The following is a 144,179-nucleotide window of genomic DNA, read 5'->3' as shown; positions in this document are numbered from 1 at the left end:
AGAGAGAGACAGAACAAGAAGGAGATGGAAAGTGAGAGAGTGGCAAAAATGGAGAGAGACAAAGATTTTACCAGTATCTTTACCATCTGATTTTCATTAGCATGGAAATAGCAAAGTTTATAGAAACATACTGAGAGAGAGGAAGATCTCTACATTTATACATGGAGGGACACTCCTGAATCCAAGTGTGCACCTAATTGTTTACAATTTTCAAGGGGTTTCCTCCTCTAGAATTCAGGTTGAGAATACAGTGTGACCCAGACATGGTAGAGAAACAAAGTGCACTTCTACAATCAACACAGCTTTCTTACAAACTGCTATAACCAGATATATAACAAAAAAACTTTCCCAGAAGTAATACAAATTGCTCTCCTGTCTTCTCTACCTTTTCAAGTCCAATTTCAATAAATGCAACAGTAGAGGAAGATTTACACAATGCCTGAAATATTCTTTCTCCTACCTAGTGTACCCAATTGTGTTGCGGGAAACAACATTATGCTCTGTAATCTTAAGAGCTATAGTGACATTTTTGCATTAAAGTGCACCCAAAACCATTTTGCATCAATGCAAAAATGACAGTATAAATGCACCCTTACAGAATCCGATAGACATTATTAGAACAAATCCTGCGCATGACTGGATAAGTCATAATTCATCGGAGGATCTGAATTGTATTTTAGATGTTCAATCTAACAATTTAATCATAGAAAATAGTTCAGTTTTTCTTTCCTGTGGTTTTATTATAGTCACACAAAAAAAAAACAATTTAGAGCTGGTATTAACCAGTTAGGTGCCTGCCTTCAAAAAGGTAAGAGAGGTTTGCATTGAAATAATGCCTTTCATGATCACAGGAATTGCCAAAGCATTTCACAGCCAATGAAGTAATTCTTAAAATGTGGTCACTATGGCAGTTAATTTGTGCACAGAAAGCTCCCACAAACATCTATGTGATTATGACCAACTAATCCATAATTGTTATTGATGTCGGTTGTGGGATAAATGGACACTGAGAATTATTCTCTGACTCTTCTTCTAAAAGTATCATAGGATATTTTTATGCCCATCAGGGAGGGCAGATCAGGCCTCAGATTAACATTTCATCAAGGCAGCACTTCTAACAATGTAGCACTCCCTCAGTACTGCACTGGTGTGTCAGCCACTGAATTGGGAATTGAATACCCAACCTTCTGGCTTTGAAGCAACAGTGCTAGCAACTGAAGCAGACATGAATAATTTAACACAGACAGACTCTCTTAAGAAAATAACAATGGTGCCATTATCACAGCTCTCTATTCCCTCAACCGAGGAAGCACCATATGGTTGAATTACTTAGGAGATCCCATTTCCCCACATGCTTTCAATGGCACTCTCAGACATGACACTTTGTTCAACACTCACTCGCACCCAATGCTATTAAATTCCCTGACCCAGCTGCTCTGCCTGACCTCCGCTCTCTTCCATGAATCCATTTCACTCCCCCCTGGAATGACCCAGCAGATATTTAGTAGACTATGTGTTATTGCTAGTTGAGACTAGGAATTGAACTTTCAGTGATCCTGATGTGAACAATCAATACTCAGTTCTGAAAAAAATAGGAAGAGAACCATACAAGATCTTCAGTGTGACTGTACATATGTGTATAATACCTCACTCAAGCTTTACCAGATAAAGCCTGTACCTTATAAAAAAATCATTGCTAATTTCCACTCTCACCCCACACCCCCATTATACAAAGAACCTAAAGCTGCTAATTATGTTTGCACTCAAGTTGGGAAATTCACCAGACAAATTTTAAAGTTGCTGAAATCCAGCGTATATCTAATTATGAAATGCTGCTGCCACAACAAAGATAACAATATAACTCAACATCTACAGCACAAAAGTGTCAGGTTATCAGTGAAAAGATCAGATTTCAAAGTTCAAATCCCTGTCTAAATTGGCATTGTCAGAGGGGTTTCTTGAAGAGGACCATCGTTGACAATTTTAAGCGGGGGTCATTTCAGGAGAGAAAGAAACTGGTTCACAGGAACACAAAAAAAAGAAGAGAAAGAAAAGCCTGTTGGACCTACCAATGCTCACTCTACCACCTTCTACCACTGCCACCTTCACCTTAGCTACCGAACCTTTTCCACTCAAGTTTACATGTTAAATTGTAACATAGCCAGCATTAAGGGAGATGTCCATGCACCAAACCACCGCCTGGTGAAGAGCAATAATAAATTGAGGTGGTTGAGGAGGAGAGAAAAAGGCAGGTGCTAATTTGAGGGGATTAAAATGTGGAAGACAGAGAGAAGAAACAATTTAGCTGTGAATTCATGAGGAAGCTCAGAACAGTGAGATTAATGAACCTGCCAGAATACTTTCCAGTAACCATATGGCAATTCTGCTGTCAACTCTGGAGAATATCCTAGCATTATTACTTCCCGTTGCACACAGCAGTCAGAGCCCTTGACAGCCAATGGATATTGTTTCCATGGAGGAAAATAATCACACAGTGAACAGGGATGAAAATGCCAGGATTTATTAATTACTTAAGCTCAAATTGAAATAGTTTTTTTTTCTTACATCGGGAATAAATCATTCACCCTTTAATTAATGTTCTAATCCATAAATGCTTGAAGAGATGCTATCAGAGTTCAGGACCAGGAGGCCATTTTCATTTTTTAATCTGGATATGAAAACATGGAACAGCTGAACATTTATGTTTATGAGGGTTACACTCTAATGTCCAATGGAATGGCAAGTTCTGCTGAAAGCCATTTGAATACCAGCCAACCCTAACAAAAAGGAACAAAGGAAAAAATGTTGAAAAGACGTGAACCTTTTTTTAAAGATCTATAATTGATATAACCAGATATGGGAATGAATGGAACATGATTTGAAAAAAAGAAAAGGATCAAATGGAGCATACACAATCAATAGTTATATGTTAGAACATTGTGGTGGCCTCTGGTTTTTCCGATTTTTCATGCCTCACTTAATATTCCCACCTTGGCTAACATAACCCAGGGTGTGTACATCAAACATATTCATGAATAACAATCCATTAAAATCAGAAAAAAAAATGAACCAACAGTTTCATAAGGTCAAATGGAGATATGGGATGCAATTTAATATACTCCCCAGAAGAGAGTTTGGTAGCTGGGGTGCATTTAATCGCAGTGAAGGTGGCAGGTGGGGCCATCGCCACCTCTGGCCCCATTAAGTCCGGGTGGGGAAGTTTGTGAACAGCCTTCCTGCCCTGCCACCAATTGAGGCCCTTAAATGGACAATTAATGCCCACTTAAGGGCTTCATCCCACTGTCACAGGTATTCACCCAGCGGCGGGCAGGGAACTCGCCATGAGGCAAGCCCAAAAAACAAAACCTATTGGCTTCCAGTGGGGGAGGGTCCCCCGTCAGTGCCTGATGGAAGGACCCAGCATCAGGAAGGGCGGGCCTGCTGAGTGCCATCCATCCCCCACACTTGCTGCCAACCACCCCCCTCCTCCGCCTCCCCAGGAAATTGCATCCTGCGACTACCCCACCCCTGCCAACACTCACCTGTGGCCTGGGTCCCTCGGCGATCGTAAACCTCAGGTAGGTGCATTATCGTCAGCAGCTACCGGGTCCCCAGTCGTGGTGCCAAGAAATGCACAGCTGCCAGCTTCTGATTGGCTCACAGCTCTCAGGAGACAGAATTTTCGCCCCGGTGATCATGGATCCCAGTGAAGGCAAGCCTCTGCCCAGTTAAGTGCCTCATTGGCACTTCATTAAGCAGGCCTTCCAGAAAGTAGGCAATGTGGGGCTCCTGTCAGTTCATTAGCCGGCAGACAAGAACCCCATCACCTGCACTAAATACCACCCGTGGTCTTGATTATAAATTTTTGATGTAGGAAAACAGGTAGTTCCAAGGATTTCATATATTCAGCTGTAAACTCTGTAACTGTAAGTTCAGCCCAAACTTTGGACAGAAAAAACATGAATTGAAGAAAGCCCGAAAGGGGAATTTCAAAATGAGATGGCACTAAATTGTTGGTGTGTGTCTACGGGCCACCCCAAAATTTAGACTTCTTTATGAAAAGTGGCTTTTGTATTTTTTTAAAGTACTTTTTTACTTTGAATTGTTTGCTTTTTTCCTTTATTTGAGATTCCAAATCAAAGTGGCATTTAGATTTTGAACAGACCAATTACAGCAACATCCTCTTGCATACACCTTTCTCGCCCCACTTCAGTTCACGGGGGTACTCTATTCACTCAAGAACTAGTCCCAGTTGTCAAGAATGTTTAATAATGTTATTGGAAATTATTTTAAAATAAGAGTTTTAGTGGGAGCTGTGTCTATGTGTGTGTATGTGTATCTGTCATAATTGGATTAAAGCCAGCTAGTCTGGGTGTTTTGATGTATAGTAGTTTTGTGATGTTAATTAGGAGGGTAGAAGGTAAAGTGTAAATTTGCATTTGTTAAAAGAAACCATTCAAGACTGTGGATGAAATCTTACACCTAACTAGAAGAAACCAAGCAATGTGTTTATTTTTTTCAGCTTTCTAATAAAACTGGTCAGATGAAATGATGTTATTGTTAAAAGAGGTAAAGTTAAAAGCCTCGTGATAAAATGAAAAATTTACATTCAAAGAGAAAGATATGTATAAAGGAGAAAGGAGATTGTGTGTAAGGTGGGGGCATATTGAGATCCAACAAGTGTGAGAAGCCTCCAGTCTGTAAGCCTCAAGCTGCTGTCTACAAGGACCTAGAGCTGAAAGAAACTCATTTTGAATGCGACTGCCCAGGGTGTGCTTTGCCAGGTGTCTGTTTAAGTCTATGAGATTTACTGTTGTCTTAATGGGGGTGTAACTGAGAGTCAGATTAATTAGGGGATTTTTGTAGTTATTATAGTAGTAGTTTTGTAGACATATGTATATGTTTACAATCTTTCTTGTATTAATAAATGTTTAATTTAGTTTTATAAAAACCTCTTGAGACTCAGTGGTTTTATTACTACTGAATTCAAAGCCTGCATCTCAAAACATGCAAATTGCAAAAATGGGTTATGATGGTTGTTTCAAGTTTCCCTCTGGGATTTAAACAACTCGACCTTTACCATTGGTTGTGTCATAATACAGTCAGCAATCCCACTTCCTTCACTTTTACACAACCCTCTGCTCCTCCAAACTTCCCAGTTCTTCTGTCATCTCAGTTGAGCCTGGCACTTCAAAAGAATTACTGTTGCAGCATAGAAGGGAACCATTCAGCCCATTCTGTCTGTGCCAGCTCTCCAAATGTGTACCAAGTGCCATTCCCCCATCTTCTCTCCATAACCCTGCACATTCTTCCTTTTCAGATAATAATCAAATGCCCTCTTGAATGCCACAACCTCAGGCAGTGCATTTCAGATCTTAACCACTCACTGTGTGAAAAAGTTTCTTTTCATGTCTCCATATTTTTTTTTTGCAATTACCTCAAATCTGTTGTCAAAAAGCAAGCTAAGACACTGACTTAAGATACCTGCCACAATTCACTTGACATCTGGTATTACAAATCGACCAGATTTTGGAAGGTTCCAATGTGAATTACAATTAAGACATGACAAGATAATCTCCTACAGAATTTCTCATCTGCTGATGTCAAGAACTACTTCAAAAGATTTACTGAAACTGCACTGGACCTCACCATTTGTATTTCTATAAAGCTATCTTTCAAGCAGAGGCAGAAAGTCTACCAGGGAAACAGTTATATGGAAGGTGTCCTTTCTATCTCACCAAGATGAATGATGGATCATTCAGGAGCTAAGGGCTGGGACATTACTAAATCTAATCACCAAGGCCATGAAACAATAGTTACAATCTGTCCAGACATGAGCTAATCAATTACCTTCTGAAGTCATTGTGGGGAGAGAGGCCATGTGGCTAGATTAACCATTTTCAAATGTTTTTATTACAATACCCAAGCTGCCAAGCAGAAGTCTGGAAGAACTCTGTCAATGGAGCAGCATCACCATTTCTCTCGCACTTCTCCCTCTCGAGTTCAAGACCTTGGGCGGGATTTTCCACACCCGCCCACTGCTGGGGTCTTCCAGTCCCGCTGCAAGTCAATGGACTTCTGGCTCATCCACGCTAGGTCCCAGCCCTTATCTCTATTACAGTTTGAAATCCAGCACAGGGATAGAGAATTTTCAAACAAAAGGGACAACAGGTTCAAAAATCATCGACTTTTGGACAAGACGGATGGCATTTAAAAACGAGACTGGGCGGAATCATCTGGTCCCCTTATTGTCAGGTAGGGTGGGGGGGGCAGGTACAATTCAATGTGAGGGGCAGAAATCGGTTTTATGCTAGCATGAAAGCACAGCAGGATCATCGATGGTGTCCACCATGGCGGAACGCAAATCCCACTGGAGGCTGGTATGAAAACCCAATTTGCATCTCAATAATGGGATGCAAAGTAAGGCCCAACCATCCCCCCATGGCAGATTTCACCGCTACACCAGTGGGAAAACATGCCAGGTCAGAACACGTCTGGAGAACTGTGACGTGCAGAAGTCAGGACTTACCATTAGATCCTTGCTCAGTTTGCGGACATCTGAGGAGAAGATGATGCTGGAGCCCTACAGCTACCAGACCCTGGAGGAACACACGCATCACATGCTGGGTGCATTCGCATGGACATGGCTCTGCCATGAAGAAGCTCACAGAAGGTGGGAGGCTTCTGTTGATGTCTCAGGCCTGCTTCAGAACATCACGGTCTTAACTATGGGCTGCTACGGGTGATCAGTGAGGTGGGCAGGGGGGGTTGAGGAAGGTCTAGCTGTAAGTGTGAGCGGAAGGAGGACTCGGGACATGGGTGGGGTGGGAGAGGAAGGTCTAGGTTTGACTGAGAGAAGAAGGTGTACTGGGCAGGGGGGTGTGAGGTTGGGGGTGGGGGGAGCGAAGGTGTCGGACGGGTGAGGTTGGGACGGGGGAGGAGGGAGTACAAGGGAAGGAGGGTGTAATGGGGAGAATGTGACAAGTGGGAGGTAGGTGTAAGAGGGAAGAAGGTGTAAGGGAGGGAGTTCAGAGGGAGGGAAGGAGTTCGGAGGGGGGGTAGTTCAGGGGGAATGGAGTTTGGAGGGAGGGAGGTGTCTGGAGTATGGAGGGAGTAAGGGTGGAGAAGGGAGTAAGGGGGAGATGTCCAGGTGAATGTGCAAGTCAATGATTGCCTCCTGGGGAGCGAACTGAGAGTGGGAGTGGTAGGAGGGAATTGTGAATATGAGAGGGGGAAAAGGGAGCCGGTAGAGTGGAGGGTAAGGGTGCTTTGGTAGCGGTAGAAGGGATGGCAAGGGTGGTTGGTGGGGACTCGGATGCAGACACAGACCCTGGAGGTGGAAAGGAGGATGTTGGGGAGGTCAAGGTGGATGGGGTTGGGATTCTCAGGAAGGTAGGGAACATGCGCCTTCACCTGGACATCCTGGGAAGACGAGAGTTCAGGATGGTAGGTGATGGTGGGGAGGTGGAAGGTGATGCCAGGGGGTGCTGACAGTGATGGGGGAAAGGATGTGGGTCAATGTGGAAGGGGAAAGGACAGGAGAATTACTTCACTACTGCCAAGTGAGCAGATCCGCATGTTGGACACGCACAGATGCTGCATGAGAGTACAATCAGTGGGTGGATGGAGCTGCAAGTCAGCTCAGATGGACAACTAAAAGACAACCCCATCGGTCAGCATTGAAGATGCTCGGGACAACAAGATGCGTGTGATGGATGAAGGCTCCACATGCGTTGGAGACTGCTTGCACGAGGCTCCGAAAGACACCTCTCCCTCCAGAATCACTTGTGGTCCAGCTGTGTGCAGCTGCAGTGGTAATGGGGGGGTTGCAGTGGGAGGGCTCGCAAAGCCTGTCAATGAAGCTGAAAGACAACATTACACATGATTCAGTGAAAGCGAATACATTTTCAGATTGTAAAGTGACAAAATGTGTTCTCCCATGCAATCACTTGCAATGAGAATTCCTTAACTTTTCTAGGCCTATCATTTCTTCCAAGTGCTGCCCTGACATCCTCAGCAGGGGTGGAGACAGCCGGTGCAATGGTTGGCCCTGTTGCCTCCAATAAGTTTGGTGTGATTCCTCTGGAGAGCGGAGGCCTTGAGAGCCCTGGCTTGCTTTGGTTGTCTCCTTGTGGGTCAGCTGCTACTCCCTCTGCGGTGATGAGGCTGAGGGGCTCATAGCAAAGGGGACTCAGAGGGAGCAGACAGCCTCTCCCTTTCGAATGGGTGTTGTCACTGCCTTGAGGCAAACTACTTGCTCTGTAGTTCACTTTCTGTGGAACTGTGTTTGAGCTTCACCCGTTGCTGAGATTGAAAAAGTTTCAACAAGTCATCAGAAATCCAATCTCCCTGCTACGGGTGGGAATATTCCTGAGATTCCTGAGTCGATAACCCCGGGGTGTCCTGCTGCTGCTCCTCCTCGCTTCGGGTGCCCGAGGACCCCAGCCTGGCTCCTTGAGGGGAATGAGCACCTGGAGGGACGTCAAGGTGCCCCGCCTCCCTCTCGCGTTGCTACTGCAGGAACTCACACTTGGCTACCGCAATGGAGTGCAGGTCCCCGCACATCTCCACATTCAGCTGGATCACGATCTCCATGTGAGTTGAGAGTGACAAGGTAGCTGACTTACCCTGATGTAACAGATGAGAGCATTCATCCTCTTCCTGCACTGGATGGCTGACCTCTTCTGTGCTCCAGAGGCGCTGACCAAGGTGGCCTCGGCCTCCTAGGCTGGATTGGTGACTCTGGTGGACCTCCTGTGGTCAGAGCAGGAGTAGGGAACATTGCAGCGGCCTTCCACTATGTCCATCAGACACTCCAGAGAGACGTCACTAAATTTGGGGGCTGAATTGGGGGTGGGGTGGAATAAGAAAGCCAAGTTGAATTGGATAGTGGAAAAAGAGAGAAAAAATGCCAACTATAACGGAAGGCCATGGAGGTGGAGTGGCATGAATTCAGGTGGGTGAAAAGAAAGCTAATCTGAATTGGGGTTGAGGTGGAATAAGAAAGCCAAGATGAATTAGATAGTTAAATACCTCATGGCTGTCGTCTTCTTTGCTTTCAGGGTCATCTGTCGCCTGAAGCAGTCCTGGTCTGTAGATATGAAGTAGGCTGCGCTCTGATGCACTTGAAATATGGTGCCCGAAGTAAGGAAGCGCTGATGTCACGGCATGGTGACCAAATCCGAGCCCACCTGCCAGTGATCTGGAGTGTTGCCCATGAATGCATATTAATGAGGTGGGATGTTCCATGAATGAAATGATACGGCGTGAAAACCCACCATTGCAGCCGGCAGGTAAAACAATATTTTTCATGCCCGCTACCGCACTTGCCGCAAATTTGGGATGATTCTGCCCACTGCCTCCAGAAGTTGCAGTTTAGATTGGCTTCAACTCCACTGAAATTTCAAGACAGCTGTGGAAAAGTTCTACCACAGCCACCGATACAAACGAAGGACTCAGAAACAGTGAACTCTCTTTTTTTACATTTTATCTGTGACTAACCTTCTACTGTATAACTTGTTATTTTGCATGTGTGTGTGTGTATGTGTGTGTGTCATGAAGTTCAGGGTGTGGTTTTACCTTTATTAATTATCTTTATATCTTTACCTGGGTGAGTTTTTAGCTCAATAAGAAACTTATCGCTTTGTGTTTTAAACTCAAAGTGTCTGTCACACTGGTTTTTTGGCAATCAGCACATAATTGGTTAAGCACAGGCATTGAATTAGTGCCTTCATCCTTATAAATTCACAAAAAAGCCCCTGTTACAGTTAGACTTGGAGTGGTAGAATGGGGAGTCTTTTCACCCCCTCCTCACTTGTTTGTAACACTGTGCCCTCTCATTCCCGATCCTTCCACCAATAGGAGCAGTTTTTCGATATCTACTCTGTCCAGACCTCTCATGATTTTGAATACCTCATGAGGTATTTAACTCCACTTCTCCATTATCCAATTCAACTTGGCCTTCTTATTCCACCCCATTCCCAATTCAGATTAGCTTTCTTCTCACCCACCTGAATTCATGCCACTGCACCTCCATGGCCTTCCGTTATAGTTGGGTATTTTTTCTCTCTTTTTCAATTCAATGTCCAAGATAAAATTTAACCATTTCCTCTTGCCACTCAATGGTATTGCCATTGCTGATCCCCCACTATCAACACTCTGAGGATTACCAATTGGCCACAGACTGCCATATAAATACTGCAGCTACAAAAGCAGGTCAGAAGCTGGGAATTCTGCGGCAAGTAACACATCTCCTGACTCCCCAAAGCCTGTCCACCATCTAAAAAGGCACAAGTCAGGAGTGTGATGGAATACCCTCCACTTGCCTGGATGAATGTGGCTCCAACAACACTCCAGAAGTTCAACATCACCCAGGACCAAGTAGTTCGCTTGATCTGCACCCCATCCACCGCCTTAAATATTCACTGCTTGCACCACCAGTGCATAATGGCAGCATTGTATATAATATACAAGATGAACTGCAGCAACTCGCCAGCACCTTCCAAACATGTGACTTCAACCACCAAGGAGGACAAGGATGTTTAATAGGTGGATACCCATTTACCGAATCAAGCAGCAGAAGACATACTGTGAATTACAACTGTTTATTGCTAAACTATAGTTCAGTACAAATACCAGTTTCCATCTTCCCTTTTGGGTCCTCTCCCCATCTAGAATCAAAAACCTCCCCTACTGGGGAAAAACCTAGCTCTTAACTACAGGCTTCAATGAGCATCACCTGCTCTCAATTCACTCTGAAGCTTGCCCTGGTTTACTCTTAAAAGAATCTGCATTTCTAGCATTGTCAAGGGGCAACAGACACCAACATGGGAACACCAACAACTGCAATTTCCCCTCCAAACATGCATTATCCTGAGTTGCAACTATATCGACACTCATTTTCTGTTGCTGGATCAAAATCCTGGAACTCTTTGACAGCACTGTAGGTGTACCTACATTAAATGGACTTCCTGAAAGTGGCTTACCACAAGCTTCTCAAGAGAAATTAGGGATGGGCAACAAATGCTGGTCTTGACAGCCATGATCACATCTCAAGAATGAATTAAAAAAACGTTGGCATTCTCCCTCTTGCTCATCCTGGAGCAGCAAATCTGGCTTTGGCCTTCTTCCCCCTCACATACCCCATTCCCGCCACTGCCCAACAACTTCCTTTCCAGCCCTTCACCTTCTTACCTGCCCCCATCCTCGATGCCACTTCTACCAGGGGTTCTGTTGAAAAGTCACAGACCTGAAAAGTCAAATCTGCTTCTCTCTCTACAGATGCTGCTAGACTTGCTGAGTATTTCCAGCATTTTCTGTTTTTATTTCTACCAGAGTCTTGCTGCTGCCTGAGTGATTTGAATCAGTACATAAAATGAGGAGGGGAATATCTGTTTTCACTGAGGATGTGTACCAACCAGTAATTGGCCAGGTTGGATTTGAGGGCAGGCTGGGCAATTTCCACATTGACGGATAGATGCCAGTGTTGTAGCTGAACTGGAACAGCTTGGCTGGAGCCACGGCTAATTCTGCAGCACAAGTCTTCAGTACTATTGCCAGAATGTTGTCAGTGCCCATAGCCTTTCCAGTATCTAGTGCCATCAGCTGTTTCTTGATATCATGAGGAGTGAATCAAATTGGCTGAAGACTGGCATCTGTGATGCTGGGCACCTCAGGAGGAGGCCAAGATGGATAATCCACTTGGCACCTCTGGCAGAAGATAGTTGCAGATGCTTCAACCTTGTCTTTTGCACTGATCTGCTGTGCCCCTCCATCACTGAGGGTGGGGATATTTGTGGAGCCTCCTCCTCCTGTTAGTTGTTGAATTGTCCACCACCATTCACAACTGGATGCGGCAGGAATGCAGAGCCTAGGTTGAATCCATTGGTTGTGGGATCGCTTAGCTCCGTCTATCGCACATTACTTCCATTGTTTGGCATGCAAGTAGTCCTATGCTTTAGCTTCACCAGGTTAATACTTCATTTTTAGGTATGCCTGGTGCTACTCCTGGCATGCCCTTCTGCACTCTTCATTGAACCAGGGTTGGTCCCCCGGCTTGATGGTAATGGTAGAGTGGGGGATATGCTGGGCCATGAGGATTGTTGTTGTATGCAATTCTGCTGCTGCTGATGGCCCAGAGCGCCTCATGGATGCCCAGTTTTCAGTTATTAGATATGTTCGAAATCTAACCCATTTAACACAGTCGTAGTACCACACAATACAATGGAGGGTTTCTTCAGTGTGAAGATGGGACTTTGTCTCCACAAGGACTGTGTGGTGGTAACCCCTACCAATACTGCCAGGGAAAAATTCATCTGATGACGGGTAGATTGGTGAGAATGAGATCAAGTAGGTTTTTCCCTCTTGCTGGTACCCTCACCATCTGCACCCTCTGCCACAGACCCACTCTAGCAGCTATGTCCTTTTTGGGTTCAGGCAGCTCAGTCTGTAGTGGCGATACTGAGCCACTCTTGGTGTTGAACATTGAAGCCTCCCACCCAGATACATTCTGTGCCCTTGCCACCCTCAGTGCTTCTTTTAAGTGGTGTCCAACATGGAGGAGAACTGATTCATCAGCTGAGAGAACACGGTAGGCGGTAACCAGCAAGATGTTTCCTTATCCATGTTTGACCTGATGCCATGAGACTTAATGGGGTCCAAAGTCTATGTTGAGGTCTTCCAGGGCAACTCCATTATGACTGTATACCACTGTGCCACCACGTCTCATGGGACTGTCCTGCCAGTGGAAGCAGGGATGGTGATGGCGGTGTCTGGGACATTATCTGTAACATATGATTCTGTTAGTGTGTCAGTCTGTTGCTAGAATAGTCTATGAGACAGCTCTGCTAATTTTGGCACAAGCCCTGAGAAGTTAGTAAGGAGAACTTTGCAGGGTCGACAGGACTGAGCTTGCCAGTGCCATTGCCTAGGTCTGCTCCATCCGGTTTCATTCTTTTTAGGCTTCATTGCAGTTTGATACAACCGAGTGGCTTGCTAGGGAATTTCAGAGGGCAGTTAAGAGTCTACCACATTGCTGCGGGTCTGGAGTCACGAATCCACGTGACCCTTCTTCAGATTACCAAGATTAGCCTTTTTTAAAATTCCAGGCTTTTTAATTAAGTTTAAATTCCACCAGCTTCTGTGGTGGGGTTTGAGCCCATGTCTCAAGCGAATTAGCCTGGGTCTCTGGATTACTAGTCCAGTGACATTCTGACTACACCATTGCCTTCCCTTTAAGTACTTATTGCAGTAAAAAAAAAACACTCTCATCTGAATCAGAAAGTTGTGAGTTCAAACCCCACTCCAGAGACTTGAAAACATAATCTAGGCTGACATTTCAGTGCACCACACTGGGAGTGCTGCCTTTTACGTGAGATGTTAAACAAAGGGCCTGCCTACCCTTTCAAGTGGAAGTAAAAGATCCTATGAAAATATTTGAAAAAGAGCAGGGGCACTCTCTCAGTGAGCTGGCCAGCATTTATTCCTCAACTAGCACCATCAATGAAAAAAAAAACTGATCTTTTATCTTATTGTTGTTTGTGGGATCTTGCTGTGCACTAATTGAATGCTGCATTTCTCACACCACATAGTGACTATACTTCAAGAGGTAGTTCATTGGCTCTAAAAGCACTTTGGTCCGGAAGTGCACTATGAAAATGCAAGTCTTTCCATCTTTTTTCCTTATATGGCATCTATAATGCATATTCACATACTTTTCCCAATAGCATTGGATGCATTGTTTAATTCTTGCTCATATATATTCTGCACTTTCATGACATAATTTTTCCCCTTCATAAATTTAATTATTGAGAACTGATAAGAAATCCCTAACCTACTATTAAATGAATAATTATGAATGGTTTATGGCGCATGAACATAAATTGATTTATCCCCACCTATCGCTCAGACCTCAATCTAGTTGATGACTCAGTTACATCTCATCTTTGACTGTATTCATCTTCCTTTAAAGGCAAGGCTTTTATTATTTAAGGTACACACATTACTCAGGAAACTCATCAATCAAATTTTAATTTTGATTGAAGCCACCCCTCCTTTGACATTCGATTCATTTTACACACTACATTATTGAGTTCAGGTAATATAATTATGAATAATTGCAAAACGAAGTACAGAATAATTAGGAAATAATTAAGCATAAAGAAAAGAAAACTGCACTTAAATTTAGTAATATATATTCTTAATGCTAATTCACTGAAAGAATGATAATGTATAAGTAGGGTAAATTTCATCATTAATCGATTTCTGGCTCAGATGGAAGACAGTTTTACACTGGGAAATGTGAGAATCGGCATTTGCTCACATACTGATTTGCTCAGCAGGAATGTCAATTATTTTACTAACTTAGCGTAAACCTACTTTTGTATCGTGACGTGATATTTTTATAGGGCAGTTGGTAAAATAAACCAAAAGCTAGCATTAGAAGTAAAATATCAAAAGTGTTACCGATAATTTGGCAACCAAGGACCTACAAAAAAGGGTGGGTGGCATCTGTACATGGGCAGATCATTGGCAGATGAAATCCAGTACCATTATGAAGAAAAATAAGTCAATGAAAGTTATGAAGATATACAGTTTCATGGCAGTTTTCCACATCATCAGGATGTTTTCAACGTACTTCACATTCAATGAATTTGTTACAAGGTGTTTCTTGAGCAAGTAAACACAATGACCCGGATTTTATGCTCGCCATTGGCCATAAAGTAAGTCTCGCTGCAATCTTTCTGGTGAGAATTTCAGCTCTAGTATTGTGCAATGGTGCTACAGCTGATTGCAGCATTCTATACTGGATATTCACAGCATCAAGCAGCAGTAATGTCATCACGTGGTCCAAGCAGCCGATCACATTAAAAGATTTTAACAGGCACTCAAACTAGAACCTAAGATCTGTAAAATAAAGTCACTCTGGGAAACATTTACAACAGCAAATTAAAGATCGAAACATGCACACGGGGTGAAAGTAGAAGGTAGAATATTCTGAAAAACATTTTTCAAATTATTATTTGAAAGAGTTAGCTTGAAAATCTATCATTATTCATTTAGCAGCACTTCACAATTATAATTTTTTTAAGAGTCCCTCCTGTTGTTCATCAAAGTTCATCAATCACATCACCTTTAAAAAGCCTGATTGAATAAGGTGTAACTTTTTAAGGGGTTTTGAATGACAATGCGGAGGTAGGAAAGTTGAAATTCTCAACGGTTGGCTCTTCAGGGGGTCCACAGCGTGGCTTGTGTCAGAGGCTTGAGTGACAAACCACAAATTCAGTACTTTTGATCTAATTTGTGCATTCCTGACATCGTGAAGGAGCATTTATTTTCAGAGAGGTAATGACAGCGAACACCAACAGTGGTGGTGATGATGGTAGGGAAGGAATGTCTTCAAAAGTTACGATCGATTCAAGTCCTGACTTCCCAATAGTTGTTCCAAAAAGCGTTTACAGCACAAATAGTTTGGGATGAGGCAGCAGTATTTAGTTAGGAGAGCAGAAAATGGATTCCAAATGCATTAATCTTGCATCTGATGAGTGAAACTTGACAGGTGTGCTGACTTTCCAAAATGTCAGCTGTAAGCATGATGCATTTTATCAGTCTTCACTTCAGTCACACGGCGTAGCATTCTGCAATCGGATAAGATTACCACTTTGACCATCTCTCCTCTTGGAGACCCTGCTTATGAACAGTGTTTGCAAGGCAATGGCCTGCTTACCTATTTTGGTGAGAGATTGCTGGCATAAATATTTAGAGGTATGAAAGGCTGTGCAGAAGGAACACTCTTGATGCATGTGCTTAAGCTTTTGATTGCCATCAATCAAGGTGGCAAAATAGTTTAAGAAAAGATTCCAGGAGCAATAGTTATTCAGTTATATCAAGTTAACAATTTGAGCAGTTTTCATTCACATACAGTGACACTCTGACCCCTTCTCCTGTTCTTTTCCAGTTTGACATGGCCTGTTTTTGACTTGTCAGCTAGATTAATCAGCAAAGGGATTTGCAACTCAGCCAATGCTGAGCCAAGAGGTGGAGAATGGAGCAGCAATTAAATACTAACTTTAAAAACTAAGCAATAAGACCACAAATACATCAAAATCCACTGCAGGAAAGCTATGGATAAACAAAAAAGAGAGAATACCAGGATAAGGACACATTTATAGATAATAACGGCAATGATAGTATCACTTTGTTTGAGCATTTTGGCCATTACTGGTCCCGAAGTGCTGATAATAAACACCCCAGAGCCAGTAATGAGCATAATACCCAGCCAAAATTATGTTAGTTGCAGTATTCATTTTTCATTAAGCTAGCTTCTTTGAAGTAATATTGAAAAGTATATTAGTAATGAAAACCAACTGCCAGTACATAATACAGAACAAGTCATAAAAAGATATAACTATATCTAAATATCTACAGAACTTCAGGTATTTAACATGCAGGTTGCAATAATGAGGATTCAAAAGACATTATAATATTTTACAGCTGACATTTCGTAACATTAACCAGGATTCCATTAATGGAAAGCACATCATATTCGCATAACATATAATTTATAATCCTTTTAAAATGTGAAACATTTGTGTAGTATAGCAAGAAATCACAGAGGATAAATGTATTTTCCTTGGTACAACACATTAATATAGCAGGGAATGAACAAGCATGCAAGACAATTGATTACAGCAAGTGTCATTTCATGAATGGGCCAAAATCACATTGTGTTGTCACCTTAAAGCTGTAAAATAGGATGGTAAAATGCCAAATAATTGAACTGCATCACCCTTTGAGGGTTGGGATAGCAATTGCATGATAACATTAAAATGCAATTAAAACGTTGCTTGTTTATTTGCCTAATGAATGAGTGTGCTTTATATAGCTGCACACATAGCAGGCCCATTTAACAACCTCGGATGCTGTGCAGCAAGGCAGAAAGAGATGTGGGTGCCTTGCAGGTTTGTGTCCACAGTTCTGAATTTTGACATCAGGAGGGAAGGAAATGGTCAGCATATACCTCACACCAGTAGCAGAGAAATGGCCAGTTGTTTGGTCAAAGATGATGTGGGGCACTGAAGAGAAGAACAATCTTTCCCAAAAAAAGGGGGAGTTTTTAAATGAAAGGGAATATGTTCAAAGTCACACTTGTTGCGCCATCAGAGCATTCCTTCCACTAACAATGGAAGTTAATACAGAATTATTGATTAATCCTGCCCACTACAAGATGGGCTTGGATTGATCCAGCTCATTTTAATTATTAGAGAGGGAAAAATTCTGTTCTGGGTGCCATACTTGAGGAAAGATTTGAAGGCATTAGAGAGAGTACAAAGGAGATTCACAAGAATGATTCCAGGGATAACGAACTGTAGCTATAGGGTTAGATTAGAGAGGTGGGGACTGTTGGAAAAACGAAGGCTGAGAGGAGACATAATAGAGGTAATCAAGATTCTGAGGGGCATGGACAGGGTTAATAGTGAGAAACTGTTCACACTAAAGAAAAACCAGAGGGCATAGATTCAAAATAGCTGGCAAAAGGAGTAAAGGTGATGTGAGGAAAAAAAATTTCACCCAGAGGGTGGTTGGAGCCTGGAACGAACTTCCTGAGAGGATGGTGGAGGCAGGTTCGAGCGAGGTATTCAAAAGGGAATTGGATTGCTATCTAAAAAGAAAGAATGTGCAGGTTATGGGGATAAGGCTGGGGTGTGGGACCAGGTAGAATGCTCTTTCAGGGAGCCAGTGCAGACTTGATGAACCGAATGGCCTCCTTCTGCACTGTAAAAATCCCGTGAAAAACTTTCATGCTATTAGACTGGAGTTTTGAACCAAGGCCTCTCAGGCAGCAATCTAACCTACCTGGTGTTGGAAAGCATTGAAATACAGGGAAAGAATTGAATAAGGTAAAACCACACGATTAGCAGCGCAAAGGCCTTACGCTAGTTATTTTTGTGAGGGAAACTGTCCCTACGAGTCGTGTGATATGACAGTTCCCATTAGTTAAAGAGAAGTTCCAAATTCCATTGCTTCTTCCTGTAATTTAGTTTCTGCAGCCATGATTCCAGAACACCCAAGCTATCAAATAAAACACTGGAGCTCAATGTAAATTATTCCCAAAGAATTATCATCTCACCTGCTTCCCTGTGCAGACTGCAGAATGGTTTGCAGTAGTACCCTCATTCCTTGGAGATTTTGAACATTGAGCCCCCCCACCCATTCCCACACCCCATCCACCTCACCATTAATTCTTTTTGTTTACTGTTTAGATATGCCATTGAGTAGTTAACTGATTGTGACTTACGGTTGTTCTGTGATTTCAAACTGGTGTTTTAACACTTCCCTATTTTACAGTGTCCTGCAGCTGTGCTAAAACATTCAGTTTATCACCCACACAGTGGTCTATCCAGTAAAGCAGCTGAAGAAATCATCCTGACAATCAGCTGTGAACTGCAATTAGGAGCCATTTAAAGAACTAAAATAGCACTGGGAAGCCAGGGTAGCTGTTTATTTCCGAAGAATTGAATGTTGCACAGTAAGGGAAGGCAGGATTACCGATCACACAGTCACCTCCGCTCTCACGCAGAGCTGTGGAGATGTTGAGCAATTGCCCAGCAGAAATGGCATGCCTGGGAGTAGTCACTGATCACATGGCTGACTGGCCATCATGACAATCAAACATCCTTACACAAGTGACAGTCAAAGTCGCAGAAAACAGGAAGGGTCAGACAAGACTGGGCAGGATTTAATGTGCTCCCCCATGGCAAGTTTGGTGGTTTGGGGGTGGGGGGGGGCATTTAATCAGGAATTAATACCCACTTAGGGGTCTCATCCAGACACTGCTGGTATTCACCCAGTGGTGAGTGGAGGACTCGCATTGTGGGAAGCCAGCCCCCTTCAGGGCTGCTTGCAGACTTCCAAGGGGCCTCAGTGCCTGATCGAGGGAACCCAGCATCGGGAAGGAGAGGGACAATCCCGCTGACAGCCATTCCCTTCCCTTGCTGCCGACCCCCCTTCTATTCCTCATGACCCCAACACCGTAATCCTCCTCCCATCATCATCCACCTGTGGCCTAGATCTGTCAGCGATCCTGGGCCTTGGGTGGGTCCATTACCAGCAGCAGCCACCGCCTCCCCAGTGGCACAGTTGAGCAATGAAGAGCTGCTGGTCTCTGACCTGGCTGTCTGTTCTTGGCGAGCAGGTCTTCCATTCCAGGGTCTTTGATTTCAGGGCAGTCCTGCCGCTGCCCATTGACATTTAATGTGGCAGGCTTTCCTGAAAAGTGGCAATGCAGGCTCTCGCCAGCTCTCCAGGCAATGGGCGAGATCCCTGTAGCCAAATTAAATCCTACCCATTGGGCCCTCCCAATGCACATTATCACAGAGGTCACGACTCTCAGTGAAACCTTCAGCCAGTCAAACTGCTGCCATGGAAGCTCAGACTGCTGCTATGGGCCATGGTATCCTAGCTCACACCTAGTCTCGTTCATCCATCATCCCTGCAGTCACTAAATTACATTGGCTACCGGTTCTGCAACTCTTCACGTTTATATCCCTTCATGGCCTCCTCCCTCCCTAACTCTGTAACCTCCTCCAGCCCTACAAACCCCTGGGAATTCTGCTGTCCTTCAATTCTGGCCATTTGCACATCCCCAATTTCTAGAATTCCCTCTGTTGGATCCAAATGACATGAAAAGAAATCCAAAACTTTATTCTTGTATGATGTTTAAAAAGTTGAGTTTCTGCTGAACCAAAAAAAGATGACTGCCAGAAGTCACACGACCACAGGACTGGCCCTTTGTTCAGGGAGCTACCACCAGGAATTACAAGAATGAAAGAATTCCTCTCTCAGCCTGTGGAATCTCAAAACTCATTGTACAGACCCCTTGTAATGAAGGAAAAGAGAGGAAGTGCAGATGAACTGGCTCCCCGACCTGAACTATCACAAAGAGAGAGATTGAAACATATTATACAGGAAGAGATACTAATAGCCACCTCATCTCTCTCCTAAGGGGAACAACGGAATCCTGGCCAGAAGCACAGAAACTAATTGTTAAACTGCAATTAACCCTTAATGTGCCATGTCACATGACCCAAGCCTCTAGCCTTTTGGACAGTTTTAAAATTACACCTTTGGCCTCAAAGGGTGGCAGTTGGTTTATTATCAACTGGAAAGGACACCAACAGCCCAGCTGAGCAAGCAGCTGATTACAATCTCTCAAATCCTTGAATCCTGCTTGATTTTTAAAAGTCTCTGATCAAGCCCTGCCAAGCAGTCTGTGCACGAAAGTGCATCATGTTGCAGCACCATTCATTTCAAAGATTTTTGTGTTGTTGTCTCCAACCAGAAACTCATCAGGACTGAACTCAGCCTCAAAGTTGGAACTTAACAACTGGGACTTACATGCACTAATATTCATTGATGTGGTTCTTGTACTGTTACTATACACAGTTGTTAAACTCCTTTCTCTATCCACCCCCACCCCCACCACCTTTGGATTGTGTGGTGGAAAGTTGCGAACACACTTCCCGTTGGTTTTGAATGTGAAATAAACTAACATTCTGAGTTAATCATAAAGAGAGTTTGTTGCGAGTTATTAGCAAATTGGATCACACAAACTTAGGGTTTGGGAAAACATGCCACAGGATACTAAAAATAATTCAAAACACCTTCTGCTGATGGAAAATTGGTGACAAGATGTAAATACAGTTTGCCTGTCTCTCTCCTGTCCATAACACCTCTCTAGATGTCTCTGCCATTACCTGTCTCTCCTCAAAGCCTACATCCTGCACAAAGCTTTATGTGGTTTGGTGTCAAATTCTATTTGATAATGCTCCTGTGAAGCATCTTGGGATGTTTTACGACATTGAAAGGCATCATATAGATGCAGCTTTTCTTGTTGTCACCATGGAGGCTCATAGGACTAGTATGGCAGCTCATTCTTCCATGGAAGATCAGATAGTTATCATTCAGACACCTTAGAAGTTCTTTTGGATGAGTTGCTTTCTAAGAACTCTGGCAGCTAGAGGTTAAGGCTGTTCCTGCTCTTCTTCCTCTTTGAGCTGCTCCTCCTTTTGTCCCTTCTGCTGTACTTGTTGCTGTCCAGGTGGTGGAAAGAGCTGGTCCCTCATCATGGCAAAATTACGCAGCATATAGCTGCATGAATTATTTATGACTTTAACATCTCCCACGTTGGGTGTTAGAGTGAAGTTCATGGACTTGACCCTGCCTTAACAGAAACCCACAAATACACTATCTCTCAAAGAGATCTTTTATTTAACCATTAACACAGGGATTACATATGAAACACAATTGGACATGTCTCGGAAAAGCTGTCAATCTCTTCAAGCCTGTTGAATCTTTAAACATTTTCTCTCCATTAGACCAGGACACTTCCAACCTAGCTGACTGCAGTGAAAATGCTATATATTGTATTAGCTCTTAAATTCTTTGTGTCTACGCTTTCCGTGTGATTCTCATATGTACATCTCAATGATTGGTTCCTTCGGGCACATATATATCCCTTGTTGCTCATGGTTGGTTCAAGGTTTAGTGGGGTTATTTCATCATCCGTGTCACTTGTGGCAGTTTAAAGGCATTTTATCTCAAGGCATTTTGCTAGTCCCATAGCAACCCAAGATTTGCCCTTAGTTACCAGCTGCCTTTGCCTGACAAATAAATGTCTGCTAAATGTTCCTCTATATTCCAGTTTGTCAGCTTGCAGTTTAATGCAATTTAAAGTTCTCTTTTGTATTAAAGTTCCCCTTGTTGTTAACGATGTTTAAACCAGATTTTTTTCCTTCACGGCAGACTGCCACCAATATCGTTACACAATCAAGGCTGTGCTGCAAAGCTCCTCGCTAATGATCCAAGCAATGGAAGTGTTGCATGAGCAAGTTGATTGGCTGCTCAACAAGGCTTCTGGTAGCAGTATGTCTCTCATTGCATGCCACCTCTTGCATGCAAGCTACTATAGAGAGCCTTTTTTGAGAAGCCAATGTGCCTAAGATATTGCTACTCTACAAAGAAGGTCAGATAAGAGTCAGACTCGTTGAAGACCCAATGTGGATTTGACTTCCTGCACAAGTGATCTCCTCCTCATCTTCTCTCATGGACTCTTGCTCTCTCAAAATTTATTGGCTGCTCCCCACTCATCTGCCAGTGCCAAAGACAGTTAAACTGTTTTGTAACCCAGAAAAAAGCAGTCAGGCAAAAGAAAAAACTTCTTATGAGAAGGCAATCAGCAGCTTTAAAGAACAAACCAAGAGCTAACTTGTGTGTAGTGGATGAGTCCTTTAAGTAGTGCTGCTGGATTTTTTTCCTTTGTTCATTCCTGGGATGCGGGCATCACTGGCTAGGCCAGCATTTATTGCCCATCCTTAATTGCACTTGCTCAGAGGGCATTTAAGTGTCAACCACATTGCTGTGGGTCTGGAGTCACATTTAGGCCAGACCAAGTAAGGACAGCAAATTTCCTACCCGAAAGGATATTAGTGAACCAGATGGGTTTTTACAACAATCAGCAATGGTTTCATGGTCCTCATCAGACTTTTAATTACAGATTTTTATTTAACTCAAACTTCAACATCTGCTGTGGTGGGATTCAAACCCAGGTCCCCAGAACATTACCCTGGGTCTCTGGGCTAGTAGTCAGCGACAATACCACTCTGCCACCCATATATGGGTTCTTAGCAATTCCTGGTAAGTCAAGCACTGGGGAAGACCAATTTCACAGAAGGCCTTATAACCACTGTCAGACTATTATTTAAACATTATAATAAACTCCTTGAGTTGTCTGACATGCACCCTGGATACCTATGAAGCAGCCCAATCCAATGTGGCAGGCAGCACATTTGCAGCACGGGGCAGATACACTTGTAAAATAGATCAATGAGTGTCCACACCTATATGTTCAAGTTTGGCTGAGGCCAATCAGGTGCAATAGAACTTACCTTCACAAAAGATAAGCTGATGCCTAAAGGGTGTCAGTCAACCACAACTGCTTCAGAATGTCAGTCCTGTTGTTTGACTTTGATTTTAAAAACAAATTAAAGGGGTCCAAGAAACAGGGTTTTGGGTGAAATAGTGATTGAATACTAACAATGGAGTCTACCAGAAATAGGCTGAGGAACTGAAAATAACAAACCAATCAAAATATTCAGTCTGTAGCCTCATTCATCTGTTTGGCATGCTTGTCAGTACAAGCAGTTGTCCACTATATTACATGAGTAAATAGAAGCTACTTTTAATATAACATCTTTAACATAGTCTTGAGACCATAGAGAATAATAAGAGCAAGACACAGTTTATTAATTATTTTAAATTGGAGAAGTCTTGAGTAGACATTAGAATTGATACTGTCTGCACTATTCCATATAAATATCCACATCACTTATGCTCAAAGATAGGGGGAGCAATGGCTTCAGAGGATGCTACCTCTGGATAGTAGACAAGTTCTCGTACAAATTGTCGCTTACAAAATATAATCCATGGGGATGGAAAAGGAAAAGGAGCATAATATTCTGACTCTGGTCATTAACAAGTACAGGTGATTAGCATTTTAAAATAATTTTACAGTGCACACTGCATAATTATTATTTCCTGGGACCGTTGATTGAGTACCATTATGTATCAGTCAGTAGGTGGAATTCTACTTGGATTGAAACATGTTAATTATATAACCTACAAATCATAGTTGCAATATTAGCAAATGAATGCTTAACCCATTCAAATGTCATGTTTTCTTAATAGACTATTTAAATTAAAATGGGTTTAGACCCCCAATAAAATAGATGTCAAAGGAATAGCAAACAAAACCATTAGGCATCATCTGCAAATCTTGTGAAATTGTTTTTAGCCATATTAACTTTTTAAGATATCCTCAGAACTAACTGAAATATAATCATTCTAAATATCCTTTATAACTCAAAAGCATTGAAATTATGGTGTTGCAGTGCCCTCTAAAGGATAACCACTGAATACAAGACCAGTTAAAACCGGTCAAACTTTGTGGTATACAGAAAAGAGGCATTTTTAGGAATTATTCTAAAATCTTGAATAAATGATAATCAAGTGATTAAAATCAGAACCATGTGAACAGTGTGATTATAATAAATCCTTCACATCACTTACATTACTTATGCAAAAATTTAGATCCAATGTTTTTTACACGCTTGCAGCATAATGGCTAACTTCAAGTAAATTGTAAGGCAGTAAGTGAGCCAAATCAGGGATTTGCATTCAGTTAGATGAACCTTAAACAGTTTACAAACATTATAATTAAAATGTATGCTTCAAATTTACTTTGAAATAGTGTAATTGGGTCAAAATCCTGGAACTCCCTCCCTAACAGCACTGTGGGTGTACCTACATGGACTGCAGCGGTTCAAGAAGGCAGCTCACCACCACCTTCTCAAGGCCAAATAGGAATGGGTAATAAAAATGCTGGCCCAGCCAGGGATGCCCATGTCCTATGAAAGAACAAAACAAAAAAAATTAAGTAGTTGATCATTTTGTTGACATCTACTATTAATTTTAAATTATTCTTCTTCCCTTGAATCAGTACAACCATCCATTTATAAATTATGGAGGAGGGGGGGGCGGGGTCCTGCTGATAGTTGAAGGAGACAGTAGTAACATGTAATACAGGTTAAAGGGCATTAATGGCATTGAACCTGAAAGAAGAACAATGTGCATTTATAAAATGCCCCAAGTTGCTTCACAGTAGATAATAAAATGGGGACTCTCTGGGTATTATCAATAAATGCAGAAAAAAAATCAACTTACATATACCATAGCATAATTCATGCACAAACGACAAAAGAAATCATGTCATGGTCACAATGACAGGAAGGTGATAAAAAAAAATTCTTTCGAGTTATCAACAGTCACAGATTGCAACTCTATTGAGTACAATCACAGTTCTTGGCTTCCGGGAGTGGGAAAATATATGGTCCCCAGATAAGGGATGTATCAGATTTGGATAGAAAGACAATGACATGAGAAAGATCAAAAGGCCTTTAAGCCCATTAAGCTCATTTTACCAAAGAGCATGAACAATCTGTCCAATTATGAATTCTATCCAATTTATTTACCTGAGGGAATATATCACAATTTTTTTTTCTGAGCTCTAAAATTTAATTGAGCAAAATCCAGGAACATCTACCTAATCTTAGAACCTCCATTATATAACCCTGGCCTGATGCTTTCCAGAGATGTTATTTTCAGGTAGTAGAGGAACCATTGTTCCACAGAGTGTTTGATCCTCTGTGCCTGTACATAATGCAGAAGGACAGGAACAGATGTTGTTTACCTCACAATAAACACGTACGAGAAATCACCTCTGACAAAATTAACTGATAATTCTAAATAATACTTTAGCACAGTGATTAAATTTTCAAGTAATTGCAAGGAAAAAGCATCAGCTGCCTTGGTGATCAGAAATGCCTATTTTACCGTCAGGTATTTCCAATGGATGGCCAAATTTACGATAGAATGATTATTAAAAGTCCATCACCATGTAGTAAAATGGTTCAGCAGAAAATTCACCAGAACAGTCAATGGCAAGGCACACTGCGGTCATCACTCAAATAACTAAGATAATGGTGTAAACCTTAAAATCACTCTGGTCTCTCAGTTGGTAAGTGGAACAGTCAGTGTGAAATAGAAGCAGGCAGAATAAGATGGTCCTGGGTATAATCCCTAATTTACCCTTAAATGCCTGATCCCTGCTCAGGTAATGGTCAAAATAGCCCTAGCATTCTAGGACTAGTCAGGAGAGGAAGAAAGTGGGCCAGTGTTCACATTAGCCATTGCTGAGCAATTTATACCTAAACAAAATTGAGTGAAAAGAACCTTACAAAAGATATCGCAATACAAGGAACACAGTGGGAGATTCAGCTTTCTAAACTCGAGGATACTGATTGACTCAGGACAATACGCTCCTGCAAATACTCCTGGGAGACATTGTTATCCAGGAAAGGACCCTGTGCTTTATGCTGTAGAAATGATACTACTAATGACAGGACTTGACAATCCTCAGTTTTCCAACACTATCTCAGCACCAAGGCCTGCCTGAATAAACAAGCATGAGTTGTTAAATTACCCAGCTGCATGTGCATTTTAACATCCTTCCACAAAAGGTAACAAATCCTGACACCAATGACTAAAATTGACAAAGACTGAGGGAATCTGCACAAATTCAAAGCAAATGAGAATGATTTGTTCCAAAATGCCACAAATTACCAGCAATTGATGATGGGTATCCATGTCCACTTTGTCAGGGAATTGAGGATAGACAGGCTAATTGGGGAACTTGGTTGATGGCCTTCCCTTTCGCTCACTCAGCCTCCTACCTCTAATTCCCCTGTCCAGAAAATGTCATTGTTGCCCAAAAATGTTATTCCCATTCGCATACGTTGAGCAATAATGGAATGAAAAATAGACTTGCGCTCAACATCCCATTTAAAGATTATGATGAGTGCACAATGAAATATGAACCCTCAACACAATGCATAAGCAATTTATTCTCCGTTCCCATTGGGTGGTGTGTAATCGTTCTTTTCCTGTGCTCTCTCAAACACAACTTCTGACAGTAATTAATAATTTTTACTTGGAAGTAATTGCTGTTTGGATGTTTTGCACCAGCCCCTCGGAGAGTTGGCAGATTTGCTGTTATGTTGGCAATCGAAGCATTTCGTTAGAATGGGAATCATTTATTCTAATAATGCTAATTGATGCCATGATTAGCAGCACTTGGGATTTGGAGAAACACATAAAAAGCATGAATACATTTCAAAACATGACCATAAAATTGAACTAAAGCGATACCATCCTTTTATAGTTATATAATGGAAGGGAGATTAGTCCCCTGACTACAATATGCTTATTTTGATCTAAAATGTTTTTCATTTTAAAAATTATTTAGTTCATATTGTCAATTTGTTTATAAATGGCCCCAATTACCAACTCAGTTGAGGGAACAAAAGTTACAGAATCAATTAATATAAAATTGACCTGAAAAACAGCACTATATTATTGGAGAGAGAACACTGAAGGAAGGAATTTGGAATGTTTTTTTTTCTCAAACTGGGTATCTATATAGTAGCATCTTGGTAAATAATGCATGTTCTGCAAAGTTAGTAAACCATAGTTGCAATAACCAGAGACATGCTACGGGATGAACGGGGTATCAAGCAAGGAAGTACTCTTACACTGGGATCCTTAATGTAGACCAGTGAGCTCTGGATGTCCCATGAGTGTCCCTCAGAGTCATAGTAACAGTAGAGAACAATTCAGTCTCTCACTCCAACCAAGAACCTTATAATATTGTTCAGCTAATCAGCTGATCAGAATGCCATGTTACTTCAGAAGGACTCAAGACAGGCCAGGCCTCAAGATTTTGCTAAATGGATACACCAGTTTAATCTCCAGGGAACTGGAGAGGGATGTAAATCTTATATTATTATTGAAAATTGGATGAGTTGGGGAAAGTCCTATCCATTCCTTTAAAGGGGAAAATGTTACTTTTCTACAAGTCAGCTGAAAGGTAGATGAACAAGGTCTAAATGGTCATCCTTATGTGGGGAATAAAAATTGATCGATGAGTTGTAACCAATATTCTATATCGTCTCACACATTCCTGTGAGCACCATTAATATACAGATGATTCTGCAGTATCTGGTCCCTGGAATTGTGTGGCGCTACACGACAAGTAAATAAAATCCACATATTATTCAAAGTGGCAAATAGGCAGTTAATATAGGTGACAACAAAATCTAGTAGTTCACAGTTCATTCAATTTATTTTTGCCATCCTAGACTGATCTTGAGATCTGGGTTTGGTGACATTTTCGTCTCACATCAATGAAGGCTCATCTTCCCAGGTTGTTACTGCTCGTCACATCGATCTTATCGTCTGTCATACTACATCTGGCTCTTTCTATAATGCTGGCTTTGGAAGCAAGGTAGCACAGTTATAAAAAGGATATTTTGTAATATTTCTTAATTCGTGAAGTTATAAGGAATTTGTATTTCAATTCGTTGACAGTTGAGTCCAAGTAAGCACATTTTTGATCCAAACATTGAATTCTCTTGCACCCCATCACTTTGCCTTATGACTCATGCCCAAATTACCAATTCGAGTGCAACTTTGTATCTGAAATATTTGTCTTGTTTATTTTGAAATGAGTGGGTGGGTGCAGTTAATTTTTTTTTAATTGAGTGTATCCGAATACAAAATGAAACACAGCAAAAAGAGGACTATGTTAAAAGGAGAGAAGTCCTGACAGGAGCAATCAGGATTTCAGGAAGGACAGCAGCTTTGGATGAAAGGTTTTAATGTTGCAGCATTGGTACCAAGCTCTGCTGCAGAAATGCTTGGCAAAATATGCAAGTTAATTTAATCTTTTTTGTTTCACTTTAAAAACCTCTAGCTCCCCAGATGGAACAGTACTCTTATTTAACTGTAGGTTATCACCCCTCCTGCTAATCTGTAAAATGCATTGTAATTTGTATTAATCATGTACCTCTGGCTTTGCCAAAAACACAAAAAGAGCTGTAAAGCAGATCATTTAACATCTTGAGAGTTTTGCTTTCCTGGAGAAATTTCTAATTTCTTAGCAGATTGCTTATTAAATATCAGCAGTGGTGCCCATTTAATACACCTTCTGTGATAGGTGAAAGTTGTTTTTAGCTACATCCAGCCGATTTGCAGATCCAGGTAGAAAGACCCTTTGACATCTTCCAGCCCACCACTTTATTTACCCTTGCCACTTAGAAGCAGAGTAAGATTAGGATGTAGTTCACCTGTCACTATGGGGAAGCCCCAGGATCAAAAAACGCTCAGCCTGAGGTAGAGATAGATGGAGATAGGGATCAATGCATTAAAAAAAGGATAATAACATAGTTGGAAAAGCAGAATGCAACTGAACCCTGGGGAACACCACTGTCTACCATTCTCCAGTCTGAAAAACAACCATTTACTCGCTGTTCTCTGTCCTTAAGCTATTTTCTTTTAATCCAAGCTCTCATTGAACCTCCTATTCCACAAGGCCTAATTTTGTTAACCAGCCGCTGATACGGTACTTTGTCAAATATTTTCTTAAAATCTAAATACACAACATCCATTAATTTCCCTTCAACTTTCTTTTACTTCATTAAAAATTCCATTAAATTAGTCTATCACAGTTGGACTTTTACAAATCCATGTCGCATCCCCTTAATTATTCAAGTCCCTCCAAGTGCCTGTTGATTTTATCCCGATTATTGTTTATAAAATTTTACCCACCACCGATGTTAAACTGGCCAGCCTGTATTTACTAGGAATGCCTTTGCACCCTTTCTTAAATAAGGGTGTCATATTTTACGCTGTCCAATCCTCTGGCACCCCTCCCCCGCCACCCCCAATCTACAGCCCCCATGTCTAGGGAAAATTGGAAAATTATGACAAGCCCTTCCACAATCTCTGCTCCCACTTCCTTTAGCACCCTGGGATGTAAGCCATCCAGACCAGGCAACTTATCCACATCAAGCATAGTTAGCCTTTCTAGTATACCCTGCCTATCAATTTTTACCCCATTCATTACTTCCATCATCTCCATTTCTACTGATATTTGTCAGCATTATCGTCCTAAGTAAACGCCACTACAAATGACTTATTAAGTGCTTTAGCCTTGCCCTGCACATCTAGGCATATATCTCCCTCTTTGTTCCTAATACACCCACCCTCCCTCTTACCAACCACTTACTATTTATATGCTGAGAGAAGATTTTTGGGTTCCCTTTTGTTAACTCCCATTCGATTCTCATATTCCAGTGGTGTGGATTTTCCTAACATTAACTCTAGGCCCGGTGCACAGAGTCAGGACATATCCCGGCTCTGTGAACCTAACCCAGATAAAGAGGCCCAGAAGTTTGGATTTTCATTCTGGTGGAGTGTTGGGCGGGTGGGGTGGTGAGATGGATTCGAAATCTGGCCCATTCCTACTCCTGTCGGATGCATAGGTGGTCTGGCCAGAAGGCCTCTTTCTGTGAACTAGCACTGAATGAATGGTCGAAAGAAAAACAATAAAACAAAAAACATCCCTCCAGGCCTTCACCCCTCACCTCCATTGCCCCACCCCCACACACTCCTCATGCTTCATCCATGCCAACCCATGCTACCCCATGCCCCTGTGCTCCTCCATAGGACCCCTTACCCTCCATGCTAACATATGACCATGTACCCACCCACATGGATCCCCTTACCCTCTATGCCAACCTATGTGCCTGTACCCATCCCAACACCCCTCACACTCCCCCATGCCACTATATGCCCTCTACCCAACTCCCACATCTTCTCATACCTCTAATACCAACCCATGCTCCCCAATCATCACTTTATAGCCTCTATGTCAACTTTGTGCCAACTATGCCAATGGATGCCCCACACCACCCTTTGCACTTATCCCCTCCAAGCCAACTCAATGAGTACACACATAGGCGAACCTCAGGAGCCATGCTGATGAAAAATAAAGTTATGTGTTGATTGGTGACATCACTATTAAAAATAAAACACTCTTTGTGATCAAAAAACATTCAATATATAGAAATTCCTTCAACTAATCTCATTTTTTTAATTCATTCATGGGATTTGGGCATCACTGGCTAGGCCAGCATTTATTGCTCATCCCTAATTTCCCTTGAGAAGGTGGTGGTAAGCGATGTTCTTGAACTGCTAAAGTCCAAGTGGTGTAGTTACACCCACAGTGCTGTTAGGAAGGGAGTTCCAGGATTTTGACCCAGTGACAGTGAAGGAACATTGATATATTTCCAAATCAGGATGGTGAGAGGCTTGGCACGGAACCTCCAGTTGGTGGTGTTCCCATGAACTACCTGCCCTTGTCCTTCTAGATGGTAGCAGTTGTAGGTTTGGAAGGTGCTGTCTAAGGAATCTTGGTGACTTGCTGCAATGCATCTTGTAGATGGTACACACTGCTGCCATTATGAGTCAGTGGTGGAGGGAATGCAGGTTTGTGGATAAGGTGCCAAGCAAGTGGGCTGCTTTGTCCCGGATGGTGTCGAGCTTCTTCAGTGTTGTTGGAGCTGCACTCATCCAGGCAAGTGAATACAAACATTTCAATTAAATACTTAATGTCTTATGAAAACAAACATCTCTATACTAAAACCACTTGGAGCTGTAAATCAAACTGCTCACTTAACATTGTGATAATCTTAGGTTGTAAAATCAGTCATGCAGCACAAATCCTATGATGATAACCCTCAGACTTGCCTCAACAGACAGAATAAAATCGCCAACACTGATTTTTCTAACTCCAGTTTTTAAAATTTAAAAGCCAGCACAGATAAATCACTTGACAGCTTTGACAATTCCAATGCATTTTGATGGTCCTTTGACAGCTTTCACAGTTCTGTAACAGCTTGACAGTTCTCTGGCAACTTTGACAGTTCCAATGAGATTATGCACTATTTATGCACATTCATGTCTAATTTTAACAATCCCAAAGGGTACCTGACCTCTTCCAAAGGGTACCCTGGCTCTCCAAATGAACCCATAAGGTTCAGACCCGCTCTTACGTGATCTCATCTGCACACTTTGGGTTTCAGGCACCACCTCACCAAAATCACACAATTGGAGACATCTGCTGATTTATATGGGCAGCTGCCTCTGGGAACCATGGATGTGCAATTTAGAACTCGCCCCCATTCTCCACCCTGAGAAAATGGTAGAGGCCAGGTTTTGGGGTGGGGCTTCTGGATTCAGCCCTCTGCTGGCATTTTCATGCAGATGGAAAGCTCTAGGTCAGCATAAAAATTCAGGCCCTAATCTCAAAATAGTGATTTTTGAAGTGAGTCAATAAAGGAATTGCCAATGCAGCATGTTGGCATGCCACAGTCACTTTCTCTTTTTAGGTTGCAGGCAGAAGGGACAGATGGTGGAATTTGAATTCAATGAATAAAAATTTTGAATTAAAAGTCTAATGATGACCATGAAACCATTGTGGATTTTCATTTTAAAAATCCATCTGGTTCATTAATGTCCTTTAGGAAAGGGAATCTGCTGTCCTTACTTAATCTGGCATACATGTGACTCCGGACCCACAGAACAGCAATGTGGTTGACTCTTAAATGCCCTCTGAAATGGCCTAGCAAATCATTCAGCCATTTCAAACTGCTAGAAAGTCAATAAGGAATGAAACCAGACAGACCACCTGGTATTGACCCGGGCAGTGGAAACAACAGCGAACTAAGCCCTGTCAACCCTGCAGAGTCCTCCTTACTAACATCTGGGAGCTTGTGCCAAAATTGGGAGAGCTGTCTCACTGACCAGTCAAGCAACAGCCTGATTCACGGAATCATACCCTGCAGACAATGTCCCAGACACCATCATCACCATCCCTGGGTCTGACCTGTCCCACACACAGGAGAGACCCAGCAGAGGTGACGGGACAGTGGTATATAGTCAGGAGGGAGTTGCCCTGCGAGTCCTCAACATTGACCCCGGACTCAATGAGGTTTCATGGCATCAGTTCAAATATGGGCAAGGAAACTTGCCAATTACCATGTACTGATCCCCACCCCCCCCCAACCACCTCACCTGATGAAGCAGTACTCCTTCATGTCATACATCACTTGGAGGAACCACTGGGTGGCAAGGATACAGAATGTACTCTGGGTGGGGGACTTCAATGTCCTTTACCAAGAGTGGCTCGGTAGCAGCACTACTAGCTGAGCTGGCCAAGTCCTAAAGAACATAGCTGCTAGACCGTGTCTGCAGAAGATGGTGAGTGAATCAACAAGAGATAAAAACATACTTTAACTCATCCTCACCAACCTGCCTGCTGGAAACTTTTCACACTTGTGAGGTCTTAGAATTTCTTCCTCCCACACACAATCTCATCGTCTTTATACAGATTGCTCCCTTTTTAATGTAAATCCCATTGTTCCAATATGTCTTTTCAACTCTACTTTTCTAATAATAAAAATCTTTCATAGTGCCAATTTTATCAGTAAATTTTGGGAAAAATAAACACACTGTTTGGTTTCTTCTGGCTAAGTGTAACATTTCACCACCTCTTTTGAAATTCAAATTACTCTCGTTTATCTAAAAATAAAAATTTTTCCTTTATACCTCACATTCTAAAACTTCAGCTATATTTACCTATTTAACAAAATGGACACTTTCACATTTTCCCCACATTATACTCAATTTGCCAGATCTTTGCCCGCTCACTTAACCTATCTATAACCCCTCATAGCCTCCTTACATCCTCTTTCCTACCTATCTTTGTATCATCTGCAAATTTAGCAACCATACCTTCAGTTCCTTCATCCAAGTCATTTATGTAAATTGTGATAGGATGAAAATCCAGCAGGCTTTGCTAGATTACCAGCCAGGCTGTAAAGGCAAAAATTTATTTGAACATAAATCCAAGCCTTTACAAAATTACCCAACCTCAATCAGGACAGAAATTCAGACAAATATAAAAAAAGCTGAATTCCTATTATAGACTGCTATCTAGTGCCCTCCACTGGAAAGTATGCATTGTTTGTGGAAATCAGGACACTGTACTCTCTCCCCATAGAATGAAATAGACCGCTGAACATTTACACACACATGAAGAATGGTCACTCAGCCGAGGGATCAGAAGACAACTACATCCCTGCAAGAGTCAGCAAAAAGGGGAGAAGATTTACAAGGTCAAATGTAAATGAATGTGGAGGCAGGGTGCAAGTGTTCCTATTCAACTAGACATTGACATTTAAAGCTTTATAAAACATTGGGCATGTTGGCATATGCAGACACAGTTCAGAGAAAAATATAATCGCCAGTTAATTTGCAACAAATTAACTGCCGGCTTTCAGCCAACACATTACTGTAACTGGTATGGTAATAAAATTATAATGATGTCAAATTAAGTATGTTAAAAATCCCAAGGAAAAGGGATGACAAGAGCAAACAATGGATCTGCCATATCTATTCAGGATTCTTTTATTCTTGATCTTGCAATATTTTACATAGAACACATCATGCACATAAAAATCTAACTGCACGCTGTGTGAAACTAAATTGTGCTGGACACTCTATTTAATGAAGTCATTATAATTTTATAAAGTAAAAGTAATAAAATTTTGCACCATATAATGAAGTCTTCCAAATGACACACTATTAACAAAAAGTCTTCCAAGAGCCGTCACTGGATTTCAGAACTCTCACAAAGCGGAAAGACACCAGCTGTTCAGTCAAGCAATTGACAAAAGCCGACAGGCAGGGAATCAGGTGGTGGGATGTGTTCTTAAGTTTGGATTTATGAGGGTCACCGAGCATGCACCTGTACCTCACATCAAGTAACAACACATGATAGATTTATTGGGGGCACCTCGTCACCACAGCTTCTGACAGTTTATCAACTGATGGAGCGCATTATGCCTTGGTGTGCAAATGAGTTTACAGTCCCTGTTGCCCTCGGTGAACAGTCCTCTCTTATCGGAGTGCCTGAATGGACAGTGGTGCGTTAAGTTCAAATCAACATAACCTTTTTATGTTAATTAGAGAATTACTGATGAGCTCATCTCACAAGAAAAGTCTAATTATTATGTGAAGTCTAATTCCTGTCCCCTACATAAATAATGTGGATTGTTGCCTTATTATATTTTCTGAGAAAGCTTGGCTTAATCACTTGCTGACAGAAGTAAAAAGGAATTGGAAAATAAGAGGGGGCTGCTGCTCAATTAACTGAACAATGTGATAGATCAATATGTTTGAATCTGGATGTGCATTGTGCATCATTTTAAAAAATATGTGGTTTGGCTAATTACAGTTGAAAAGAATGAGAATTAATCTGGTTGTAGATAAACTAGAATAGCAGTTCTTGAAGGATTGAGATTGATTCATTCAAGCTCTTTCTTTTCAGAGAAAATAATTGGCTTGTCTTAACCCTTTCAGTAGCATTAACCTCTGTTTGAACTGTTCTACAAAAAACATTTACCCTTTTTAAAAAAAAACTATATTCTCCCTTTCAACCGCTTTGATTTCCGCATTCTGCGCATAATTGCAGCAAGGAAACTATTTCTATAACATTGCTCCAAGGTCTCTGCCAACACCACTGCAAATCCACTCACGAAGAGTTACGTGAAGGCAGGCCAAAGTAGCAGCCTCCCTCCATTTTTCTTCCCTCCCGCCCCATGCGATAACTCAAGGTTACACCAGTCTTTGTTGCTGATCTTAACTTGGTGCCTGTAGCAGGGGTTTAATGGGTGGTGTAACATCATGAGTCACGTAAAATCATTTTAACCCTTCAGAGTTAGTGGAATGAATGAGCTGTAATTACTATACTGCAGGAAGCAGAGGAGCAAAATGAAAATCAGCCTTACTTCATGGCTCAAAACATTTTTTTCTCTTTATTCTTTTATGGCATGTGGGCATCGCTGACAAGGCAAGCATTTGTTACTCATCCCCATTTGCTCATGAATTAATTGGCTTGCTAGGCCATTTTGGAGGACAGTTAAGAGTCAACCACATTGCTGTGGGTCTGGAGTCACATGTAGGCCAGATTAGGTAAGGATGGCAGGTTTCCTTCCCTAAAGGACATTAATGAACCAGATGAGTTTTTACAACAATCAAAGATAGTTGCTATGATCAGCATGACTAAGATTAGCTTCCAATCCCAGATTTATTAATTAATTTTAAATTCTACAAACTGCCACGATGGGATTTGCACCTATGCCCCTAGGGTACTAGCCTGGGCCTCTGGATTACTACTTCAGTGACATTACCACAATGCCACCATCTCCCCTTGTTCTGGAAACTAGGAGACAATGTAGTTCATGGAGTTACGTAACAAGTATCATAAAAATTAATGGGGCAGAATCTTCAGCTCGGCGAGCGGGGGTGGGCCCCGCTCACCGAGGCATAAAATGACATGCGGTGAAGTTGGGCGTGCGTCCCGACGTCACCGCGCGTCATTCAGGTTTTCAGTTCGGCGGGCGTGCATCCCAGTCGGCTGCAAACCCACCGAACTATCAAAGGCCTATTACGTCCAGTTAACTATCAATTGAAACAATTAACATAGCTGCCCGTCCAACCTTAAGGCTGAAGGGCAGGCGCAGAGCCCAGGCGGCCTTCGCATTTATCATGAAACCTCATCCAGGGGCAGGATGAGATTTCATGAAGGTTTTTTAAAGTCTTGTAAAAAAATTTAAATAAAATTAATAGACATGTCCCAGCTCATGTGACAGTTTCACATGAGGGGACATGTCTTAAAAAATGTTTTTTCTTTTATTAAATTTTTTTGAACTTAAACTAACCTCCCTGAGGCAGCACTGTGCCTCAGGGAGATTTCTGCGCTCTTTCACCTGCATGCGTGAAAGAGCACAGGCCCTGACTCAGGCAACCCAACCAGCCCCCCTCCCCCCCACCGCCTGCACAGGGAGCGCTCAGCACTTCCGGGCGTACGTCACACTGGGCAGGCCTTAATTGGCCCCCCCACGTAAAATGGCAGCGCCCAAAATATAAATTGGCCACAGCTGCCAGGCTATCATTGTGCAGGGGGGGTGTCCCTCCACAGGGCAGTGGGTTGCAGCCCCAGTGGGAGGTCCACATGCCAACTGGAACATTCTATTCAGCATCAGGAGAGTGGCCTTAATTAGCCCTTTAATTGGCTAAAGTGGCTGGTCGCCATTTCTGGATGAGGAGCTGTCAACCGCTCCCCCAATTAAGCGGTCTGTTCCAAAATGGTCAAGAGGCAGAAACATGTAAGACAATTAGCACACCAGCTAGTAGTGGGAAGTTGCTGGCCCGCCCGCTTGCCCCCGCAGCCAAATCAAAATTCGGTCTTCTGATTCACAAGAAAATCAAAAATTATCACCCTCCATCCCCAATCTGCATCTTATTGCTGCTCCTGACCCCAGGGCTTAGAGGGCTAAATTGTAGGAATCAGTGGCATGAGCTTGTCTTGTATTGCCTTGAGTATAGATTGTGGGGTGATCTGACCAAGGTGTTTAAAATGTTAAAAGGGCAGAAAAAGTGTTTAAAGGGTTCGATAGGGTAGGTGCAGTAGAAAGGCTATTTTCTCTGATGGGTGAGTAAGAATGAGGGGATGTCATTTTGAAAATAGAGCTGGGTCATTTAGGATTGAATTCAGTAAATGCTTTTCCCACCCAAAGTGTATTAGAATTCTGGAATTCTCTCAGCCAAAAGGCTGCACGTGCAAGCAAACCTTTGAAAATTGGTAAGGGTTTCAAGGGAAATGGAGCAATGGCAGGTAAATAGAGATGAGGTATATCAGCCCTGCTGTAAGTGAACCGAGAAGCAAACATGAAGGGCTGAATGATCTAATCCTGCTCCTTTGTTCCAGCCCTGCTTCTGCTTTGTGTACAAGCATAGCATGTAATCAGGATCTTCTAGAAATAATGTTGAATGTACAAACTATTAAATAGCTAGCTTCAGCAACCCCCATAGCCTGGAATCTCTCTACAAGAAATGAGGAAAATCCTTGCAGCTTTAGCCATGATTTTCCAGATGGTGAAAAAAATCTTGGGAGGGCTGATTTTAACTTTCTCCATCGGATCAAGTCCCCTGTTGGGTCAAAATCCTGGAACTCCCTTCCTTTCAGCACTGGGGGTGTTCCTACAACGCATGGACTGCAGCAGTTCAAGCTCACTACCACCTTCTCAAGGGCAACCAAGGTTGGCAATAAATATTGGCCCAGTCAGCAACGCCCACATCCCATGAACAAATTTTAAAAAGGATATTAAACAGGGTTTTCGAGGTGTGAAAACAGTATGAGGTCACTTACGGCCCAGTTTACGCTGTTGCTATGGCCACTGCCATCTTGGATAAGATCCAGGAGGCCACTTGGGAAACACTCCTTCCCCCCTCCCCCACCACCATCTGTAGTTAAAATCAGCCTTGGAGTGTTGTTATTCTTCCCCATTAGAATCACTTTGAAATATTTGAGGTTCACTGAAAATTAAATTACATGTGCATGTGAATGCCTTATTCTGTCAAATTATCAATTCTCAGTCACAGCACTAAAGCTAAAGGCAATTTCTGGTGAGCCAATTTATTTTAGGGCACAGGCTGTGAAAATGGAGACAACTGCCATTTTGGATCTTGCTCTGCTGAAGTCAATCGATCAAATGCATTCATGACAGACATCAAAATCTCCATTGTTCCACTTTCCTAGATGAACAACGATGAGGAATGACCTGAGATCCTATTAGGGAAAGGGAAAACATGGGTGAATTCATGAATTGTATGTCTTTTTTCCCAAAACAATAGAAAAATGAATACACATTTAATGGCACAATAACAGTCAGCATATCTAAATGCTTAACTCAGAAATATTGTAACCAATTTTGTCCCATAGGATGTAATTTCACCCATCCTTCATCACTTCCTACCAGTGCCTGGAATGCATTGCAGTGCTATTATTCATCACTGTTAGGTCATTCATCATCATTTGAAGGAGCGATTTCTGCATCACAGGATTGGCCCTTGTGAGAGGATGACAACAATGAGCTCTCCAAGCATGCTTGCCTATTCAGTAGCACAAAGCAAATCTGGGTTAGGGACAGGGTGGGGAGGTGATGTAAACTATGATTTCCCCCCTACCACCACCTCCCAACACCCACCCCCCAATTTTCTTCTGAATAAACGAACCCTGGTCAGGGTACAGCTCCACAGGTATCAGCAGCCTACTAGTACATTGCCAATGAGCTGAGAAAGATTGCAATTAAGGGTTATAGAACGTAAGCATTATAGGGAAGTCATTGAGCTACATAGCATAAACAAATGAAGACGGCACTTAATTGTGTGCATTCTTCCACCACTCCATGCTAACTCAACATTATTACAATTACACAGCTCTTCCCTGCCTGGTTGATGTTCTGTTGCTACAAAAAGCTGGAAAAAGAAATATTTTTTGTTAAGAGCTTCCAGCTACTGGACAGGCTTCAAGCCTAGCCAGTGACACCCACATCCTGTAAATGAATTTAAAAAAAAATCTTCATCCAACAAACTGTTCTGAAAACTCTGCTAAAACTTTAATAGCTGTGACAAATTCCATCACAGCAGCTGAGACAATCCACAACATTCTAAAACAATCAAAAACATTCTAAATAAAACAACCTTCTAAAAGAAAAAGTCAGTTTGCCCTCTCTCCCAATGTTAACAGGTCATTTAAAAAAATTCCAGTATCTGGATCTGGATATGGATGCGCATCTTTGGCAAAAACTAATCAGTTCTTCCTTGGGCCATACCCTATCTGTGTACCAAATTTTGTTTAAATCCATCCATTAGTTTTTGAGATACATTGTTTACAGGCTAACAGACTAACAAACGGGCAAAATAATTACTCCATCTGCCTTCAGTGGCAGAAATAAAGGTCATAGAAACAGATAGCGTGCAAAACTTCTTTTTAGTGTAAGTAGATTTTGATTTGTATTGTATGTAAGGGTAAGTAAAGCAAATTGTTTCTCTTTAGTGATCAATCTTCACATGTAAGCCTGGTCTATGTGCTTAAAAGATCTATTCAGCTGTGGAGACATTAACAAGATATGATTCTGTTCTCCCCTACAAGTTTACATCCGCTCTTTCCAGCAGAAGCCACTAGAGAGCAATAAAAACCTAGGGCGGATTTTGATGAAGGATGAAAGGGTTGTCTTATGAGGAAAGGTTGAGCAGGCTGGGTCGACACTCATTGGAGTTTAGAAGAATGAGAGGTGATCCTATTGAAACATGTATGATTTTGAAGGGGCTTGACAGATGCGGAGAAGATGTTTCCGCTTGCGGGGAAATCTAGAACTATGGGACACAGTTTCAAAATAAGGGGCCTCCCTTAGGAAATGTGGAGGAATTTCTTCTCTCAGAGAATCATTAACCTTTGGAATTCTCTTCCCCAGTGAGCAGTGGAGGCTGGGTCATTGAATATATTCAATGCTGAGTTAGACAGATATTTGATCTACAAGGAAGTCAACGGTGATGAGGGGCAGACAGGAAAGTGGAATTAAGGCCATAATCAGATCGGCCATGATCTCACTGAATGGCAGAGCATTCTTGAGAGGCCTAATGGCCTACTCCTGCTCCTGTTTCTAATGTTCCTAATTTATGTTCTTACCTGAGCCTATTTTCGGCCAGCATGTGCCAAAAACTGAGAATCAAAGGAGATTGGCCTTTGGGCCACCAGCACTCATCACACATCCACAGACAGCTTGACCAGGCGGAAAGATCAACATTGGACTACCAGCCTCCCCAGCAGTGGTCCTTATAGTCCTGGGAAGAGGCAAAGGTTAGAGTGGGCCATTGACGGACAGGGCACGGACGCAATCATGGCTCCTGTGGAACTAGAAAAGCATACCTGCTCCTCCTGACTTCAACTGGTATTTCTAAAATCACAATTTCGCTCACCTTCCTGAAAAATCTGGAATGTGGTAGGTCTAGTGCTTCTTTGTTCACCAGCAACAAATTTCAACAGGTGTTAGGCCCCTAACATGCATACTGAGGGGCTATAATTATTGTTTTTGGTGTCCATCTAGGGCACTTTACAAAAGGTTCCTAAAAATTTAGCAATGGGAGCAATTGCTGCCTAAATTGAGTGCAGCAATCACACTGCAAAGTGGACTTGTTTTTCATCCATTTTACGCCTGGAAAATGGGTGCAACGCACACCAATTCCTACCCTGGGGAAAATGGCTTGTTTTTCCCCTCCCTAGTCCAAAGGTGCTCCAAATGCCATTCAGACAGCCTTGAATCCTAATCCTAAAATTGCAATGGTACACTCTTACTGGAAGCAAGTCCTGGCTAATTGCACACATGTGTATGTCAGCAAATTTGCACTTAACAGATGGCTCACCCTTTGTAACATCTGAATGTCACTGGAGAGGGACAAATGAAATGAGTGCTTCATAAATTCCCAAATGTCACTAAGAATTACCAATCTGTTACAAATAGTGGCTACCCACTTACAAGTCACCTGTGGTCCATCTTTCAATGTATGTACAGTTAAAAGCATTACACCAACTTTCTGGTAGTGCAGAATTACAGGAATCAGGATTTAACATTGGACAATTAATTGTTGGACTGCTTTCCTCATTCTTCTTCTCCTTCACATTACTATTTGCATGTCCTAGAGATCACAGTTCTACTTATTCCTGTAAATTTTATAAGTGTACACCACTATTAATTTTGCAGAACGGAAAAATCATGAGGGGAGGGAAATCATGAACGTAAATTCCATATTTGCTCCCAATAAGGCTCAACAACATGAATATAAATTAATAAAAAAGAGGGTACATTTTCTAGAAAGTTCAAACATCTCTTTTATAATCTTAAGGTGCTGTAACTACTAAGTTCAAACTGGCAGCTATAGTATACATTTTCACTCAGTAATGCCGAGTTATACAGCATCGCTACAATTTGGAATATTAAATGCAGACATGAGCTCTGCACTCGTATGTTGACATACATATACTAACCTGCACTTCAGGTCATTCGGGTTTAAAAGTATTAAGAGCGCAAAGAGGAACACCTACATGTTTAATACGTTGATATAAGTTCTGAATAAGTTTTAAAGACGTAGACGGGATCCAAAGGACCCGCCCATGAACACTTTGTGAACCCTGACACCATACTCAAGTTGTACTCCTTCAAATGTGAAGTTCTGCACGTGTGAGATTATCTTCTCCAGAGAAGTATCATAGCACACTGGCAGGTCAGAATCAGACTCCTGAATTACAATGCAATTTTAGTAATACCTGTAAGGCTAATGTTGCATTATAAATCCACCCTCTGATGTGTTCGTCGTGAAATAAAACACCTAGCTAGCTTCTTTTTAAGGGTGTGAAGGATCATGTGCCATTTTCATAATGGTATGTGCAGTGATGCAATTCCATTTAGTTCACGGTCATGATTGTAAAATTATAAATAAAGGATCACTGAGCACTTTTTCATGAAAAATTGATGTTTTAATAAGTGAACATGAAGGAGGTTTGGGATGTCAAGATTACCTCATCTGTGAAGATTAGTGAATACCATCCAGCAAATTTTAATCATTGATTACAGCATAACATTGAATCCAGATGAATGAAACTTTAGTTAGTAAAGTGCTTCCAATTCCAGTGTTGATTGCCACCACTGCATAACAGATTCCAGGTTTTAGCTTATGCCAACATGAAGACAGTTGAGTCATTTTTTCCTTTATCAAAAACGTGTTCCTATCATTTTCTCCCCTTTTTAAAAATATGCTAGCACATGTCTGCAAATGGAGTTAACAATTCAGTTATTTTTATTCATTCACGGGATGCAGGCATCGCTGTCTAGGCCAGCACTTATTGACCATCCCTAATTGCCCTTGAGAAGGTGGTGGTGAGCTGCCTTCTTGAACTGTTGCAGTCCATGTGGTGCAGGTACACCGACAGTGCTGTTAGGAAGGAAGTTCCAGGATTTTGACCTAGCAACAGTGAAAGAATGGTGATGTATTTCCAAGCCAGAATGGTAAATGGCTTAGAGGGGAACTTTCAGAACTGTGTCTGCTGCCCTTGTCCTTCTAGATGGTAGTGGTCATGGATTTTGAAGGTGCTTGTCTAAGGAGGCTTGGTGAGTTGCTGCAGTGCATCTTGTAGATGGTACACACTGCTACAGTCCGTCGGTGGTGGAGGGTGTGAATGTTTGTGGATGGGTTGCCAATCAAGTGGGTTGCTTTGTCCTGGATGGTGTCAAGTTTCTTGAGTGTTGTTGGAGCTGCATTCATCCAAGCAATTGGAGAGTATTCCATCACGCTCCTGACTTGTGCCTTGTAGATGGTTGACAGGTTTTGTGGAATCGGGAGGTGAGTTACTCGCCACAAGATTCCCAGCCTCTGACCTGCTCTTGTAGCCACAGTATTTATATGGCTAGTGCAGTTCAGTTTCCGGTCAATGGTAACCCCCAGGATGTTGATAGTGGGGCATTCAGTGATGGCAATGCCACTGAATGTCAAGGGACGATGGTTAAATTCTCTCTTGTTGGAGATGGTCATTGCTTGACACTTGTGTGGAGCAAATATTACTTGTCACTGTCAGCCCAAGCCTGGATATTATCCAGGTCTTGCTGCATTTGGACATGGGCTGCTTCGGTATGTGTAGTGTCACAAATGGTGCTGAACATTGTGTATCATCAGTGAACATTCCCGCTTCTGACCTTATGTTATGTTCCTTCTGTTGGGTTGCTTTGCTCAGCGAACACGGTTGCAAGCCTATCTACCAGTGAGTGAGTTGGTAAACAAGATACCACAGGCGCAGAGACCACTGTAAGATGAAGCACATGCTGTTTATTAACACAAGTAACAGAGCACCAACACGTGTGTGCTTCTCCAACCAGACCCTATTCTAAACTACTGATTAACATTGTAGCCCACGCTACACAGCCATTGGGTAATACAGTCACGTGGTCAATCTACTCACATTCTCTTAAAGGTGTATTGTACCTCAGATTACCACATCTTATGATGGAAGGAAGGTCATTGATGAAGCAGCTGAAGATGGTTGGGCCTAGGACACTATCCTGAGGAACTCCTGCAGTGATGTCCTGGAACTAAGATGATTGACCTCCAACAACCACAACCATTTTCCTTTGTGCTAGGTATGACTCCAACCAATGGAGAGTTTTCCCCCTGATTCCCATTGACCCCTGTTTTGCTAGGGCTCCTTGATGCCACACTCGGTCAAATGCTGCTTTGATGTCAAGGGCAGTCACTCTCACCTCATCTCGGGAGTTCAGGTCGTTTGTCCATATTTGAAGGCTGTAATGAGGTCAGGAGCTGAGTGGCCCTGGCAAAACCCAAACTACCATCAGTAAGCAAGTTATTGCTAAGCAAGTGCCACTTGATGGCACGATTGATGACCCTTTTACTGATGATGGAGAGTAGTCTGCTGGGGTGGTAATTGGACAGGTTGGATTTGTCCTGCTTTTTGTGTACAGGATATACTTGGACAATTTTTGACATTTCCGGATAGATGCCAGTGTTGTAGCTGTACTGGAACAGCTTGGCTATGGGCACGGCAAGTCCTGGACCACAAACCTTCAGTAGAATTGCCGGAATGTTGTCAGTGCTCATAGCCTTTTTGGTATCCAGTGCCTGCAGCTACTTCTTGATAGTATGTGGAGTGAATCGAATTGGCTGAAGACTGGCATCTGTGATGCTGGGGACTCCTGGAGGAGGACGAGATGGATCATCCAATCAACAATTCTAGCTGAAGACTGTTGCGAATGCTTCAGCCTTATCTTTTAAGGATTTAAGGGTATTTTCAATTAAATAATTAATTGAAGGGAGAGCAAGAGAAAAAGGTCAGTCTCTTTCTCTATTGAATTGATTTGGTAAAACAAACTGGTCAAAAGCTTCAGCAAAGATTAACACCTGAATATTTTCATCAAATTAAAATCAATGAATTTGATATAGGCTTAACGGGCTCAACATAGCTCAATCTCCAGAGTGCTGGGAATTTTTACGACTAGATTTTTAAGTCACAATAAATCATAATGAAAGGGACACTGGACACTACTAAAATAATGTTAGACTGGACAAATACTAAAATAGTTCCCACGGTCAAAAATGTGGAGTGTCAACACTGATGCAGGCAGCCTACTTGCTTTGCTTCTACTCTTGTGTAAAACAATGGAATCAATTATTAGGAATAAACTTCAGAAATATCTGCACAGTATTAATATCTATACCTACCATACAGCAGTCAACATTCACAGCATAAGCCTTGGTTCAGCAATTCTTGAACAATCAAGGATGATGCCTGGAAAAGAAGATCCAATTCCTAATAAAAATTATGACGTTGCATATATTTTTACAAGCTCCAAATAGATTCAGCATGGGTTAGCATAGGTTTTGAAATTAGGGCAGGCCATTTAACCAAGGCCTGAGTAAGTTGCAAAACAAAATAGAGACATAATGAATTATGTATAATACAATATGGAGAAAAAACATAATTATATCCCTTCTAATAATACTGATTCTCATGGGCTTCATTTTACCAAAGAAATTTGCATCTCCATTGTCAGCTTCAAATTAATATTCAAGCATTTATGTGCATATAAACTAGAGAATAACTAATGCCTCTTTTAATCTACCCCTAAGGAGGCCCGCAAATGGCTGATCGAATCAGGCCAGATTGAAGTATCTTCTCCTAGGCGTGGGATTATCAACATGTAAACACTAGAGGGCAAGAGAGATCGATTTTCAGATTTATTCAGATAGCACAATTTTGAAAATAAAAGTCACAAAAGCTCCTTTAATTTTTCAGAATATAGAGTCTGAAAGTTTTGGAAGATTGTTTGCACCTATGTCTGTTTTGGCATTAGAAATGTTCAGATTGGCTAATTGAACTGCTCCCATATACACTGATATCTAAATATAGGACAGAAAACCCCATAATCAATTCTGTCAAAACATGAATAATTGACACCTTCGTATTGCATCGTATTAAATTTCTCAGCACCAGCTACAACCACAATTTGCATCTAAATAGCACCTTTGAAGAGGCAATTGTTCCAAGGTGCTTGACGAGCATTATCAATTAAAATATTTTTATGCCTCATAAGGAGATATCATGACAGATGTCCAAAGGCTTGGTCAATGAAGTAGGCTTTAACAGGCATCTTAAAGGAGAAAACAGAGTTGGAGAGGTGTACAGCTTTAGAGAGTGCACTCCAGAACTTAGGGCCTAGGCAGCTGAAAGCACAGCTACCAATAATAAAGCACTTAAAATTGGGGTGCTCAAGGGGCCAGAACTGGAGGAATGCAGATATCACAGTGGGTTGTATCGGGTTGGAGGATGTTACAGAGATAGGGAACTAGGAGTGCTATTTGCAAACAAGAGTGAGGATTTAAAAATTAAGGTATTGTTATATCTATAGCACTTTGCATTCAATACTTTGAAGTGTTGTCACTGTTGTTAAATCGGCAGATGTGGTGACCAAGATTTGCACAGCAGGTTCCCATGAGCAGCAATGTCAATCGTGACAACTTCGCATTGGACAAACCATTGGAACAGGCAGGCAGGACTTCAGTTTAAACTTTATTCAAATAATGCAGCACTTTCTCAGTCCTGCACTGGAGTCTCAACCTAAACTGCATGGCAAATTGAACAATCTCACGCTCCCAGTGAGGAGCCATACCAAGAGGATGCACATAATCATATCCTGGGATCACTGTACCACTATCGCCAGTTCCATGTCCCTGTATATGCAAGTCCTTTCTGGGAGCTCTGTTTTGCTGAATTTTTCCTTATGTACTCAAGTCTCGTGATACCTGTCTTTCTTCTTTTCAAAGTTGTTCAATCTCTTGAGTTACTGTTTCTCTTCCAATTTCCAGCATTTGCAGTTTATTTTGTTTCAAAAACAAGTAACCTACCTACAATGGGAGAGAGGGAGGTACATGAAAAAATAGGTAATCTGCCCATGATCTGAAAATGATGCTGCATATTAACTTTCTTTCATTTTATCTAACATTCAATTGTTCCCATACTATTGCTCTCTTAGTATTTGCATGTGTATATACAGGAAGAGAAAACACTAATTCTGATTAGGACAGTAATCCAGTAATTAAAGCAAATATCACTGCTGCCCAAACCAATGAAGTCAGCATCAACAAAACAAGTCAAGTTGAATAAAACATTAGATAATTATTGACAAGATAAAATATGAACATGGCAAGCTGACATTGTTTCACTTTTCTGGAATGCCAAAGATGTGCTAAATCCAATTCAAAATTATGTTTAATACATAGCATTGATCCTTGCTCTGTTACAACACGACAAGTGGTATTTGCCAGGCTGACCAAATCCACAAGGGAAACTTGGCCACATGATCACGACGGTTTTGCAATTTGTATTTATTACAAGAAGGTTTGTACACTGAATTCAGAAGTAATAAGCCCACCAATGCCTTCAGAGATTTTTAAAATTAAATTAAAACATTTATTAACAAAAGAAAAGAATAAAACACACACACACAAGATCACAGCTACACAGTTATTTAACATTATAACAATTCCCAAAATCCCTAATTAACTGGACTCCCAACTACACACCCCCTTTAAGGCAATGGTCCAAAATAGATTTTAAATTTATAGAGGCAGTCCAGCAAGGTTACCACAACCACCTACTTGACAGTGGAATTCCAAAAGCTTTTGACACAACTTTGGTTACTGGAACAGCAGACTTCTGCAAAGTGGCTAGAGGCTTTTCCCCAAGTCTGTTTCATATGGTGTACCTTTCAGACCTCACATGGCCATCCCTCATACTGCCTTCCATCCTTTTTACTTACCACTGATTTTTCCTGCTTCACCTGTATACAAACCATTGCTTTTTCATACTTTTGGATCTCAGAACCCACAGTACTCTTATTTCCAGAACTTTTCAGTGTTCCAACTACTACAATAGGATTTCCCTGTAAACACCAACACATTGGCTTTGTGTGCCCCACCTTATTACAATGAAAACACCTAAGTTTTTGAGTGTCACTTCTACCCTCAGCACCTTCCTTTGTGGTCTGAAGAGAAACTTCCTGAAAATTTCCAAATGCTCCTTCTCTTTCCTGACTCCCTGCCCTCCTTTCAACTTCCCACTTCCTATCCTTCTTGGATTTAAAAGGGTGATCTATGGACTAACTCATAATCATCAGCTATCTCTGCTGCTTGCCTAGCTGTTTTAACCCTCTGTTCTTCCGCATGAGTTCTAATTCTTCCAAAAAATTACTTCTCTAAGAGCTGCATATGTTGTCTCTACCTTTAATGCCCATATCCACCAGTCAAAATTACTTTGTTTTACTCTCTCAAATTGAATATAAGTCTGACAAATCTGCTTCCTTACATTCCTAAATTTCTGCCTGTATGCCTCAGGAACCAATTCATAAGCTCTCAAAATAGCCTATTTTACTGCCTCATAATCCACCGATACTTCTTCTGACAGCAATGCATATACCTCATAAGCTCTGCCTGCCAATCTAGACTGTAAAAGCAGTGTCCAGATTTCTTGTGGCGATTTCATCTGCTTAGCTATCTTCTCAAATGAAATAAAGAATGCATCTACATCCCTTTCCTCAAACTTCGGAAGGGCCTTCACAAACTTAAACATCTCCCCACTGGGTTGTATTTGAAAGTGGTCATTTCCACATCCAAACCTTCCTCAGCATCTGAGACCTATTTTTTAACTTCCATCCTTTTAATCTGATATTCTCTTCCTCATTCCTTTTCTCTTTCCACCATTTCCCTTTTAAATACTCGTTGTCTTTCCTTTTCCTCGAGCCTTTTTAATTCCAATTCTTTTTCTTTTGCCTCTAATTCAAGTATTTTTCATTTGCAACTGAATCTTAGTCAATTCAACTGACTCACTAGCTTCAGGTATCCCTTCCAGTTTCAAATGCTGTGTTATGATTTCAATCACGTCCACTTTCTTTGCCCCTGTGGTTAATCCTAGCTGAAACCTATCCACCAATTCTGTTAACTGATCCTTAATTACTTTTTGTAAACCAGTGAGGGTTATATATTCTACTCCCAGAAAAGTCTTAACAATGGTTAAAGCCATATTTACAGTCTCACTGATTTAAAATCCCTTAACACCAGCCCCTAAGTTCAATGTTCTTCTCGTATTCACCGACTCCAAGCCAATCAAGCAATTTCAAATATCCCACAAAAAGCCCCCAGTTTTGTTACAATACAGCAGGTGGTATTTGCCAGGCTGACCAAATCCACAAGGGAAACTTGGCCACGCCATCACAATGGTTTTGAAATTTGTATTTATTATGAGAAGGTTTGTGCACTGAATTCAGAAGTAATGAGCCCACTAACACCTTTAGAGATTTAAAAAAATAAATTAAAACATTTATTAACAAAATAAAAGATTAAAGCATATACACAAGACTATACAGTTACTTAATATTATAACAATTTCCAAAATTCTTAATTAACCAGACTCCCAACTACACACTCCCTTTAAGGCAACAATCCAAAATAGATTTTAAATTTATAGAGACAATCCAGCAAGGTTACCACAAGCACCCACTCAACAGTGGAATTCCAAAGGCTTTTAGCACAAATTTGGTTCTGGAACAGCAGACTTCTGCAAAGTGGCTAGAGGCTTTTCCCCAAGTCTGTTTCACATGGTGTACATTTCAGATCTCAGATGGCCACACACCACACAGCCTTCCATCCTTCTTTAAATATATTTCTTACTCTTTAATCTTTAAATCCCATTGTTCCCCCGTGTCTTTGAAATTTACTTTTCCATAATATAAATATCTTTTATGTTGCCATTATGGTCAGCACTTTTGGGAAAAATCAACTTAATAATCTTGCCCTATTTATCTTGCTAATCATAAAACCCTTGTCATGTCTCTTTGAAAATCAAACAACTCTCCACTTAAAATGCAAATTTCATTCACACCGCACCTGCTGACTTTATGCTAGCTTACTCCTTAGTATTTCAAATGCCCTTTTTACACCTAACTCATTTGATAATTTAAACCTTTCAGTCTAATTGTCTCTAATTCAATTAAATCAGCCACACACAGAACCACACACACACACACACATAAGCCTATTTTACAATATCCCACAAAAATATTATTAAAAATATGATAGTTTCATGACACATCACATTCATCCAAAATTTCATTTCACTGCAGTTTTACTATTGTATCCGGTGCTTGTTGAGGCTTAATTTCATTTGCATCCAATTTTGCTTGTTTACTTGCACACAGCAAACTAATAGCCCATTGCTGATAAATGTGGGCAAAACACAGGTTGATGAAATGAAAGCAGAAAATGCTGGAAAAACTCAGCAGGTCTAGCAGCATCTGTGGAGAGAAAAATACAGCTAGTGTTTCAAGTCCGTAGCTCTGTTTCAGAGCTAAAGAGAGGTTGAAATGTGATGGGTTTTATGTCGTTGAAAAGGGGGTAGGGTGTGGTGGTGGAGCAGGTGGAGCAAAATAGAAGGTCAAGGATAGGTTGAAGATCAGGAGAAATTAAATAGCAAAGATGTTGTGGACATAAAAAAACAAAACAAAATGGAGGACAGAGTTCCTGGTCTGAAGTTGTTGAACTCAATGTTAAGTCTAGAAGGCTGTAAAGTGCCTAGTCAGAAGATGAGGTGCTGTTCTACTTTGCATTGGGCTTCTGGAACATTGTAGCAGGCCAATAACAGAAATATGAGCATTGGAGGAAGTCTTTAAAGCTATAATTATCACTCCCTTTGTCTTGTGTCCAGACAAAATCTCTCCATTAACTCTGTTTCTCTCTCCACAGATATCCTGAGTTTTTCCAGCATTTTTTTTTATTTCAGATTTCCAGCATGCACAATATTTTGCTTTTATCTTACAATATGATGAAAACTTTCTTCAGGGGAGAGAATCTTGATAGGAAAGAAAGTGATATGACTCTTGTGTAGTTGGATTGACCACGAGACCATAAGAATATGAGCAGAAGTAGGCCATTCGGCCCATCGAGCCTGCTCTGCCATTCAATGAGATCATGGCTGATCTAATAATCCTCAATTCCCCATTCCTGTCTTTTCCCCATAGCCCTTGACTCCCATAAAAATTAAAAATCTGTGTATCACAGCCTTGAATATACTTAACCACCCAGCCTCTACAGACCTCTGCGGTAAAGAATTCCAAAGATTCACTACCCTCTGAGAGAAGAAATTCCTCCTCATCTCTGTCTTAAATGGGTGACCCCTTACTCTGAGATTATGCCCTCTGGTCCTAGACTCTCCCACAAGGGGAAACAACCTCTCAGCATCTACCCTGTCAAGCCCACTAAGAATCTTATATGTTTCAATAAGGTCGCCCCTCATTCGTCTAAACTCCAGTGAGTACAGGCCCAAAACACATCAAGAGCTGTTTCAAAAAAAAGGAGCAAATATTCTTGACACATTTGGTTTTCAGGCCCACAAGCTGATTGATCTGCATAAACTAGTACCTCATCTTTGCCACGTCTCTATATCCTATATCACAACTAAGGAAAACTTCCAATTTCACTTGGGTTTAATGCAGTAGTATTGCTGTGTGTGTCACGTTTAAGCCATGGATTTAACAGTCTCCACAAAATAGAAATAGGGGGTAGAATCTTTCCTATGGCAGGCAGGCTGGGCAGGAGCAGGCGGGGCCAGGCGCAGAGCCAATCGCCGCCCATGATCGGCTGCGCGCTGCCATTTTATGTGGGTGGGCCAATTAAGGCCTGCCCAGCATAACACGCGGCCAGTAGCACTCAACGCTACCTGTGCAGGCGGAAGGAGGGTGAGTCGGGGCCTGCACTCTTTCGCACATGCGCGCGAAAGAGCGCAGCAATCTCTGAGGCACAGAGCTGCCTCAGGGAGATTAAGGTGATAATAAAACTTTTCAATAAATGAAGTAGAAAATAATTTAAACATGTTCCCTCATGTGACAGTGCATCAAAGAATGGAAAATTGCTGGCCTTAAATTCCTTTGCTGTGCAGAAACCAGTCTTTCTTATAATTTCCACATGTACCAATACATATCATCAAAACAACTGCAACACAGCTACTTGCGGAAAGCAAATTATCACTCGTAAACAAAGAGTGTGTAACTCCCACCCAAGGCACAAAAAGGCAAAATGTGACATCTGGACCACAATTATCTGATGACAGCATGGAGCAAATTATACTCCCAACATACCTTCCCTCTCAAAACTACCTGCCTAAATAAAGGAAAATGTTTATTTTGTTGTCTCAGTTGAATTGCATCCAGAAAGCCACACTTGGACCCTAAAGAGGAATAACTATATGTAAATATTGTTAGGTCTAGTGATGCAGAAGTGATAACTGTCTGTCTCAATTCTTTATATTTTCAATCTTTGTCTTGTGTCAAAACATATATAGTGTGGCAAGTAAAGCACCACAGGAAGTGATGTGGCACTATTGTTCTTCTAAGTTATCATATTGTGATTTCCTATTTGCAATCTGATAGTGTAAGAGGTTGTGTTTGATAGGTGAATCCTCACTTACATAGAGAGCCAGCTGCTTGCGTACACTCTTCCTTCGATGTGCACCCTCACTGAACTTAACTCTTAAGTCATGGTAGTAATCAGCCTCAAAGGGATCAAATCCAAACACAGCAGCCTGCATTTATAAAGTGCCCTTAATGTAATAAGCCACTTCACAGGAGTAATTATCAAACAAAATTTGACACCAAGAAGGGGATGTTAAGATAGATGACCAAAGGTTTGGTCAAAGGGGTGGGTTTAAAGGAACGTCTTAAAGCAGAAGAGAGAGCTAAAGACATTTAGTGATGCAACTTCATAGTTTAGGGTCTAGGCAGCTGAAGGCACAGCCATCAATGATAGAGTAATTAAAATCAGGGATGCGCAAGGTGCTAAAATTGGAGTGGTGCACATATTTTCAGAGAGTTGTGGGCCTGAAGAAAATTTCATAGATGTTTCTTTATTCTTTCATGGGATGCGGGCATCGCTGGCAAGGTCAGCATTTGTTCCTCATCCTTAGTTGCCCTTGGACTGAGTGGCAGCTTGTTAGGCCACTTCACAGGGCAGTTAAGAGTAAACCACATTGCTGTAGGTCTGGAGCCACATGTAGGCCAGACCAGGTAAGGATGGCAGATTTCCTTCCCTAAAGGACTTTAGTGAACCAGATGGGTTTTTACAACAATTGATGATAGTTGTCACTGAGGCTATCTTAATATTCCAGATTTATTAATAGATTTCCAATTCCAGCAGCTGCCATGTTGGGATTTGAACCCATCTCCCTAGTGCTTAACCTGGGCTGCTAGCCCAATGACATTACTATGTCACCATCACCACCTAAGAGATAGGGAGGGGCAAGGCCATGGAGGGATTTGCAAGCAAAATGAGAATTTTAACATCAAGGTGTTGCCAGAGGAGAAACCAATAGAAGTCAGTGAGCACAGATGTAATAGTTAAATGGGACTGGTGCAACCTAGGATACGAGCAGCAGAGTTTTGAATTAACTCAAGTGTTATGGCACGGCCGATGGTAAATGCTGAGTTGTTCAAATCCCAAAGGGAAACTTGAAACAACTGCCACAACTTGTTTTGCAATTTGTATAACTTTTGAGATGCATACTTTGAATTCAGTAGTAATAAGACCACCAAGTCTTTTAGGTGTTTACAAAACTAGATTAAACATTTATTAATAAGAGAAATGATTTTAAATACGTACATAGATCTACAAATTACTAAGATAAATTCTAAATCCCCTACATAATCTGACTCCTAGTTACACTTTTGTTAAGGCAACAGTAAGGCACATGGATTTTAAAAGACCCAGGCAAAGAAACATGATACCCTGAACCAGTCAAATTCAAAGTGAGTTTTCTTAACTTCAGTTCTTTGAAAACAACAGCTTGAGGCATAGGTGCTGAAGGCTTTTCACACTTGTAAGAACTTAAAATGCCTTCCCCCTACACACGACCTTTGCTTTTTCATACATATTTTCTCTTTTGAATGCAAATTCCCATTGTTACACTATGTCTTTGGACCTTATCTTTCTGATAATAAAAATTTCTCATAGCACTAAGTTTTACCAGTAATCTTTGGGAAAAATAAATACTCTGGGGCCCGCTTGCCGATGCGTAAAATGACACACCGCAACATCCAGGGGAACTCCCAACGTCACCGCGCCCCATTTAAATTTTCAGGAAGGCGGGGATGCAGCGAAATCAGCTGCACGCCCGCCGACCTGTCAATGGCCAACTGAGGTCATTGATAGAGGCAATTAAGTAATTAAAGGACCTGCCCGTCCAACTTTAAAGTTGATGGACAGGCCAGGAGCCCCGGTGCGAATTAGAAAAAGCATGAAACCTCATCCACCAGCGGGGATGAGGTTGCATGTAGCTTTTAAAAAATTTTAATAAAGTTTTTGTGAAAATTATGGACATATCCCAACTCATGTGACATTGTCACATGAGGGGACATGTTAGGGAAATTTTATTTTTCTATTTTTAGGTTTTTGACATTTACAGTATTTCTCTGATTAGTCTATTTGAAGAATATTAAGGTGGATAAGTCCCCAGGGCCAGATGGGATCTACCCCAGAGTACTGAGGGAGGCAAGGGAAGAGATTGCTGGGGCCTTGACAGAAATCTTTGTATCCTCAATGGCTACGGGTGAGGTCCAAGAGGACTGGAGAATGGCCAATGTTGTTCCATTGTTTAAGAAGGGTAGCAGGGATAATCCAGGAAATTACAGGCCGGTGGGCCTTACATCAGTGGTAGGGAAATTATTGGAGAAGATTCTTCATGACAGGATTTACTACCATTTGGAAGCAAATGGGCGTATTAGTGAGAGGCAGCATGGTTTTGTGAAGGGGAGGTCATTTCTCACTAACTTGATTGAGTTTTTCAAGGAAGTGACAAAGATGATCAATGATGGAAGGGCAGTGGATGTTATCTACATGGATTTCAGTAAGGCCTTTGACAAGGTCCCTCATGGCAGTCTGGTACAGAAGGTAAAGTCACACGGGATCAGAGGTGAGCTGGCAAGATGGATATAGAATTGGCTTGGTCATAGAAGACAGAGGATAGCAGTGGAAGGGTGCTTTTCTGAATGGAGAGCTGTGACTAGTGGAGTTCCGCAGGGATCAGTGCTGGGACCTTTGCTGTTTGTAGTATACATAAATGATTTGGAGGAAAATGTAACTGGGCTAATTAGTAAGTTTGCAGATGACACTAAGGTTGGAGGAGTTGCAGATAGTGAAGAGGATTGTCAAAGGATACAACGGGATATAGACCAGTTGGAGACTTGGGCAGAGAAATGGCAGATGGCATTTAATCTGGACAAATGCGAGGTAATGCATTTTGGAAGGTCTAATACAGGTAGGAATTATACAGTAAATGACAGAACCCTTAAGTGCATCGACAGGCAGAGGGATCTGGGTGTACAGGTCCACAGGTCACTGAAAGTGGCAACGCAGGTGGATAAGGTAGTCAGGAAGGCATATGGCATGTTTTCCTTCATCGGCAGGGGTATTGAGTATAAAAGCTGGGAAGTCATGCTGCAGCTGTATAGAACCTTGGTTAGGCTACACTTGAAATATTGCGTGCAATTCTGGTCGCCACATTACCAGAAGGATATGGAGGCATTGGAAAGGATGCAGAGGAGGTTTACCAGGATGCTGCCTGGTCTGGAGGTTATTAGCTATGAGGAGGGGTTGGAGAAACTCGGGTTGTTCTCACTAGAGCAACGGAGATTGAGGGGTGACTTGTTAGAAGTTTACAAAATTATGAGTGGCATGGATAGAGTAGATAGTCAGAAGCTTTTTCCCAGGGTGGAAGAGTCAATTACTAGGGGACATAGATTTAAGGTGAGAGGAGAAAACTTTAGAGGAGATGTGCGGTGCAAGTTTTTTACACAGAGGGTAGTGAGTGTCTGGAATTTGCTGCCAAAGAAGGTGGTGGAAGCAGGTACGATAGTGGTGTTTAAGAGGCAGCTTGACAAATACATGAATAGGATGGGAATAGAGGGATACGGACTCCAGAAGTGCAAAATGTTTTAGTTTGACAGGCAATATGATCAGCGCAGGCTTGGAGGGCCGAATGGCCTGTTCCTTTGCTGTACTTTTCTTTGTTCTTTGTTCCCTGAGGCTGCACTTAGCCTCAGGGAGATGAGTGCGCTCTTTCGTGCACATGCGCGAAAGAGCGCACTCTCAATTTTGGGATTCCCCCTTGCCTGTACAGGAAGCGCATAACGTTTCTGTGTGGACATCACGCTGGGCGGGCCTTAATTGCCGATTGGGGGCGCTGATCAGAAGCGCGCCTGTACACGCCCGCCACTTAACGTCCCCCCCCCCCCCCCCCACCCCCGACCAGGGGGAAAATTCAGCCCTCTGTTTCTAAACTTCACCTGGCTAGGTGACACATTACACTCCTCCTTTGAAAACAATTTAGTCTGGTTCATTTAAAAATGCAAATGTCCTTTTACACCTTACATTCTAAACATCCCCCATATTTACTATGTTTATATCAAAGCCTTCAGACCAGCTGCCTTTAATCCAATTAAGTCTCTTTCTCTCACACACACACACATTTAGACACAGATACCACAACTTTACAATAAATTCCAATAACATTATGAGAATTATTATATCTTCCTGACATACCCCTCCTTATGAACTGTCATAACTTAAAAAGACGGCTGCATTTTTATTAACCCATCTTATACTATCTCCAATACTTAACTATATACGTACACTATTACATTACCAGATGCATACATTAACATAACAATATACATACAAATCCTTCGTATCAACAGAAATCATTTCAGTTCAGTGTCCAGGCCCTGAATTTTTCCCACATCGGGCGGGCTCAGCGGCAGCACGCGGGTCGGTGGGGAAGCCGACCACCACCCGTAATCAGCACCAAACCGCGATTTCACGTTGGCGGGCCAATTAAAGCCCACCTTGCATGGATCGCGAGCAGTATCATGAGCACTACCTGTGCAGGCAGGGAGAAGAGGGAGCGCGGGCCTGGCACACAGCTCACGCACGTGTGCGAAAGAGCGTTTCAATCTCCCTGAAGCATGGAGCTTGAAGCGCTTTTTGAAAAAATTAATAAATGCAATAAAAATTCAATGAAACACGTCCCCTCATGTGACTGTGTCACGTGAAATGGGACATATTATTAATTTCAAAAGAAAGTTTTTACTTAATTTGTAATAGCTTTAGGAAACCTTATCCCGCTTGTGGATGAGTTTTCCTAATAAATGTAAAGGCCACTTGGCCTTTTCACCCGCCTGCCAAACGTTAGGTTGGATGGGCAGCTTAAGCTTCAACTTAATTACCTTCTTAATGGCCTGAATAGGCCTTTCGATTATCAGCGGCCCACAGCTGACTATGGCACGCGCCCACCGAACGAAATATCACGACAGTGCACGGTGACATTGGGACACATGCCCAATGTCATCGTGCGTCATTTTACGTTCCAGCTTGTCGGGCCGCACACCGAAGGTAAAATTCTGGCCCAGGTTTTAAATGTCAAATTTTCCCTTTAAGCTTCAAACTCTTGATAATGCATCTGCAGTCAGATTTTCTCAACCCACTACATGTATAATCTGTAGATTAGATGGTTGCAGTAGTAAACTCCATCAGAATAGCCTTGCATTTCTGTCTCGAGATTTGTCCAGAAACTTTAAAGGATTGTGGTCTGTATAAACAATTGTTTCTGATGAATTGTTTACAACATAAATTCCAAAATGCTGCAATGCTAAGGCCAAACCCAAAGTCTCATTTTCGACCATTGAATATCTTCTCTGTTGTACGTTCAGCTTCTGTGAAAAATACCCTGTCAGTTTCAATTCCACTTTCATCTTCTTGTAACAGTACAGCTCCAATGCCTATATCACTTGCATCAACGGCCAACTTAAATTGCTTGGGGTAATTGGGTACTGCCAAAATTGGAGTCGTAGTTAATACAGTTTTCAAATTGTCAAATGCCTTCTGACACTCCTGTGTCCATTGAAACTATTTGTTCTTTTTTAATAGTTCAGTCAGTGGAGCAAGCATGCTGCTAAAATTTGGTACAAATTTCCGATAAAACCCACTCAGGCCCAGAAATCTTAAAACTTCTTGTTTTGTTGTAGGCACGGGGAAATCCGCGATAGCCTTGACTTTCACATCTTTTGGAGCCACCTTACCATGTCCAATGGTATGGCCTAGATATGTAACTTGCACTTTTGCAAGTACACTTTTAGCCAAGTTCATCACTAAATTAGCTTCTTGTAATCGAGTAAATAATTATTCCAGATGCTGTAAATGCTCCTCCCATGTCTGACTGAAAACTATTAAGTCATCAATATAAACAGCACAATTGCTCAGACCTGCAATTACTTTGTTTGTCAGTCTTTGAAATCTTACAGGTGTATTTTTCATATCAAATGGTTTGACTTTAAAATGATATTGTCTATCTGGCATCACAAAAGCCGATATATCCTTTGCTCTCTCCAATAACGGTACATGCCAATATCCTCTTAGCAAGTCAATTTTTGTGATAAATTTGATTGTGCTACTTTTTCAATACAATCTCCCAACCATGGTATAAGGTATGAATCTGCTTTTGTCACCGCATTCACCTTTTGATAGTCCACACACAGTCTTTGTGTTCAATCTGGTTTCAGTACCAGCACAATAGGCGAATTCCAGTTACTGCAACTAGACTCAATGATATTATTTTGAAGCATGAAATCAATTTCTTTCTGTACTCGTGATAACTTTGCCAGATTTAATCTATAATAATGTTGCCTTAGCGAAGATGAAACTTCTACAGACACATCATATATAGCTAAATTTGTCCTTCCCAGCTTATTTCCACAAATATCTTTGTGTGACCGCAATAGCTTTTCCAAATCACTTTGATACTTGTCTGGAAGGTTACTCAATATTACATTTAAATTTTCAAGTATCCCTCATTATCCAATTTAATTAGAGAAAAATCAATTTCAGAATCCTGCATTTCTACTTCTACCTCATTATCTACCACCACTAACACCTCCTTTTGGTCCTCTTCCCTGTCAAAGTACTTTTTAAGCATATTTACATGACACACCCTCTGCTTCTTTCTTCTATCTGGAATATTTATTAAGTAATTCCCTTCACTCAGCTTCTTTTCAATCCTGTAAGGCCCACTAAACCTTGCTTTTAATGAGTCCTCCAGTACTAGTAACAGAGCTAGCACTTTCTGCCCAGCAACAAAACTACAAGCTGTAGCTTTCCTGTCTGCTTTCACTTTCATCACTTGCTATGATATCTTTAACTGTTCCCTAGCCAACTCACATACTCTGTCCAATCTCTCTCTGAAATTTGATACATAATCCAGGAGAGTAGTTTCTAAATTTTGACCCACCAATTTCTCATGAATCTATTTCAGTGGTCCTCTCACCTCATGGCCATAAACTAGTTCAAAAGGACTAAAACCAATCAATGCATTAGGAGTGTCCCTAATAGCAAACAACAGGAATGGAATTTCCCTATTCCAATCCTGTGGATAATTCTGACTATACGATCTCATGATAGTTTATAGAGTTTGATGCCATCTTTCCAAAGCTCCTTGTGACTCTGGATGACTTAAGCTGTTTTATTCCCAAACTGTTCATTACTTCCTTAAACAGCTGCGACATGAAATTTGAACCCTGATCTGATTGTATTACTTTAGGTAAGCCATATCTTGCAAAAAAAAATTAATTAACTCTTCTGCAATTTTCTTTGTTGTAATGTTTCTCAAAGGTATTGCTTCAGGAAACCTGGTTTACACATCCATTGTTGTCAGTAAGTACTGATTTCCACTTTTAGTCTTAGGGAGGAGTCCTACACAATCAATCATGGCCCTAGTAAAAGGTTCTTCAAATGCTGGAATTGGAATTGGTTTAATCACTGCTTGTGGTTTCACTATCACCTGACTTGTGTGACATGTTCTACAGAATTTGACTGCATCCCTATTCAATCCAGGCCAATGAAAATGTTTTTGTATCTTCGTCCATGTCTTTCTAATTCCTAAATGCACCCCTACCCCCACTGAAATTTCATGAGCCATCCTCAGAATCTCAATTCTACATCCAAATGGTAGTGCAATCTGATTTGGCTCCCTCCAGCTTTCATTTGCTGAGACATGATAAGGCCTCTATTTTCTCATTAAAACATTACCCTTAAGGTAATAACATTCTGGAATACATTTTGCCTCTGTTTCTGAGTAAGCTGTCTGATATAAATATTTTATTTGCAAATCCTTTCTCTGTAACTCCACTAAACTCCTTAAGTTAAACATTTCAGCTGAATTGTCCTCCAGTCTTTCTTCCTGAACAACCTTATCAAACACAGTGCCAGTTGATTGGATTTCCACACCTACCCCCTGCCTTTGAACTTCCTATTCTTCTTGTTTCAACCTATGAGCCTGAAATCTCGTTGTCACACAATCTGGAAATAATACAGGATGCTCTCTCTGCAACACTTCTGTTGAAAACATTTCTAGAGGTTGCTCAACTACCATAGGCATCATCCACATTTGTGATCCAGTTATATCATTACCCTGAATAAACTAAACCCCTGCAATGGACAATTTTTCTACTACTCCAACAGTCACCTCACCTGTTTTCCACTTACTCTTTAAATTTACCTCCCACAATGGAATAGGTTTAACATCTCCATGAACCCTAATTATTATCACCTGTTCCTGCAATACTCCCTCTGAACAACAAATGTCACTATCCCACAACATTAAGGGTTGACTAGCCCCTGTGTCTCTTAAAATTTTAACATCTTTACTTACTCCACCCTGTACACATGGAAAGACTTTCCCTTCACGCACAAAATCTTTAAATATTTCTACAACCTTCTCCTCCGCATTCTCTTGGGTAAATTGTGGACACATTCCCACTTCTTTACTTATCACTGATTTACTTGTACACAAAGCACTGGTTTTTCTTGTGCCTGAACCTCAGAACCCAGAGTACTTTTACTTCCAGAACTTTTATGCACCCCTATAATTCCAACATATGTTCCCTGCAGTTTCCAGCACACATATTTCATATGTACAACTTTATTACAATAAAAACACCTCAATTTTTGAATGTCACTTCTACCTTCAGCACCTTCCATTTTATTCTGAGAAAAAACTTCCTGTGAATTTCCACCTACTTCTTCTCTTTCCTGACTACCCACCTTCCTTTCACCTTCCCACTTTCTACCCTTTTCTGATTTAAAGGGGTAACAAAAAAAGGTTTAGCTCTGTGAACTAACTCATAATCATCAGCTATCTCTGCTGCTTGTCTTACTGTTTGAATCCTCTGTTCCTCCACATGAATTCTCACTACCGAAAGGATTGAATCTTTAAATTCTTCCAAAAGAATTACTTCTCTAAAAGCTGCATATGCTGTCTCTATCTTTAATGCCCGTATCCACCGGTCAAAATTACTTTGTTTTACTCTCTCAAATTCAATATAAGTTTTCCCAGGTTGTTTTCTCATATTCCTAAATTTCTGCCAGTATGCCTCAGGTGCCAACTCTTATACACTCAAAATAGCCTTTTTTACCACATTATAGTTCACTGACATTTCTTCTGACAGTGAAGTATAAACCTCATGTGCTCTACAATCTGGGTTGTAACAACAATGTCCGGTTTTCCTGTGGCCATTTCACTTGTTTCGCTATCTTCTCAAATGAAATAAAGAATGCTTTCACATCTCTTTTGGAAGAGCTTATACGAATTTAAACATCTCCCCACCGGGTTTTAGGTTTAGTATTTTTTCATCATTAGAACTTTCCTCAAAAAATCTGAGATCTCTTTTTTAGCTTCCAGTCTTTTAAGCTGGTGTGCCCTTTCTCTTTCCTTCATTCTCTCTTTCATTGTTGACTTGTCCCTCTGGAGATCAAGTTTTCGCATTTCCATTTCTTTTTGAAATACTCTCTCTTTTTCCCTTTGTTTTTCTGCTGCCTCTAGTTCCAGTTTTGTTTTTCATTTCTAATTATTTTTCCTTTTCATGTGCCTCCAATTCAAGTTTTCTCAGTTCCTTTGCTTGTTCAAATTCAAGCCTCTTCATTTCTAACTGAAGTCTCACTACCTCCAGCTGTAACTCATTAGTGTCTGGTATCACTTCCAACTCTAAAAGCTGTGCTATACCATCAATTGTATCTGCTTTCTTTGCCCCTGCAGGTAACCCCAATTGTTATTTACTTAACTTAATTTTAGTTACCTTTTGTAAACCAGCCAAAGTTATAACTTCTGCTCCCAGGCAAGTCTGAGCAACTGCCAAAGCCATATTGCAGTCTCACCACTTAAAAAAAACCTCACATCAACTCCTAAATTCAAAGTGCTTCTCATACTCGTAACCTTAAGATTCACCAACTCCAGCACAATCAAGGAATTTCAAACATATCCCACAAAGAGCCTCCAACTATGTTATGGCACAGCTGATGGTGAATGCTGAGTTGTTCAAATCCCAAATGGAAACTTGAAACAACTGTCACAACTTGTTTAGCAATTTGTATAAATTTCGAGACACGTGCCTTGAATTCAGTAGTAATAAGACCACCAAGTCTTATAGAGTTTTACAAAACTAGATTAAACATTTATTAATAAGAGAAGTGTTTTTAAATACATACGTAGATCTACAAATTACTACCATGATAAATTCTAAATTCCCTACTTAACCTGGCTCCTAATTACACTTTCGTTAATGCAATAGTAAAACACATGGATTTTAAAAGACCCGGGCAAAGAAACGTGATATCCTGAACCAGTCGAATTCAAAGTGAGTTTATTTAACTTCAGTTCTTTGAAAATAACAGCTTCAGGGATAAATGCTGAAGGCTTCTCACACTTGTAAGATCTTAAAATGCCTTCCCTTTCACACAACCTTTGCTCCTTTATACATATTTTCCACTTTGAATGCAAATACCCATTGTTTCATTATGGGCAGAATTTTCCCATTGTCGTACGGGGGGCGGGCCCCACACGTCCACACATAAAATGATGTGCAGTGAGGTCGGGCGAGCGTCCTGACGTCACCGCACACCATCGTGATATTTCGCTGGGTGGGTGCGCGATGATGTCCAACGCACACCCGCCAATAATTAACAGGCCACTTAAGGCCTTTGATTGTTCCATCGACGCCGATTTTTTGGTGCCAGTGCAATCTTTGGGTCAATGCATGGGCACAACGGGCAGGCGGGTAGGACACATTTGTATTAACCTCATCCACGGGTGGGATAACAGGGCTCACTGGGGTCGTGGATGTGCACAGTCAAGTAATTATTTTTGAAGGTTTTTCAAACTTGCCTGTGTGATCTGCAGTACTTTAAAACGCATACCAGCTGCTTTGTCTACACTCTTAGCCTTCAGGTCAGCGCTCTGCAGTGAGGAATCTTTTCAGGGCCTGCAGGTTTCAGGAAACCTTCCCTTAGCCTGGGAATAAGAGCTGAACGGTCTACTGGAGGCAGCTCCTCTGAGGAGGAAGGGAGGGCTAGAAGGGGGAGGAGGCCAGGAGTGAACATTCAGCCTCCAGGGGAGCCACCTTTGGGAGGACAGGCGCAGGCACAAGGGGCGCAGGGCCAAGAGGAAGTCCAAGGCAGAAGGGGCCACAGGCGGTGAAGCAGTTACCTCAATACGTCTGAGGCGCAGTGCCAAAGGAGACTCCGTCTCTCAAGGGAGACAGGCAACTATATCTGTCAGATGATTGGTCCTGAGATCTCCCCTAACTGTGTGGGTAGACACCCCATGCCAGTGGCTCTAAAGGTCACAGCTGCCCTCAACTTCAATGCCTCTGGCTGCTTCCAGGGCTCGGTGGGTGATCTTTGCAGTGTCTCCCAATCAACTGTCCACACTTGTGTCAAGCAGGTTACAGACGCTCTGTTCAGGCATGCATTGACCTTCATCCAATTCTGTTGGGACCAGGCAAGCCAGACCCAGCGAGCCAGAAGCTTCGTGCCATTGCTGGCTTCCCCCACGTCCAGGGTGCTATAGACTGTACACATGTGGCCATCAAGATGCCAGCAGGTGAGCCTGGTGCCTTTGTCAACAGGAAGGGCTTCCACTCCATGAACGTGCAGATAGTGTGTGATCACAGGATGGTGATATTACAAGTCTGTGCAAGGTACCCAGGCAACTCCCACGCCTCCTCCACCACAGAGACCAAGCCAAGCATAGCCTCATGTATCTCCCCCAGATGCTCCCACACACCCGGCTGCATTTCCTGCAGCTGCTACGTCACAGACGACTCCAGAGGCTCATCATCAGGCACCGACTGAACATGTGCCTGGTCCCCTGCAATCCTCCAACTGCTGGCACCATAGGCACACTCTGTCTCTGCCAGCTCCTCCAGCGACTGTGAAGTGCCCTCACCACTGTGCCCCGGGACATTAGCCGTTGTGCGGATTCCCACCGAGATGCTAGTATCTATGCTGGTGCCTGCCTCACAGAAATGGTGTGACACTGGTGAGACTTCAGACCCCTCAGGTGTGAGAGGGGGCCTCTGCTGCTCCTCCTCCAGGCCCTGCTCCGATGATGCTGAAAGGAAGAACAAGGACAGTGCATCACTTAGCGTGGAGACAATGACAAAGTCCATCCCTGTCCCCCAGATCATTATGCGCTCAACTTTCCATAACCAATTGTCAAGCCATGTTGCAAAATTAAATCATTTAACATTCAGCAGTGCTATTGCTGTTGGGAGGACAATGCTGACCTCACTGTTGCGCATAAACACCTGGCTGTGGCACCTCAGCCTCACCGACACCAGTGGACCTGGGAGCATGGCGCCTCTCCAGATCCAGGGCCTGCTGCTCAAAACAGCTTAGAATGGTGATCTGCGCCTGGCTGCCGCCAGTCCTCACACACTCTGCCGCGTTCTGAGCATTCATCTCCTGAAAATGAGACGTGAGCATTGATTAGTGCAAATTGGCCCACCCCAACCAGAGTGGGACATATCAGGGCTCCAGTGCCTCCTCACCCCACTGAGCACTCACACAAAGATGCCAGGCCTGCTCCCCATCCCCCCACCACCCCCTTGGACACATGCTGCCTACATCACATTAGGCACCACACGTTATATCCTTCCATAGCAAGGAGGTGCAAGCACGTGGAGCGCAGAGCGCAGCAGATGGTTTGTTGCCACGCCACCTTGAAGCTCCCCCTCCCAACATCTCATCACCCTGACTAGGAGTTCTAACACAGCGCCTGGGTGCAGCTCCTCCACACCAGTCATGTAGGACTCAGTATAACACATGCTGCGGAGCAAAACACATCTCCTCATCACCCTCTCAGGCTGACCTCAGCATGGGCAGTATCTGCTGGCCCACCCAGCCAAGGACAAACGCCGTCAATGATTCACTGCAGTCACTGCACTCAGACTTGCGACACTGGATCCAGGTGCGCTGCACCACGTCGCGGGAGCTCACCACCTCTGCCACCTCTTCCCAGGCACGTTTCGTCAGGTAGGGGGGGGCCGCTTCCTCCTATCCTGGGGAACAAGCACCTCCTGCCGTGCTGCCACCCCCTCGAGGAGGGCAGCAAGGCAGTCATCGGAAAAACGAGGGGCACACTGCCCCCCCTCTCCACCCCCACCACCACCCCCACCCCCCCCCCCCCACCCGCCCCGGCCGACCCTCCGGCCTAGCCTGTCCCGCTGGATTCCGGATTGGCCTGCTCACCAGGGGCCCTCTGCTGTGGCCTTGCACTTGCCATTGTGAGCAGCCTAGAAAAGGCTGCCGGGTCTCCAATGGACCCGGCGGTCTGTGTGCGCCCGCCCACTCCTGCTACCCTCAGGAGTCGAGAAATACGCCGGGAGGGCCTTAATTGGCCCGCCTCTATAAAATGGGAGTCCAAACCCGATCGCGGGCGGCGATCGCATCCGCGCCCACCCACACTTGCTCCCACTCCCACTTCACCCCCCCACCCCCCCCCCACCCCCACCCCCCCTCCCACCCCCAGCCAACCGGAAAATTCAGGCCAATGTCTTTAGGCTTTATAGGCAGAACCTTCTGTTCGGCAAGCGATGGGCGGGGCCCGCTCGATGACACGTAAAATATGCAGGGTGACACTTAGATTTTAGATTTAGATTTATTTCATTTAGATTTTCATTTCATCGATTTCCAAATCGGCCGCGCGCCCACTGAACTGTCAAAGGCCACTTAAGGCCATTAAAAAAGTAATTAACATGATTAATGGACCTGCCTGTCCAACCTTAAGGTTGGCGGGCAGGCCGGGAGCCCTGGCGGGCTTCTGAAGAAACATGAAACCTCATACATGGGCGGGATGAAGTTTCAAGGGGGTATTAAAATTTTTATAAAACCTTTAAATAAAAGAAATTGACATGTCCCAGCTCATGTGAGAGTGGCCCATGAGTGGACATGTCAGTAATTTTTTTTCCCCTTCTTTATTGAAACTGAACCAATCTCCCTGAGGCAGCACTTTGCCTCAGGGAGATCTACTCCCGGCTCAGGGAATCTCCCCACCGCCCTCACAGGAGGGCACAGCGCTTCCTGGCAGATAATTGGCCCGCCCACGTAAAATGGCGGCAGGGCCCGCTTCTCCGGCAGGGATCGGCTCCCTGCCCACCGGAGATTGGTCAGGCCCGCCCGCCTGGCAGGCAGAAAATTCTGCCCACTGTTTCTAAACTTCATCTGGCTAGGTGACACACTTCACTCCTCCTTTGAAAACAATTTGGTCTGGTTCATTTAAAAATGCAAATGTCCTTTCACATCGTACATTCTAAACATCCCCCATGTTTACATCAAAGCCTTCAGACTAGCTGCCTTTAATCCAATTAAGTCACACACACACACACACACACACATACCCTATTTTACAATATATTGCAATAACATTATGAGAATTATTATATCTTCCTGACACAAGTTTATGGAGGGTGTCAAGTGGGGAGCTGGCCAGTAATACCTCAGAATGCACACCTTGGTTTCTCTGTGGGGAAAGAAGAATTATTTAATTCTACTCTTTTCTCCATTAAGGACTGACCCCTCCCCACTGAAATATTAAAATGCCCTCATCCTAGGGTTTGGAATGGGGTTAGCATCTTCCCCAAGCAGCAGATAAAAGTTCCAACCCACCAGACTTTCAGAATCACCGCGAGATCTAAGTAATTTTGGCTCTTGTTGTACAACCAAAAGTATCAGGCTAAAAAATATTGGTGAATAATAACTAACTAAAACTGATCCACCGTAGTAGGCCTAAAGAAACTTTCATGTGAGATGGTGGTGTGAAACGCTTTTCTGCAATTCTTCAGTATTAGTTTTGACATTAATTTTGTTGGCACTTTTATGCAAAAATTAACTTTTTTTTATGAATGTTGAATAGAAAATGATTTTAAGGGAGAGCAGGAAGGGTCCAGGGTGGGGAGATAACCCCCCACAGAGAGTTGAATATGAGTCCATGGGTGAAGGTCTCATTAGAATGCAGCTTAGCTGTCTCCTGATTAGAGTGATGCCAGTCTAGGAAGGAATTGGGAAAGGGGCATGAAGACACAGGTACCCAGGGGAATGACCTACAGCATGATGTTAAAGCTGGGGAGTGGCGCTAGATTGGCGATGCCGCTTTTGAGAGGGAGATAAGCCGGGACTGTGGAGGCCTGGGATAATTGGTCTCCTCTAGCTACTCAAGCTGACTGCCACCAGGTCTTCTTGTCAGGTTTGGTCCTAAGCCGGCTTCCCAAATTTTTAGTTAAAACAGTTGCAGCACTATATGATGTCATCAGACTGCAACCATTCAATGTAAAGTTGGTCCCCAGTTACCTGAGGCAGGTACCCCTCCCATGCCCACTTTGCAGTGGGGGAGCATAGCAACCACGAACACCTCAGGAACAAGGTACAAACCCCCTCCAGTATCTTAATGATCTGTTCATGCTGAGCAAGTAGGGTTATAAAATCTACCCCAGAGGTTAGAACACTGTTCCTTTTCCCTCTACAACCCAGGAACTGAGTCCAGTTCTGACTAATGGAATGAAAACCTACTTTCTTTGTTGGCTGTAGGAGTTCCAAGTGAAATGAATTATTTATTTTCAAGTGGGCATGAATCTACCCATAGATATGGAACATTTAAGGAATGGAGACTTCATAGTGCAGAAGGAAGATGCAGTTACCTTACAGTGCCTATCCTCTTGGCGAGCATAAAGCTCACTGCAAAGATTTAAAACAGAAAATAGCTGGTATAAAATATAGATTACTACTCAGTTAATAGCTTCTTATCACAAAACATTAACTTTACGAACTTCAAAAATAATTTTTCTGGAAACCAATGAGAATGGGGAATTACATTCTCTTCTGCATCAGTTATTTCCCTCAGTTAGATTCAGTTTTGGGCACTCCTATCCAAATTTTCACACCATCTAATTATAACTTCTTCCTTATAGAAACTAAAACATTGTCCTATTGGGGATTTCCAAAGAAGTAGTGAGAAACATGTACCATAAGATTCCAAGTTTAAAACAAAAACTTAATGATGCTGGTTTTGTGTATCAGAGTTTTCATAGGCGAGCACTAGCTAAGAGTGTATTCAGAATACTCATCTGTCGCTGCAACAACTTGCATTTATATCATATCTTTAACATAATGAAACATCCCAAGGTATCCCACAGGAGAATAAAATTCAACACTGAGCCACATAAGCTCATCAATAGGTTTGACAGGGCAGTAGGTTCTAAAAAGAGAGGGGAGGGGATGCCAGAACTTAGAGCCCAGGGAGCTTAAGGTATGATGTGATGAAGGAAATCAAGGCTGCATAGAATGCAGAGTTCTCAGAGGGTTGTAAGGCTGGAGGAGATTACCAAGATAAGGAAGGGAAGGCCATGGAAGGATTTGAACTCAAGGGGCAGAATTTTCTCCCTGTCGGGGGTGTTGGGCGGGAGCGGGTGCGGGCGGGTGCACAGCTGATTGCCGCCCACGATCGGCAGGGCGCCACCATTTTGCGTGGGCAGGCCAATTAAAGCCCACCCAATGTGATGCCCACCCGGAAGCGCTGAGCGCTCCCTGTGCGTGCGGTGGGAGTAGGCTGAGTTGGGGCTTGCGCTCTTTCACGCATGCACGTGAAAGAGCGCATAAATCTCCCTGAGGCACACAGCTGCCTCAGGGAGATTATTTTGATTTTTATAAACTTTAATAAAGAGAAAAAATTTTTTTTAAGACATGTGCCCTCATGTGACAGTGTCACATGAACTGGGACATGTCAATGAATTTTAATTAAAAAATTTATCTACTTTATAAACCCTTCGTGAAGCCTCATCCCACCCGTGGATGAGGTTTCATGATAAATGCGAAGGCCGCCTGGGCTCTTCACCTGCCCCCCGCCAACCTTAAGGTTGGGTGGGCAGCTCAGTCAATGATCTTAATTGGAATCTAAATGGTCTTAATAGGCCTTTGACAGTTTGGCGGGCGCGCAGCCGACTCTGCTGCGCGCCTGCCGAACGGAGGATCTGAATGACGCGCGGTGAAGTCGGGACGCACGCCTGACATCACCACGCTTCACGTTATGTGTCGGTGAGCCAGGCCCACCCCCGCTCGCCGACCTAAAGGTTCTGCCCAAGGTTGAGAATTTTAAATGTGAGGCATTGCTGGACTAGGAGCCAGTATTTTCACAGGGGCGATGGGTGAATAGAATGGAGCAAGATATGGGCAGCTAAGTTTTGGAGGAGCTTGAGTTTGATGTGGAAAGCATGAGGCTAGCCCCAGACAGCACAGGAAAAGTCAAGTCTGAGGGTAACAGAAGCATGGATGAGGATTTCAAAAGCTGATGGGCTGGGGCAAGAGTGGCAAGGCGATGTGCAGTTGGAGGTAGGTGGGATTGGTGGCAGAGAGCCCATCTCAGGGTAGAATATGATACCAAGGTTGCAAACGGTCTCATTCAGACAGCCTCAGACAAGGGAAGGACTCAATGGCTAGAGAGCAGAGCTCATGGCAGGGCTCAAACACAATGGCTTCAATCTTCTCAATATTTAATCGGAGAAAATCTCTGCTCATCCTATACTGGGTGTCGGACAAGCAAGCATAACTAATCATTGATGGTGAAGGGGTTCAGAGAGGTTGTTGTGAGATAGAGCTGGGTGTCACGCGCGTACTTGTGAAACTGGACATTGTATTTTCAGATGATATCAGACAGGGGCAGCATACAGATTAGAAATCAGGAGGGGTGAAGGATAGTTCTTTTGGGGACTCCAGATGGTGCAGGTGCAGGAAAAGAAGTTGTGGTCAGTGGCAGGTTTCTCCTCTCTCTATTTAACTGCATTATTTCTGAAGTGCTTAAGCAACATATTCTACCCTCAACACTTAAGGCATTGGAAGGATTGCCAAGGATTCCCACAATTGAGGTAGTTCTAATAAAAAGTTCTAATTCCTTTAAAGCAGAATGTGCAGCTAATCCAAACATCAGTCACTTTTTACTTCCTGCTGTTAAATATTTGAGCTCAGCCACAAACGTGTGAAATGAACATCATACAATGGCCTGTTTTTATTGTGCTGATCACAATGGAACTTTACCAAATGATAAAGTAAATGTACACTGAGGCTGATTTGAACATTCAGACAAGGGGCGATTTTAACCCTGCCCGCCCAGTGGAAACCAATTCAAATATGCTTGGTCACTTACCTGCTGATGTCTCACAACAATCGCACTGTTTTCTATTTTAGCTTACTATTCTGAACAGGTAAATCCAGATGAGTCCTTCATTAAATATGCAGGTTGCTGTATATTTTATATCTTGGATCTGAGGTCAGAGATCTGAGCCTTTAAGGAGAGTTTAGGACTTACCCTGCTTGAAACCCACCCACTATCACTTACTCGACGGTTACTGTTCCCTTAATGTCAACTGGTGACCTTTTGCTGTCCCAAATTCTACTACATCCATTTGCTAGCTGCCACTTCCTACCCATTTTGGCTGAGCAGCTGCCTGCAAATGAGGTCCAGAAATCAATATTACCTGGGCGTCATGCTGCCAAGGTCCAGGGGCTTGCCATTCACCTGGCCCCCAAACTTACCCCCCGCCCCACCCCACCACTCACCACCGTACCCACCGTCACCACATTGCCTACTTAATGCCATTCCTGGTTAGAGTTGGGCCTCAAATCTTTTACTGGGCTGAAGGCTTGTTTTCTGCTTGATAAAATCGAGTTACCTGGAAGGATTACAGCTGAATCACACCAGCCCACTGGAAATCAGTTATCTGTGGAACAAAAAAAACCTTGAGACTCTAAACCAAATATATTGGACTGCTCTGTAACTCCCGAAGGCAATGCTAAATTTCTAGTCAATCACAAGAGATTGAGATTGTCCTTGTCAAGCTATGAGCTGTAATGAAAAAGTATTTACTTTTACTAAAGAAGGAATTTTAACTTCTCCCATCAGGTGGAAAGTGGGATGAGGGGCAGTTAAAATACAGTGGGTGAAACACTCCATTCATTCTTGCCTGCAATTTAAACATTTGTTTCAGACATACATGGTGCCAGGTGGGAGCCCTATACGTTGATGGAAGTTGGGTTCCTATCAGGTCTGTGGGACCCTGCCACAATCTTTACTTGAAAGTAAAAGGAGTGCCTGCAGTGGCAGTTCTGATGGTTGAAACCTGTCAGCCAGCCAAAGAAACCAATCCAAAGGCAGCCATTCTGCCCACTGTGTCTATGCTGCTTCTCTGCAAGAGCAACTCACCTAGTCCAACCACTTGCATTTTCCTGACTCTATACCTATTTCTCTACACTTTCACATTCTTTTCAAATATATATTAATTTCCCTTTTAAAGTATGTTATAAACTCTGCCTCAATAGCCAGTTGTGGTAAGGTATTCTATGTCCTAATAACTTTCTGAGAAACAATCTTACTTGCCCCTTCATTCTTCTACTGTTAATACTAAACCTATGCCGCTTGTTATTGATTTGCCATCCAGTGGAAACAATCTTCCGTTATTCATCTTTTTATAATTTTGAAAATCTCTATTAAATCTTTTCTTCATTAATGCAATAAAAATCCCCAATATTTTTGACTCTTTCTTCTGAAATGTAGCCTCTCATCGATGGTATGGTTCACATTTGTAATAATACGTGCCTTTGTGAGTTAATGGTTTTCAATATTTGGAGAACAGTGCTATTTATTGGCTCTAGTTAAATTCTCAATTTATTCGACAGAGGTAAACATCCAGATAATTAACATTCCAGTCCAGAATACTTCTCAAATTCAATATCCATCCGTTGGATAATGAAATCAGTCGAATCATGTTTAATTGTCACACATCTACTTATTTCTCATTAGCGATACGTTAATATTTAAGCTTCCCCTTTCCATGTTTCTAATTGAATTTCACATCACAAGGCTGTACATTTCCTCAAAACACACACCCAGTTGCAATAAGTTTATCCTAACAGATTTTCCCCACCATGCTGAGTTCCCTCAAGTTTTTAATGTTACTGACATTGAAATTCTCAACAGTTGCACTGATACCTTTCATTCTTACAGTGATACCTACAGAGATTTCTTTTTATTCTTAAGAGAACTTTGCTCTTCACAGACTTGTATTTTATCACCCATGAAGAACAGACTCGGGTTATTCTCTGTGGATGTTCAACTGAGACCATGAAAGTAACAGAGAAGAAAAAAATTCCCTGTGTGACTACTTCAAAGAGATATAACCTTGTGATCAGTAGTCATTAAGAAGATGTTTTGTTCCCAATGTGTATTTCCAGACCTGTACTTGAACATTTACTTGACAAGTTTTATAGAGAGAATGTGAGAGAATTTGGTAGTTTACGTTAAGTACAGTCCTGCTCAATTCTTAATGTCAAAATACTATAAAGACATAACTATGATTCAGAATTAAAGTTGATACATTCATGGCTGGAATTTCATGCTTTATTACATTGGGACACTACAGTGTAGCAACTGGACCATTTCACGGGGATAAAATGCTCTGAAGAAGGGTCACATGGACTCGAAACGTTAACTCTGTTTCTCTCTCCAGATGCTGCTAGACCTGCTGAGTTTTTCCAGCATTTTCTGTTTTTGTCCCGCTATCCCCTGGTCTGGCGAACCTTTGTTGCACTCCCTCAGTGGCCAGTATAGCCTTCCTTAGGTAAGGAGAGCAAAACTGCACACAATACTCCAGGTGTGGTCTCACCAAGACTCTATACAATGAAATAAGGCATATATAAAAGATACCTACAATCAGACTTATATTTAAACATTACTTATCAAATGAGTCAGTCACTTATTAATCAAACTGATTGCCATTTTTTTTGGAAAGTATTCATTATGCAGATATTTCTTGAAAACTAATCAAGCACATTTTATGTATAATCAAGCTGTAGAACAGGAAGTAGTCTGCTCTAGAAAAGTTACCCCCACTCATGAGTAACCCTGCAGCTACTTGGTTGTGTATTTTTTTCCTTGTGGGTTAGAAGATCTTACAGTGAGAACCAGTAGGAGGATATGATGCTTTATTCCACTCTTGATTACAAACTGCTGCGACTCAACTCTGACTCTTTTGCTTGTGGGTACGTCTTAAGGTCACTGATGGGCAATGGTTCACACCGCCAACACTTGCATCAGTTTCAAAATCATTGTGCACGGTCCGTCATGTTTTCTGGTTTTTCCAGACCACAGCCATGACCTAAGTACAGTGTGGTCAATTCACTTCAGACCAGTTTCCATCCAACTTGTGGGAAATTCAGCAAATAGCAGCTATCTATACTGAGTAGCCACTAATTCTAGTTAGCCCTAAAAATACTTTTATTTCCTGCTTTGTTTCAAATATTGAAAACTCAAAACATAATGCCCATAGCAGGGCCACACTGCACCACCAGCAAACCAAGCATGTAGCACTGGAGTGGCATTCTTAGAAAGGAGACCCCCCTGAAGGGGCTTTATAGGGTAAGCACTGGGAGGTTGTTTCCACTGGTCAGGGAATCGAAAACAGTGCAGTCGCAGGATGAGAGGTCTATCATTTAGGACAAAGATGAGGAGAAATTCCTTCAAGAAATTACTCAAAGAGTTGTGAATCTTTGGAAATCTCTACCCCTAGGGTTGTGGATGCTCCATCATTGAATACCTTTAAGGTTGGGATAGACAGATTTTTGGTTTCTCAGGAAATCAAGGGATATAGGGAGCAGGCAGGAAAGTGGAATTGAAATCCAAGATCTGCTATTATCGTACTGAATGTCAGAGTAGGCTCGATGGACCATATGGTCTACCCCTCCTCCCATTTCATGTGTTCTTGTGAAGCAGTCCACTGATCCAGGCAGTGCAAAATCCAGGGCTCTTTTGCTGAACCAAGGCAGAAGGAGAGTAGGTTCTCTCTAAGGTGGCAATGAAAGGACCACCAGCGTATCCAACAATTTTTCTGGGGCTAGGACCAATATTCTTTTCAAGGGATCTGTGAGCAGCTTGCACTGCTGGTTAGGCTGCTCTACGCCAAATACCAATGGCATATGCTGCACCCATTGGTACCTGGAAATAATGTTGGTGTCTGCTGAATGTCAGTAAAATGGTAGGATGTAAACCAGGGCAGAGCAGTAAATTTAACAGCACGATGTTTGGAACCAACTGCCATTCCCACCCATCTGTGACAGTAATAATTGGTTCTTTATATAGAATATAAAAGATATAAATATAAAACATCTGGCAAACTTGTAACTGGAAAGTTTTGCCAGAAATTATGGCAAAGCTTTCAGCAAACTTGACAATGACAGCTTGGATTGAAATTCTCTTGAGAGTCTAATTAACATATGCCAGAACATAAAAACTGGAGTAAATAAAACAGCTATCAATGAACTTGATAGAAACAGAACATGCCCAATAATTTAGAACAAAGAACAAAGAAAAGTACAGCACAGGAACAGGCCCTTCGGCCCTCCAAGCCTGCGACGATCATATTGCCCGTCAACTAAAACATTTTGGTTGACGGGCAATATGATCGGCGCAGGCTTGGAGGGCCGAAGGGCCTGTTCCTGTGCTGTACTGGTTTAAATCCCTTTTTATATAGGAAAACTAAAATATTAAGACAGTTGTACAAATTCAGCACAGGATGTTTAAGGAAACATGGAAGTTTTTCAATTGTTAGTGTAATTCATTCTGAAGTTGCATTTATAGAAACAGAAGATATAGGAAGTGTAGGATTCAGTGAGGCAAAATAAAAAAATCTTTTAAAAAAAAATTCACCATACAGTATTAGAAATATGACTTTGGATCCTGCTGTACCTAAAATTTCAGGTATACATTGACAGCCTATTTGGAACTTGTAAAGATGCAGGGAACTAGCATTCTCTGATTTGTTGTGTTGGGGCATGGCTATGGCAATGATAGTAGCAAAGTAAGTTGTCAAGAGGAGGTAAAGAGACTAATAAAGGATATGGGCAGATTAAGTGAGTGGACAAAAATTTGGCAAATGGGAGTACAACGTGGGAAAATGTAAACTTGCCCACTTTGGCAGGAAGAATAGAAAAGCAGTATACTATGAAAATTGAGGGAGATTGCAAACCCGGTGGTACAGAGGGATCTGGATGTCCTGGTGTATGAATCACAAAGTTAGTATAAGGTACAGCAAGAGATAAGGATGGCAAATGGAATGCTGGTATTTATTGCAAGGGAAATGGAATATAAAAGTAGGGAAGTTTTACTGCAGTTGTACAGTTGTTGGTGAGACCATATCTGGAATATTGTGTACAGTTTTGGTCTCCTTATTTGAAAAGGACATAATTACATTAGAAGCAGTTTAGAGAATGTTCATGTGACTCATTCCTGGGATGAAGGGCTTAGGTTATGAAGAAAGGTTAACATACAAACATATGAATTGGGAGCAGGAGTAGGCCACTCAGCCCCTCAAGCCTGCTCTACCATTCAATAAGATCATGCATGATCTGATTTTAACCACACATTCCCACCTACCCCAGTAGCCTTTCACGTCCTTGCTTATCAAGAAGCTATCTATCTCTGCCTTAAAGGTATTCAAGGACTCTACATCAACCATCTTTGAGGAAGAGAATTTCAAAGCCTCACAATCCTCTGAGAATTTTTTTTTCCTCATCATTGTCCTAAATGGAGAACCCTTATTTTGAAACAGTGACCCTGAATTCTTGATTCTCCCACAAGGGGAAACATCCTTTCCACAACCACCCTGTCAATTCCCCTCAGGATCTTACATGTTTCAATCAAGTCGCCTCTTAGTTTTCTAAACTCCAGTGGATACAAGCTAAGTCTGTCCAGCCTTTCCTCATAAGACAACCCGCCTATTCCAAGTATTAATCTAGTAAACCTTCTCTGAACAGCTTCTAAAGCATTTACATCTTTCCTTAAATAAGGAGACCAATACTGTACACAGTACTCCAGATGTGGTCTCACCAATGCCCTGTATAATTGAAGCATAACCTCGCTACTCTTGTACTCAATTCAATTCCTCTTGCAATAAACGATAACATTCTCTTAGATTTCATAATTACTTGCTGCACCTGCATACTAACTTTTTGCGATTCATGCACTAGGACAACCAGATCCCTCTGCATCTCTGGGCTCTGCAATCTCTCACTGTTTAGATAATATGCCTTTTTTATTTGTCCTGTCAAAATGGACAATCTCACATTTTTCTACATTATACTCCATTTGTCAGATCTTTTCCCACTCATCTAACCTATCTATATCATTTTGTAGCCTCTTTATGTCTTCTTGACAACTTAGTTTCCTACCTATCTTTGTGTCATCAGCAAATTTAGCAACCATACCATCGGTCCCTTCATCTAAATATTTATATAAGTTGTAAAGAGTTGAGGCCCCAGCACTGATCTCTGTGGCACACCAATTGCCACATCCTGCCAACCAGAAAATTAGCCATTTATGTCTACTCTCTGTTTCCTGTTAACTAGCCAATCTTCTATCTATGCCAAAATGTTACCCTCTACACCATGAGCTTTTATTTTCTGCAATAATCTCTGATGTGGCACCTTATCAAATGCCTTCTGAAAATCTAAGTACAGTACATCCACCGGTTCCCCTTTATCAACAGCATCTGTTGCTTCTTCAAAGAGCTCCAATAAATTGGTTAAACATGATTTCCCTTTCATAAAGCCATGTTGACTCTATCTGATTACCTTGAATGTATCTAAGTGCCCTGTCTTTAATAATACCTTCTAACATTTTCCCTATGACAGATGTTAAGCTAACTGGTCTGTAGTTTCATGCTTTCTGTCTCCCTCCCTTTTGAATAGAGGAGTTATATTTGCTATTTTCCAATCTAATGGAACCTTCCCCGAGTCTAGTGAATTTTGGAAAATTAAAACCAACGCATAAACTATTTCACTAGCCACTTCTTTTAAGACCCTAGGATGAAATCCATCAGGACCCAGGGACTTGTCAACCTGCAACAATTTGCTAGATACCATCTCCCTGGTGATTGTAGTTTTCTTGAGTTCCTCCCTCCCTTCCAATTCCTGATTTACAGCTGTTTCTGGGATGTTATCAACATCCTATGTTGAACAGGTCAGGCTTATACCCATTGGAGTTTAGAATAATGAGGGGAAATCTTATTGAAACATATAAAATCCTGAGAGGGCTTGACAGGGTGGATAGTGGGAGGATGTTTCCTCTTCTTGGGGAGACTAGACATTTTAAAAATAAGAGGTCTCCCTTTTAAGACGGAGATGAGGAGTAATTCTTTCTCTCAGAGGGTCATTAATCTATGGAATGCTTTGTCGCAGAAAGCAGTGGAGGCTGGGTCGCTCAATTTATTCAAGGCTGAGTTGAATAGATAGAAGGGAGTCAAAGGTTGTTGGGGGCAGACAGAAAAGTGAAGTTCAGATCACAGTCAGATCATCCATGATCTCATCAAATGGTAGAGTAGACGTGAAGGGCTGAATGGCCAGCACCTGCTCCTAAGCCCTATATTTCTTTAATAGCCAAAGGCTGCATTCAAGGTACCATGGAGGAAACTTGGGTGCAGTGTAACAATGGGCTTAAATTACTTACACCCAAATTTCCTCGATCGCTATTCTTGCAGAGGAAATTTGTACAATATGAGGAAGTTTGCAGCCTTTCTTTGAAGCTATTTGGCAATGTGGAATATCACATTCTTTTTGAAAAAAAAGCAGCATTGAAACATTGTAATGTTTTCCCAGGCTGATGTCTGCGCTATACATAGAGTTAACTGGGTGGAAGTCCATTACCATTTATGGCTTTGTGATGTCACAGGAACCCACGTCCTGTCTTCTACTAGGGTGCTTTACTAAATACAGTAGTAGAGGAAGCGACCAGAGAGTGTACGGCTTGTGAAAGGATACCATGGCTATTCAACCAATGCTGCATTTTCTAGCATTTTTAGTGCTGCAAGGTAAGTCAAAAACTTTACTTGTCAAAAGTAAAACGAAAATAATTTTATTTTTAATTATGCTGGAAAACCACAGCAGCATAATGTGTATCATGAGACTGAGGAGTGGATGTCGTTAACTGGCATCCTGTTTATAGAACTTTAATATTAAGTTTTTTCAATAAGAACTAATATTTGATTTTGAATATAGAAAGAGGTTTTTTTGAGGTACAGGCACTTATCTGTGAAAGTGCAATAAGGTTAATATTGATATTTTATTAATTGCATATTCATATCAATTATATTTATTGATAATTGAAAGTGGTGGATTCACCCTGGTTATAACAGCCAAAGTATTTGTATGACATCCTATGCTGAGAAAATTATCCTCAGAGGAATAAGTATAAATATTTATGAACTCTCTCAGACAGCACGATGAGTTTTTACCGTGAATAACCCATATGCACCAGGAAGCTCAATATTTAGCCTATGCTGAATTGGTTTATGTCAGCCAGAACAGCACTAATGCTGTTTTAATTGGAGTTCATGGCCAAGTTAGATCAGGGAAAAATCAGCAAGTGTTCTCCTAGTGTGTAGAACCTACTGCAAGTGTGCACACCAGGTGAGCCCAGGATCAAGCTCAGGCTTAGTCATGATGCTGCCAGGAGAAAATATCCCACTGTCATTCACAGTTAGGGCTCACCATTGAATATTGGCTCCCTGAGTGAGGTTTCCAAACTAACCAACTACCCATGGAATGGCATCCCAGGAAGAATGAACACCTTCTGGAAATGGCCAGAGAAAATAGTTGAATCTAAAACTCTAATACTTTTCTTTAAGCAGCACGTTATAAGTTCTCAATTTGAGCGTATTTTTCTTAACCACATTGACATTGTTTCCATCTGATACTCTCATAAAACAAATATTGTTTGCCTTCAGTGCTGGTAATTTATCTGAAGTATGCACTCTTGTGTGATGGAAACATTTGTAACATTGCCATTATTGGCAAACAATTCAGAAAGCTGAGAGGTATCAGAGAGTATTATTGAGTAAACTATGACTTTTTTTTAAATTATGGCAATAATTCATGTTGTACTGCAATTATTTTAATTGCTGTATTTTTAAGTTATAGTAAAAGTGATCTTTGTTAAAAGTATTGTATATTTTGCAATTCCTGTGCATATCACATTTACTTCCTGATCTTTCTCATTACATTTTCTCCAACATACTCTTCCATGAGCATGAGATCACCTGCCATATTTAAAAGATTGAAACAGGTGGCTCTCATATTATCTCAGTTGAGTTTATCCAGTGCATAGTTGGATCCTACAAAAGTTTCAGCTTCGATCCCTTTGTTAAATTAGCTTAATTGGTAGGAGTACAATAATTGAGCTCAACACTCTTGGGTTAGGGTGAAATAATCAAATGGATTTCTTATTATTGATTATTGTTCTGCAGTGCCTAAAGAAAGTTGTCATGTGTGAATAAAGGCAAAATACTGCGGATGCTGGAAATCTGAAACAAAAACAAAAAATGCTGGAAAAACTCAGCAGGTCTGACAGCATCTGTGGAGAAAAAGACAGAGTTAATATTTCGAGTCTGTATGACTTTTCTTCAGAGCAGTTTCTGTTTTTGTGTCATGTGTGAATGATGGGTGAGCTGTCATGCCCCTCATATTTAAACAGCCTTTTGACACTCATTGTCAAAGCTCACACAGGGATAATGGCCATTTGCTCATGGTATCTGAGGGCATCCAATGCTTGTGAAGCTGTGACGCAACAAGTAAACAGAACATTCCAAAAAATTTCACAGCCTATGAAGTACTTCTGAAGTCCTGTTCTAATACAGGGAATATGCCAGCCAATTTGTGCACAGCAAGGTCCCAGAGACAGCAATGAGGTAAATTGTAATCTGTTTTAGTGATGTAGACCGAAGGATAAATATTAGCCGGAACACCAGGGAGAATTCCCCTGTCCTTCTTCCAATTGTGGCATGGGAGCTTTTATGACTACCTGACAGACAGGGCCTCATTCTGGAATCCAGACACCTAATCCGGAAGATAGCATCAATACTGCACTTAATTGGCAGATTAGATCTTGTGCTCTTAACTCTGCAGTGGAGTGTAAATTCACAACCTTCTGAGAGTGCCAATCACTGAGTCACTGCTGACACAGAGGGATAAAAAAAATGACGAGGGAAAGAAGTATTTTGTTTTACTGATAGTTTTCTATCTGGTTAAAGTGTTAAACTTCAGGAGGGAAACAAAATGGACAGTAGCAAATTGGAAAAAAAGACAATCAGACAGGCTGTTTAATGGACATGCAATTTGCTACCTCATGTTTTATGCACAATTGAAGTTGAATTTCGCCCATAAAGTGCCTTTACAAGAGTGACCAACATTGGTGTGCTGAACAGTTGCTAAAAAAAATGAACTTAAGAAGGCCTTGAATCAACCCTGATTTCTTTAATTAAATCTGATCATCTGGACATAGATTAAATAAAATCTGATTGGTTTTTATGAAGCCACAATATACAAACTTTTATAGAAGTACATTTAAATATATCGTAAGTACATCTTATTAGCGACATTATCACTCTGTCATTTAGAAATATGTTTTGCATAAAATATGGCATTTCAAATTGTAACAGTAAATAACAGAGAATATGCTGTCCAGTTTATTCTACTGATGGGAAAGTCATTATTGTAACACATGAGTGACAAAGGTCTTCCTCCCTTATTCATCATTTATATAATAAACAGCAGACCATGTCATCTATCTTAAAGTAATGAAATAAAGTTTACTGATGTTTTGTTTAATTGTAAAATGGATTATATAGTGAAAATGTTGCAAAACTTGCTATGAGGGAAACAAGTTTCAAAATTAAAGCCATATAGCTTAGACTTGAACTGTCATACCATTCCTTGGTGGTTCAATTGACAGTGTCCAAAGTGAAACAGACACACAGACAGTATTAAAGTCTGACTTTGGTCTCGGTTGCTGTTAGGTAATAAGGCTTGGGTGTGAAGTCCCCCAGGTCAGAAGAGCTTTTTAACACTCATTTTCCCCTTTTATTTTCCTTTGAAAATATAGTTGGTACATTTGAAATAAAATTTGGAGATTCTGTGAAAACAACTGAAGGCTGTAAATCAGTAACATACTTTCACATTTTTTTTTTAACATTATTCATAGCTTTTGCACGGGTTCAGAATTATTCAAAACACATCTTATAAATGAGAATGGGCAAGTTCAGATTTTTTTCTCCTCTGCTCTTGGATTGGATTTTGTTTCTACTGAGGGTTCATTTTGAGACATGGATAGGAATTGACAGGAGTTCAACATAACTGAGGCAGTGTGACAAATTATCCAAAAAAATTCATACAGCAGCCAATTAAGAATATTGGGATAAAATTCCATCGGTCAATGTGTAATGACACTGTAAATGTGTTTGTGAAGAATTTCTTCTATTTAGTATTTGTAGCAAGATCATGAGATATTCTAAATGATCACATTTATAATTTCATTGGAAATATCTGAGGAAATCATCAAGAACATATTTTATGATATTGCTACAATATTGTAGCCCTATTTCCAATTCATGCTGCCTTCACGCATGGAAGCGTGGGGCTAGTGAATTTATCATACTGAGATCTTGAGAACCCTTCAATATTTCCTATATTTTTTCATGACCATAAAGACTTAGCACTGTCATTAACACTGTTGCTAAATGCTATAGTTTTAATGTAAGAGGAACTTAAAAATGCAAACATATTTACATTATTTCCATGCCTGTGGTTTACTAATTAATGATGGTTATAGTGTGCCATAAAGTTTCCAACATCATTAAAGAATTTAATTTAGTAAAGTCATTTAAAACTCAGGAATATACTACAGCTTTGTACCAAACTGTGACAAACTAGCTATTGTGAATTATAATAAAAATAGTATATTCAAACTTATTTGTTATAGGGTTTCTCATATCTTGATTTTGATTCTTATCTTGTGACAATTCACATTTTACTATGCCTATTCATACTCATACAGCATGGCAGGAAGAGAGGCTACAGCAGACAGTTATTTTTACTTCCCTTCGCTTAACAGGAAAACAATGTCATCTTATCTTTTAACTTGCTCACTTTCACCTGCTCAATTATCAATCCTGCTAGATACAAATACTCAATTTCCACATTGTAAAAATATTTTAATAGCACTTTCCCTCAGGTTTATAGTGTCAAATTCAAACACCATTTCCCACATTCTAATAACCCATTAATGGCTGCAGGATCAAAGTAATCATCATACAGGAAGTTGGCATTGCACTTTTGGGTGAACCAGTCAAATTCTGAGAAGACAACCTTGTTGTTTTTGTAGTTAACAAGCTCACATTTATATCGAGCCTGCTCACATCTCTCAAACATTTCACAAATAATGAATTGCCTCACAATGCGGTGTTTGTTAAGACAACCAATTTGTACACAAGTTCCTGCAAGCAGAAATAGGTGGAATAACCAGGTAATCTGTTTGTGGCGGTGTTGGTTTTAAATCTTGTTCAAAAACATGCTGTAGGTAGAAGTATTAAAATTAATTGGTTTAGAGGCCAAAGTAGAAGCATTATGACACCCTAAACAAATCAGTACAGTTGATTTTGATTAATAGAAACATCCAACAGCTGTCATTTTATTTGCATCAATTATTCCAGTAAATGGACCTCAACTGAAACCTACAAAAACCAGATTTATACTGTAAACAGATGCTATAAATTGATAACATCGTATTGAAATAGGGAAAAGGGCTGTTGGCAGGCTTCCATTGCTCAGCAGAAAAGGCTCCAGTTTTCAATCCAAAACCATTTATATCTTCTTCATAATGTTAAGGTTTTGGTGAATCTCAAGTGCTTAGCCAATATTTGAATAATGGCCTTGATTCTGTTTCTCTGCAGTTGAATCTGTCCAGAAAATACAAACAAACCTAACAACTCCTTCAGAGTGCTCCAGCATGTATCTGGTATTGAGGGATTCAAATAATGGGGCTATGTTGAAAAATTATAGTGTTCTGTAATATTTTCAATTAGTTACTGGCAAGTAATTTCCTCCCAATTCTCACCCCTTGAAACTGTTCTCTAGATCATTTTCATGCGGCAACATTTACGATGTCAGCTAGGCCTCTAAAGGGACAAAGGTCAGGTCTTCTTCCAGTGATACAAGTGTCAGTTGGCTTATGGCATGTACTGTCTCTCAGGGCAAGTTGAGTATTGTCAGCGGTAAATGTTTCCAACCTTCCATTAAGAATTGTATCAGAGTTCCATAGATCCCATTGTTCCATTTTCCATCATTTGAGGAAGCCAAAAAGGCTTTTATTTTACCAGGTATGGAGAACACAGTCCTTGCTGTCAGAACCATTTTTTGGGATATCCTATGTGGTGAAGTGATATTACCACTAATGTATTTAAAAAGCAACAAATATAAATCCAGTGAAATTGGGATTGAGTAATTCGAGTTATGCTTATCACTGGTTCAAACCATGAAGTTACAGTATGGCTTGTGGTTAAACCTGCATCATTGACACATTTGTCTTTAACTCGGGTGAATCATTGAAAAATGAAAATAGTCTGCCTCCTAATGTGTTTAAAATAGAATTGTGAATAATTCAAGGTTTATAGCCTACATAGCTTTGACAAACTCATAGAATAACCTCTAAATAACTTTCCAGAGGGGGCTTTTTAAGTGTTAACAATGAATCATATCATGTAATTGCCTTCACACCAGAAAGACCATTGTGGTCACTGAGTCTAAGTATAGGAGGGTGGGTTGGGGGTAGGGAAGGGTACAGTATAGCAACTTTTTTTTTAGAAAACATTAAAGCATTAAATGCCAGAACCTTCAAATTATTTAATATTTCCTTCTCCCTTTCACATTTTGTCATGTCAATTAGAACATTACACACAAAATCTTCTTAAATGTCTTTTTCTTTTGGTTCTGCAGACAAGATGGCTGTTGAAAAGTCACAATTTGCACACTGGTCATGTTACAAACTTTCTACATGTGATCTCCCCTAAATACTTGCATGAGCATAAACAGTCTGCTCTTTTCTCTCACTTCCTCTCATCATACTGCACAGTTTGTATCTTAGTTGTCAAATTAGAATTTCTGCAATCTTCTAAATTCACAGAATTTTGGTACACCGTATGAAGTTGGGAAAGCACAGTTTGAGAATTCCAAAATTAACCAAGAAGAGTCTTAATTTAAATGGCTTCTCACAATTATGGACATATATAACACACAGGAATAGATTGTAAACAGTCATATCTTATTTAAATATATCAATATTGATTTTTCCAAAAATGTGCAACTCATCTCTTCTGCAAACAATTACAAATAAAGCAGTTGTGTTACTTTCCCAATGGTTTAATTGTATAAAGCAGGAAGGTTCCTAGGTTCAATTCCCTGTGTGCACTGAATTAATTGGAGAGGCTCAGCTGCAAAACCGACAAGATCAAATACCTTGTCGGTACTCACCTTTGTGTCACACATGAAGAATGATCACTTGGGAAACACGTGGCAGCTGTAGAGCTGCATCTAGCAGGAATCATTGTGTTGAAGAGAGGAGAGGAAAACATGTTGTAGGTTGTGCAAAGGTTGAAAAATGATAGTCATGCAAATACATGTGCATTTGTTGCCCTTCATCTCCACATGGCATATGGTTACTGAAGAGTCTGGCTTGAAACTTTTACATAGTTAGCAATAGTTACCCTGATTGTAAAGTGCCTCCATTTTTCACTTCACTAGACAATAAAGTATGTCTATCATGATCTCTTTGGCAATTGATTTCAAGTTGTTAAAGGACTAAAGGTGATTGTTGCTGTAATTAGTAACAACACAATATTCAGAAATACCTCAGATCTGTAAAGAATGAAATTGTGAAGCCCTTTTACAATTCTTTGTGATGTGAGGAATTGCTGAATATTGAAGGATGTACAGGGAAAGATATGGTTATTTAGCACCTTCAGTATGTATTATAAAAACAAAAATAGCTGATCTTTCACAATTGGGACTATTGTTAAAGGGATATTACTATCAGGAACTTATGTTTGGCAGCCAGAAAATATTGTAATCCTGATTAACTCAAAACAGTAGCTCAGTGGACTATGACTGACACAGTAGGGGAATTTTATCTTTTGGCAAAATATCTTATACAATGTAATATTCACAATATCAAATCAAACACCCATTAAAATCCTCTCTTCCATTGAGCTCAATAAAATAACACTCAATATTTTTGAAAATCCTCAAAGAGCAACAATCCAGATTGCTTGCACACTGACAATTACAATACCTTGTTTAGCCGTTGAATAAATCTCTGGCTCTCAAGCTTTTCTAAAGGACCTTGGAATAATCAGTTAGGATTTGTCAAAGAGCTTGATTCTTCACATAGTAGGATTGTAAGGAATCACATTTCCAATGAAATGAAATGCATGTAACCCAAAAGCCGGTTTGAAAAAATATCTTCTACATTTTCAGCAAACTTGGCCATTCTGCAGAGAGAGAACATCACCGTGCTCGAGGGACAATCAGTAGTTCTCAATTGTACGATGAATAGAAGTGAGAAGGAATCTATTGATTGGACAAATCCACAGCGGCAAGTTACATATTTTAACAATGTCCAAGGTAAGCAAGAGTATTATTGTTCATAGTAACCGAAGGAGACTATTCAGCCCCTCGAGCCTATTCCACTATTTATCTGGATCATTGATTCTCGGAACATAGGAACACAGGGGGAGGAGTAAGCCATACGGGCCCGTCGATCCTGCTCCACCATTCAATTAGACCATGGCTGATCATCTACCCTAACGCCACTTTCCTGCACTATCACCAGATCCCGTGATATCATCAGTATCCAGGAATTTATCAATTTCTGTCTTGAACATGCTCAATGATTGAGCTTACACAGCCCTCTGGGGTAAGAGAATTCCATAGATTCACCACCCTCTGAGTGAAGAAATTCCTCCTCATTTCAGTCCTAAATGGCCTGCTCCTTATTCTGAGATGGAGAGGGGGGTGGAAACATCCTATCTACATCCACCCTGTCACTGCCTATAAGAATTTTGTAAGTTTCAATGAGATCACCTCTCATTCTTTGAAACTCTAGAGAATAAGGCCCAATTTCCTCAATGTCTCCTTATACAACATACCAGGGATCCGTCTGGTGAACCTCTGTGGCACTACCTCCATGGCAAGTATCTCCTTCCTTAGATAAGGAGTCCAAAACTGTACATAATACTCCAGATGTGGTCTCACCAAGGCTCTATACAATTGCAGCAAGATATTTTTACCTCTGTACTCAAACCCCCATTTGTCTTGCTAATTGCTTGCTGCACCTGCATGCTAGCTTTCTAGCATGCTAGTGACTCATGAACAAGGACACCCAGGTCTCTTTGGACATCAACACTTCCCAACATCCCACCATTTAAGAAATATTCTGCCTTTCTATTTTTTATACCACACACTTATTCACATTATATTCCATCTGCCATGTTCTTGCCCATTCACTTAAACTGTCCAAGTCCCCTTGAAGCCTCCTTGCACCTCCCTCACAACTTACATTCCCACCTAGTTTTGTGTCATCAGCAAATTTGGAAATATTACCTTTGGTCCCCACATCCAAATCAGTTATGTAGACTGTGAACAGCTGTGGCCCCAGCATAGATCCTTGTGGTACCCCACTAGTAACAGCCTGCCATCCTGAGAAGGACCTGTTTATTCCTAAACAAAAACAGAATTACCTGGAAAAACTCAGCAGGTCTGGCAGCATCGGTGGAGAAGAAAAGAGTCGATGTTTCGGGTCCAGATGACCCTTCAACAGAACTGGTTTATTATAATATTTTTTATAATAACCCGTTTATTCCTACTCGTTGTTTTCTGTCTATTAACCAATTCTCAATCCATACCGGTATATTAACCCCAATCCCACATATTCTGATTTTATTTACTAAGCTCCTATGTGGGATCTTATCAAAAGCCTTCTGAAAATCCAAATACACCACATCCATTGCTTTTCCTTTATCTATACAACAGGTAACATCCTTGAAAAACTCCAACAGTTTATCAAACATGATTTCCCTTTCATAAATCCATGTTCACTCTGCCCAATCATATCATTATTTTCCAAATGTCTAGTTATCACATCCTTGCTAATAAATTCTAACATTTTCCCTACTACTGATGTCAAAGTAACAGGTCTGTAGCTCTCCATTTTCTCTCTCCCTCCCTTCTTAAATAGTGGGGTTACATGTGCTATTTTCCAGTCTGCATGAACTTTCCAGAATCTATAGAATTTTGCAAGATAACTGCCAATGCATCCGCTGTCTCTATAGCCAGCTTCTTCAACACTCTGGATGTATCACATCAGGTCCAGGAGATTTATCAACCTTCAATCCAATTAATTTTTCAAGTACTACCTCTTTATTAATACTAATTTCTTTTAGTTCCCTTTTTTCACAAGCCCCCTGGTACCCTAGTATTTCTGGGAGATTTTCTGTATCTTCCTCCTTGAAGAGAGACACGTAGCAATTGTTTAGTTTCCCCACCATTTCCCTATTCTCCATTATAAATTCTCTAATCCTCACCTGTAATGGACCCACATTAGTCTTTGCTAATCTTTTCCTTTTCATGTACCTAAAGTAGCTTTTACATAAAGTCCACCTTGATGTTTCTCACTGGCTTGCATTCATATTCTCTTTTCCCTTTCTTTATCAGTTTCTAGGTCCTCCTTTGCTGGATTCCAAACTGCTCCCAATCCTTGGACTTACCACTTTTTCTGGCAACCTTATAAGCCAATTCCTTCGATCTAATGCAATCTTTAACTTTTTTTGTTAGCCATGGTTGATTCACCTTTCCTGTTGGGTTTTTGTGTCATAAAGGAATGTATATTTGTTGTCCATCATGTAGTACTTCTCTAAATACTAGCCATTGCCAGTCTACCTTAACATTTTTTAGTGTGTTTTCTCAATCTACTATAGCCGACTTGCCCCTCATACCTTCACAGTTTCCTTTGTTCATATTTAGGACCCTAGTTCCAAAATGAACTATATCACTTTCAAACTTAATGTAAAATTTTATCATATTATGGTCACTATTTCTGAAAGGCAAGGTTATTAATTAGCCCTTTCTCGTTACATAATGCTAAATCTAAAATAGCCCAATCTCTAGTTCAATGTATTGCTCCAGAAACTCATCTTATTCACATTCCAAGAATTCATCCTCCACAGAATTAGTGCTTATTAGGTTTACCCAGTCTATATGTAAATTGAAGTCACCCATTCTTACTGTATTTCCCATGTTAGATGCAGTTCTAAATTCCTGATTTATATTGTGCCCAATGTTACTACAGTTTGGTGGCCCATAAATAATTCCCACCAATGTTTGTTGCCCCTTGCCATTTCTTAGCTCCTCCCAAAATAATTCTGCATCTTGATCCTTTGATCTAAGATCCTCTCTCACTAATGTACTCATCTCGTCCTTATTAATAGAGCTACCCCACCTCCTTTTCCTTTTTGCCTATCCTTTCTAAATGATGAATATCCTTGAATATTCAGTTCCCAGTCTCAGTCACCTTGTAACCACATCTCCGTAATGGCAATTAATCATACCAATTTACCTCTATTTGTGCCTTCAAATCATTTACCTTATTGCAAATGCTGTGTGCATTCAGATAGAGTGCCCTTAACTTTGTCTTTTTAACAGTATTCCGCATTCTGATCCTATTTGATGCTTTCCTTCACTTTATCTGCCTTCTAATGTTGCTTACTACTTTTCTACCTCCTTCCCTCCAATCTGAGCTGTCTCTCAGGTCCCCATCCCCCTGTCGGTCTAGTTTAAACCCTCCCCAACTGGCAAATTTCCCTGTAAGGATGTTAGTCCCAGTCCAGGTAAGTTGCAACCCGTCTATCTCGCACAGGTCCCACCTGCCTCAGAGCTGGTCCCAATGCCTCAGAAATCTAATGTCCTCACTCCTACACCAACTCTCTAGCCACGTGTTCAATCGATCAAACCTCCTACTCCTATGCTCACCAGCATGTGGCACTGGGATTAATCCTGAGATAATTGCTTTTGAGGCCCTGCTTTTTAATTTATTTCCTAACTCCCTAAAATCTGCTTTCAGGACCTCCTCCCTCTTCCGAGCTATGTCATTGATACCAATCTGGACCACAACCTCTGGCTGCTCACCCTCCCCCAGAATAACATATTGCAGCCACTCTGTGACATCCTTGACCCTGGCACCAAGGAAGCAACATACCATCCTGGAGTCACGTTTACCATCACAGAAACATTTGTCTGTTCCCCTAACTAATGAATCCCCTATCACTATTACTCTCCCACTCTTCTTTCTCCCTTCCTGTGCAGCTGAACCACCTGTCTCTTGCTGCACTCCTCTGAGGAACCATTGCCCTCAACAGTATCCAAAATGGAAAACCAGTAAGTGAGCGAGATCAACTCCGGGGACTCCTGCACTGTCTACCTAGTTCTGTTAGATCGCCTGGTGCTCACCCATTCCCTCCCTGCCTGCATGCTCTTAACCTGCCGTATGACCACCTCCCTAAACACGCTATCCACGTAGTTTTCTGCCTCACAGATGCATCACAGTGACTCCAACTACTGCTCGAGTTCCAAAACCTGGGACTCAAGCTTCTAAAGCCGGTGACATTCCTTCAGGTGTGTTTGTCTGGGACACATGGTGCTTCCATGACTTTCCACATTCCACAGGATGCACATTCCACTTAATCAAGCTGCCTTGCCATTCCTTAACTTATACAAATTATTTATCATATGTAGAATAACTTACCAATAGCTTACTCAGCAAATAGCTTCTTCCTCTGTACTGAAGTAAGAACAAAATACTGGAGGTAGAAAAAGTAAAGAGCACCTCCTTGCCCTCTTCCCCTAACTCCCTCACTCACCGGACTCCCAGCTGCTCACTTTATAAAGTCACGCTCCATGCAAGTCGCACTGCGAGTCCTGTTTCCATACTAGCTGAGACTTTTACTAAAAAGCAGGTTAAGCTAGTTACTAATTAACTAAATACAGCTGGTCTCTAGTAGAGAACTTGTTTATCCATGCTTAAAATTGGATATAGAAATTTAAACTTAACTTAAACTGTAATTTTTAGTTAAATGTTAAATGCAAACAAAATTAGAATAAAACCCCCTCACTCACCAAACTCCCAGCTGCTCACTCTAAAGTCACACACCTGTACCTCAACCCCATTTATCTGCCTTTGAGTCCTATCCTTTGATTTCCTTACCTCACAAAAATCTATGGAGTTCAGTCTTGAAAGTATCAACAGACCCAGTAGCTTTGGGGGGAGAAATTCCACAAGATTCTTCATTGTAACCTATTGTGGGGTGCCTTTTCAAAGGTTTTCTGTTAGTTCAGGTGGACTACTGGCTTGCCCTCATCCACTCCTTCAATAAATTCCATCAAATTTGTACAATAAAAATTTATTTTTCAGATGTTGTGTGTCCAAGATACTGTTTCTCAGTCTTGGTGATCAGTAGTAGCATCTCTAATCATCCCTCTGAGTATTTTACCTATTACTGCAATCAAACCATTGGTTCCACTGGTTCCAGAGCAATTTACAAAGATTCTCTATTTATGAGGGAAAATTGGATAAACTGGGGTTCCTTTCACTAGAGCGGAGATAGAAATGTTAAAAATTATAACGGGTTTTAAGAAGGTTATTGGGGAAAAAAGATTTCCACATCAGTAGATTAAAGTCAGCAACAAAACAATGAAGGGAGCAGTTTGGAGTTTTGTTTCAACACAGAAGATTATTAGGGCATGAAATTACCTTACAGAAACAGCCTTGGAACTGAAATATATAGAGAGCAAGAAACTTCCAGGTTCAATTCTTGGTCTGTGCTGAATTAATCGATCAGGTTACAACAAAAACCTGCATGTAAATCACACCTTTAACATCGCAAAGCATCTTAAGGTTGGAGCATTATCTGATACAATTTAACACCAAACCACATACTAGGACATATTAGGGCAGGAGACCAAAAGCTTGGCCAGAGAGATAGGTCAAGGTCCATGTGGAAGTGTTACATTAGATATTTTTGTTGTGACGTTGCGACCAGAACTTTAGTTTGCACGCTTTGCATATAGACAGTGAATGCAGTGTCTGCTTGGTTAAGCTTTTCCTGTTTAACAGCCTGTGAAACTAATGTCCAGACTTCATTGTGGTCTGACACAATTTAGCTTACTCTAGCTAGATACAGTTAAATTATTATCTGCTTTATCTTTTACGCCATATTCACCATGTCTCCTCCATTTGTTATTAGTATCTCCTCCTCTACAATTCCTATGTATTACATACTAATAGCAAGATAATGTTTGCCGTGAAATTTATATTTAGCACGCAACATAAATATAAGCCGGAAATCAAGTTATATTTATTCTTAGAAGTTACATACATTAAAATTGGTTATTTTACAAATCAACACCAGTTCGAACAGAGGTCTCTGAGACTAACATGGTTCTCTTATTTTCTGAATTTCTCTTTCCTCCATCTGTGTCTATTGTGATCCAATGAAATAAAGTGGGTACTTGAATTCACATTGCTACCCCACAAAAAAATGCTCCACTAATTCAGTCTTTTTAGACTTTTTAGAAGTTACTCACTAATGTGACACAGTGTTCAATCTATTATAAAAGTTTTTTTCTTGAAAGCACCATTACAGAAATATATATCGTACTTGATGATACTATTTCTATTTGAGTGACATTGTTATGAAACATTGTTGATAATGTTTGAAGTACAGACATTCTAAACCCTTGTCTATAATGATTGTAACAAAAACAGAAAATGTTAGAAACTTTCAACAGGTTATCCAACACCTTTGAAGGGAGCAGACAAGTTTATGTTTCAGATGTGGACCCTTCATCATTCTGAAGAAGGGTCTATATCTGAGGTGTCTTTTCACTCCACTGATTTTGACTGAGCTGCTGAGTGTTTCCGGTATTTCTGTTTTCTTTTTCAGATTTCCAGCATCCACAGGACCAATTTTTATTTCAACAATGATTGTAATAGTGTAAACACAGTTCATTTGGAAGGCCACTAATGTACAATATATCTTCCTGTTGCTGCTTCTCATGATTTTGTAGGCAAACCTAACCTGGCACCAGTCATAAGTTTACTAGTAGTTATTGTTAAAACATAGCATGCTGCAATTAGTTAAATAACTGATCTTGAAGTATGAATAGACTTATGAGGGTGTTTTGCAGCACACAATATAGCTACACTTGTAGAAAAATAGATTATCGCTATATTCTTAATCTGTATCTTCACATAAATCAGCCACTGTTTTTAAACGTCATTTTCACTTCTATTGATGCCCTCAAAGGAGAAGATGAACAAACAACATTCAAAAATAACAAAATCTTCTTTACAAATAAATTTCTCCCACTTTCTAATGTTCAAATTTCATCTTTCAATGGAGACAAGTCGTTCTTATTCTCAGATATATGTATGATTGTTTGGATGTTAATAACAAAGGTTATGAAGAAATTATTTTTTCCAACAGGGCTAAGGGACAGAAGATACAAATTAGTGCATTACTCAGGCACAAAATTAATTATCACTCTGCTCAATACTACAGTGCAAGATGACGGCATGTACACCTGTACATATTATGGCCACCAACCAGTGACCAAACAAGTGTACCTCACTGTTTTAGGTATGTATATTGGAAGGATAAGAACGCGGTAACATTATTAATCATTTGATTGAAAGAAGTAAAAGCCAGTGTTGAGGAAAACACTAATTAGTTTTCAGATTTTTTTTTCATTTTATATGACATTTAGTTTGCATGGAAGCATTTCAAAGCAATTGTGAACCTTTTCTTATCTCCCTAGCACCACCATCTCCTCCTGTCCTGAACATCACCAAACATTTGCTGAAGGGAAGAGAAGAAAAGGTGATCAGATGTATCACCACTGGAAGCAAGCCAAAGCCCCAAATAACCTGGCTCTTAAATAACAGATTGGAGTTACATGGTAAGAAACTTCTTAAATAGAGTCAGGCATTTGAATCCCATTTATTATATATTTATTTTTCTTTCCATGCTCTCGCTTTTTTTCAATCCCATCATGCTTGCACACGTCGCTCTCCCATCAGCAATGAAACGATGTGGTGGCAGACTTCATCACAGTTGTATGTTCTGTGTCTTACCCATAATACACATTTTAGGCAGTTATCCAAATTACATGAACTAAGTCATTTTTTTAAAAATGCAAATGCAGGAAATCTGAAATAAAATCAAAACAAAATGTTACAATATGCTACTCAATCAGCATCTGTAAGGATATTCACCCACAAGTGGAAGCAGCTTTTTCACAATCACCCCATCACGATTTTAAAGATTTCTACCACGTTTCCTCTTAGTCTTTTCTTATCCAAAGGATTCTAGATTGCTCAATAATTCCTGATAGTTGTATCTACAATCTTCTGTCTCAGAGGAAAGAGCGTGGTCACTGAGTCCAGGATGGTATCTCCACCTCACTTGACAGGATAATTAGAATAAATATGTATTTAAATAGTTTCAATTATATAGGGCTGAATTCTACAAGGGACGGGGGAAGCCTATTGCTCACCACCAGCCCCCCAGCCTCCACCGTCCCAGAAGAAGAGTCAGGGCTGCACTGACTGACGGCCAATAATAACCTGCAGGTGAGGGTTAGAATTCTGCCCCTCAGTGGGAGGAAGTCCTGCTCACAAGAACTCCTGAACAATCTGATTGGCTGACAGCTCCAGCAGCGCCAGAGCTCAGTAATGGGCATTGCTGGGACTGCAAGTAGGCCCACAGTGAATATCAATGGATTCCGAACTAAAATAGTCCTGGGCTTTTAGAGCGGGAAGAGTTTGGGGAGCCTAAGGAGGTAGGCGAGGCCTCCCTCAAGGCCAGGCAAGGAGGAACAAAGGGTTGAGTAACATCTTGGGAGGAAGGGGCACTCTGATGCACACAGGAAACCCCCCAGGAAATACACCCCATTCCTTCATGCCTTTACCATTTTAAAAATGGCCTCTGAATCTCACCCCCTTGCCCCACAACCATATTATGGCGTGGGCAGCATCATATTTGGGTCAATTGCCTTGATGACAAGCTTAATTGCCTGTTAATTATTTATTTAAAATGATGGGTAGGTTGCTCGAGCCCATAATCTTTGTGCAGGCTCATTTTTGACTACTTGGAAACATATGTATGCACTATAAAAGCTTCTGTTGATTTATATGTCTGTATGTGACTTTCATTTTCCAACTAATGTTAGCCACAGTTTCCCGATGATAAAATAAAGAACAAATATAAAGAACATTACAGCAGGGGGTGCTGTAGGTCCAGCACAAGTGCTGCAAAGAAATAGTGTCTATGTGTAGTATTTAATGGTTAAATTTCTTAACATGGAAACCTCTTAATGTTCTGTAATTTCACAAAACTATTTTTTTTTAACATAGGACACACAGAATATATTCCAGAAAACAAAGGGGCAAAGTTTACAACAATCAGTATGTTGAAAATCAAAGCACACGACCAGGAATTCAGAGTTGACTGTTTGGTTCGTCATGAAAGTCTAATGAACAGGGTTCTTAAAGTATCCTACATATTTGATAACAACTGTGAGTAGAATCTTCATCATCATTATATTAACTGTGCATAGATTTATGTGTACATAAACATAAAAATAGGCGATTTTTACCAGTCGATGCACAGTAAGTGAGGCAATTGGTGAGGGACCGGATTCACTCTGTTTTTTCAGGCCATGTTGACGTATCTTCCCTCACAGCTACATATACATCAACACCTGTAATGGGTGAAATTAGCAAAACCATTGTGAAACTCAAGAAAACTGTTTCCAATGTCAGACACCAACACTAATGAAAACATCAACTCTGTCACCTGTTACTTAAATATTTACCAAATGTAATTTTTTAAAAAATCATTGGACATTTTATCTCTATAACCTGTATTTAATTACTATTTTGTTTTTAACAGACAATTCCCTTGGACTAAACGAATCATATACTCAAACCGCAAATGGTGAGCTTTTGTTTCAAATTGATTGACGAATATACAAAAACTTCAGTGCAATGACTTTTTCCCCACCATCCCCCACCCTTCAATGTGACTCATTTGCACACCTCCTCCTCCACCTGTGGTAATGTGGGTGCAGATTGAAGATATATGCCTGCAACCCTCTACTGCATCCAGCCCACTGAGCTCAGTTGCTCAGAGGCAAAGGCTGCAAGAGTGATGCAGGGGAACGTCAAGTGAGACAATCCACTCCTATGTTGTAATCCTTGCAAAAACCACACAAACTAAAAAAAAACGCTTCATGCACACGCTGAAGGGTGAGGAAGAAAATATGACTTTTTTTTTCAAATACTAGATGATCTTATGGGATCTCATGGTTAAGACCAAGTGCATTTCAGGACAAGCTGAGGATAACTGGATCCAGACGGTGGTGGGAGGGGTAGAAGAAAGGAGATTGAGGAGGCAATATAAGGTGGGGGGGGGGAATGGAGATGGAGACAGGAGGGGAGTCAGTGAAGGACACAGAGGGAAGAAAGGGGGAAAGAGCGAGAAGGGGGGAGATAAGGGTAGAGATCCAAAAGGTGGATAGGGAGGTGGATGTGGAGAGGGACAGGGAAGGGGCTTTTGGTAAGGTAAATAGGAAAAAACTATTTCCACTGTGAGTTAATGAGTAGAAAGTATAAATTTAAGACTGTGAGAAGGACAACAAAAAGAGAAGATAGGAGAATGTTTAATTCAGTGTTTTTAAGACATAGAATGCCCTACCAGTTATGAAGCAGAATCCATAATATTTTTTTTAAATAATTTGGATAGCCATTTTGAAAAGTCAAAATTGGAAACAGAATGAGGAAAGGAATTGAACTAAATAAGCTCTTTCAGAGAACAGTTAGGCAAATTGTCTCTTCCTGCTCTAAGATCTATAGTTATACTCTTGCGTGAATAACCAAAAGCACAATTATAGATCTTAGAGCAGAAATTCTGACAACAGGGTAAACTCAGGAACAATCTGCGGCAAAGCCTGGATTCTCCAGATTTCTCCATTCAATTTGCATTCCAGGGCATGAAGGCATTCCTTAAACCTACCCCATGAAATCATGGGTTTTGTGGGATGTTCCCAGACTATCCTAGTAACTCCACCAAGTTTGCCCTGTTAGACCTTTTTTTTCCAATTTGTTGCTGTGATATGGGCAGCACTAGCAAGGCAGCATTTATTGTCTATCCCTAGTCACTCTTAGGGGATTGAATGCACCACAGAGTGTAAGGTTGAGAGACTTGGCTCATTGGTAGCATTCCTGCTTCCAAGTCAGCACATTATGGATTTGAGGACCATTCCAGAAAGCACAGTGAATGGAAATGAGGGGTTCAATTTCTGAATACTGGATTGACATCCAGCAATGTGCTGACACAAAATGAAGCTGTAGTGGCAATGCCCCTCCCCACCCTACATCAGATCTAGCTAGTTTTCTTGGTTATATATTTTGAGTCAGGCTAATGGCCTGTCCGCATAACAGGGGCCTTTGTTATGAAATGACCCAAAGCTATATTTAAAGCAACAGAAGAAATATGTTACCTCACTAGGCATGGAAGGGAAGAAGAAAATGACAATGTAGTGTAGGACTAAAGTCACATTGTCAGCCCAGTTAGGGATGGTAGTTTCTCTTTTTTGAAGGACTTTAGCAAACCATTGGGCTTTTATATTCCATGGTCATTTTTCCTGGAACCTGCCCAAAGGGCACTGAATTCAGTTTCATAACTTGCCAAGGTGCAATCTGAACTCCCAACCTGTGGCTTGCTAGTCCAATATCTTAACCGCTAGACTACCAGAACTTATAAGAGAACAGATATAGGGTCCTGTTGTGGGTTTTACAAAGGTTCCTTGAATGAAAAAATACAAAGTAATCAATCCCAAGTGATTGTTTGTGTGATGTTCCTCCACTCCCTGGAAGATAGAGACTTCTGCTGTCCTTCAACAGTGAGGGCACCTATCCTGAATATTTAAATGCTCTTATCCCATTGGCAGGTCACAGCTCAAACCTTCTGCTTCAAAGGGGCAGCAGAATAGCTAGGCCCATGTCTTCCCAAACTTTGGTTGTGTCTTAAGAAATAATTTTGAGCTATCAAACACGGTGAAATAATTATGATTATAGATTTGTCACTATGGAGGAGCAGTTTGAGATAACCATACTTAAGAGATAGACGATGGATTTAAACTAGTAACAATGTACTATTTTTTTATTCGGCTCAAAGTGAACAATTTGGCCCTGGCAGGAATCATTTGCAGATTTAAAATAAACTTAAGTCAAATCTAAGTAAAATATATTTTCTGCTTGAACTTTAAAAGTGCAATCACATCACATGCACTTGCTTTGTTGATTGATTCCCTTTGCAGTGTATTCTGTAATTCCAGCAGTTGAACTGTTGTTTTTTGACCAGTTAAAGGAATGGGATATTATGTTGGTGCATTTTTTTTCTGCAGACTTTATTCTCTGTTTATAACTAATTTTAGTGATGGGCAACTAAACATTAATTTCTTAACCACCTATTTTGTTTTTGTGATCAGAAACAAGCACAACCTCCATGCCAGAATCAGCAAGCAACAGTGAATCATTTGAATCAGTCACTCAGGGAAACAACACAGAAAATATTCCTACAGCCAACTGTGAGTTTACAGTTTTGTAAAAGCAAAATGTGTTTGCATTAATTCACCTTTGTTCCAACTGGATATTGTGCCAATAGCACAATCTACCCCTTAATTGGCACTAACTGCCAACCTTGCTCAAAAATATTTACTTCCATCTAACATCTCTGCCTGACTTCAAAATGCTTGAAGCTGATGCAGGATAAAAAAGTGGAAAATGTCCCACTTCTCAATTATAAGGGCAGCATTTTCCCGTCGGCGGTGGGGCCCGCTCGCCAACACATAAAATGATGCATGGTGACATCGGGCAGGCGTCCCGATGTCACCGCACGTCATTCAGATATTCAGTCCGGCGCACGCGCAACCGAGTCGGCTGTGCACCCGCCGAACTGTCAAAGGCCTATTAAGGCCTGTTAAAAACTAATTAAAGTAATTAACTAAGCTGCCCGTCCAACCTTAAGGTTGGAGGGCAGGTGAAGAGCCCAGGCAGTCTTCGCATTTTTTATTAAACCACATCCACGGGCGGGATGAGGTTTCATGAATGGTTTATTATTTAAATAAAAATTCTTGAAATAAATAGTGGATTTGCCCCAGCTCATGTGACAGTTTCACATGAGGGGACATGTCCTTAAGTTTTTTCCCACTTTTATTCAAATTTCCATACCTCAGGGAGATCTCTGTGCTCTTTCGTGCAAATGCATGAAAGAACGCAGGGAACCACTCAGGGAATCCCCCTCCGCCTGCACAGGAAGTGCTTAGCGCTTCTGGGCGCACATCACGATGGGCGGGCCAACACATAAAATGGCGGCACGGACCTGATCGGGGGCACTGATTGGGTTCGCGCCTGCCCCCGCCTGCCCCCACACAACCCCCCCAACAGGGGGATAGTTCTGGCCTAACACCGCTTTGAGCATAAAATTCACAACAAAGAAAACAAAAAGAGACAGAAGGGATTTTTTTTTTTTAAATGTCCATACAAGTATTTTTCTTTTGCTATTGATTTTACAAGTGACAGATGGTAATTCATTATCTCATTAGAAATGACTGATGGTGAATGTATACTGATGCTTTTCTCCATACCACACCAATAGGAAATAGAGGTTCAGTAACTAGGAATCTGAAATCCTGTTATTTGTCAAGACAATTTAATCTATTGCTACCAAAATCAATGTCAGAACTAGTGCATAAAACAATATTTTACCTAATTTTTGAAAAAAGGTTCCACCATGGCAACAACCTGATGATCAACCTCTTTTTAGTTCAGAGAATGGCAAACTCTATTCTGATTTTTAGCGCTCACAAGATTGTACGGACAGTTGCTTTTAACCACTGTATTTTCTGAGTTGCGACATTTGCCTCAGGTATTCCACCTAATGACTGAGGAAAGAGAAATTCAATACCATTTGATGTTCAATAAAAGCAATGGGAGGTCAGATTCAATCTGTTTCAATATGTAATTTCATATTGTCACCTCTTGTCTCAGACATTTGCACATGCCTAGAAATGTTGCAGGTGGTTGAAAGCATCACCTCTTTTACTTGTGAACTAAATATATTTTTCAAATACCATGACATATCATTGGCTCTTCAGCCTTCATATATTCACAACATATGCTCCAGTGTAGACAATTCCGTTGGATCAAGCGAATCATTAAAATAACTTTTTTTTAAAAACATTTTTTTCCCTTATGTCAATGTGGCTGAATTGCAAATAGCCCTGTCCATATGTGTGGGTACACAGTTAACATGACCTGTGCACTCATTTCTCTAGCATTTGTCCTACTCTGGACTGATTACTGTCTGCAAGGATGACGCAGGCAAAACAAGAAATCTTACTCCCACTGGCCATGAGATTTTGTTCTCAGCCCACAACTACATGTACTGTATTTTCCAGAGCTGAAACCATCCCTTCTCCCAAGATGCTCCACCTAGTGGTTAAATAGAGTTAATCAACATCATCACAGTAGCAACAGAAAGGAACTACCCATATTCTGCTCATTAATTGCTAATCCATAATCGCCAAGATTTATATCAACTTTTTCTCTTTAAAAAATAATTTTAGCCCATTTAAAGTCTTTCATTACCCCAAACCTTGATGTCCTATCATTTCACAATAGAGAGTGACAGACAATTTGTAAAAGGTCTCAGCCACTGATGTTTTTGATATGCCATAGGGCGGTGTTCCAGGGTGAAACAGATGGACCTGTTGGTAAATTTTCTTTCTGATCACTATCCTCCTTGGGAACTGCCTTCTTCTCACTTGGCTTTTCCTCCAAAATCAGATTGTAGAATTGCAGGAATCAAGAGCCAGACTACTTTGGCATGACAATATACTAGTTCAGCAATCACCGTGCTAGCAAGCAACTGCTGCACCTTTTTAAATAAACTATGAATGATGCTGCTTTATGCTTATTCAGTTTTCATCATCTTTTAATCCATTTTTCTACGATCAGACATTACCACAACTTTCATCCCAGAATCAACAGCTGACACAGAGCAACCTGAAGCAGACAAGGTGGAGAATAGCACCCAAGATACTCCTAAAACCAACTGTGAGTGTTTTCCTTGTTTAAAAAATAACTGAACATATCTATGGCACTAGCCATTCACTATTAGCATAAGAGGCGACTAAAAATACCCCACTTATAACACGGAAGAATCCAAATCAAATAAAAGTTATTCATCAATGCATTGAATAAGAAATTTAACGGAAACCTAATTATGCAAAGAGTGATAAGAATCTGGAATGTTCTACCACATGACGATGAATTTAAGAGGAGCTAGATAAATATATAAAGGAGAAAGAAACAGAAGGATATGCTGATGGAATGAGACGAAGTAAGGTGAGAGGAGGCTGATGTAGAGCATAAACACTGTCATAGGCCCAAGGAGATGAATGATATTTGTAATTTTGTGTATTTAGCACACTGGACTATTTTGGGCAACTAAATAAATACTTGCTTTGTATTTACCAATTTAAAAAGCTCTGCTGATTTCAGGAAAAATCAAGTTTCCAACCAGTATCAGTTATTTGTGCCTCATTATATTGTGATAACCCGGAGATGAGATTCTGATTGTGACTACTAACAATTAGGAGAGGCAGTTGCTACATGGAGGTTTCTGTTTTTTAAAGTATGTTAGTTACTTAGCTTTTTCGTTTTACTGTACACTGAAAATAATGAACAAATCTGTTGACACCAGTTATAAGCAATGTACCTGTGTATATAAATAAATAAATTATTTTATGTGTTGTGAGCATATGCAACATCAAGAATTCAGACCTTAGGTGTTGAATACAATTCACAAAATCAAACTTGGTCCACTCTAAAGATTTACTCTTGTCACACTAGGGCTGATAATATTTATGTACTTGAACAAGTCAAATTTATTGAAACCAATTAGTTGATGACAGAATAATACTCAGAAACCAGAATAACAACAATAATGTACTCCAAAATGGAGACACACGTGAATAAATCAGATATATATATAGTTTTGGAAAATGCTCACAAAAGGAAACATACAGTAATGCACTCAACGGTCAGAATTTTCAGGACCCCCGCCATCCAAAGAGTTGGCAGAGAATACATCCCCACCAACTCCAGCAGCCCTGATGCGATTTCACACTCTAATGAGTGTTGATTGACAGAAGGCAGGACTTCCACCCATCATCAGAAGTCTAGCCTTGGAGAGCTGTCAGCCAATCAGATTGGCTGGCAGCTCTCCAGTCATTCCAGGAACAATGCTGCAGTGGCTGGATGAGGCACTGCAGCTAGTTACCTGGAACCAGAGGAGAGGTCAGTGGCAGGGGTCGAGGGGGTAGGGAAGGCATGGGGGTTTGCGAGGGGGTGATCAGGGTCTCAGGCATAGGTCGGGGGAGGGGGTGGGGAGGGAGGTCCTGAGGTCACCGTGCCATAACAGGAGGGTGCCCCCAGTGAAGGGGGCTTCTGATGGCGGCGACCCCCACCGTTCCCACCCGAGATGGAACTAAGTTCAATTTTGGGTTTCCCACCCCGATCTATCATTCGCCCACCAACCTAAAAATTGAGGCAGGGTGGGAAAAGGCCCTTAAGTGGCCATTAAGTGGTCACTTAAGGGCCTTAATTGGGGCAAGATTGGGCTTCCCAGCTTATAATCGCAACCAGGTTGGGGTGAGCGAGATCCCAGAGGAATCCCATCCATGCAATTTCACGCTCCCCATGCCTCAGAAGCCAATGGAGCAGGGAAGCGTAAAACTCTGGCCAATGCGTCTAACTTGTAGGTTGGTATTACAAAATTTAAATAGAAATAGAAATTTATTGAAAAAAGTGTGTAAAAGTATTCATTTTCCTTCTAATTTAACAGATGATTTCGTCACATCAAGAGAAGATTCTACGCTGCTTATGAATGGTAATTACTTGTGATTAAGTTTAGCGGTTAAGTAATTGTGCACGGAGCAAATTTTTCAGATTTCCCTAAACGAATGTTTTTATTCATTAATAAAATGTAGGCATCGCTGGCAAAGCCAGCATTTATTGTTCATCCCTAAATGCCCTTGAGAAGGTGGCAAAGAGCCACCTTCTTGAACCACTGCAGTTCTTGTAGTGCAGGTACAGCACTTTCAGGTTAGGAGTTCTGACATTTTGATCCAGCGTTGATGAAGGAATGGCAATATATAACCAAGCCGGGATTGTTTGGTTTGTGAGTTGGAGAGGAATTTATAGATGGTGGTGTTCCTATGTGCCTTGGGGGCCTTGTTCTTCCCAGGTGTAGAGGCCATGGGTTTGGAAAGTGCTGTCGAAGAAGTCTTGGTGAGTTGCTGCAAATGCATCATTTCTAGAAAAATGTCACCAATTTATTCTTTCCACACTGAAAACAAGGTTAACCCATTTAGCCTCAGATCCAAACCTGTAATGTCACCTGTAAATGGAGTGAGGTCACTGATCAGGCTTGATCTCATTGAATGGTGGGCCAGCTGGAGGGGCTAAATGGCTCACCCCTGTTCCCATATTGTCAGAAACTGTCTGATTCCAATACGGCTTCTAAAATCATTAGAAATGCCTTTCAATTTTTGGTGACCTTCCTCTTTCTGAATTTGTTACAAATTATACCAATTGACTTATGGTTTGAAGTGAGTGTCCAGCCCAAAACATGTTTTACATCTAATGTAATTAAATATAAAGATTTCTACCAAAAATATATCATTACTATACATTACTACATTTGTTCCGGTCTACATGTTCTGCAAAGATAATCTTCTTCTTCTTGAGTTCTCTGCCTAAAAGCAGGTCCAACCCACAATGCCACAACCTCCACCACAGGTAAAGGGCAAGGAGGCAGGTCCCAAACCCACCCCAGCTGAAATGGCACCAACCTGATCCACAGTGGCTCTCCAGCCAACTGAGCCAACCAGCCCTCCAAGGGGTCTGAGTTGCTGTGCTTTACATGCATGTTGTAGCCTGGAGCTATGGATAGTGATGGTAGGGGCTCCAATTTCTTTCCATCACATGGCTGACCAGGAATCTCTCTCACTCTTACCTCCTGCTATATATTGGAAGGATTTACAAGTTGATACTCAAGCTTTGTGGCCATGTTTCAAATGCACATTCCTTGGCCATCAAGTCCTGGAGTGGTACTTGAACCCACAGCTTCTGGCTCAGAGACAGGGATGCTACCCACTACACCACAAGACCTTCCAAGATAATTTTACTGTTCGGTAAAGCAGGTCAACTACGGTGTTAATATTATCAAATGGGTTTTTTTATTTGTTCATGGAATATGAGCATCACTGGCAAGGACAGCATGTATTGCCAATCTCTAATTACCCTTGAGAAGGTGCTGGTGAGCCGCCTTCTTTAAACACTGCAGTCCAGTATAAATTATACCAACTGATTTATGGTCTGAAGTGAATATTCAGCTCAAAACCTAATGAAATTAAATAAAAAGAATTGTACCAAAAAATTAATTTTAAAAGTTACATTTGTTTCATCCCATTCTGTTTGATTATAGTAACACTGCCACATTGACAAACAAAGCAGTTATTCAGCACCTGCAAAACGCCACAAAAAGACAATGAGATAAATTTCCACTTCATCTAGGTTTCCTGGCTGTTTAGATTAAGAGAGGAATATTGACTAGATGAAATTGCTGATTAAAGAAAGGAAGGTTTTTTGCTTGAATTTTCTGCCAATTTTCAAACACTGCTATGGGACACTTAGCACCCATCTGAACTAAGAGGCAGTACCTCAGTTTCATATTTCATTCAAGATTAGCACCTCTAACAATGAAGCACTCCCTTGATTCCTGCACAGGATTGTTAGGCTAGATTATGAGCTTCAACCTATAGCTTTCAGATGCAGAGGCAAGAGTACTACTAAGTAAGCCAAGCCAATAGATAATATAAGTTTATACAAAATAAGATTAATATTTGTTAAAAGAATGCAACATCCTTTAATTAATTTCTAATACCTGACTTTTTCTCCACCAACAGAAAGTGAAACAGAATCCAGTATAAACTTAACATCCAGCACAGATATACCTACAACAGAGACAGGGCAAAGCACCTTCCAGATTACAGAAGACTCATCAACCTGTAAGTGAAAATATTTTAGTTAGAAATAATTGCTGTGACATCTTATTGCTCTGACATGTCCTTAACCTGATTTTCTTATCTTTCAGCTGATAAAAGCAATCCTCAAAATTTGACTGAAGATACCACAGAGTCATATGGTATGTAATTATTTTAATCTTCATGTTGACCAAACATGCTACCCCAATATTTAAAAATGCAATGCATTTTGTGCAAAGGCAGCTGAATATTAATACAAATTATAAACAGCGTGCTCTGTCATATTTAGCACATGGATAACAGTAAGCTTGTTTAACATCTACTTATGCATTCAACTCCAAATGTGTACCTGATATATTATTTATAGAAGCAACTATTATGTTCACCTAGTTTTTCTACATGTACTGTCTGAGACTATTACTATTTTTCAAGTGCTGCAGAGCAGACAGACCAAAAGATGCTTTTATTTGGCCTAATTATTTCCTTCTGGAAAGAGTGACCTCCATGTGTTACTTTGTTCCCTTTATTTTTAAAGATAGATTTTGGTCATGCTGGATTCTTCTGCAATATAAGGACCTAGTTGTTATATCAATGAAAATGCAATGGACAAGCAAGGTCAATCTGATGGCACATCCATAGATGTCCATGGGCTGCCAATACTGTCAGTTCACCTGTCATTCTGTCGATACTGTCATTCTATTATGAAGTGCAACCTGCACATCTTCCATCACCTGTACTACTCTAGTATAAAAGTCCTGTACTATCAAGGAAAACAGAACTCCAGTACTTCAGTACCTCTGAAAACATTAGCCCAAATTTTGCAGTTGTAATGACAGTGAAACTGTCAGCATTCTGCAAAATTATAGGCATTTGCTGTCATTACAACTATGAAACTGACCGCAACTTCCAGAATTCTCACTTGCACAGATAAATGCAGAAATCCACAAGTTGCTGTCAGTGACTCTCTGCTCCTCTGAAAAGTGTGCTTTTGAAGTCCCTGCAAATAGAAATCTTGTGAAATCACCTAATTTGACAGGAACTTCCACTTTTAGTCTCACGATAAAACCCTTGTTGAATGATGTGAAACTCGGTTTTTAATAGCGTACTAAGTTCATAATCACCGCTTAGAAACCTTCTCAGGCACTGAAAAACTAATTTTATATTCCATTATGATAAAAATATTATTTTTAAAGTTTGTTTATGATATTTTAACTTCAACCTTAATCATATGTGTTAGTCCTAATCTTTATCTTTCACTTTTTAATAATTTTATGGACAGTGAAATAATCGGAGCTTTTTAACTTCCTGGTTTTCTGGCTGTGAGAATTCTTCAGTGTGATTAGCTGCTTAGCCTGCTTGAAAGTATCAGCGTTGCCGGATGCCAGAAACCCTGATATCTGGTGCCAGAATAAAATGAACATCGGGAGGTGAAATCTGTGCGATAGAGATTGTTAGATTTTTGTGGGCAGCTTTCTTCTAGCTCTGCTGCAAGCATTGCTGCTTCACTGCAAAATCTGGGCCAATAAGACATGAGAATTCACAGGGAAGCAATTCTGCCCACAGAAAGTTATATTTTTTCCACCTTCCAATTAGAAGATGTTACTCAGTAGTAATGTGTGAGGGAATATGCTATTAATGAATTTGTCATCACTATGCAGGTTTTGCAAAGCAACTACTAAAGACAGGAATTTGAACCAGTAACAGCCTGCATCAAATCCACTACTGGTTTTCTGTTACCCCTTTCCCATTCCCACATTGGCATGGATCATGCCAAATTTAATTGAGCCAGTAGAGATGGCACTGGGAACTTCTGTGTCACTGGCCAGGAATCAGTACTACGAGTGTCTCTCCCAGAAAACCACCAACTAAAAACAACTTACGAACAAGGAGCAAGAGTAGGCTATTCGGCCCCTCAACCCTGCTCCACAATTTAATAAGATCATGTCTGATCTGATAGTAACCTCAAATCGCCTATCCCTGATAAGCTATCACCCCCTTGCACACCAAGAATCTATTCACCTCTTCCTTAAAAATATTCAAAGACTCTGCTTTCACCACCTTTTCAGGAAGAGTTCCAAAGACTCACGACCCTCTGAAATAAAAAAAATTGCCTCATCTCCATTTTAAATGGGTGACCCCTTATTTTTAAACAGTGACCCCCTAGTTCTAGATTCTCTGACAAGAGGAAACGTCCTCTCCACATCCACCCTGTCAAGGCATCTCAGGTTTCAATCTGGTTGCCTCTTACTCTCCTAAACTCCAGCGGAAACAAGCCTAGCCTGTCCAACCTTTCCTCATAAGACAATCCACCCATTCCAGGTATTAGTCTGGTAAACCTTCTCTGAACTGCTTCCCAACACATTTACATCCTTCTTTAAATAAGGTGACCAATACTGTACACAGTACTCCAGATGTGGTCTCACTAGTGCTCTGCACAACTGAAGCATAGCCTCCCTACTTATGTATTCAATTCCCCTCACAATAAATGATAACATTCTATTAGCTTTCCTAATTACTTGCTGTAGCTGCATACTAGCCTTTTGCGATTCATGCACAGACACCCAGATCCCTCTGCATCTCAGAGCTCTGCAATCTCTTATCATTTAGATAATATGCCTCTCATTTATTCTTCCTGCAAAAATGAAAAATTTCACATTTTCCCACATTATACTCCATTTGCCAGATCTTTGCCCACTCACTTAACCTATCTATATCTTTTTGTAGCCCCCTTATGTCCTCTTCGCAAATTACTTTCCTACTTATCTTCGTGTCACGAGCAAATTTGGCAACCATCCATCCCTTCATCCAAGTCATTTATATAACTTGTAAACAGATGAGATCCCAGCACTGATCCCTGTGGCACACCATGCATTACATATTGCCAACCTGAAAAAGACCCACTTATGCCTAATTTCGTCTTTCTGTTAGCCAGCCAATCTTCTATCCATGTCAATATGTTACGCCCTATACCATGAGCTTTTATTTTCTGCAATAACCTTTGATGTGGCACATTATCAAATCCCTTCTGGAGATCTAAGTACAGTACACCCACCTTTATCCACAGCACATGTTACTTCCGCAAATAACTCCAATAAGTTGGTTAAACATGATTTCCCTTTCACAAAACCATGTTGGCTCTTCCTGATTACCTTGATCCAAGTGCCCTGATAATGCTTCTTTAATAATAGCTGCTAACATTTTCCCTATGTCAGATGTTAAGCTAACTGGCCTGTAGTTTCCAGCTTTCTGTCTCCCTCCCTTTCTGAATAATGGAGTTATATTTGCTATCTTCCAATCTAATGGAACCTTTCCCGAGTCTCAGGGGTTTTGGAAAATTAAAACCAATGCATCAACTATCCCGCTAGCCACTTCTTTTAAGACCCTAGGATGAAGTCCCTCAGGACCTGGACACTTGTCAGCTTGCAGCTCCAACAATTTACTCAGTACTAATTCTCTGGTGACTGTAATTTTCCTGAGTTCCTCCCTTCCATTTCCTGATTTATAACTGCTTCTGTGATATTACTTGTATCCTCTATCGTGAAGACTAATGCAAAATACCTGTTCAATTCATCTGCCATTTCCTTGTTTTCTATTATCAATTCTCCAGACTCACTTTCTATAGGTCCAATGCTCACTTTGTTAACTCATTTCTTTTTTAAATATCTCTCCTATGATTATTGCTGTGCCTTTCTGACAAGCTCCCTTTACTTCCTTTTGTGATCTATTCTACCACGTGGTTACTATTAGGGGGCCTGTACATGACTCTCACAAGTGGCTTCTTGCCTTTACCATTTCTCATCTCCACCCAAACCATTTCCACAGCCTGGTTTCCTTAGGTCATCCCTCTCTATTGTGCTAATACCATCACTAACTAATAAGGCCGCCCCTCCACCTTTTCCTCGCTTCCTGTCCTTCCCAAGTGTCTTATACCCTTTAATATTCAGGTCCCAATCCAGATCCTCCTGCAGCCAAGTCTCTGTAATGGCTATCAAATCGTACTTATTTATTTCGATGTGCACTCTCACGTTCATGTTTTGTTTCAAATGCTTCATGCATTCAGATACAAAGCCTTTAGTTTTATCCTTTTTACAGACTCTAGTCTCATCTGTTGAGTTACTGTTAGATTTGTACTCTCTATCCCTTCCTGTCATGATCTGCTTATCATTTCCCGTAATCATACCTTTCTCTTTTGCCTTGTCTCTACTCTTTGCTTTACCACATCTTTCCAAATTTGTACCCTTGCCCCCGCTACTTAGTTTAAAACCCTCTCTACTTCCCTAGTTATACAGCTCGCAAGAACACTGGCCCCAGTGCATTTCAGGTGTAGACCGTCCCAACAATACAGATCCCACTTTCCCCAATATTAGTGCCAGTGCCTCACGAATTGGAACCCACTTCCTCCACACCAGGCTTTGAGCCACGCATTCATCGCCCTAATCTGATTTGTCCTATGCCAATCTGCACTTGGCTCAGGTAATAATCCAGAGATTATGACCTTTGAGGTTCTGCTTCTTAATTGGTACCAAGCTCCTCATACTGACTATGCAGAATGTCCTTCTTTGTCCTTTCTGTCATTGGTACCAACATGGGCCATGACGACTGCATCCTCCCCCTCCCACCACAAGTTTCTCTCCAGCCCCGAGCAGATGTCCCAAACCCTGGCACTGAGCAGGCAACACAGCCGTCAGGACTCAAGCTCTTTGCTGCAGAGAACGTTGTCAATCCCTCTGGCTATATTGTCCCCTACTACCACTACATTCCTTGTAACTCCCCCCCCCGCTTGAATGGCTTCCTGTACTAAGGTGCCATGCAGTTAGCTCATCCACTCTGAAGCCCCCACTCTCATCCAAACAAGCTGAAAAAAACCTCAAACCTGTTAGACAATTGCAAGGGCCTCTGGGTCCCCTTACATGCCTCACTTGCAGTCACACTCTCCTGTCCCTGATCAATGACCAAGTCAGAAGACTCCATCCTAAGGGGTGTGACTGCCTCCTGGAATAAAGTGTCCAGGTTACTTTCCCCTTTCCTGATATGCCACAGTGCCTGCAGCTCCACCTCCAGCTCAAAAACTTGGAGCCGACGTTCCTGCAGCCGCGAACACCTACTGCAGATGTGTTTGCCCTGGATCACACCAGTATCCAGAAGCTCCTACAACCTATCACCTGCTCTGCCATCTCCAACATGTGTTAATTAATTAATTGCTAATTAATTAATAATTAATAAAGCTTACACTTCCCAATAGATTTTGTCACTGCCAGTAAACTTTGCAATACTGATAAAACAATATAGTATTTACAATACTCATAAAACTAATGATGCCAGTTACTAGTTTACCTGCTCCTTCTGCTGCACCAAAGTGGAAATCAAATACTGGAGGCTGAAAAGAGTAGAAGAGAAAAAAAAAAACCTCCTCCCCTGTCTTCTCTGAACTCCCCACTCAGCACACTTTACTTCTTGCAGTAAACCTTACCTAAAGCACCTCTTTCCCCCTATGCACCAAATTCCCAAATATACTCACTCAGTCTCTGCCTCACTCAGGCCGAAGTCTGCCCCCTGTGACCATGCACCTCTTACCGATCCTAACTGGCATATTCAGTTTAAGATTTTTCTCAAGGTAAATTCTGTTACTCGAACAGAATCAAAGACAATAGGTATATCTAAATTGAGTTGACATTGTCCATAAATGGGTAAAACACTGGTCTGATAATAGACCAATTTCTGTGAAAATATTCCCAAAACAGGTATTTTGATTATGTCTTAAAAATGATCCTGGTAGAAATTTTGATCATTAAACTGTATATTCATCAAACCCATTAATCCCTTGAGCATTGATGAAATGTGATTCAGGGTTAAAATTGAGTAGATGAAAGGTTCATAATAGATGTAAGAGGAGGAAAGTGGCAAACTTCAGGACATATAGAAAATGGTGAAATGGGCAGACATGTGGCAGATAAATTTAACGCAGAGAAGTAATGCATTTTGGAAATGAAAATAGAGGAGGCAAAATCAACGAAATGGTCCAATTTTAAAGGGAGTGCAGGAACAGAGAGATCTGTTACATCTTTGAAGATGGTAGGGCAGGTTGATTAGGCTGTTAGAAGTATACTTTATAGATAAAGGTGTAGAGTACAAAAGCAGGAAAGTTATTGTAAACCTTTGTAAATCACTGATTATGTCACAGCTAGTGCATATTTTATGGGCACTATGCTTAGGAAGGATGTCAAAGCCTTGGTGAAGGTGCAAAGGCGATGTACCAGAATGATAATCAGTCATAGAATATGACCTCATCCTGATTATTTTTCACATGCTAAGGGGCTTCCTGTCAGGAAGAGGCAGTGTGAAAAACTGTCCCTAGCCACAGGAAGTGGGAAAAAAATCAGAGGGTGAACCACTAGGGATAAGCACATACACCACCTGGTGTCATCTGCAAACTTCAAAATTATGCCCTATAGATCAAAAAGAGCAGTGGTCCCATGATGCCTCCCTGGGGGACAAACACTGTACCTTCCTCCAGTCTGATAACTGTTCACTAATGCTCTCTATTTTCTGTCTCCTGGCCAATTTTGTATATTTGCTGCCACTACCCCTTTAAATTATTTTGTATTTTTTCTGTTCCATTCCTGTTAGAAACAACCTGTTAGCAGGCTTCTATATGGTTACTCAATAACTGGCCACTAGGTGGTGCATGAGCTATCTCTGGTGGTTCCAGCCTATTTTTTTCCCTTTTTACCGTGGCTGGTGATAGTTCTCTACACTACCTCTTTTTGACTGCAAACCACTTACCATGTGAAAAATAATAAGGATGAGGCCATATCCTATGACTTGATTCCATTTCACAATTCCATAATTTTAAGACAAACAGTTCTGATAGTCTGAAATTGCATCCTCAACGCTCATTAATGATAAAGTATATATGTGGATTGAATTATACTTGTAGTGGAAAGGTCACTTGAAGTGATATAGCTATCAGATGATTGTAACTGATTCATAAGCTAAACTGAAACAAGAAAATTAAGGCACCGGCCACATAGAAAGCAGACAGCTCAAGAATGGCAATGTCATTTCACCTCGTATATAAACAATTAAAAGGAGCACAAGATTTGTTCGTGTAGAGTATTTTTCATTCAGGTCTGGAATAAAGTGCTTTTACATACAAATATTTTATTTTTAAATTACAGTTCAATTACAGGGAGCAGCCCGTGGCACAGTGGTTAGCGCTGCTGCCTCACAGCTTCAGGGCCCTGGGTTCGATTCTGACTTCGGGTGTCTGTCTGTGTGGAGTTTGCCCGTTCTTTCCACGTCTGTGTGGGTTTCCTCCTGGTGCTCCAGTTTCCTCCCACCATCCAAAGATATGCTGGTTAGATGGATTGGCTACAGAAAATTACCCCTTAGTGTGCGTGCAAGTGTGTGCCCTGTGATGGACTGGCATCCCGTCCTGGGTGTACTCCACCTAGCGCCCATTGCCTGTCGGGATAGGCTCTGACTCCCTGCAACCCTGAATTGGACGAGGCGGTTCTGGGAAAGAGATTGAGTGAGTTAAATCAGGAACAAACTATATTCTGGGATGTAGAACAAATTAAGTGCTTTATTCAATCATAGAATGTGGGTTTCGCTGACAATACCAGCATTTATTGCCCATCCCTAATTGCCTTGGAAAGGTTGGTAGTGAGCTGCCTTCTTGAACTGCTGCAATCTGTGAGTTTTGTTTTGCAGCAAATTGTTACAACTGAGTGGCTTGCTAGGCCATTTTAAAGGGCAGTTAAGAGTCACATTCCTGATAGCTAAGGTGACAGATTTCCTTCCTTCAAGTACATTAGTGAACCAGATGGATTTTAACCACAATCTAAAAGTTTCATGCTAACCATTACTATTACTGGACTTTTATCCCAGACTTATTTACTTAACTGAATTTAAATTCCCCAACTGCAATGTTGGAATTGAACTCATGTCTGCAGTTGATTAGCCCAGGTTTCTAGGTGACTAGTCCTGTAACAAATGCACTATACTACAGCATCCCTAGAAATTTGAAAACAGTTGTGACATTTGAAATACTATTGTTATAGAATACCACTTGCCAACTGTAATAGTTACCATGCTTTTATTCCGACCTGAATGCAGTCTTCATATCTAAGCTGGGGCTCTCTTGAGCTTGCAAATGGAAAACAAATCACAGATCTGGTTATTTTTTGCATTATCTGCAACACCCCGGTTAATTAATGCCCAAATTACAATTACCTATATATAAATATAAAATTAAAGGCTCAATGAGTGATGTTACTTGTTTAATGCAGAAAAGCAGAATTCCTGCTTTTTTCCTTATAATTAGTGGCCCAGCAGAAATTGTACTTTTCAAAACTGTACACTCTTGTAATTTTAAGGGGCTATTATTTAGTGAGAAAAGCAGAAATTTTCTATTCTCTGTTTTAAAAAAATCTGCCATTTTTCATTAATAGAGGAATTTATTGGTTTTGAAGTTGAAGCTTTTGGTTAAGAAAAATTGCCTATTTCTTATGCGATAATCATATTTTGGGTTTAGTTGTAACTGTTTTGCAGTATTGTATGTTCAATGCACTGTCTCTTCTACTGTCAGAATAATGCAATATTGATGAAATGTTCCAGTTAACAGTGTTAGGGACTGCATCTTTTCACTGCACTGGAGCTGCAGCTGAAACAAGAGGAAAAACAGTTCAATAGTATTAAATAATGAGATTTGCATTTCTGCTTAACATCTCAAATCACTTACCGCTTAAAATGTGGTAACTATTGTTACATAGGCACACAACACAGCCATTCTTCATAAGGATGATTCATGAATATTAATAATTAAACTCCCAGTAAATCTGTCCTTTTCTGGGGTTGATTGAGGGATGAATGCTGGGAAAACTCTGCTTTCCTTCGCTTTGAATAGGCCAATGAGATCTTAACATTCACCTGAACTTTCAGAAAAGGCAGTTAGTTATCTGGTCAAAAGTACAGTAGTTCCAACAACGCAATTGGAGAAGGAGGCCATTTAGCCCATTGATTTTATGCCAGCTCTTTCAAGGAGTAATCTAGTTAGTCCCACTGCTCTTTCTCCATATCTCTGTTTTATTATCGTTCAAGTATATATCCAATTCCCTTTAGAAGTCTACTGTTGAATCTTTATCTGCCACTTTATCAAGCAGTGCATTTCAAATCATAACCATTCATTGTGCTAAAAATAAAATCCTCTTTCACCTGTTCTTTTTTTCGTCAATCATCTTAAGTCTGTTCCCCCAGTTATCGACTCTTCAGTCACTGGAAATAGTTTATCCTTATTTACTCTACCTAAACCCTTCATTCTTGTAAGTACATCTAGCCTTCTCTGCTCTCAGGAAAACCCCAGCTGTCAAAGTAATTCTTCATCCCTGGAACCATCCTAGTAAATCTCTTTTATACCCTCTCCAAAGCATTCACACTCTTCCTAATGTGTGGCACCCAGAATTGGATACAAAATTCCATCTGGGACGTGGCTGACTGAGGTACTAAATCAGAACTTTGCATCAGTGTTTACCCAGGAAGAGGGCTTTGACAAGGCTACAGTAAATGGGGAGGCCGTGAGAATGGTGGATTAGATAAAAATAAATAGAGAATGTATTAGAGAGGCTGGTAATACTTAAAATGGGTAAGTCACCTGGTCTGGTTAGGATGTGTACTATGTTGCTAAGGAAGGTCAGGGTACAAATTGCAGAGGTGCTGACTGCAATCTTCCAATCCTCCTTGGGTACAAGCATCATGCCAGAAGACTGGGAATTGTAAATTTTACACCTCTGTTTAAAAAAGTGGAGAAGGCTAAACCTGGCAACAACAGGTCAATCAGTTTAATTATTGGGATGAGGATGCTTTTAGAATCAATAATCCAAGAGAAAATTAACAGCCACGTGGGTAAGCATGAGCTAATAAAGGAGATTGAAATGTGTACCTATATATATATATATATACACACATTATTCTTGAGATTCCACAGAGTTTTCCCAATCTCCTTCTAGAGCTTTAATAGAAAATCAGCATGCAATCTGCCTCCTCCAGATCTGCAGGGCAGTGGCTAAATGCTCGTGTCCAGTCTCTTCCTCAACCGGCTGGATTCTTCTATTGAGGGTGTAAACAAATTCAACTATTTCAATGTTTTCCTGGCCAATCTTCCATTCCCCATTCTGCTGCTTCTATCTTATCTCACACTAAGACCCACACACCCATCACCCCTGTCATGAATGAGATACGATGGTTACCATTCCCCACTCCTGCATCCCCACCAAACACCTCAAATTTAAAATGTTAACCTTAGTGCTTATAACCCATTATGGCTTTGCACCACACCACCCCCTCCCCCCAACCCTACTTCCAAATCTCTGTTTCACCAACTAGACTTCTGTGCATTCCTCCCCCCTTTCATCCCCAACACTGACACAGCTTCAACCATCTAGACCATGTGGAATTCCCTTCCTTAATTCCCACTTCTCTAGTTTCTTTCAAGGTTCCCTTCAAAACCCACTTCTTTCACCAACCTCCCCCTAGTCTCTTTGGCCAGGATTTCCTGGTCGGCGAGCGGGGGATGGGACCCGCTCGCCAAAACGTAAAGTAACGCGGGATGACGTCAGGTGGAACTCCCGACATCACTCCGCCTCATTTCAACTTTCAGGTTGGCGGGGGCTCAGCTAAATCAGGCCCGCCACATGTCAATGGCCTATTGAGGCCATTATCAGAGTAATTAATGTAATTAGTGGACCTGCCTGTCCAACCTTAAGGTTGGCGGGCTGGCCGGGAGCCCTGGAGGGCATTGGAAAAAGCATGAAACCTCATCCACGGGTGGGATGAGGTTTCATGTATGTTTATAAATTTTTAATAAAAGTGAAACTGAAAGTGATGGCCATGTCCCAACTCATGTGACAGTGTCACATGAGGGGACATGTCAGGGAAATTTTTTCTTTCTGTTTTTAACATTTTTTAATATGCAGTCAATCTCCCTGAGGCAGCACTTAGCCTCAGGGAGGTGAATGCGCTCTTTCGGGGGCATGCGCGAAAGAGCACACTCTCAGCTCAGGGAAACCACCCCCCTCCCCGCCCGGATAGGGATCGCATAGCGCTTCCTTGCGGACGTCACGCTGGGCGGGCCTTAATTGGCCTGCCCACGTAAAATGGCGGCGCACCCCCGATCGGAGGCGCCAATCGGCGGTGCGCCTCCATGCGCCAGCTCCTGAGATTCCCCCCGCAACGGGGGGAAAATTCTGCCCTTTGTTTCTGCGTCCATTTTCATCTGAGTACACCTCTGAAATGCTTTTGAATAAATATGCAAGTTGTTGTGGTATTACATCTACTGGACTGATATTGGTAGCTTTTCCGCAATGATACTACTGTTGTTCTTTGAGTAGCTGATATTATCTTTCAGAAATTAGGACCTGTGGTCTTTGGGGATATATCAATATTTTCATGGGATCCTACATACAGAAAAGTTTGAAAACCATTACATTACATAGAGTTTGTTTGCATTTGCTTTTGAATATATAGATTCTTCAAACAATATCAAATAAAATATTTAAGAAAGTTGCAGTTGATAGTATTAAGGGACTGACCAGTTTCGGATAACTCTTCAACTTTAAATGCTGAATGCAATTTACTCATAGTTAACTGGTCACCACCAGGAAATCCAAATGATAGGTCACAGTTGTAATACTCTTGTATAAATGATCATCACATATCACATAGCAAACAAACCTCATTGATATTGCCTGACAATCCCATGTAACACATTAAGGACTAGGGATAAAATTGGTCATGGGTGATAGCGAGTAGACCCTGATTTTATTGAAGTTAATGGGAAATAAAATTGGACTGGCTGTAAAGCACATTAAAGTTTAATCCTCAAACTTGAATTTTTTTCATTCAAAATATCTATTACTTAAATTGTGCAAAAAATGTCTCCTGTGCTGTTTTATGAAAATGCTCAATTCAAAATAGTGGATAATTAACAAAAATGAGAAGCAAAAATTACTTTAAATTAACTGGCATAGACTGTAACTACAAACACATAGGGCAGAATTTTCCATTTGTCGGGCAGGCGGGCCTGACCCAATCACGGGCGGGCGCGGAGCCAATCACCGCCAGTGATCAGGGCCGCACCGCCATTTTATGTGGCCAATTAAGGCCCGCCCAGCGTGACATCCACCAGGAAGCGCTATGTAGCTCCCTGTGCGGGCAGGGAAATCCCTAAAATCGAGAGTGCGCTCTTTCGCGCATGCGCACGAAAGAGCGCACTCATCTCCCTGAGGCTAAGTGCAGCCTCAGGGAGATCGCCTCGACTTTTAAAAATATTAAAAATAGAAAAAAAAATTCCCTTACATGTCCCCTCAGGTGACAATGTCACATGAGTTGGGACATGTTCATAATTTCCAGAACAACTTTATTACAATTTTTAAAACCCTACATGAAACTCGGTGGATGAGGTTTCATGTTTTTTCTAGTTGCCGCCGGGGCTCCTGGCCAACCCGCCAACCTTAAGGTTAGACAGGCAGGTCCTTTAATTGGTTAATTGATCCTGTCAATGGCCTCAAGTGGCCATTGACAGGTCGGCGGGCCCGCAGCTGATTTTGCTGCGGGCCCCCCTTCCTGAAAATTTAAATGGGGCGGGGTGACATCGGGGGTTCCGCCCAACGTCATCCCGCGTCATCTTACGCGTCGGCAAGCGGGCCCCGCCCCCTGCCCATAGAAAATTAAACTCTTTCCAACTTATGAAAAAAATTCCGTGGGGTGACAAGAGTTTAACCTTGCATGCCACATCATCATTCAGCATAACATGAACACTGTTTCTTTAGAACAACATCTTTATATTTATTCTAAGTCTCTATTAATCAATAATTATTTTACTTTGTTCTGTGCAATAATGAAAATGCAATTTTGCATTTATTTTTCAGAAGAGAACATAAACTCTACAATTGTCTGGGATGTAACAAACACTTCATCATTGGAACAAGAAAATCCAATTTCCACAGCAAAATGTGAAGACAATCAAACCAGTAAGTCAGTCTGAAAACTACTTTTTATATTATTATAAAATCCACAGTCATAGGTGTGAAATAGGCAAAAATACACTTGAATAAAAGATTATAGTCAAGAAAGAACTATTAATTGTAATGAGTAATACCTCGGAACAGCTCAATGTTTCTAATTGCAAATACGAGTTCCATTTCAGAGAGAATTTAACATCACAGTAGTATGCTCAAGTAACATTGAATGTGGCACTTGTCTTGGTAGATGGCATTAAAAATGCAATAGTGTATCCACAGTCAGATTTACAGCCAGTCCATGCTTGATTAATTCGCAAATTTTCTTTTCCATTAATTTCAATAAAATCAGGGTATAAGACATTCCTTCTACTCGCTATCACCCATGGTCAATTTTATCCCAAGTCCGTCATCACTACCCTGAATGGATGAGTTTCAGCACTGCCCACACAGGCTGCTAAGCCAATCCTTGACAAGATTCACAAGATCACTGGATAAATTTGGGCAGGGAAAGCCTTTCAGTACACTGTAACTTATCCATCAGAACTAATCTTCTCATAATAGTATTCAACTGTAGCTTAAGCTGCTTTTCTATTGGGTTTAATGAGGTGCTAAAAACACCAGCCCCAACATGCGTGTCTGACTTTAACTAGATGTCAACAATCACGAATCTACCCCAATGAATGCAATATAAAAGCAGCTTTTTATTTTGTCTCCCCTACCTTATCTAGAATTTCACTTCATATATTGATCACAATTTATATGAACAAAAATGTGTTGCCTTTCACAATGGAGAACGTCCTCTTGAGGAGTCAAAGATAGAAAACTGGTGGGAGTCTTGTCCAGCATTAATAAATATCATATTCTGTCACCAATATTTTTAGTATTAATGGAATTAACAAAGAAGTTTACAGCACAGAGGATATTGATCACTCGTTATGTGCCCTGCCACTAATTTCAATGCTGAATATTGGTGCTGTGCTGTAACAGTTGGAAAAAGCAATTACGCCTGTTTTGCATCTAAGCCAAGTGCAATTTCATCACCACCTTGTCTATCCCTCCTGGATGGAGAGCAGTAGTCATATGAGAGTGATAAAAAGAATTAATACAGATCTTACAGAAAGAATATATACATATATATGAAATATATAAAAATATAGAAAATGCTGGAAAATACAGGCCTGTTAGCGCTGGTAAAACACAGGTTACTGCTTCAGGAAAACCTCCATCAGAACTGAAAACTGAAAGTTAAGGAATTTCCTAGCAGAGTTTGAAAAGACAGGTGAATGATGATAGGCCAGCAGTGTATGCCTGCTTTTTCTTCAGTACTTGTATTTATTTTGATCTACACAATGCAAGAACATGTTCATAACTATTTGGCGAATTAATCAAGCATGGTTCCAACCAAAATCAAAATATGCAAATAAAATCTGAAGTAATATTTTAAAGCATAATTGTCAATCCAACAAATAGGTTTTTTGGAAATGTAAAATCTGAATTTTTAAAAAATAATTTCATACAGCCCTAGAAGTTGTACCCAAATGCAAGTACACTACATTTATGCTCGTGGAGGGATATACTGTATATATAAAAGAGAACTCAACGTTGGATTATTGAATTATTTAATGCAATTGACTGTAATATAATGACCAGGCACAAAAGGATTTTTCTATGTTTTCTAATCGCAGGCAGTCATTATTAACTATGTTTCTATCCTTTGCAGTGAAAAATAATGAAAAACCACAGAAACTACAAATGAAACAGAGTAGTGCCCTATTACTGATACTTGTAGCTTTCCTGATCTGTGGTCTTCTTATTGTGTTCCAAATGTTCGTGCTAAAAATAAGGAAGGAGCATTTGAAGTGGAGAAAACGTGAGTCTACTTTTAATACAATTCTTAACTTTGAAAATTTCCAGCTATACTCCATCACCACAATAAATCCTGCCTTCTTTGCTGAAAAACCTGTAGTTGCCCTCCAATGACTCAACCTGGTGCCCATTATATAGGTGTGAGCTTTGACAGCGAGAGTTGGCAGGCTATCAAATTGTTTGACTATGACAGCCAAAGCTCAGTACAATTGATATGAGTACATTATTTCCATATCCTGCACTGCCTATGCACAATCTTATTCAAATGGCTGAGATTTGCCACGACTGCAGCTTTGCTCCCACCTCTGCTTTTTGTAAGTGTGGCCCCCACTCAGACCACAGGATAGGTTAATTTACTCTATCGGGACTAATGCATGGTAGAATAAAAGGAATCTTGAATAATTTGTCATTGCTTACAATTTGCTTTCACTTATTTCAGAAAAAGATGACTCTGATTTAACAGTGGAAAGTAACAGATCAAACAGATCAAGTAATGAAGAAAATGTTCGACCTGAAAACAATAATCGAGGTAAGATAGGGAAGATTATCTCCTGAGCACATTAGTAGAATTTCAAATCTAACATAATATAGAACTTATTCTAATGAAAACTATGAATTGACTCTCCTGTTCCAAAAGATCAATTCTGCTTTGAAGCATTATTCTTTGATATTCATCAAAAAATAGTATTAAAAAAGAAATGAGATTTATTAAATTCACACTTAACGTTTTCCTAATTGCTGAAATATGAGAAAAACCAAGGCCCATAGCATGAAACATCACCAAGGTTGAAAGAAGTTATAATGTAAAGGCACAACAAAGCAAGGATCAGTGTCTTAGAGATGACAAACTTGGATTTCAGTGGCCGAAGAAAGGAATGGGCCTGAATTTTTGTAAACTTAATACTGGTATGATAAACAATAACGGAGAAAGAGAGGGAAAGGAGATGTGAGAGGGGAGGGACGGGTTGGAAAGTACTGATAAGAGGGTGATTGCCTCTCAAATGACTAGCTTTTCATCTTCAAAGGGTTTACAGAGACTTGATACAGTCCATATGTTATATACAACATTAAGATTACAATATCCCTTTATGGTTGCAAAAATTAATTTCCATAAATTTCTAACTCTGAAAGATTTTAACTTTAATGTTTTCCAATAAGATTAAAATAAATCAGTTTTTCAAAATTGTTAGGCAGTGAATGTTGTAAATGTAAATGATGTTGGTGCTTCCGTATTCAGGGCACTTACATCTAATAGACAATTTCAGAAGAGCTACTCATCATCTATACAAATTATTTTTGCAAGAGTAATCATAACTCTAGTATACTTATGGCATAATTGAACTGGTTAAAATAGTCAGTGTTCTTCACAAAACAATTATTCATCTGTTCATAATCCATTACTTAAACACAGCAGTTCTTTTCAACTTGCAGAAATTGTCCTTGCTGTTTTTCCAAATACAATGTTCTGTTTACAATTATCTTTACTAATGACACTGAAGCACAAGTGAAAATTCAACACCTCTTTCCCCAAGTTCTATAAATGATAGAACTTCAGATCACTTTTTTTTCACAACAATGCACCTCAATTTGAATTTTCTAAACTATTGATTACCAACCTATTTGCCTGTTCAGAACTGAACAGTAATTCAATGAAGCTTAATGATAGTCGTTTGGTAGAACAGAACTTGAGTATCGCTGAAAAAAAGAGACATGTTGAAGCCTTTTGTCTTGCACTCATCAGGACACTTCGCAAGAATACCAATATAAGGGGAAAACAACAATTTATAATGTATGTGAAGAGAGTGCTGATTGGTTGGCAAGTGGACTCTGATTGGTAGAGCCTTTGCCATGGGGAATGCACCACTGATGGTGACTGACAGTTAACTGCCAAACATTGTTTGAAATTTAAAGCAGGCAGCTTTACCCTAATTGGTCAAGGAATTGTCCTGAGGAATGAGTCAGCGAATGGCTGTCACTTATTTTGTTTAGCTGAAACAGGTTCAATGTGTGTACATGTTCTTTCTGTCTGCAAAGAACAAGGCCCTGTGTATTAATATATGTGGCTTCCAGACTTATCAACCAATCAGCGCTCTCTTCACATACAGTATAAATTGTTGTTTTCCCCTTATATTGGTATTCTTGCGAAATGGCCTGCTGAGTGTAAGATGAAAAGCTTCGACATGTCTCTTTATTCAGCAATATTGTCTGTGAAACATGTCAGCATTATTGTTATAAACTAGTTTTTTTTTCTGGAGACAGCATCTTGAGCTGCTGTGTAACACTCAGGTGATTACAAATCAGCCACTGGTAGCGATAGTGATGGGAACAAGATCAGATAATGAATTCAAATTATCATAAGAACATAAAATTAATGCTTGTAGGCCTAAATGAAAGTTTTGCCTAAGTTTAACAGTACTAATATTCTCAATAGGTTTCATAAAAGCACTGCATTAAATTTGATAAATTGCAATTTGCTTGATAAAAACAATGAGTGCTAAAATTGTTATTACTGTTAAATGCGAGTTAAGTTTTGAAAATTTGAAATTAAAACTATTTCTTTGTTTTTGCTTCTGTATAGATCCCAATTTTGGTACGCATTACACAATTCAAATACATTCAGAGGAACAAATGAAGCAATATACTAACATCACTGAAGATCAAATAAATACATTGGACAAGGAGAGCACAGTATAAGTTATTGCTATCACGACAACTTATATTTGCATTAGATTTTAATGCAAAACTTGTCTCTATTTTGGAATTCTTTAAAGCATTTTTGCAAATAGTTGCCTTTGTTGCACTTATTTCAAAGTATATGTTGAAGAAAATTATAATTTATGAGAAAGATACTGCAACAGTTGACTGAATGTGAATCAGAAATGCATCTTCTTTAAAGTTTTGTTTCCAAACTGTAAAATGTAAATGTTTAAGTGTTTTTATTGTACGTAACAGTTGCACTTATATTTATTGCTATTTGCACATTAAATACAAGATTTTATACTTTTTAGAATACATTTATTTTGATTTGTTTGTCCTCATTTCAGTATTTGATGTAAGTGCTGGGAAATGTAACACTTTCTTGGTTCTTTATCGGGTAATTCGTTGGACTCTGGCAGTGGTCTTGTTGATGGGAGTATGCATGGGAGAGCTAAATCACTACACCGAGTTTATGCTAGCACCTTCCCCTTCTAGTTCACCGTTCACTGCATTTTAATTAATGCTTCCTATATCTCTCACCTCCAAATTGTCACTCTCAGCACTTCCAGCATCCCACCTAACAAAGCACTATCATGTTTTGCCTCCTTCTTTCTCCTCCTCATTGCTATCTGATCTTTCAAGTTCTTCCTACCCTTCATTGGTATTCATTTCCTCTACCTTTTAGACAGTTTCTACCTCACTGCTGGGATTAATGGATGGGAGCAGGATAGTTTGCCTCAGCGCTCCTGCTGATGAAAGGAACACCTGTATCTGGGATGATGGCTCCTCTTCTTGCAAGAATTCACACTCTCAGCTGACAGAAGTGAGAAACTCTTCCATTAGCAGCAGCCATAACAGGAGAGTGGCAGGACTGATGCATGAGGAGTCAGTCTATTGGCAGTAACAGTACCCAGGTGCTAAAGAGAGAAAATCTATCACAAGGCCTATTTCTTTTGTGAAAGTAAAAGCATATGTACATCATGGCCTACAAATTAGGTTGCACCAATTTCTGGGTTTGTAGGGCACAGGTAATGATCCTTGCACATGAATAGTGAGATAAAAGGAGCTATCAATATTGGGCCTCAGGCTGAATGGACTCCTTTTATCATACAATTTTTATTGAGCTGGTGAGCTGCAGAGAGAAACAGGCAGCTTGCATGATTAAACATTGGGCCAATGATGTTGCAGTGGTCCTTAGATAAGTGAAGAAGTGGGTGACTGGGAAAAGGAAAGATTGGGTTGGGAGAATTAGGTGGAACACTCGTCCTTCTCTCAGCTCTCACGTCACCTATGACTCACTGGTAGCACTTCACCTCTCAGAAGGTGATAGGCTCAAGTCCCACCCTAGAGACTCAAGTACAAAATTTAGGTTGACACTGTAGTGCGGTATTGAGGTGGTGTTGGAGCTGCTGTCTTTCAGATGGGACATCAAGCTGACACTCTGTCTAACCTCTAGGATAAATGGAAAAGACTGTGCTGTATATCACATGAAAATTAAAAGAGGCTTTGAAACACAAGGTGATTAAGATGCTAAAAAGATAGCTGTGTGTTAATGAGCAAAGCAGTTAAATGGTGTTGAGGTATAGATCAGTCATGAAGTAAATGAATTTTGGGCTGAATGACATCCTATGTTCCTTACAGACAGTAAATAATATGTAATTGTTTCATTTGGCTTGGCAATTAAAAAACACCTCAAACCCACACATGTTGGAAAGCCTTTGATTCCTTGTTAGCTATGATCAATAGGAAATTTAAAAACACAGAGAGAAGAATAAGAAGTTTTATCAGGTTTCTTAAGAGAAAGCTGCAAGGTCTTTCATTGAAACTAAGATAGAATTGCTGGGAGACTGTTAAGCACCATCTTGCATTGCATAGTCTTTATTTTATGTTATTACATTAAAATATGGTGTACTGATTAAATTAACTGAGTTTGATCATAACTGTAATTCTATATGTTCAACTCTCAAGAATTAAAGCAACAGATCTGTTCATTCCTGGTTTCCTCTCATCAAGTGATTAATATACTTGATCCACCTTCCAAGGTTCAAGAAGCACAAATTCAAAAAACATCAATGTGCGGTTCAAGCAATAAAATGGGTTTTATTTTTAGGTTTCTGAGTTACACTATTTTACAAGCAAATAAAGGACAATGAGGATCACGTCGCATAAAAGTAGGATGTCAGGGTACTTAAGGGAGTGATTGCCATCACCAAACTCAAATTTTTGACAATGAGGAAAGGCAAGAAAAATTCATAGATTTTTCAGCTTAAAGAGGATGTGAATGAGATCTTATAGAAGTACATAAAATACTAAGTAGAATAGAAAGAAATAACAGTATATGTAGACATTGAACGAGAACTGCATTGGGCTGAACTGTGGTCTGCCCCATCTTTGAGGAGCTTGTCCCATTTAAAGTAAAGACTCAATCGCAAACTGTAGGTACCTGGGGGAGGGAGGTCCAGATGGAATTGTATTCTTGTCTTAAATCAGCACATTTTTAGAAATAAAAGAGTTTGATAGAAGCAAAGAGAGAGAAATATATTAAGAACAGCATTGTGGTAGAGATTTATGCTGGAGCATTCCAGCTGCTTAACGGCATTTGCAAATTCATTTTTTCATTACAGTAAGAGGCAAGTAACAGCTGCCCTGCTCAGAATTTAAGACGAATGTAAGTGTTTTAGTTCTCACAGCCCGGTGGGATGAAGGGCCATCCACAATGTCAATTCGCTGACTGGTGTAGATGGAGGTGCCAGCATCCATTGCATTTCTGTGCTGATGTTCTATTCTATGAATTCTGTTCTCCACCTTAAAACAAAGGATCCATCTGTAGTTGCTGGTGGACTTAGAATAGCTTTGACACTGGAGTGGACCTTGGGCTTCATATGCTAATCACATTTCACAGGCTCTGAAACTGCAACCCAAAAATAATCTCAAGCATTCATCCCTGTTAATGACATTATGCACCCAGCACGAATGCCATCACCTTGAACTGTGGTCCAGCTCTACTTTATTCTGGCTTGGACGGGACAAAGCAGATCTGAGGCACTTTTTTTTAAAAAAAAGTGGTGCAACATGCAAATGCAAAGTGATTCAGATCACAGAGGAGAAAACCAGCATGATTTCAATTGAGAATGAAAAGAAATTAAAACTGCACAGATGGAGCTGGGAAAGTTTCGAATCATGAATGTCGAACTCAGATGAAAATCTAACCTGACAAACGTGTTCACTATTGGAGGTTTTTGTGAAGAATCATTCCAATTTTAAAATGAGACAATGAGGTGTTGTTTTGGGGGGGGGGAGGTGGTGGCGATAAGTGCGTCAAATTTATATGCGAATAAATCTTTCTGTTTGTTTTAAAAGACTTACAACAACAACACCTCCCTCCCACCCACTGCAAACTCCCGTGGATTAGTGCGGAAGCCATTCAATGGACGGTAACCTAGAAACGTCGAAGCTCTTTCCAGATTGTTCTACCGAAAGGTTTAAAAACTCACCTCCTTCCGGAGAGAAGGGGTGGGGGAGGGGAAAAGACCGGCGGCTCCTTCCTATTGGTCACCTGGGCGCCTCTGAGGAGCTGCTGGGGGGGCGGGAGCGTGTGACGTAACGCGAGAGGACGCGCTCCTGATTGGTTAGAAGGTTCCAGTTCTTTCCAGAAGCTTCTGTGGTGATTGGCAAAAGCGTTTTGAGCCGCAGTGCGAGTTGGCAGAGCAGCGGGGCGCATCTGGTAGCTTCCTTTTGTCATTTTAAAGAGCCGGTTGTAGATTATTGTTCTTGACTTTCCCCCACCCTCTCTAGCCCCCACACCCCTAAATTTATAAAGGAGAAAGTAAGTATTGTTTTATCGCCGAGAAGAGGGGGGGAAAAAAAATCGCATTGAGGCTCTTGTACGTTTTTTTTTCCCCCCTTGAATTAATTTTCATTTAATGAAGCATCCCTGTGTCATCTTGTGCATCTCTTATTTTAAGTTCGCAAATGCTTTATTAGCGGGTGGAACGGATTTATTTCAAGGGAGAGGGTTTAAATAATTCAATCTCCCGCTATTGCGGACGGGTGAAGGTGAGGAGGTGACTTTTCTGTAGAGAAATCCCTATCTCAGCACCTTTTGCATCTCTTAAACCCCCCCCCCCCCCCCACTTTTTTTTAAAAAAATAATTGATTTATACACGTCGCCTCTTCCCTCTATGGTTTTATTCTCATTCGCACTAGGTGTGAAGCTCAGAATAGATTCTGGATTTCCTTTCTCCCCCCCTCTCACCATTTACAAGTTGCTGTAGAGAGTTGATGGTTAGCCGGTAGGTTTTTGTGCTGATTTTTAAATCATTCGTCCTTCAGTAGCAAATAACGTTCAGTTTGGAGATTTTAAGCATGTGGTGTGACTATAAAAGGTCGGTTCTCATGGTTCGTGAACCTTGTCGTCTTCTAAACTTAAATCAAGTGGTGGGGGTGAAGAGAAATTGCATTGATGACGCCCTAATCATTTAACCGTTTCAACTCATTCATTTGTCAGGTGGAAGGAGTTCTTGTTGCCGGACGCCTCCAGTTTGGTGTGGTCACTTGCCGAAGTTGTGATATTTGAAGAATATCTGTCTCTCTCTCTCTCTCTCTCTCTTTGATGTTCGAAGAAGTAATTCTTTACATCCCCTCTCCCTCCCCTTAGAAAATCCTACCTTAAATCAGCAGGAATGTGGCGTGTCTTGAGGATTGGAGTTGTTACCATTGCAATTCAGAATGGCTCTGAATTATTACCCCAAAGAGATGGCAGCAGTTAGTCCAAGTTTCGTGAAATGCATTTTGTGTTTTTTAAAATTTATTCCATTCTGGACTTAAGATGTGTTCTAGTTCAGCCCAGTCCAATAGAAATTGCTGACGAGCGGCATGCACTGATGTGTATTGTCTGCACCGATGTACCGAGCTACGTTACTTACATTTTGAACATCTCCATTCAATAATCGCAGAAGTAAAGTCCCATTCAGCCACGATCTTGTTGAATGGTGGAACAGGCTTGTGTTGAATGTCCTACTAATCAAAACACCTGCATTCTTTTTTTTTTGTTGATTTTAAATGTTAAAGCAATGAAAAAGGAATTGAAATGCCACTATGAAATTTCTGTTGCTCATTTTGTTTTGAATTTAATGGATTAGAAATGCAATTTTCCACATCTGGATTCCCAGTTAGCTACATATGGCTAATGTGGTGATCTCCATTAGAATGTTGTTCATCAGTGGTTTGCTCCTGGTAATTTCTTTGGCTGGGCAATGCCTGGATGAGGAGCCTGACTTGAGCTGACATGAATATATCTTGAGACTTCATTTATTTTCTTACTAAGAGCAGGGAAGAGTTGAGGTAACTATATGTATCCTATTCTAAGTTATCTAGCATTATTAAAAGTATAACACATTGTGACTTGATTAAAAATCGATATAACCTTGTAAACCATAAGTTTGAATCTGTTAATGAATAGAATGGCTCGTCTGTGTTGGAACTCAGAAGCAATTCACCTAGTGCCCCACTCCCACCTTCTCCCCATTGTCCTGTGCGTACCTTTTTTCAGATGATCCAATTCCCTCTTGAATGCATTGATTTGAATCTGCCTTCACCACAGTCTATTGCAGTGCATTCCAGATCCTAACCACTTGGTGCATGAAGATGTTTTTCCTCTTGTTGCCATTACTACTTTTTCCAGTTTCCTTAAATCTGTGCCCCACTTGTTTTTGGTCCTACCACCGGCAGGAACAGTTTTCCCTATATCTACTCTCTCTAGACCCCTCCATGATTTTGAATAAACTGAAAGCTGAAAAATCAGAACTGAACATCTGATAGCTACAAAGAACCATAATTTTAACACTTTTTTGCAGGTAAAATGTCTAAGGGACCAGCTGTTGGTATTGATCTTGGGACAACCTACTCCTGTGTAGGTGTCTTCCAGCATGGAAAAGTTGAAATTATTGCCAATGACCAAGGCAACCGGACCACTCCAAGCTATGTTGCCTTCACTGATTCAGAGAGGCTTATTGGTGATGCAGCCAAGAACCAGGTGGCAATGAACCCAACCAACACTGTCTTTGGTGAGTTTCATAAAGATCTATACTGTGCAGATAACGAAGTTAGAATACTATTAAATGCTTTCTTGTTTTCTTGCTCTAGTATTTTAGCATGATTCTGGTTTTGCAATACAATGTATACTAATTCCTCATTCTCCTAATTTTGTATCTTCTAAAAATTAGGGTTTGTATGTGCTTTTTAATTTTAGCTCCTTGTAAGATAACAGGGTGAACTTGAGTACACAGGCTTGTTAAACAAGCTATTACTATTTACTGTGGTATTTTATGCCATACAGATTTGGTAATTCCACCCATCCTTTAATTCCTTAACTGAGCTAATTTAATTGACTGCAGCTATTGGAGGATCACTGCAATTGGTGTCAGTGTCCCAGGCTGGGAGAAGGGGAACCTTATTGCAAATGGGTAGGAACAGATAAGATAGAAGTTGGCTACTCCACATCACATGATGGCTTGCTGGCATGGACCACTATCCAGGTTGCATAGGGAAAAGTGGCACTGTGTATCATGGAATTGAACCCTAGTACAACATCGTCTTGTGGCAGATGAGATTTTTCTGTTTGTTTTCAATATTCTTACTGTTTGTTTAATTGAATTAAAATGTGTTTTGAATTTTGTAGATGCAAAGCGCCTCATTGGACGTAGATTCGAAGACACTGTGGTTCAGGCTGATTTGAAGCACTGGCCTTTTGATGTAGTAAATGATGGAGGTCGTCCCAAGGTTAAGGTGGAATACAAAGGGGAAAACAAGTCTTTTTACCCTGAAGAAATTTCTTCAATGGTGCTCACAAAAATGAAGGAAATTGCAGAAGCTTACCTTGGAAAGGTAAGGTGTAACAAGTTTGCTTGTGATAAGCCCATACCCTAGGTAATATTTTTAACATCTTTAGTTAGCCTTTGCCTGATTTGCAAGATTCTGAAATTTTAAATGTTACTTTATTTCATGTGGTTAAACTGTGGACTGGCGATTGGGAACAGGATTAAGCTAGTTAAGGCAGAATGTGTAACTTTGAAAATGGCAGTTGAATTACATCTGACTTTGTGATCCAAATATATCTAGTTTCTTTCCAGTCTACCCAAAGGCAATACTTTTTATGACTTTTTGCACAATATGGTAGGTTAACCAATGTTGTGCTTGAGTGATGTTGCAGGCAAGTTTGATTAGGCTTTTCATAACCTCATTTTCCTGATGCCATGTTGCGATCAAAGCATTTTGTTAAGGTTGAAGTGGAATTTAGACAAATTTGAATGGGGGTGCTTGGAATTTGGCCACTCAGAGCTGGAAAATAGCACATTGGAGAATTGAGGGTAGAAGGATCAAGATTTATTTGCTAAGAACAAGACTATATTCTGGACTATGGATAATGGGGGAAAGAAGCCATTGGGCACGGGGTTGGTAGGGGTTTAATGTTTTGTGTGGAAAATAAGCTTGAAGGCAAAGAACCTGGAGTTCATGTAGACGAGTGGTAAAGGCTCAAAATCACTTTCTACTGAGCAGCAACTCCTTGAGAAAAAGTAATTTTTGAAGCAAACAAGTCATGCAGTGAGCCCTAGCAAAACTAGAGTTGATGGAAATTGGGGCGAGAGAACACCTGTGGTTGGAGTCATACCTAGCACAAAGGAAGATGGTTGTGGTTGTTGGAGGTCCATCATCTCAGTCCCAGGCCATCACTGCAGGAGTTTCTCAGCGTAGTGTCCTAAGCCCAACCTGCTTCATCAATGACCTTCTCTCCAAGTTCAGAATGTGCAATCCACACGTCCAAGTCACAACTCATATGCAGCAATAGCTGAACAATATACAGGCTTGGGCTGATATGGCAAGTAACATTTGCACACAAGTGCCAGGCAATAACCATCTCCAACAATAGATTTCAACCATCAGCTCTTGATATTCAATGGCATTACCATTGTTGAATCCCTCACTATCAACATTCTGGGGGGTTACCATTGACCAGAAACTGAACCAGACAGAAAAATACTGTGGCTACAAAAGCAGGTCAGAGGCTGGGAATTCTGTAGAGAGCAACTCTCCTGACTCCCCAAGCTTGCCCACCATCTACAGGGCACAAGTCAGGAGTATGATGGAATACTCTCCACTTGCCTGGATGAGTACAGCTCCAACAATACAAGAAGCTGGGCACCTTGCAATTCAAAGCAGCCTGCTTGATTGGTACCCTGTCACTGCCTTCAACATCCAGTCCCTCCACAACCAATACTCAGTGGCAGCAGTGTACCATCTACAAGATGCATTGCAACAATTCATCCAAGTGTCTTTGACAGCATCTTCCAAATCCTTGATCTCTAACACCTAGAAGGACAAGGAAAGTAGATGCATGGGAATTTCCCCTGCAAGCTATACAACCGTCCTAACTTGGAAATATGTCGCTGGGTCAAAATCCCAGAACTCCCTCCCACCCCTAACTGCACTGGGTGCACTTGCACTACATGGACTGCAGTGGTTCAAGAAGGCAGCTAACTACCTTAAGGGCAATTGGGGATGGGCAATAAAAATGCTGGTCTAACTGCTGATGTCCATATCTCATGATAACCAAAATAGATACTTTTGTTTTTTCATGTATTATGGAACATTTAACTGGATACAGTGGCCTCAATGAGAGGAAGGCAGTTGTTGATTTTGAACCTTGAGAGATGATTGGACTTGCTGAATTTGTTAATGAAGGCATTTCTTCATGCAGTAATCAATAAATTGAGTACTTTGGGTGGAATGTGTCCAGTAGGTTGGGCATGACCTAAGTTGGAGGTGATGAACAATGATTGAGGGCTGAGTGCAGAAGCTAATTGATTTAAGTAATTGGGTAGGGTTGGTGGCGATATAGAATTTGTTTCCATGGCAGTGCTGAAAATGTAATCCAAAGTCATTTTAATGAGTGCATGGACAAACTACCTGCTTTGTGCAGACTATAACCAATATTTGAAGACACTTTTGTTAGATTTAAATATTCTCTCTTGCAGACTGTTACAAATGCTGTTATCACAGTACCTGCTTACTTTAATGACTCGCAACGCCAAGCAACTAAGGATGCTGGAACTATTTCTGGTCTTAATGTTCTTCGTATTATAAATGAACCAACAGCTGCTGCCATTGCTTATGGCTTGGATAAAAAGGTATAATATATAACTAAATTATAAATACACACAGGCTTTCAGGGGTCCTTCTGCCATGAAGCATCTTGTAGCAAATTTAGGTCCATCAGTGTTTTTGACAATAGCTTGTTAGCCACAGCTCAGTTGGTAGCACTCAACTCTTGAATCAGGTGTGTTCAAGTCTCACTCGGAACTTGAGCATCAGCCTCAGCCTTGATTTAAGTGCTGCACTATCATAGGTGCTATCTTTCAGGTGCAGTGTAAATCCAAGGGCCAGTTTGCCTTCATGGATGGATGAAAAATACCATGGCACAATTTTGAGGAAGAGCTGACGAATCTTTGTTCTGGCCAGTATTTAGTTATCCTTCAAACAATGGAGATCGAAACACAGAATCTGATCATTATTAATTTGCTGTTTGTGGGAGCTCGCTGTGTGCAAACTAGCTTCTGCGTTTCCTCCATTATAACAGACTACACTTCAAAAGTTCTTAGTGTGCTTTGAGACACTTGGTGGTTGTGAAAGTTGCTATGTAAGTGCAAGTCGTCTTATTTCTGTTGCTGACTGCAATAATGTTTAGCTTTTGAGTATCCAACCTGCCTTTTCAGAAGCTGGCACATTGCATTCCAGGAAATGCCCAAGTTTGCAAAGAACCTCCTACAGACAAGTTTAAACCACTTATTAATTAGCTGACTGCATTTATACCCCTTGCTGGAGTGAGAGATTGCACACAAACAATCTTGGGGGAGGGCATAATCTACATTGGAGTGGTCAATGTGGAATGCTGAAGTACTGGAATTGCCATCGTTCTGACAAGACAAAACCAACAACCTTTTTTTGAGCAATCTGGAAAAATAGGTCAAAGCAAAAGGAATTTTGAAGAGCAGAGCATGAGGTAGCTGAATATCTTTTCTCCCCCACGCTGGACAGTGATGCGTAAATAGGCCTAATCAAAGACTGAAATAGATGGGAGGAGATCCAAGGCTGGAGGCTTCTATAATAGGGTGGGACTAAGTGAAAGGGTTTGAGAATTAAAGTTTTGAGGGTTAAGAAGCCTGACTGGTTGAAGACCTGGGTAAAGGATGACAGACTTGATATGTGATGAGCTACAGGTATTTAAATTGGGAAAGTTGTTCATAGAGGGTGGCAGTTGGAAGGCTAGCAAGGATCATTTTGGAGCCTAAAACAAGATAACAACATATGGATAAAGGTTCCTAAGGAAGGGAATGTTTTATGTGTTACTGAGAATCCATGAAACATGGAATCCATTGTAAGGCAATTTTTGTTTTGGGGGCAGGGGGGTGGCCTGAGCAACATTCATTCCCCTTTCCATCAGTGCCACCAAGAACATATTGACCACTTAGCTCATGCAGGTCATGGGATTTTATTGAATGCTAAATATTACAGAATTTGCCTATACAAGGAACTGTTTCCAAGTAATGCATTGGGTATTTGGGATGAAGCACCATAAAAACACATTCTGTTTTTGCAGGTTGGTGCTGAAAGAAATGTACTGATTTTTGACCTGGGTGGTGGTACCTTTGATGTCTCCATCTTAACCATTGAAGATGGTATATTTGAAGTCAAATCTACAGCTGGTGACACCCATCTTGGTGGGGAGGACTTTGACAGCCGCATGGTCAACCATTTTATTGCTGAATTCAAACGAAAGTACAAGAAAGACATCACTGACAACAAGAGAGCTGTTCGCCGTCTCCGCACTGCATGTGAACGTGCCAAGCGTACCCTGTCATCCAGTACGCAAGCTAGCATTGAAATTGACTCTCTGTACGAGGGTGTTGATTTCTACACTTCCATCACAAGGGCACGATTTGAAGAGCTCAATGCAGACCTCTTCCGAGGCACACTTGATCCTGTTGAGAAATCCTTACGAGATGCAAAACTTGACAAGGCTCAAATCCATGACATTGTTCTGGTTGGTGGATCCACCCGCATTCCCAAAATCCAGAAGTTGCTGCAAGATTTCTTCAATGGCAAGGAGTTGAACAAGAGCATCAACCCTGATGAGGCTGTTGCATATGGTGCAGGTAACCAAGTTTATCTTTGTAGAGGGGAAATTTTGATTCCTGAAGCAAAATCTCCTCCTACAGTTTAAATAGATATTTGAATTTTAGAGTAGAGCATTGAAATTAATATGAATGGAAAATGTAGGTTCATTAGTCTCTTGCAACAACAGGTACCAGGAATTGTTCACTTTTTTCCATTCTTTTGATCCTTATAAAGGGGAGGTCCAGCAGTGGGCATCTCCCTTTTTGTTCATAATTTGATATTTAACATTTCTAATGTTTTTGTGGTCTAAACATTAATTTTAATGGATGCAAATATAACTATTTGACAATTTTTCAGCTGTGCAGGCTGCTATCTTGGCGGGTGACAAGTCAGAGAATGTACAAGATTTGCTATTATTGGATGTCACTCCTCTGTCCCTGGGTATTGAGACAGCTGGAGGTGTAATGACTGTCCTAATCAAACGTAACACCACCATTCCAACAAAACAAACGCAGACCTTCACCACTTACTCTGACAATCAGCCTGGTGTGCTCATCCAGGTAAGAACCTAATTTGTTTTTGCCTTTTTAAGGTAGGTGTGACTACATTTTGACCAATATACTTGTACATATAAATGTGCAAGAAATATGCTTTCACTGTACTTTAGGATGATAAAAAGTGAACATTGAGGCAACGATGGAGTGACCAAAAGCTTGGTTGAAGAGGTGGGTTTTAAAGAGCTGCTTGGGAGGTAGGTGGTGAAGCAGAAGAATTTAGGAATGGTATGGGGGCCAGACAGTTTGAAGGCATAGGTGTTGATAGTGGGGTGAAGGGAGGTGGTTGGAGGAATGTACAAGAGGCCAGTATCTGAAGAATGTGGAGTGGGGAGATGGATGTTTCAAGGTTACAGGTAGTTGCAGATAAAAGGAATGAGCCCATGGAGGGATTGGGAATTTTAAATTTGAAGCATTGGGGATGTAATACAACCCTTGCTGACATAAATGCAAGATGCCTCAATGCTTAGCAGATGTGCTACAGGGAGAGCAGGACAGGATATAAGCAGCAGAATATGGATGAGTTTGTGACATAGACATGATATGACAAATAGTTGTTTCCAACAGCAGGTGTTGAGGTGGTTGATTCCATAGAGATGGAGATGAGCATTTTTTTTATAGTGAGGCTATGGGGTCAAACGTTTAAGTTCAGCACAACTTGGAATTGTACGACTGCCAAGGTTGTGCAATGACTTGATGTCATACTTCCTGGACTATGACTATTGTAGTTGATGTTGGTATGATAGCACTGCAGTTGAGCTGGAGTTTTCCTTATCTAACAGTCACAGTTTCACTTTCCAAGAGGTTTACTAACTGAAAGCAGGCAGTCTGGTTACCCCTCTTTCTGAGTTTGAGTGGTGCTAAATTTAACACTTCAGATGCAGTACAGGCTGTGAACCGGAGTTTCTGACAACCTGAGCATGGCTTACCAAGGTGCCTGTTACAGTGGGCCAAGTGACAATTCTACATTTTTTATAATGTAGCTGCTGAACAAACTAAAGGAAGATCTATATATCATGTGTACATGCAAGATTTGGAAGTGAATTTTAAAAGTGTGCTCATGTCTATAACTTTAAGATCTCTTGTTTCTAATTTAGGTGTATGAGGGTGAAAGAGCCATGACTAAGGATAACAACTTGCTGGGCAAGTTTGAGCTGACTGGAATTCCACCTGCTCCACGGGGTGTGCCTCAAATTGAGGTGACATTTGATATTGATGCCAATGGTATCTTGAATGTGTCTGCAGTGGACAAGAGCACTGGAAAGGAAAATAAGATCACCATCACAAATGACAAAGGTGAATCACTGCTTTGCATGGTGGATTTTGATTTTTTTTTGTGCCAAAGCTAGTTCCTCCCACACTGCGATTGATGGAAAACTACACAGCATTTTTCTTAGCTACAAGAGTTTTGTTCATTACATTGTAACTTCAATTTTTTTTGGTGTAAACTTGCTTTTACTGATCATTCAAATGTCTCCTGACATTTTGCAGCCAGAATTCTTAGTGTAAAAGTGCAACAGTGTCTGCATGATATAGCACAGAAAGTGGGCCTGTGCTACTCTGAAGACCACTGACAAAAGGCCACTGCTTCTTTGAAGCACTAATTAACCCAAGCTGTTCTACAGTTCTTTCTGGAAACTGATTTATACAGTTATATTGAGGCCTTAACTTAAAATAATTACTATAGGTGAACATAAACAGGGATTAAGTGTAGCTCAGCGTTTATAAAAAGAATGATGTAAATAGCATTTGGATTATATCAACAGGTCGCTTGAGCAAAGAGGACATTGAACGTATGGTCCAGGAAGCTGAGAAGTACAAAGCAGAGGATGAACAACAGCGTGACAAAGTTTCATCAAAGAACTCTTTAGAGTCCTATGCTTTCAACATGAAGGCTACCATTGAAGATGAGAAACTAAAGGGCAAAATAAGTGATGATGATAAGCAGAAAGTTTTAGACAAGTGCAATGAAGTTATCAGCTGGCTGGATAAGAACCAGGTAAATTATAATTAGTGAAGGTAATTCTGTTAAAGGATGATTATTGTAATCACATGGTAGTTGTTATTGGCACAAGGGCTATTTGTCCCATAAGAGTTTATGATGGGCCTCCTGTAGAGCAATCCAATGGTCTCTTTCAATGCTCTACCCATTTTAAACTTGTCCACTTACTTTCCTCAAGCACCCATTCAATTTCTTCACTAGTCAAACCTCCCTCCTAGGCAGAATGTTCCAGGCCAATACTATCTATGTTTATATATTAAAATTCTTCACATGCTGCTGCATCTCCTCCTAAAACCTTACATCAGTGTCCCTAGTCCTTGGACTAAGGACTAGCCCAGAAGTCAATTGCACCATTTTTGATGTGGCACTGACCTGTAAACATCAAGAGGTTCCAAGTCTGTTAATGCAATTGCTTTTTTTTCTCGTCTAGCTTATCTCTAAAACCCTCCTGACTTGACTGCCTGTAATTGCTAGGGATGTCCTTCCATACTTGGGTGTTACATTTGCCACTCCAATGCTCTGTCACCTTTCCCTGTATCTAGGGAAGGTTGGAAGATTATTTTAAACTTGTCATTATCTCCACCCCCAATTCCTATGCTTAGTGGAACATTTTTTAAAAAATCAAACAATAAAATATTTGACCGTGGATGATGAATTAACATTTCCATTGGCTTTCCCATATTAATTCAGCTGTTTGTCCCCAATTTTCTGAATCATGCTGAATTCCATTGGTGCCATTGCTCAGGTCAAAGTTAGTGACGATCTTTTTGGGAAAGAACTAAAGCAGCTATTCATCTTTGCTCAATTCAGTGCATGCATCCCCTGAATAGGAGCCAACCCCTGGGAATCCTGGCTTTATCATACCTGTCTAACCTAAGTATTTGAGACTGATTTGATTTATAGTGCTTATTTGGCAGGTACATGGCTCAAACTTGGAACCCTCTTGATGTTTGTCATGCCACATCAGATCATGCAATTGACTTGCAGGCTAGTTAGGAAAATTTCATTATCTTGAAGTAAGTGAATAATGAATGCAACTTCAGTAATTGCATAAGAGCAAAGTGATTTGGGTATCCAGGTACATGGTAGAAGCTGCTGCATTTGTACAAAATATTCAAATGCAAATGTTGGCTTTTATACCAAGAGCATTGAAGTTCTGATGTGATGCTTCAATTATGCAGGGGATTGGTTAGGCCTCATAAGGAATATTGCAATCTATTGTAGGAAATAAACATCAGGAAGGATGCATTGACCTTGGAGAAAGTACAGTAAAGGTTCACCAGAATACTAGGGTTTACAGGATTAAATGAGTACTGGCTGCATAAATTTAACTTGTATTAAGAATGTTAGCACTAAACCATTTGGTAGTTTAAAAAAAGGAAGCATTTTGTTAGTGGTGTCACAATGCTTTGGGTGCTGGATGAATTCAATTTGGAGAATTGTTTTGGTAGGATTATCACAATGTGGAGGAAGGGTAGGTAAATGGAGTTGAGGTACAAATCTGCCTTGAACTGATTTTGTTGCAGCAGACTCCAGCTGAATGGCCTATTCCTAAGAGCACAAGATATTAAGCAATGAGAGCTGCAGCAACCTGTAGCCAGGGTTCCTTCCAAAAAGGCACTGAATAAGTGAGTCTTGACTCTTGCATAGTTCATAATTTTTAGTGGAGAAGAGGAAGAAAGAAGGATTTAAATGAGGGAAGGACCAGAGGAGGTATGTAAGCCATTCTTGAAAGACTAACACTTGTGTTAACATTACCTGGAGAGGATCTTCTATTCTGGAATCACAGATTTGACAGATCCTTAATGGAAGCCTGATATTAAGTTACAGTTCAAGTAATGTAACTAGCAGATAATATATACCTATGGTATTAGGTTGACTTGCCAAATGCTGTTGTTTTTTCCAGACTGCAGAAAAAGATGAATATGAACATCAACTGAAAGAAATAGAGAAGATCTGCAATCCAATTGTTAGCAAGTTGTATCAGGGTGCTGGTGGCATGCCTGGTGGGATGCCAGAAGGTTTTCCTGGTACTGGTGCTGCTCCTGGAGGAGGATCTTCTGGACCAACCATTGAAGAAGTTGACTAAAAACATTAATGTACAGTAAGAATCAATGAGAATAGGAAACTGGATGTTTGTGTACTATGACTTAAGAATCCAAAATGTACTATTGCCCTGTAACTAAATATGGTGTAAAAGTTTAATGAGACTGAAAAGCATCTTGTTAATTTAAATTCTAGTTGAAAACTTCTCATCTTCTAATAAAAGAGCAATAAATATACCAAAAGTTGTTTTCCTTCGCTCCTAGCCTTGATACCCCGTCTGTTTAAAGGTGGTGGCTGGAATCATACTGCAGTGTGATTTAAGGCTTCCAGTACTTTGACCATTTTTCATGTTTTGAACTTGAATAACTGGCTTTGACAGAGCATTACACCTAAACCCAATCCCATATTCTCCTAATCTCCATAAATGCACTTGTAGTAAAATTTATTGAACCCAATCCAGGATAGGAACTCTGGACATGTTCTTCCTTTCTGGCTAGTAAAGTAGAATTTATTGCACCCTACAAATTTATGTATAGTCCATTGCACCGTTGGCCTGATGCCCTTTTTTTGCATTCAAGGATGAATTTGGAACATAAACCTGTAACTAGGATAGTATGTTGCAAGTGTCTTTTGACTGGTAGAACCTGCATTCGAATCTTGTCCAGGAGGAGGAAGGGCTTTTCTGAATACAAGATTCCGAAAAGCTTAAACACATTCTCCGTACCCCTTTCAACACCAAATTTTTTGGTGGGGGAGAAATAATTTGGAACTGCCCTTCTAAATAGCAAATGTGCGGCTAAAAGTTAGGTATTTGCAACAATACTTTTTCAACTGCTGACTGGCTTAACCACTACCCCCATCCACTCCTTGTTGCAGTACAACCTTTACTATCTTGCTTACTATTTGCTATTCAGTATGGCCCCATCTTTCCTGAGTTTGAGTGCTGACTTCAGCATATCTCATGCACAATTGATTTTACCCATCCATCAAATCCGTGTTCATATCAAGAGCTCGTTGTCTCACTCCTTTCAACTACCCACTACTCCAGAATTATCTTGGAAAGCAGAGAACCCTCTGCTTTTCTCCACCAACAACTTTGCTTTGAGTATTCTTCCCCCTCTACCCTTTCTGCTAACAAGTAAAAAGAGCTCATGGACTGTTTAAGATACAGACTTTGTTCAGTTGCCTGCATTGTTTCCTTGTGCTTTTGCCTACCAAGATGTAGCATCTCCCAACCCCAAGTCTTCAGTTTTTTTTTAATCCCATCTTCCCTCATGATTGAGCTTGTTCCATTAACCAACATTACTGAAAATTCTGATCATTATCACATTACTGTTTTGCAGAGCGTTTATCTGTGTACAAATTGGTTGTTTCCTTTCACTAAACATTTTAATTGGCTGTAAATCACTTTGGGTCATCCTGAGATTATGTGAAGGTTTATGAATACAGGTTTTTATCCTACCATTCCCACTACACTGCCATCCAGTAATATTGGAGGAGGGGGGGGGGGGGTCTACATCTGAACTTTTCAGCCCTATTCCTACATAACTTGATTCCTTTTAGTACCCAAAAATCTATTAACCTCAGTCTTCAATATATTGAGCATACACAGCACTTGGCATTGAGAATTATCTTAATCCCAAATGGCTAACTCCTTATCCTGAGGCAATGATCCTTGGTTACTTCCTCTCTAGTGAAGGAAATATCTTCTCCAAGATCTACTGTGTAAAGCCTTATGAAATGCATAACTTTTTTTTAGAATATCTATCCATTCTTAACTCCTAGGGAGTAAAAACCTATTTTACTTAATCTCAACTCATAGTACAGCCACTCATTCCAGGAATGGATCTAGTGCACTTATGTTGCTCTCTTGCTACCACCCCACTTCCAAAGACAAGTATATCTTTCCTTGGGCAAGACCAAAACTATACAGCACTCCAGGTTTGATTTTTACCAAAGGCCTTATAATTGCAGAAAAATGTCCTTGTTTTGAAAATGCAACCTTCTTGCAATCGAGGCTAACATACCATTTGCCTTCATAATTGTTTGCTTTTATCTACTCTGTGGGGTGGGGGAGGAAAGGAAGTGTTTCATTGGGATGCTTCAGGTGTCATGATGGACTTGATGTGTAGCAAGTATCCTCAGGAAAATACAAGGCCCCAATGAATCAAAACTCAAGAGGGACATTGAGCAGCGATTTGATACGTTTAAAATCTTTAATGGTAATGATAAGGGGGGAAACTGCTTCCTATGGTAGAAGGGTCAGTAAACAGCAGACAGATTTTAAGGTAATTGTCAGAAGAACCAGAAAGAAGCAATGGTGAAAACTTCTTTTACACAAGTTGTTGGAATCTGGAATGCACTGCCTGAAAAGGTGGAAGCAGATTCAATAAATTTCAAAAATAGTTTGATAAATATTTGGAGAGAAAATTGCAGGCTATGGTAAAGAGCAGGTAAGTGGATAGATTTACCAAAGGGACAGCACAGGTACAAGGGGCTCATGGCCTCCTTTTGTATAGTATCCTATGGTGAACTAAAAATGCTAAAGCAGATCATGTGAAAGCACTGTAATTCTCTTTCACTCCATAAAGTTAGATGTGGTTATTCATTTTAGCCACCTCACGAATGGAAGGCATTGAACCCTGCCAACAGTCAATTATCTATTTTGTGACATACATTGGCCGAATGATGTCTTGTTTTTTCAGTATACTAACTTTGTCACATTTGTATAAAATGTCTTTCTGATCCTGGGTAATATTTTGGGAACTGTTCAAATTTGAAGGTTACGGTAGATTAGTTGTAACTGGACAAGTAATCTAGATCTTTATGCAATAATCTAGAGAATGCAAATTCAAATCTCATCATAGTTTTAGAATGTAAAATCTGGAAATAAATAGTTGGTATTACAAAAGTGACCCTGAAGCTGCCAGATTAGTAATCTTTAGAAGAAAACAATTTCTTTACCTGGTGTGGGCTGTGATTCCAGTCCCACATCCATGTGAGTTACTCTACTTGCCTCTGAAGCAGCTGAGCAAGCTATTCAGAGGTTCAAGAAAATGGCCCATGATTGCTTTCTCAGGGTAGCTAGTTATGGACAAGAAATGCCATGGCCTGCCAGCAACACGTCCTGAGAATGAAAAGTTGTAGCTATATAGTGCCTTTAGGATACATAGGAACAGCATCAAACAAAATTTGACATCAATCCACAGGAAGAGGTATTAGGAGAGGTGACCAAAAGTTTGGCCAAGGTAGATTTTTAAGGATCATCTTAAAGGAGGAAAGAGAACCAGCGTGGATAGGTTTCGGAAGGAAATTCCAGAGCCTATGTCTCTCTGGTAGCTGAAAGCATATCCACCAATGGTGGAGGGATGAGCAGAATTGGAGGAGCATAGATATTTGAGGGTTGTAGAGCTGGAAGACATTGCTGAGATGGGGAGAGGTGAAGCCATAATAGGATTTGAAAACCAGAATGTGGGTTTTAAAATGCAGGTGTTGCCAGACTAGGATCCAACATCTAGGTAATGGGTGAACAGAACTTGGTGCATATTTTGTATGAGTGAGTTTGTGAAGGGTAGAATATGAAAGGCAAGTCAAAAGTACATTAGAATAGACAAGTCTAAAGGCATCAAAAGTTTCAGCAGCAGATGGAGTAGAATTGGACAATGCCTTTCTCAACCTCCGTTAACACTCTTGGTTATGAAGTGGAGATGTCATGGAAGCTCATCTTAGCATCAAGTCAGATGCCAAAGTTGAGAATGGACTCAAGACGCAGAGAGGGAGAAAGCCAGGGACTGAAGACAATTGCTTTGGTCTGCCCAATATGTAGTTGGAAGAAAATTCTGCTCATCCAAAACTGGATGTTGAACAAGCAGCATGACAAATAGATAGTGGATAGTTGAGAGTGGTGGTGGTGGTGAGGCAGAGCTGGTGGCTGTTAGAGTACATATGGACCCTTTTCATTTTCAGATGAGATTGCTGAGAGGCAGCATGCAGATAAACAAGAGGGCCAAGGATAGATACCTGGAGGATCCAATGGTAATGGTATGAGGTGAGAAGAGAAAATGATGATGATTCTCTGGTGACAACTGGACATGTAAGTGTCTGATTAGGTGTGTACAGTCCCACTCAGCTGGAGAAGCATTGGATGAGGATGGTGTGGTCAACTTTGTCAAATACTGCAGACATGTCAAGATGAATAAAGGATAGTTTATCACAGTCACTTGGATGTTATTTGTGATTTTGATTAGGGCTGCTTCAGTGTTGTAAGCAAACAAAAACCTGTTTGGAGGGTTCAAATATAGAGTTGCAGGTCAGCTAGACATGGAATTGACTGGTGACAACACCTTCAAGGGCTTGGGGAAAACAGAAGTAGAAGTGATAGGTTCTAGTCTGGAGTAGCAATAAAATGTGGACTTGAATGGACTTGGGAGAATTCAACCTAAAGGTGTACATTGGAAGATCAGGGTAGATTTTGATTTTTTTCAAGGGATCTGGGTGTTTCTGATAGGCCAGCTTTTGTTGCCCATCCCTAATTACCCATGAACTGAGTGGCTTGCTAGGTCATTTCAGAGGGAAGTTAATAGTCAACCACATTACTGTAGATCTGGAGTCACGTGTAGGCCAGGTAAGGATGGCAGATTTTATTCCCTAAAGGACATTAGTGAACCAGACAGTTCCTGGTAATAAATTGGAAATGGGAGGCATTAGGAGACAGTCCAAAGTTGAAGTCAGAAGTCCTATGGTGGGATTAAGTTAACACATATGGTTGGAGTCAGCCAGGTTTACAGATAAGTTTGGATGGTGAGTGAGTCCAGAGATATTTAAAAGGTAAGAGTATAGGATATTGCATTCCTGGATGTATTTACATGAAAAAGGAAAAAAAGCCAGAAACTCTGCTGAATCAGTCGTGAGGCAGAAAAACAATGGTGAAGTTGGGAGGTCGTTTAGGAGCTAGAGTGGCGGAGAAATGGACTTTGGCCCAGAAACTGTATTTATGGCAAAATAAAGGGGAAAAACCAGTAGCTCAGCAAGAAACAGCAAAAGCAAGGGATGGTTTGAAGGTAGAGAAGGTTACCTTAACTTGAGTGACTCAATAGAAGATCAGAGTCATAGCAGATGAGTTTTACAGTGTCGTCCAGTGGAGTAGCAAAGTCTTGCAGCAAGGTAAAGGGATTTGGGAGCAAAGATCCAGTGCCCACTGATGAAACAAAAAGAAGGCATAGTCGTAAGTTTGAAAATGGGACTAGATAACTTTAAACATGCAGCTTGAACTTACGGTTAGGTCTTAAATGCACCCACTATTACAACCAGGGGTATTTAAATAATGAAAGTGAGGAGATTGGGGGAGAAAAGAAAAAGAAAGGAAACGGATGTCTAAGGACAGGTAGCTGCCAGCCCAGGAGTATAATGGGATATGTTTGCAGACACATGTATCAATAGTTTCTATTTTTACAATCTATTGAAATATTAGTTATATTTAAAAGGAAGGTCATATTATTTCATCCACCTAGAAAACTATACAATCCTCAGCATAGTATCCAGCTATTTAAAATAATTCCAAGGTTTTTGCAGCCATTATCTGACCTGGGAATCTGTTTTGAGTGTTGATCACTGTGTAAAAGCAGTTTCTGACAGTTCAAAATTTGTCTTCAGATAATCAGTGTGCCCTTATCCCTCATGTTTTGTGCAGAGCAATGCAAAGGCTATCCCACTTAAACATCTACAAGAAGGTGCTAGTATTATAAATGAAATGGGATGTCTATGTAAACAAGTCAATAATGGGTAACTCAAATTAGAAAAACAAATTTGGATTGATAATGGATGTAAGTACGTGTGTTCCCCATCTGCAGAAAGCTGCTTCTAACTTTGCGGAGACTGTAGCTATACACAGTTGCACACTAGAACTCTAAACCTGGCAGTCTTGTCCTACTGTCATAATTTACACTTAAGTAATATACCAGATTTATCTATTTCTATACAATTTAATATATCCAAAAAATTCTCTTTTGTCACCTTTTAAGATTGAAAAGCTCACTTTTCTCCAGCCTTTCCTCAGCCATAACTTAATAGTCGTCCAGAGAAGATGTGTCAAAGTACTTTAATGTTTATTTTGTTTTGGTAAGCAAATTTGATTGCAGTAAAAACAGGCAGTCTGACCAGAGCCCTGTACAATCTCAGCATACTCTGACTTACACTATACTGATTAAGCAATAAAGCATCCTATTTGTTGTTGCTGTTGTTCAACAAATTACCATGTTACATACTGAGTATACAAACACCCCTAAAAAAGGAATTGCCTTTATATGCTTTTCACAACCACCAGACATCTCAAAGTGTTTTACTGGCAATGAAGTGCATTGCTGCATTAAAGGATAATTTTAAATTATTGCACATTTGTAGCATTGTTCTGAAATGTAACTTCTTTATTCTTTTCATGTGCAAAATTATTTCCTCACCTTACATAAATGTCATACACCAGCACAAGTTTCTGCTGCCACTAATTCCTCTTCATTTGGGCCAAAGGAGCAATGATATTTGCAAATCAGGATTGTGTGCAGCTGGTAGGGGAACTTGCAGGTGATGCTGTTCCCATGCATCTGCTGCCCTTGTCCTTCTAGGTGGTAGAGGTCGTGGATTTGGAAGGTGCTGATTAAGGAGACTTGGTGAGTTCCTGCAGTGCATCTTGTAGATGATACACACTGCTGCCACTGTGCGTCGGTGGTGGAGGGAGTGAATGTTTAGGGAGCTGGATGGCTGCCAATCAAGCGGGCTGCT

The 144,179-nt window shown here is 40.8% G+C and overlaps 2 protein-coding genes and 3 long non-coding RNA genes across 7 annotated transcripts; 2 read left to right on the top strand and 3 right to left on the bottom strand.

Annotated features, from left to right (window-relative positions):
* Positions 1 to 37,727: 37,727 nt before the first annotated feature.
* Positions 37,728 to 105,223, bottom strand: LOC144669801 (uncharacterized). Of its 2 annotated transcripts, XR_013573750.1 has the most exons (7): positions 104,948 to 105,223; positions 103,950 to 104,071; positions 98,705 to 98,873; positions 94,531 to 94,635; positions 46,285 to 46,386; positions 44,704 to 44,770; positions 43,420 to 43,795 (listed from the first exon to the last, which is right to left on the bottom strand). It is a non-coding gene; the product is annotated as an uncharacterized LOC144669801 (long non-coding RNA). The 2 variants fall into 2 exon arrangements; XR_013573749.1 differs by lacking the exons at positions 43,420 to 43,795; positions 98,705 to 98,873 and adding an exon at positions 37,728 to 38,206.
* On the top strand, positions 77,717 to 121,944 carry crtam (cytotoxic and regulatory T cell molecule). 2 transcript variants are annotated; one of them, XM_078532190.1, is made up of 15 exons: positions 77,717 to 77,807; positions 85,300 to 85,446; positions 92,361 to 92,513; positions 92,692 to 92,832; positions 94,289 to 94,450; positions 94,827 to 94,871; positions 97,426 to 97,524; positions 99,956 to 100,054; positions 101,847 to 101,891; positions 103,972 to 104,073; positions 104,160 to 104,210; positions 116,976 to 117,077; positions 118,789 to 118,938; positions 119,374 to 119,463; positions 121,513 to 121,944. In XM_078532190.1, exons 1-15 carry the CDS (start codon positions 77,759 to 77,761, stop codon positions 121,626 to 121,628), a joined length of 1,551 nt encoding a protein of 516 aa, XP_078388316.1. In that variant the 5' UTR covers positions 77,717 to 77,758; the 3' UTR covers positions 121,629 to 121,944. The 2 variants fall into 2 exon arrangements, with proteins under 2 accessions (XP_078388316.1, XP_078388315.1); XM_078532189.1 differs by lacking the exons at positions 77,717 to 77,807; positions 85,300 to 85,446 and having other exon boundaries at positions 91,963 to 92,513.
* LOC144669828 (uncharacterized) lies at positions 111,149 to 113,840 on the bottom strand. The gene is made up of 2 exons (XR_013573758.1): positions 113,702 to 113,840; positions 111,149 to 112,714 (listed from the first exon to the last, which is right to left on the bottom strand). It is a non-coding gene; the product is annotated as an uncharacterized LOC144669828 (long non-coding RNA).
* Positions 114,000 to 125,102, bottom strand: LOC144669817 (uncharacterized). The gene is made up of 4 exons (XR_013573752.1): positions 125,071 to 125,102; positions 121,785 to 121,843; positions 117,788 to 118,299; positions 114,000 to 114,156 (listed from the first exon to the last, which is right to left on the bottom strand). It is a non-coding gene; the product is annotated as an uncharacterized LOC144669817 (long non-coding RNA).
* Positions 125,103 to 125,293: 191 nt separating this feature from the next.
* Positions 125,294 to 137,647, top strand: LOC144669759 (heat shock cognate 71 kDa protein). The gene is made up of 9 exons (XM_078532188.1): positions 125,294 to 125,355; positions 127,487 to 127,696; positions 128,311 to 128,516; positions 130,664 to 130,816; positions 132,286 to 132,841; positions 133,161 to 133,363; positions 134,455 to 134,653; positions 135,124 to 135,356; positions 137,266 to 137,647. Exons 2-9 carry the CDS (start codon positions 127,492 to 127,494, stop codon positions 137,446 to 137,448), a joined length of 1,938 nt encoding a protein of 645 aa, XP_078388314.1. The 5' UTR covers positions 125,294 to 125,355; positions 127,487 to 127,491; the 3' UTR covers positions 137,449 to 137,647.
* The last annotated feature ends 6,532 nt before the right edge of the window (positions 137,648 to 144,179 follow it).

This window comes from Cetorhinus maximus, chromosome 2 (assembly GCF_964194155.1).
Source record: "Cetorhinus maximus chromosome 2, sCetMax3.hap1.1, whole genome shotgun sequence".
NCBI lineage: Eukaryota > Metazoa > Chordata > Chondrichthyes > Lamniformes > Cetorhinidae > Cetorhinus > Cetorhinus maximus.
This window is presented reverse-complemented; position numbering and strand designations above follow the sequence as displayed.

Bases quoted from the DNA above. Each gene is read 5' to 3' on its own strand.
- crtam (XM_078532189.1), top strand. From the start codon at position 92,033: ATGAATAGACTTATGAGGGTGTTTTGCAGCACACAATATAGCTACACT. The intron at 94,451-94,826 runs GTGAGTAGAATC...TGTTTTTAACAG, and splicing joins CTACATATTTGATAACAACT to ACAATTCCCTTGGACTAAAC. The intron at 100,055-101,846 runs GTGAGTGTTTTC...CTAATTTAACAG, and splicing joins AGATACTCCTAAAACCAACT to ATGATTTCGTCACATCAAGA.
- LOC144669759 (XM_078532188.1), top strand. From the start codon at position 127,492: ATGTCTAAGGGACCAGCTGTTGGTATTGATCTTGGGACAACCTACTCC. The intron at 127,697-128,310 runs GTGAGTTTCATA...TGAATTTTGTAG, and splicing joins CCCAACCAACACTGTCTTTG to ATGCAAAGCGCCTCATTGGA. The intron at 132,842-133,160 runs GTAACCAAGTTT...ACAATTTTTCAG, and splicing joins GGCTGTTGCATATGGTGCAG to CTGTGCAGGCTGCTATCTTG.